Source organism: Leucopleurus acutus (genome assembly GCF_964270905.1).
Source record: "Leucopleurus acutus genome assembly, chromosome: X".
In the NCBI taxonomy this organism is placed as follows: domain Eukaryota; kingdom Metazoa; phylum Chordata; class Mammalia; order Artiodactyla; family Delphinidae; genus Leucopleurus; species Leucopleurus acutus.
Genome location: NC_139148.1, coordinates 96,037,855 through 96,182,033, shown reverse-complemented (window position 1 = coordinate 96,182,033; position 144,179 = coordinate 96,037,855). Strand labels below are relative to the sequence as shown.

At 42.2% G+C, this 144,179-nt stretch overlaps 1 protein-coding gene across 8 annotated transcripts; it reads left to right on the top strand.

Moving 5' to 3' along the window:
• Positions 1–27,827: 27,827 nt before the first annotated feature.
• CHRDL1 (chordin like 1) lies at positions 27,828–140,457 on the top strand (the record flags this gene model as incomplete). Of its 8 annotated transcripts, XM_082864137.1 has the most annotated exons (12): positions 27,828–27,979; positions 31,131–31,279; positions 54,028–54,140; positions 56,756–56,849; positions 92,605–92,750; positions 94,171–94,264; positions 117,943–118,010; positions 124,266–124,434; positions 127,830–128,039; positions 134,708–134,875; positions 137,122–137,211; positions 140,327–140,457. In XM_082864137.1, the coding sequence occupies 12 exons, from the start codon at positions 27,828–27,830 to the stop codon at positions 140,455–140,457; spliced, it is 1,584 nt and encodes a 527-aa protein (XP_082720263.1). The 8 variants fall into 8 exon arrangements, with proteins under 8 accessions (XP_082720263.1, XP_082720266.1, XP_082720265.1 ...); XM_082864140.1 differs by lacking the exon at positions 27,828–27,979 and having other exon boundaries at positions 31,183–31,279; positions 92,608–92,750; positions 127,830–128,024; XM_082864139.1 differs by lacking the exon at positions 27,828–27,979 and having other exon boundaries at positions 31,183–31,279; positions 92,608–92,750; positions 134,711–134,875.
• Between the last annotated feature and the right edge of the window lie 3,722 nt (positions 140,458–144,179).

The window sequence follows — 144,179 nt, the reverse complement described above, 5'->3', positions numbered from 1 at the left end:
GTTGTGTCCTCTCCCGTTGCGGCCTCTCCTGTTGCAGAGCACAGGCTCCGGACGCGCAGGCTCAGCGGCCATGGTTCATGGGCCCAGCCGCTCCGCAGCATGTGGGATCTTCCCGGACTGGGGCACGAACCCGTGTCCCCTGCATCAGCAGGTGGACTCTCAACAACTGCACCACCAGGAAAGCCCCAGCATAAAGTTTTTACGTTTCATCCATGCTGTTGTGTGTATCAGTAATTCATTCCTTTATATTGCTGAGTCGTATTCCATTGTATGACTATACCACAGGTTTTTATCCATTCACTTATTACTGGACCCATGATTTATTTCCAATTTGGAGGTATTATGAATACTAATGCTATGACCATTAATATACAAGTTTTTGTGTGGACTAATTATTTCATTTTTCTTGGGAAAATACTGAGGAATAGAATTTTTAGGTATTAGGGTTGCAGCATATTTAGTTTTATAAATAACTGCAAGGTGTTTTTGCAAAGTGGTTATACCACTTTACACTCCCACCAAAAATGTATGTAAGTTCCAGTTGCTCCAAATTCTTGACAGCATTTGGTGTTGTCAGTCTATTTAATTTTAGCTATTCTTATCGATGTGTAGTGGTATCTCATTGTGATTTTAATTAACAATTTCCTAATGACTAATGATATTGACTACATATTCATGTGTTTATTGACCATTCACATATTTTGTGAATATTCTGTTAAAATATTTTTCCCATTTTTATTCGATTATTTGTCTTTATATATCCTGGATATCAGTCCTTTATCAGATACATACTTTGTGAATATTTTCTCCTAGTATGTGGCTTATATGTTTATTTTCTTAGTCGTGTCTTTTGATAAACAATGTTTTTAATTTTGATGAAGTTTAATTTATCAATTTTTAAATTGTATGATTATTGCTCTCTGTGTCCTATCTAAGAAACTTTTGGCTACCCCCGGGTCATAGAGATATACTCCTGTGTTTTCTTCTAAAAGATTTATGGATTACGTTTTTACATTAGATGTATGTTCCTACTCAAATTAGTTTTTATGTATGGCTTGAGACAAGATGGAAGTCCATTTTTTTCTATTTGGATATCCAGTTTTCCAGCACCGTTTGTGGAGGAGACTTTACTTTTTCTTTTTGATTGTGTTGGCATCTTTGCCAAAAATCAAATGACTATGTAAGTGTGGGTCTATTTCTGGGCTCTGTATTTTGTTCCATTGCTCTATTTGTCAATCCTTATGTCGATACCATATGGTCTTGATTACAGTATTTACAGTAAACGTTTAAGTCAAGTGTATTAAGTTTTCTGACTTTGTTCTTTTAAAGATTGCTTTGGAAATCTAGGTCCTTTGAATTTTGAAATAAATTTTTAGAATTAGCTTGTACATTTCTACAAAATGCCAGATGGGATTATGTTTGCTGTGTCACTGAATACTTTTTTAGAATTCCATTCTAAATTAAAATCCACTTATTTGCATTTTAGTTATACTTCATTGTATTACTCTTTTAGTGATTGCTCTGGGGATTATAATATACATCCTTAACTTTTCATTGTGTACTTAATCTTTTATCTTTTCATATAAAATATAGAACTGTGTCAGTTGTTTAAGTCAATTGACCTCAATTCCCATCTGTGTGCTATAGTTGTCAGATACATTATTACCCCATACATTTTAAATCCAGCACAATAATGTTATAGTCTTTGCTTTAAACGATTATATGTATTTTAAAGAAATTAAGAGGGAAATAGTTTTTACATTTACTAGATATTTAGCATTTCTGAAACTCTTCATTCTTTCCCGAAGATTCCAGTTTTCATCTGGTATCATTTCCCTTCAGGCGACTCCTTTTATAATTTCTTGTAGTACAGATTTGCTGGACACAAAGTCTCTTAGTTTTCTTCTGTGTAAAACTATTTTCATTTCACTTTCATTCTTGATGGATAATTTCTCTGGATATAGAATTCTAGGTTAAGAGTTCCTTTTTCCTTTTAGCACTTTAAAGATATTATTCAACTGTCTGCTGCACTCCATTTTTTTCCTGCTAATTCCAACATCTGGATCATTTCTAGATTATTTGAATCACTAGTCCCCTATATCAGGAGTCCCCCACCCCTGGGCCGCAGACCACTATCGGTTCACAGCCTGTTAGGAGCCGAGCCAGCACAGCAAGAGGTGAGCAGCTTCATCTGCTACTCCCCATCGCTCCCCATCGCTTGCATTACTGCCTGAACCATCCCACTGTTCCCCCTTCCGAGGAAAAATTGTCTTCCACGAAACTGGTTCCTGGTGCCAAAAACAGTTGGGGACCGCTGCCCTATATAATGTAACATTTTCTTTGCCTGTTTTCAAGCTTTTCTCTTTATCTTTGATCCCAATCAGTTTCACTATGATTTTCCTAGGCATGGCTTTCTTTGTATATATCCTTCCTGGGTTCACTGAGATTCCTGAATCTGTAAATGTATATCCTTCACCAAACTTTAGATATTTTCAGCCCTTCTTTCTTTTTTTAAAAATATTTATTTATTTATTTATTTTTGGCTGCGTTGGGTCTTCATTGCTGCATGCTAGCTTTCTCTAGTTGCAGCAAGGGGGAGCTATTCTTCGCTGTGGTGCATGGGCTTCTCATTGCAGTGGCTTCTCTTATTGTGGAGCATGGGCTCTAGGCATGTGGGCTTCAGTAGTTGTGGCACACGGGCTCAGTAGTTGTGACTTGCAGGCTCTAAAGCACAGGCTCAGTAGCCGTGGTGCACGGGCTTAGTTGCTCCGTGGCATGTGGGATCTTCCTGGACCAGGGCTCGAACCCCTGTCCCCTTCATTGGCAGGTGGATTCTTAACCACTGCACCACCAGGGAAGCCCCTTAAGCCCTTATTTCTTCAAAAGAGTTTTTTCCCTGTTTCATTCTCCCTCTCCTTGCCTTCTGGAACTCCAGTTACACACAAGTTAGACCTTTTGATATCATCCTACTGATCCCTGGCGTTACATATTAGTTTGGGTTTTTTTTTTCTTCATTTGTTTCTTTTTTCTTCAGACTGGATAGTTTCTATGGCTCAATCTTCAAGTTCACTGAGTCTTTCCTTCGTCATCTACACTCTGCTCTTAAGCCCATTTACTATTTTAAAAAATGGTTTGGTATTGTATTTTTCAGTCTAAAATTTTTCATTTATAGTTTCTATTTCTCTGCTGAGATTCCCAATCTTGGCATTCATTTTAGGTATATTTTCCTTCATTGAGCATAGTTACAATAGCTGCTTAAAAGCCCTTGCTTGCTAATTTCAGTATGAGTCATTTCAGAGTTGGTCTTCACTGAAGGTTTTTTCTCTAGAGAATGGGTCATATTTTCCTGATACTGCATCTATCACATAGTTTTGGATTGTAACCTGGGCTTCATGAATGTTATATTGTGGGAACTCTGGTTAATGCTATATTTCCTTGAGGAATGTTGATATTTTTGTTTTAACAGGCAATTAAATTGGTTGGACTTCAACTACAAACTCTGACTCCTGGGTGCCAGCTTGATCTCAGATCAATTCTTTTATCCTTAGCTGAACTTCTTGGAGTCCACTCTGCACCTCTAAAGTTCAGAGGTCAGGAGAGATTTGGGAAGAATTTATACACAGAATTTGTACCTTCTCCTCTTTGCTGCTTTCCTCTCTGAGAGTCTTCCCACACGTTCCAGCAGCTGTGGATGCCCCAAACTCTACCTTGTGGTTACTCAATCCAGAAAACCTGCCAGTTTTCTCTCTGAGCATTAGTTGACTCAATACAGCAAGGACGATGGCCTGCCCTCAGCAAGAAGCTGAAAAAAGGAACATCCTTTGCCACTCTCTTGGACCAAGTGTTGACCCCCCCTCCAGAATCTGCCTGCATTCTAGTCTCCTGATGGAGTTGTTTTTCAAATTTTGTCCAGAGTGTATATTTTTATCTTCAGGAGGGTTGGTCCAATAGATGTTTAGTTGGTCATTACCGGAAGTAGAACCTCTTAGTTTCTCCAAAAATATTTTAAGTTACAGAAATAATGCATGGCTATATTCTTTACTCTCCTTATTAAAATTTCAAATCATATAGACAGAGCAAAGGTCCCTCTTGGCCTTCCTCGTCTCACTACCCTACCCCAAGGTAACCACCTCTACCAGTTTGATACACATCCCTCCAAATCTTTCTCTATGAAGTAAAATATATATGTATATATACTAATATAAAAATTGGGGGCTTACTTGTGTAAATGATATAGGTGGTATAATATGGAAGTTAAGAGCATAGGTTCTAGTGTCAAACTGCCTGAATTCAAATCCCCATTTTAGCACTTACCACTTATGTAACCATAGAGAATTTCCTCAAATATTCTGTGCCTCAGTTTTATTATCTGTGAAGTGGGGATAATGATATTGCCTACCTCATAGGCAGGGTTGTAATGATGGTAATAATTAATACATATAAAGTACTTGGGACAACGTCTAACATATATTAAGCCCTCAGTAAATGCTAGCCATTATTGTTATTCTACAACTCACTTTTCCCCCTTAATAATACCCTGAATATTTTTATCCTGCTGCATATTATTACATATTATGGCTGCACCAAGATTTTTTTGCCTATTACCCTACTGACGGACATTCAGGTTGTTTTCACTTTTTTCCCTCTTTTATGAAATAGACCACAATGGATATCCTGATACATGCCTATTTTATGCACATAGAAGAGCTTTATTCTAAGAATAAATACCTAGAATTAGAATTGCTGGGCCAAAATATGTGTACATTTCAGCTTTGAATGTAATGTGGAATAAAGCAAATGAATATTTGAGTGATATTCCAATTCTATCAACACTGCTGTCCTTGACAACGAGGATACTCGGTGTGGGAAAAGGGAGGTATAGATGTAAAGTAGAAGAGGTTAATAAAACCCCATGTCATCCAGAGTATGAATTAGAATGACCAGTATAAACTCACAGGGTATTTTACTTAAACAAAATACACAATGACCAATCCAGTAGTAATAAGCATTTTTAGTGCTCAGAAAGTGGTCTCGAAATAACACTTTATTTGGAAAATAGGACTTCTTGAAGAAAGAGCTAATCAAAGCCTTTTCAATGGCCTGCAAGGCCCAGCAAGATCTGGTCTCACTGTGGTCCTTATGCTCCATTACTCTCCCCACCCCTCATTCTTCTTTTGTCACACTCACCCTATTTAATAATGCAAATCACCCCTCGACCCCAGCACTGATTTCCCTTCCACTTCCACTTTTAATTCTTTTCCATGGCACTCAGCATCTTCTAACATACCTATACATACATATGTGTGTGTGTGTGTGTATATATGTGTGTGTATTCATATGTATGTATGAAGTTTTATATATATAAGACATATCAGTCAAGCATTGCCGAATAATTGTATGTTAACAAACCATCCCAAATCTCAGTGGCTTAAAACAACAATCATTTACCCTCGATCATGTATTTGTTGGTTGACTGTGGGTTGGCTGCAAACTGCAATTTGGGTCTAATTCTCCTTCACTTGCCTCTCATCTTTGGACCAGCAGGCTACCCGGGGCTTATCTTTCTCAAGCTTATGGCAAAAGCACAAGAAAGCAAGCCCAGCTGCACAAGCCTTTGTTCACATCACCTCCACCAGTATCCCATTGGCAAAAGCAAGTCTCATGGCCAAAATCAACATAAATGGGATACTATAGACCAACAATATACTTTACATCTAGTAGGAGGAACTACAGAGTTACATGGCAAAAAGTATAGATAGAAGGAGGGTGAAAATTTGAAGACAGTAATTAAATTTACCTCACGAATTGTGTTTATTGTTTATTTTCTGTCTTCCTCAATTGGAATATAAGTTTCACAAAGGCATGTCTTGTTCTCTGATTATTCTTAATGCCTAGAATAGTACCTGACACCTAATAGGTGCTTAGTAAAGGTTTCTTGAATTAATATGTGAATGAAGTGTTCCTGTTAGAATTAATGGCTCCTTTCCCCTTGCTTCCATAGCAACTGTACTGGGCCTTGAATGTGGCTTCCTTAAAGGCCGCTATAGGACTGTGTATCTATTAGTATGTCCATATTCCTAGCAGCAAGGGGGAAAGGGCAGAGACCTCAAGCCTCAGCTTCCTATCCTGAACCCTGAGAAGGCACTGTAGTTTGGGTGGGCAGTGCCTGCTGCTCTACCACCTATGCAATGTTCTGCTTGCAAAAGCAAAGGGCATTTCTGACTCAGAAAGAACAACTAAAATCATAATGTACAATCAAAAGAATGAGAAATGAGGAATTATTCTTTCCAGCCCCAAGCAAAAATTATCTGTGCTGTCTCATCTCTGCCAGATCGTGTATTACACTAGCTGTCACACTGGCAAGGGTCCGGAACAGTTTCCTCTAAGCTGTTAAGATTGATAACGCCACATTACTTTATCTCCTTTGCAACTGTACAGGACATTGACTTAACCCTGAAGATCTAGTGGATGGGAAAGAAGCTAGATGGGGGCAAATGGCTTTTCTACAGTCCCTTGAATCACCTAACAGAGGACCTAGCTCCCCAAACACACACACGCTAATTGCTAAGCCCCAACTCCAGAGGTTCTGATTTAATCGGTCTGGGCATTGGAATTTTTTTCTAACACACAGCAAAGCTTGAGAACCACTGCACATGGCTTGATACAAATGTCACAAACTAGTAACACCTGATAGATGAGGACGCTAAGAAATTTCTCTCTACTGGATCTTTCCTAACAGCATAAGACATGCTATTTCTCCCATCTTTAAACCAAAACACCTCTTCATGACTCCACTTCTCCCTCCAGCTATGGCTCTATTTTTCCCCCTTATAGAAAAATTCCTTGGAAAGGATCGTATGTACTCTCAGTCCCCCATTCCCTTCCTCCTGTTCTAATAAGGCATTGGCTTCCACTACTTCTCCAAAACTGCTCTGATCAAGACCACTCACTGGTGATGTCACTCATCTATATTATTAAATCCAAGGATTAATTCTCAGTTCTCATCTTACTCGACCCCTCAGCACACTTTTTCACAGATGGTCACTCACTCTTCCTTAAAATACTTTTCTCACTTGGGTTCGAGGATGCTACACTCACTTCTTTATCCTTTTACCGCTATGGCCACTTCTTCTCAGTCTCCTATGCTGATTTCTCCTCATCTTCCTGTCCTCTAAATGTTGGAGTGCCCAGGGCTCAGTCCTAGTACCTCTTCTCTTCTCTATCTACACCTGTTCCTTAGAGGATCTCATCCAGGGTGTTAATTTTATATACCATCAAAACAGCAGTGACTCCAACTACCTATTTGACTTCCACACTTAGCAGTTAGGTATTTTAAACTTAACACGTCCAAACTCAGTTCCTGATATTCCTCCCTGCTCTAACTGTAGTCTTTCACATCTCAGTAAATGGCAACTCTTTATTCCTTCTGCTAAGATCCGAAACCTTGGGGTTTCCCCTAACATCCGATCTATCAGAAAGTTATGTCAACTCTACCTTCGAAGCTGATTGAGAACCTGACTACTTCTTACCACTCTGCCACATTGGCCCAAGTCATCATCATATCTTTCATGAATTATTACAGTAGGATTCTAACTGATGTACTTGCTTCTGTCCTGGCCCACCATAAGTATATTCTTAACATAGGAACCATAGTGACCCTATGAAAACACGAATCAGATAACACTACTCTGCTCAAAATCCTCCAACAGTTCACCATCTCCCTCATAGTTAAAACCAACATCCTGGTTATGACATTCAAAGCCCTTCAGGATTTGGCCCTGTTCCCTCTTTGACCTCACCTCCCTACTGCTCTCCCCCTCACTCTATCCTCTCCAGCCACACCAGTGTCCTTGCTGTTCCTTGACCACACAAGGTACTGCCCCATGTTAGGGCCTTCGAACTTGCTACTCCTTCTACTTGGAACACTCTTCTCCTAGATATCCGCATGGCTCACTTTCTTGGCCTCTTCAACTGTCACCTTCTCAATAAGGTTATCCTAGAATTGCAAACCTCACCCCACCCTCCTCATATGCATTCCCTATCTCCCTCTCTGCTTGATCTAATACAGTATATATTACCATCCAACATGGTATATATTTGCTTATTTATCTTGTCTATTATTTATCTCCCCTCCTGCCACTAAAATGTGTGCCTCACGAAGGCAGAGATTTTTGTCCATTCTTTCCTGTTTTGCTAACGGATGCTCTCCACAGCCTATAACAATGCTTGGCACATAGCTGGTGCCCAATAAGTACTTGTTGAAAGGATGAATGAATGAAAGAAAGTAGAGGGTAAGTTTTTTATTGGTGACATTTGATCTTTACTGAATGAACTAGCTCAAACCTAGAATCTCCTTCTATTTTTGGATCAAGGCAGTTATCAAAGTGGTTAAAGGCATGGGCGCTAGAGTACAATAGGCTCCATTTACAAGCTGCATGACTTTGGGCAAGCTACTCAACTTTCCTGAGCCTCAGTTTCCTAATGGGACTCATGAGCCTCAAGTGAGATAATTCGTTAAAGTGATAAGACTATCTGCAAAATGGGTCAAAGTATGCTTTGTATGATTTAACTTATATGAAGTATCTAGAATAGTCAAACTCATAGAAGCAGACAGCAGAACAGTGATTGATAGGAGTGGTGGGGAGGAATAAATGGGGAGTTCCTAGGACTTCCTAATCTATGGGTGTAAAGTTTTAGTAACGCGAGATGAGCACATTCTAGAGATTTGCTGTACAACTTTGTGTCTATAGTTAACAATATTGTATTGTGCACTTAAAAATGTGTTAAGAAGGTAGATCTCATCTAAGTGTTCTTCTCACAATAAAATAAAAACTAAAAGAAAGACCCAACAAAAAACCCCAAATACTGAATAGACCCATAACTGTAAAATAAATTGATTCCTTAATTTAAACTTTCCAACAAAGAAGAAAAGGTGTGCTTTGCAAATGTGAAGAAACAAAATAGTCAAGGTAGCTCAAAACCATTAGGATAAGAGTTCCTAATTTAGATGTCCAGGTTGAATGAACATCTGACCTAACTGGAACGAGGCATCAGAAGCCAACTTCTTTGACTTGTGAGAGTAAACGAAATAAAGCATACTTAGCTCAATGTTGGCACATATTACTATTATAATTATCATTATTCAATAACCATCATTCAAGTACATATGCATTTATTTGAGGTTTAAGGAACTCTACTACCTAATAAATATTAGATGCTGCGTAAATATGTTTTAATGTACGAAGGAATTCCAATTTGAGCCAGGTTGAGCTGCTTATTAACACATATCTAGAGCCCATCAGCAGAATTTTTTTTTCTTTGGCACATATGAGCTGTAACACAGACACCACACGTACTTTTCAGGAGAATTGGAGGGCAGGAAAATGGTGAGAATAATATAGTCAGCATTTTTATTTATGTTTCTGAAGCAGCTGAAAAATGGATCAAATTGTTAACATTTCTGGAAAAGAGATAAGACCAAGGAAGTACAGAGTAAAGACCAAATGTTTTACTGTAATTAGAGTATTTTCAATTCAGTTGAAATCTATCTGACGTCAAATATATTTTGGCAACGGGGAGTCCACTTTCAGTGGGAATTCTTGGGGGCGCAGTGTCCTTGATGTGTCAAAACCCAACTGGTACACAAATAGGAAAATTGATATAAAATTGCTTCTGAGACTGCCCTTATGACGCCCAAACAACCAGAAGATCTAGTCAATACAATGACAAAGTCACTTGGAGCTCTTTGCTTGGTTACACATAGTCAAAACATGTCTTCGATTTAATTTTTCACTTCTCAGCCAGCTCCTTGGGTGACGGGGAAGACGAAGCCCGATTTTGCTTTCCTTTTCTTTTCATTTTTTAAAAACTCTGATGCCTTACTTTTGGAAATGGAAACATCTGAGTCTCAATAGGTCACAATCAATTTGTCATCCAAGCACAAAGAACCCAGAAAGCTGGAGACATTTTGAATGAAACCAAGAATGCCAACCTTCAGCTTTCAGAATCGTTCTTGATGGAGAATTAGCTCGCTCTGATTTGCACATAATCACATTCTTATTCTTATTAATAAGTGCGCCTTGCATATGAATAGTGCTTTTTGTCCCCTTTGCCCCAAAGGAATTTTCACACGCATTATCTCATTTGCTTCTCAAAACACCTCCTTGAGATGAGTTAAGTAAAACTCTCCTCCCATTTTATAGATAAGGAAACGGAGGCAGAGAGCCAGTTAGTGAATTCCAGAAGGTCACAGAAGTGTCTAGTGATAGTGTTTAGACTAGAACCCAAATTTCCTAACTGTTAAAATTAGGAAAATTTCTCTAAACCACAGTGCCTCCTTACGCCATGACTACTTTACACATTTTCCTGAACCTGGCCATCATGGCGAGCCTCAGGGAAAGAAAAAGTCTTTCTGACAAAACTGTACAAAATTATTTGACTCTTATAAAAGCCTCCTTTAGGGGACTTCCCTGGTGGTCCAGTGGCTAAGATTCCACGCTCCCAATGCGCCGCAGTTGAGACCCGGCACATTTATTTAATAAATAAATCTTTTTTTAAAAAGCCTCCTTTAAAGACCCAAAGACAGAAGGGAAGAACAAGAAAATGAGAGACAGAGGAAAGGAAAAAAGAGAAAAAGGACAGAAGAAAGGGAAAGAAGGGAAGGTGGGTAAGAGAGAGAGGGAGGGAGGGAGGGAGGGAGAAAAAAAGAAACTTTGTATTCGGGCCTAATCGGGGGTGTTACAGACTGAAAGATACATATATTTTGGTTTCTTATTCTTGAGGTGATGGTGATTTTTTTTCTCTCTCACATGGCTACTGAGATGGAAATTTCCTGATATTTATTTACCTGCTAAGATAAGATGGAGATATCCCAATAAAAGAAATCTTTTTGCTGTTAAGAAAATATTGTTAACCGGTTTGGGAGTAGAGTCAGGGTAGGCAGAAATGAGAGACGGGTGCTCTGAGAGTCAGGTGCAGTTTGGGTTCATTTTGGGGGTCTTTGTGTTCTTTTGTATTCTTGATAGCACTTGTGGCTCCTTCTCCATTTGCATGAGGCTTAGAGCTCTTTAATAATAACAAATAAAATATGAAAAAAAGCCTCCTTTAATTAATTAATTATTCTTCCCAGCCTCCCACCACCTGCCCTTCCCTACTGTCATTCCCTCAGAAACTCATGCAACTGCAAAATCTAATAACTAATTGCTTTAGGCATGATGGGCTTTCTCTCAACTGTCTCTCTAATTGGTTGGTTCTTCCCATTTAAAGTACAGTTTCTGAATTGTGATGTTGTATCCTGATGGAAGCCTGGAACCCAAAAAGGCTATTAGTGGAAAGACTGGTGAAATCCGAATAAAGGCTGGAGTTTAGTTAAGAGTAATATACCAATAACATTAATCTCTTAATTTTGGAAAATGTGCTATAGTTGTGTAAGATGTTGACATTAGGGGAAACTGAGTGAAAGGTATATGGGAACTCTCTGCGTTGTCTTTGCAACTCTTCTGTAAATATAAAATTATTCCAAAATAAAAAGTATATTAAAATATACTTAAAATATCAATGGGAAGAAATATACAAAAATACAGCTAATAAAGAGAGTTGTACTAAAGTTAAAAAAAAAAAGATAAGTGATGTCCATGGAGGGCATGAAATATATATTATCTGTTTTCTTGTGACACCTAATGGGAGAAGTGAGTCCTGGAGAAATGGGGTAGTAAAAAAATATATATATATATACTTAAAATAATAAAAAGTGTTTAAAAGACTGTTCTTTTAAAAGGTACAGTAACTTTGAAATTAATCTGCAGTATATCTCACCCAGAACCATATGTATTTTTTAATCTTTTTTTTTGTATTTTTTAATCATCATCAGTAGCATATTTCTACTTTTTCCTTTATTTTTTTGGTAACTCCCATGTTGGTGGGGGCGTGAATAAAAAACAGTATCCCCAAATAATTTTCAACCTTTCTTTCTCCTTTGAAACATCGATCATAGTTGCCAGCAAATGCTTCTTGGAGCTGTAAGCACATGGTGTCAGTCTGAAGAATAAGCTTTGTATTGACATTAGAAGTTAAATTAAAGGAGTAGAAATCAGCAGCTGGCTACCCACTGGCTAAAGAAGATAAACAGTGAGTATCACGCACCCCTCCCTCCCAACAAGCTGCCTGATCTTTTCCCTAAATCAGTTCATAAGCCATAGACTGAGAGGAAAGAAGATCCTCAAAGCAAATCCCACCTTTAAATAATTTTGTAAACTTATAAACCACCTTCCTTCTTCTTATAAACACACTTCATACCCTGAATCTCCAGTAAAATTCTTCGTTTTCAGCATTTTGCCTCTAAGTGGCACTTGTCAGTATCATGAGGTACCTAATTGTGACAGAGAAAGGGAACTACGTTAAGAAGTCTAGATTGGGTTGCTTTGGTACTAATGGTGGTGTTAACTTCAGCAGAGTCAATGTTCTTTAGTAAATGGGGAGATAATCTAAAACATGACTAAAGGATACTCATGGTAATGCTGAGCCAGGAACCACATTCTCTCTTAAATTTTCTCCACCCCACCTATCCTTTCTGAGCAAAACTAATCAGGAGAAAGAGGAGGAGGAAATAGGCTAAGTGATATACTGTAGTTTTACTATAAAGACTGTTCCTACCAAACAAGTTCTTTGAGATGCTCTTTCAGTACCTGGGCTCAGCTGCAAGGAACCATCCCCACTCTGCTCTCCCCCTCGGACTGCTCCTTTTGACCAACGAATGCCATGCTTAGGGACTAATTAGGTAAAAAGCCTTCGAGTTTGCATCTACATAATTTTTGATATATTAACCAAAGTTACGTTTTCCTTCTAGGCGTTTCCTGTTATTCCATTACCTGTGTCCTATTCAGGCTGATTCACTCAGCATCAGCATCCGTTGCTTCAGAGTAGGGCCATCACAGCATAAATAACGGGAGAAAGGAAAGAGTCAATTGTCGGCTTTTAAAGTTCACATAGAAACAAACCAAATGCCTGTCCATGTGAGTCTGGATGAGTAAGCTGTGATATGTTCATGTGGTGGAACACTGTACAGCCATCAAAATAAATGATCTAGAGTCATGCACGACAATGTTGATGAAGTAAGCAATATGACATTAGGTGAAAAAAACAAAGTCCAAGACGATTTTCCTAAGACATGATACCCTTTTCATAGAATTAAAGACAACCATGGTTTTAAAAATTAAGAAGTACTTTCCGTAAGACATGTAAATGTATTAACGTTAAATCAACACGAAAGCAAAAGCACGATGAGCATGGGATTCAGGATCATGGTTACATCAGGTAGGGTTGGCAGGGGGGTGCAGGGGTGTGGTGGGGGAAGGAACACACGGTTAGATGTAGGTTATTATTAAGGTTCTAAATTTCTAGCTTTTGTTTTGAGTGGGGTTGTTTGGGGTGTCTATTACAATTATTAAAACTAAATAACTAGTTAAGTCAAAGAGGGTCATGTGTGGAACACACCCTCTTAAAGCAAGGATGATGATGAATCCATTTCTGTGAACCTGAGGACTCATTAAAAAATATTAAACGGCAACAAACTTATAGCAGAGATAATCATTTGAGAGTGACAGGCTTTGAGTTTCCTTATCCCTTAGCCTGAGTCTCTGGGCATTAAACAGAGGATGTGGGGAAAAGAGTCTTCTGCACTCCTACATCAATGTAAAGATCTTCCAAATGGGGTAGTCAGAGAGGCAGCAAGGAAAGTGGGAATGAGTCAGCATAACGAGCCCCAAGTGAGGGTTCCCTGTCTGACACTTCACTGGGAGGGATCCTGGGGGCAGGAGGAGCCATGAACTTCCGAGCTAGTTTAGGGAACCCGAGAAGAGTCTGGTCCTGTAGCTCACCATAGTCCAGATTATGTGGAATTGGAAAAAATGTCTACAGATAGGTCTGAGGCAGCCCCATTGAATTTCTTGCAACTCCAAAGAGACGGGGGGATGTCCTGTGTCCCATGGGCCCGAGGGGCATGGAAGTGGTTGAGGGAGAGCTGGAACTGGGGAAGCCCTGTGGTGGAGAAGAAAGGCCAGTGCAACAGTGGCCTGCTTGAATCTACAGCCAAGGACCAGAGAAGATGCTACAGGTGCAAGTAGATGCCAGCAGCTCCACCGCCAGCCCCCAGCCCCCGTATCTTTCCAACGCCATTCTGGGCAAATTCGAAACTCTTCAGAACTTACATACAACTTAGAAGAAAGAGGAGGGGCCAGAAATGATCTAGAGGACCAGAAGTGACTAAGATTGAGAGTCTACTACCTGCCTGAAGGAAGACTTGATGTAGAAATGAGGTTTCGTTATGGAAGATTTAAGAAAATTACATTTCCTACACAACTGAGCTCGTGGCCTGAGATAAGAACCCCCTGCATGTATAAGCTATCTAGTCAATCCCTTTGGATATCTGGGAATATGAGATACGGAGGCAAAACATATTGATTAGCCCAGCCTTTTCACCATAACTGGCCTTGCGGCCTTTGACAAATCTCTGGGCCTCAGTCTCATTCATATAAAATAAGGGTGATGGCTAGACCCTGACAGTAACTCACTGTGTGACTTTGGACATGTCTCTTTCCTTCTCTGGGTCTGCAGTTCCTCATCTGCAATACAAGGGAAAGAGGTGCCATCTATACATTCCTTTTAGCTCCAACCATCTATAACTTAACTTTCATATGGGCTTCTTTGGACTTTGAATGCACTAGATACAGCTAATGTCCCCTGGTTTCACTAACTCTTAATATGAAGATAACTCTTATTTTTTTCTAAGAAACTGACAGCCAGATTGCGTTTGTAGAAGGTCATTTATCCACATCTATGGCCTGTCACTCAGATGGCCAGAAACAGCTGAGATGTTAATATTTAACCATGAATAAGCAGCAGGATTCCTCTGCAGAGCTAAATACAGTCAATTTTTGTTATTTTTCTAAATATTATTGGCTTGGCTGTCTCTGCTTGAGAATGGTTTCTAGGGTCATGAATATAATCAGACAGCCCTCTTCTTCGAATCCAATCTCTAAAGAGAGAAGGTGGGTCTATTTATTTTTTTTTAGGACTCAGTGTATAATTTTTGGCTCCCTGCCTATTCTATTTATTTGCCTGTGAAACACCATGAAGATGGGGAGGTGGTGAGTGAGGAATCTAGGGATAGGCGAGCCAGAGGATTCACTATCAGAGAGTGTGGGGAAAAGGAAAATAGAGGCAGTAATTCAAACCAAGACCTGTGTAGGCATGTGGCCTGCAGTCTTGAACACATGGAGTCACAGACTGGTGGGATAGTGAGCGGGTAAGGGCATGGGTCTTAGACTCGGCAGCCGTGAATCTGAGTCCTGGCTGTACTCCTTACTATGTATGTGACCTTCCGATTTGTAAAAGATGGGATGACAATAATAACACCTACCTCATAGTGTTGTTCTGAGGCCATTTATAATACATGTAAACGAATCCATGTAAATCATTCGAAATACATTTTGAATACATTCAAAAGAATACATGGAAAAGGGCTTAGCATCATGTCCAACACACAGTGAGTACCTAATAAATTGTAGGTAGTGTTCTGATTATCAATAATAATGATTATTCCCATGGGGAGATTTCAATCTCCCAGAGCTGGCCTATCCTTAAGGAAGATCACGGCCAAGGAGAGTGGCGAGAGCAACTTCCTCAGCAGCCGGAATTACCTGCTTCCCTGCACACTTCCTGCACACCCACTTCCTGCCAGCCCTTGTACTAGACGCCATGCTCTCTACCCAGGGAACCTGCGGCAATGCCAGTGCTCATGGCTTCAGGGCTGCCGTGAGGAATGAGACAGATTCTTGGTGTCTTTCTCATGAAGATCCTGGGGTGCTTTTATCAGTAAGTTTCTCCTCATCACCACCAGCAATGAAGGTATCGTTTTGTGATGTACTTAGGGTGATTTCCAAAAGAGTTACTTTCTGGTCCAGTTTGGGTAATAAACAACTAGAAAAGATGCCAGAGGCCCATGGGCACAGGGTACTGAAGGCCTTCTGCTGTGCCAGCCATTAACTCTTTAGCTATGGATCGTGGGGAATGCTCGAGGGTCCCAGGGGAGGGGCAGGAGCAGTGGAGGCTGCAGGGGACACCTGGGGAAGCTTGAGACAGCAGCACTTTACCCAACGGCAAGGAACTCTTTCAGTGCTTTAACAATGGTACAACTGCATCAGAGCGTACTGTTCAGTCAGCCTGGATGTACTCAGGGCAGGCTTTAGGCCTGGGGCTGACAAAGAGAACCAGCCAGAGGTGGGTCTGGCACTCTAGAAGCTTACATGTTAGACAACTGTGCCCACACCAGGGCTCTGAGACAGCTGGGCAGAAGGGGAAAGCCCCTACGTGCTGACAAGTGAGCACTTTACAGCAATGCCTTGTTCCCAAGGTTGAGAAGTCTCCCTGCTGCCACTGCCTCCGCCTTCAAGAGCTTCCACTCGCAAACACCTCAGGAGTCTTGACATTGTACTTACGACTTTCAGATAAGGAGTCTTTTATCATTTTTATTTTTAATTGAAATATATTTAATTGAACTTTATATATATATATATATATTTTTTTTTTTTTTTTTTTTTTTTTGCGGTACGTGGACCTCTCACTGTTGTGGCCTCTCCCGTTGCGGAGCACAGGCTCTGGACGCGCAGGCTCAGCGGCCGTGGCTCACGGGCCCAGCCGCTCCGCGGCATGTGGGATCTTCCCGGACCGGGGCACGAACACGTGTCCCCTGCATCGGCAGGCGGACTCTCAACCACTGCGCCACCAGGGAAGCCCTGAACTTTATATTTAAATCAAGTTTAATTGAAGTTGATTTATAATATTGTGTTAGTTTCTACTGTACAGTAAAGCGATTCAGTTATATATATATAATATATATATTCAGTTATGTATGTGTATATATATATTTTTTCAGATTCTTTTCCATTATAGTTTATTACAAGATACTTGTTGTTTATGTATTTGATATATAGTAGTTTGTATCTGCTCACCCCAAACTCCTAATTTATCCCTCCTCACCAATAGAGGAGGACTCTTTTTGCAATGCAGTGGTCGGCTATTGCTCTGCACTGGAACTGAGAAGAAAAGCACTGGCCTGTAGGGCACACCAATATCTTTTTTGACCTTGATGATTTGCCCTAGATTCACTCTCCTTCTCCTTGTCTTATGTGGTAAGGTGTTCCAAGAAATGGCAGTAGCACTAGCTCTCAACGATGACTCTCCGAAGGCGTATTTAGTCCCTGTTGTTTTGAAAAAAGTCGAGCTTGTCAAATGGGCGGCCAGAAGATGATAATTAAATTAAATGAAATTAATCCCAAGTACTACCATTATGGGATTGGCTGATTCCATAGGTAGCTAAGACCCACTAACTACCATTTTCCCTGCTGGACTCAATGATATTTTGGTTATGGATGAATAAGTAGTAAGAGCAGCACAGCCCCGTCCACAGAAGGAACTCTTCTTTATGCGTCGTGTCAATCAAGGGGCAGGACAGAGTCCCCGTGTGTGCTGTGGCCTGCTGGCCTCCCCCCTGAATGCTGCTTGCTGTGCTGTGCCACAATTAATCAGGCTTTCTAGGTTTTAGTTAATTTCAGGACCCCAATAAATTGGTTTGTACTGGCATTAGTCCAGCCCTGATCATTTCACAGCTGTGTGCTTGGGAACTGTGGCAAGTTTGCACAGGACTTAGCAAGCACGGGGGTGGGGTGGGGGGGGGTGGGGTGGGGGGGTGGGGGGGGTGGGGGGAAGCATAAAAGGAACTCTTGTTTGGCTTAAGTTCCATTAATATTGGGGAAAGCTGAACTCTAAGTGACAGAAAAGCATGGCTGAGCACGTGGACTTTGCAGCTGGGAGGGGGTTTCTCTTTGCTTCTTCCACACTCCCCTCAACCCAGGGTGGATTTGAAAACACTAAAATTAAATAAACCCAAACCTTCGTTTGACATTTCTCTCTGTCTGATTGTTCTCAAGTTTTTGTCTCTGATTTCACAAGAGTCCCCTGAGGAATAAGCACTGGAGCCCATAATCTAGTAAAAGGTTCATTTGGGTTTAGGCTTTTTATTTTTAAAGATATGATTCTTGGAGATTTTTTTTTCCGATTACAGGCAGCTTTTATGACTGAGAGGTTACCAGGAAAATTCAAAGGCAGCGAGATGAGGGGTCCCTAATGAGTATAGACATTGGGGCTGCGTATGTAAATTAGCTGCTGTGGAGAATAAGCCCAACAAGCAAGTCTTGCAGGATTTCAGAGGCTCGGCAATGTCTCTGGCACTTGGGTTCTAGAATGCTCTGTGGCCACAGAAACACAGGTTGGAAGGGGCCAACAAGCTTAGTGACTGGGCACCTGGAATATGATTTTACAATCAAAGACTGCTAGAGCGTGAAGGAACAGATGGGGAAACTGAGGCCCACAGGGAGGTCAGGATGTGACCCATCCAAAGCAAAGTCAGGACCAGAGCCAAGTATCCTAATTCTCAGTTCAAGGATCCATCCAGGTTCTGATGCTGCTTCTCTTGTGGCAAGAACATATTTTCTCTAATATGAAAAAGGAAAAAAAAAAAGATTCGGACACTTGGTTACAGGGCCAATGTGAGAGTGGCTGTTTAGATTTTCAGATTTTCTTGGCAAAACTCCCTGGGCGTGCAGATTCTCTGTTAGGTTTTAAAACCATCCAAACACAGGGAAAACTGGAGATGAGTGTTTGACTGTGTCTACATGATGCCTAAACAGACAGTTGATTCAGTCAAAAAATATTATTCATGTTGCTGGTTTGGCAACACAACCCATTTGTGGACTGAAGCGTCCACTTTTTAACTCCTTGAGACGCAGTATGAGGTAGAAAAAAATGTCTGAGACTGGCTGTCAGAAAGCCAGGCTTCCAGACCCGGTTGAGCCACTTACTCACCCCCTGCCCCCTCCCCAGGCCTCAGTTTCTCCCTGTGTAAGTTAATCAGATTTGGACTAAGTTGTCCCAAAGGTGCTGTAGAGTGTTCACCTTCTAGAATACTGTTCTACGTACACTCAGTCATTTTCCAGTATGGGATGTGAGAAGAGGATGTCCCGACTTGTGGTCTTTGCCATCTGCATTTGAGGTCAGCAGCCCTGCAGTTCTAGTGTGAGAAGAGATTTCTGGATGTAATTCACAGGCTATTTCCATTTCACTCCCAACTTGGCTTCTAAATAGGCAGCTCACTGCTCTCCCTTGTCCCCTCCCTTCTCATAGGGAGAAAAGGAGCGTAGTATTCGGCTGACAGGCAGGACTCAGCAGCACGGTCAGGGGGCCTGTAGTTTGTCATCTGACCTCGTCAAGCTAGTGCCAACCCTTCATCAGTCCACACCTCCCTCGCACATTACCCATGCCCCCAAACTGGATAATTGGCCTGTGGGATTTTTAAAAAGAGGTAGGGAACAAGGAAGTAGTGTTGACTTAATGATGGGTTCCATGTCAGGTGTTGAATCTGACTTTTTCTCGTTGATTTCTGACTCTTAGCCTGTGAATAAGATCTCCTGGCTCACACCCCTGACCATCCCACTTACTTTGCTGAACCTTTTTAAAGTGGATTCGAGTGGTGTTCTGGTACCAGGTCTCACCAGCTCGGGAGAGGCAATTGCGCGCATCTCTTACCAGCTCTGCGTTAAGTGACGACATACTGGTAGTTTGAAATCAGCCATGTTGGGGATATTTCTATATCAGAAATTGGAAATTGCTATGAATCAGGATTATTTTTCTCCCTAGAGAGCCACTTGTTAGACAGTTATGACTGTACACCATGGTTCAAATTCAAATGGCCCTAGAAGCTAGAAAGGTAATCTGAATGAGTAAAGCAGGCCTGAGGGTAACAAAAGGGACACAGTAAGGCGTGGTGGGGACTGTAGCAATTGATGGGCACATATGCTATATAAAAGCAGCAGCCACTCCTCTGTTCCAGCCTATGTTACTAGGCAGAGATGTCAGCCCAGTGTTGCCAGCAATTCTAATTTTTCAAGAGGAACTGGAAATCAAGGTTTTTGTGTGAAATCTCCTAATAATAAACATTAAAGATTGTTTGGAACCAATTCAAATTTTGAAAAAAAATCCCTGTTCAGTCCAAGCAAAACATGTGTGCAGGCTCTTGTCAGCCTTTGGGTCAGCAGTTTGCCATCTTTGCTCTCTAGATCCTCTGTTTCCTGCTCTTATTCCCTGGGTTATAACGCTGATGCTGAGTTGTCATCATCATTTCCTAATGAGAAACAAACTTTCTTTCCTTGAGAACTGAAAGATCAGGGAATTTGAATGTGAGAATATCCAGGTGGCTTCTCACGATTCTCCTCTGGCCTGTGTCTTGTTTTCTAGTCCATGTGCCATGAAGATGGAGAAGAGGATGTTAGGCCCAAATCTGCATCTAATATTTTATGATGTTCTCCCGGCACCAGGACCTTACCCGGTGCTGATGCACATGTGTGTGAAAACAGAGTGACTTCCATTTTGGCATCAGTCTCTTGACTGTTCTACTTAAAGGCAGGTTGGCACTCTACTCCCCAACTCCCCAACTTACTCCCTGCCTAGAATAAAAGGGTGGAAAATTGGGCTAATTATTGGTTTTCTCTTCCTGCTTTTCTCTCCACTCTCTTCTAAAGACAGGGAAACTGAAGTTTGAGTAGCTAATAAAGGACTTTACCGAGTGTGGAAAAGCTCTCACATTTGGCCTAAGGAATGGGGGCAGGAAGGAAAAGTGAGGATGGAAAGAACTAACAGGCATCTACTATATGTCAGGCACTGGGCCAGACCCTCCCCATATATTAGGCCACTGAACCTCCACAGCAGCATTACCATCATCCTCCTTTTACACAGAAGGAAACAGACTCGGAAAAGTTATATGACTTGTTGGGACTCAAACTCAGGAATGCTTGATTCTAAAACCATGGTTAAGACAATGAGATAGGCACTTCTGTTGGTTCTGCTGAAGAATAATAGCGGATGCTCTACTATCTAGCTTTGGAATAAAGGCAAATACTGTGGGAAGTTCATGGCAGTTCTAAAGAGCTGTGGGTACCTTGAGGTCCTATAGTAAGCTATCTAAGCAGATGCACTTTAAAGTGATTAAATGCTCTATAGCAATAGAGCTTCTAGGGAAGCAGTTTCTATTCCGCCATATTGCATTTTCTATGTACAGTATAACACTTGAACATACTGGATCTCCAGTTTGTTTTTACAATGTCCCTAGTTAACAAAGTTTACATACCTTTGTGAGATTGCTTGAAAATGTAGTTAAACTATGTGAAAGGGCTTCCCTGGTGGAGCAGTGGTTGAGAGTTCACCTGCCGACGCAGGGGATGCGGGTTCGTGCCCCGGTCCAGGAAGATCCCACATGCCGCGGAGTGGCTGGGCCCGTGCGTACCGCAAAAAACAAACAAACAAAAAACTACGTGAAAAATCCTCAGTCAGAAGTGAATGTGTTTTATGCTCTGCCCATTTGACTCATTCACGGTTATTGTGAGCACGCTACAATTTTGAATCAAGGAATACACTTCCTTTCATCTTTTAGATATTTACTATAATCCTGCACAGTATGATGAGTTTACCTCAATTTTTAAAATAAGTATGTTCCCGAAATTTTCCATAAACCAAATTTTGCTTTTTCATTGGCCTTTATGATAAATCTGGAGATGTGCTCCTTTGGGAAGAGAATCACATAAAATGCTCCCACAAATATCTTAACATCAGTTCAAAGGAAAATCATTTCCTTAAAATACTATTCAGATATAACACAAAGCACAAATAAAAAATATCTTGGGTTATTTTTGTTTGGTACAGTAACTGAAAGGCATAAATGGAAAGTGACAGACAGCTTAACTAAGAAGGAACATATTGAACCAAAAAATAATGGCTTCTATTAATTCTATTTCCAAGATTCTATAAGCTGCTCTGTTTACTTTTCTGGTTTTCATAAAGTGTGAGGAAACAGAATTGTTTTTACTGGTGGTATCAGCAGTCAGGATTGGTCAGATTATGCTGCAAAAAGAAGCACCTCCAAATCTCACAAGCTTAATACACAAAGTTCCATTTATCACTCACTTTAGACTGCCAAAATAATTCTGATGGGGGCTTTGCTCATCTTAGTCACTCAGAAACTCAGGCTTCATTTCAATATATGCATTCATGATCCCTGTGGTAGTGGGCAGGGAACGGGGCAGGTTGTTATGCACTAGCTCCTGGTTTCCATCCTGAAGTAACGCATCGCTTTTCCTAAGATTTCAATGGCCAAAGCAAATCAGTTGGTCATGCTCAATCCCATAGCAGGAAGGGGGGTAAAGTTCTACCATGAACCTGAAAGGAAGAAAGACGGAAATATTAGATGAACCGCACTAATGACAACCAATTCTGTGTTATAGCACTTTTTAGAAATGATCAACAGGAAGAAAATACAACAAAGACAAAAACTCAGTTAACAAACATGAATACATACACGTGATAAAGGGGCTCATATTAAATACAGCTTAAGGGTCCTAAAAGGTCAACTTCTAAATATTGAATCAAATATTTGATTAATACAAACTTTAGGTTGGTCTGATTTTCTGTATAAAGAAATAAACATACACCATAATATACTCCTCATTAATCTTTATGTGTCCTGCTATTTTATTTGAAAGTTAATCAAATAACCAGAGTTTTCCAGGTTCAAACGGGATAAGAAGCATTTAAAAAGGCTAAAATATGTATTCTCAAAACATTGTTCAGCATTAATCATTCTGTAATGCCTCCATTTTCACATTCATTTCTGCCACTTTTGACAACATGGATGGACCTTGAGGGCATTATGCTAAGTGAAATAAGTCAGATAGAGAAAGACAAATACTGTATGATCTCACTTATATGTGGTATCTTTAAAAAAAAAAAAAGCCAAACTTTGAAACAGAGAGTACAATGGTGGTTGCCAGGAACTGGGGGATGAGGGAAATGAGGAGATGCTGGTCAAAGGGTACAAACGTCCAGTTATAAGATAAATAGGTCCTGGGGATCTAACGCACAGCATGGTGACTATAGTTAGCATATAGTTAAATATATAATATAATTGTATTATATATTTAAAAGTTTCTGAGAGAGTAGATCTTAAATATTCTCTCCACAGACAAAAAAAATGTAATTATGTGAGGTGACAGACGTGTTAACTAACATTATTGTGGTAATCATTTCACAATATATACATATATCAAATCATCATGTTGTACATCTTAAACTCACACAATATTCTATGTCAATTAAATCACAATAAAGCTGGAAAAAAATAAAATGACTGTGTTCTGAAACACTCTGCATACAAGATCAACACACAACAATCAATTGCATTAATATATACTAGCAGTGAACCCTGGAAACCAAAATTAAAAACACAATAACATTTGCAATTGCTCCAAAGAAAATGAAATACGTAGGTATGAATCTGACAAAACACATACAGAATCTATACGCTGAAAACTAGAAAGCATTGCTATATGAAATCAGAAAAGACCTACAGAAATGGAGAAACATATTGTGTTCATGGATTGGAAGACTCAACAGATTAGAGCTGTCAATTCTTCCTAAATCGATCTATAGGTTTAAGGCAATTCCTATCCATATCTGAGAAGGGTATATTGTAGACATAGAAGAGCTGATTCTAATATTTATACAGAAAGGTACGGGACCCAGAATAGCTAAAACGATCTTGAAAAGGAAGAATAAAGTGGGGGGAACCCCTCTACTTGATATTAATCCTACTAATGTCTATAATGATAAAAACTGGGTGCTGTTGTTGGAGGGATAGACACAGAGATCGATGAAACAAAAGAGAGAAACCAGAAACAGACCCATACAATACCCAACTGATGTTTGACCTGTAAAAACAGTTCAACGAGGGAAGGATAGTTTTTTAAAAAATGATGCTGGAGCAATTGGACATCCATAGGCAAAAAAGTGAACCTCAATCTAAATCTCACACCTTATATAAAAATTAACTCCAAATGGATCATAGGTTTAAATGTAAAACTTAAAACTATAGCACTATAAAATATAGGAAAAAAATTTGGATCTAGGGCTAAGCCAGGCATCCTTAGACTTAATGTCAAAACAGAATCCATAGGAGGAAAAACTGACAGATTGGACCTCATCAAAATTGAAAACTTTGTTCTATAAAAGCCTATGGGAAGAGGATGAAAAGACAAATTGCAATCTGGGGGAAAGTATTTGCAAACCATGTACGCAACAAAGGATTAGTACCTAAAATATATTAAAAAAAACTCCTAAAATTCAACTGTAAGAAAACTATCCAATTAGAAGATGTCAAAATACATGAAGAGACATTTCACTGAAAAGGATATACAGATGTTTAATAAACACACGAAAAGATGGTAGCTATCATTAAGCATTAGGGAAATACAGTTTAAAACCACAATGATATATCGCTATACCCCTATCAGAATGGCTAAAATAAAAAATAATGACAACAAGAAATGCAGACAAGTATGTAGAGAAACTGGATGTCTCACTCATTCCTGGTGGGAATATAAATAGTACAGCCACTCTGAAAAGCATATGGCGGTTCTTACAAAACTAAACATGCACTTACCATACAATCCAGGAACTATACTCTAGGGCATTTATTCCAGAGAAATGAAAACTTAGGTTCATGCAAAATCAGTAGACAAATGTTCATAGCCCCTTTATTTGTAACTGCCGAAATCTGGAATCAATCCAGATGTCCTGCAATAGATGAATGGTTAAATAAGCTGTGATACAGCCATGCCATGGAATACTACTCAGCAGTAAAAGGAACAAACTCTTGATACTGGAACATCTTGAATGGATCTCCAGAGACTCATGTTGAGTGAAAAAAGCCAATTTCAAAAGGTTACCTATGTATGATTCCATGTAATATTATTATTATTTTTTTTTCTGTACGCGGGCCTCTCACTGTTGTGGCCTCTCCTGCTGCGGAGCACAGGCTCCGGATGCGCAGACTCAGCGGCCATGGCTCACGGGCCCAGCTGCTCCGCGGCATGTGGGATCTTCCCAGACTGGGGCACGAACACGCGTCCCCTGCATCGGCAGGTGGACTCTCAACCACTGCGCCACCAGGGAAGCCCCCATGTAACATTCTTAAATGACAAAATTATAGAGACGGAGAACAGTTTGGTGGTTGCCAGGGAGTAGGAAGAAGAGGAGAGAAGATGAGTAACAGAGCCCCTTGTGGTGTTGGCACTGTTTAGCATCTTGACTATGGTGATGATCACATCAACCTACACATGTGAAAAAATTTCACAGAGCTATATACACACAGGCAGATGGGTGCATATAAAACTGGTGAAATTGGAGTAAGGTGGATGGATTGTATTGATGTTAATTTCCTGTTTATAATATTGTACTATAGTTATGCATGATGTTACTACTGGGAGTGAAGGGTATTTGAGATCCCTCTGAATTATTTCTTACAGTTGCACATAAATCTATGATTATCTCAAAATAAAACATTTTTAAAGAATGAATATGAGATGATCTATGCTCTAATCTCCATTTAATAAGTAGAGAAAAATAAGGCATAAAGATAATCATCAGTTTAGCTTGAATAAGATCTGGTAGGAAGTTTAGGTTAGGACCCGTGTTGGAGTTCCCAATTCAGAAATCAAGACTGGAACTAATACAAGGACCACCAGCATTTACACGAATGAAGAACCTTTTAGAGAATTCCAGCACCCCCCTTATACAGTTGCCAAGTGTACAAGAGATCCTGAGCAAAAACTGCCCAGTTGAAAAGAACCATTCGATCATAATAAATCATTTTAAGCTTTTAAGGTTTTGGGATGGTTTGTTATGCAGTAATCAGAGTACTACATCAAGCAAGGGGAGCCAGTGGTTGTAGCCAAATAGACGAGCTCTTAAATCTCAGTGAGTCTACTGATTTTAAATGCTAAGATCCATGTTTGTCCCGGGCTGTTCCCTGAAACCCATTTTCCTGAATACTCTCTCAGCATGTTGGGAGTGATGATGGGGGTTGGGGGATGTAGATACAAAGGAAATTGAACAACCAGTCCTTGGCCTTGAAGAACGCAGTGCAGTGAGACAAAACATCAATGCCTTAAATGGCTTGAGAACAGTTATAAGGCAACAAATCAGCAAGTTCAAACTAATATAGGACAGCACAGATTGAATGCATGTGGCAATGTAAATGTATGGCTACCCAAGCAGCAGGATGGAGCTAGACATTTTGGGCCCTGAAGGCAACGTTTCAGAAAGGGCCCCCCTTTCTTTGTTAACAGTGAAATAATCATCTCCAGCAATTCAGGGGCTAGTTGGGTGATATTAACACTTGTGAAGGAAGAAAAAGGAAGTAACTTCCAGGGACAATTATTCTTGTTTTAAATTTCCTTTGTTCTCTCTTCCTGATATATGAGTTCTTTTGGCAAGCTACAGTTTCCCTGAGCATCAGTTTCCTCATCTATAGACTGGAGATAACAGCCAGAGAGTAGTGGATTGAAAGTCAGGAAATCTGAACTGGAATCTCAAATCTATCATTTACTAGCTGTGTGACCTTGGATACATCACCTCTCCGGCCACCTCCTCCATCCATTTCTTCTTCTGTGACAGGAAAAGGTTGAGCTGAATGGTCCAGAGGGTCCCCACCAACTCTAACACTTGAGGCCACACAGAGATCATTCAGTTTGTTGTGAGAGTTTAAAAAGTAATGAAGATGTATATGAAAGTGCTCTGTAAGCCATAACGTGGCATGTAGATGTTAGGAGTGTCCATATTATGCAGTTCCACGTCGAAAAAAGCCCTGCAGCTCTCTCTAAATTTAGGGGCTTAAATATAAATGGGTACTGTCTCTCAAGGCAACGCTTTCAGGCCCTTAGAGGATTCTGGTAATTCTCTGTAACTATACTTCATCGAATAAACACAAATTTGGACTAGTCTGTCCCAGGCTCACCAAGGCATCAGCAGCGCTATTGTGATTTCAAGGATGGGTTCTTGACCCAACTCAAAATCCTAAGGACTCTTAGAACAGTGATGGCTGTGGTGAGCCACTCTTAAGTTTTCTTCAAGACACCTAACAGTTAGCGGAGGCCCTTTCCGTGGGGCTTAGGAGCCCTCTGTGGGCGAAAGCAGGTTTCTAAGTCGTCTCCTGTCCCTCCACACACACACCCACCTCCATCCTGCCTTTAAGGGCACCAACGCTTGGTCACTTCATTAGCCGCGACGTGGGTCTGGGAGATGCCCGGAAATGATACGCAGCCTGCTAGGGCATAATTTTCGAGGCCAACTCATCCTGCGACCCGCGCACCGGCTCAGGACCAGGCCAGGTGCACGCAGAGAGGTCGTCGTGCGGGAGGAGAGGGGGTCGCGGGCTTCCAGCGGGGAAGTCAGAGGGTAGCCGGGGTCTTCAGGCCGCGCGCGAGCGGCGGGGAGCTCCTAGGTGCATCCAGCGCAGAGCGGGTGGAAGGGCGGGAGGAGATGTGCGGTCCCTTTAAGACCCCAACGCTCGCTTAGCCAGAGGAGGGGGGTGCCGTGTGGGCGCTGCGTGATGGGAAAGTCGCCGGCTGAGCCTCACACTTTCTCCCGATTTCTTAACTTTCGGGTCGGGGGAGCGGGGAGAGAGCGGCGGTGCCGGGGCTGAGAAAGGGTGCGGGCTTGCAGCGGCTGCTTGCTCGCGGAATTCCCGCCCGCGCCGAGCGGCCGGCCTCTCGGGCCAAGTGGGGAGCGGGCGGCGGGCGGGCAGGTGGCCCCGGGCCGCCGCGCCCGCGCCTTGTCTCTGCCCCCGGGAGCCGAGCGAGCCGCTGTTCCCTCGTGGTGTGAGGGCGGTGATGTTTTTCCTCCCACCCACTTTTGAGTCCCCCCTCCCCCCTCGCGCGCACTCCAGCTCTCGCCACAACCTGCGAGTCCTCGTCCTCGGAGGAGCGCCCCGGGGAGCTCGGAGCGCTTGCACGCGTGGAAGACGGAGGAGGCCGGTGGCCAGGTAAGTGAGCGGTGTCCGGCGCCCGTTTCCCCTCCCTTCCTTTCCAGCCTTTGCACAGGTGGGCCGTCTTCCCCCAGGGCGCCCAGAACTTCCGCGACCTGCCACCCTAACCCGCTCTCCGCCACAGCTGCCCGCGGCCCGGCTGGAGGTGGAGCCCAGGGCGCCAGACCAAGGCAGGTCGGAGGCCCCCCGGATTCGAACTCACCACTCGCCACTCTCGCTCGGCCTGCGTAGTTCCAGGCTCTGGAGCTGCGGGGAGGCCACTTGGGTAGCTACCTAACGGGTTTCTACGGTCCCCTTAGTGATCGCATGTGTCCCGAGCCTTTTGCTGGCTTGCTGAGGTGCCCTGGACCCGTAGGTAGTTCATACGTGCTCAAGTTAACCAAACAGGGCGGACTGGTCGAGAGGCTCCTCTATGCTCCCTCAGGACATCTGCCTCATTTTCCGGCCCGGACCACTGGCGTCTGGGTTGGAGACGCTAGGCTCGGGGAGCAACGCAGTGTTGCCAGAACGTAGGGCCTGGAAAGCCTGGCTTCTGGTGCCTGCCGGCCCTGCCACTAACTTTATGAGAATGGGCAATTGAGTTCTCTGGGCTCCAGGATGCCCATTTTGAAGGTGGAGTTGTTGTGGGGAATAAAATGAAATGATAGATAGCAAAGGTGTTTTGCAAGCCAAATGGCAGGGCATTGTTCTTCAGTCATAGCAGCGATGAAGGCATCTCGACTCAGACCAGAGACACCCTGGCCTGAAGCTGCCATTTTTCAGTGACAACCTACCACCAGTGAACCGAGCTTTTCTTGTTGGGTGGTAGACTGGGGAGAGGATTTTAGCTGATGGACACGGGCCTGAGAATCCAGTGTCTTCTTATTGTTTGTTGGAAAGAGGATTGCTACCCTGGAGGCTGCCCCACAGATGACAGTGAATGTGAGATTGCAAGGGCATTGAAGCCTCTCGGCAGGATTAAAGAAACACTGTGGGTCCTGAAGAGCTGGCCCATGTGCTCATCCCTTAGCCTTCCTTTGGGAACGTCTCTGATTCTGTTCTACCCAGGAGACCTCTTCTGTGAACCGACAGACCCCTGATACTTGATGGTCCAGATTGCCTTGCAGTCCCAGCCTTGGTCCCTTTGCTTGACGCAAATGAACTTTGTGAGGCACCTTAATGGATACATTCCTTTAGGTTCTGACCTGTTTCTTGTTCTCTTGTAAAGCGCACTCACCCTCTCCCACTCTGCAGTGTTAGTTCCAGAATTTTGTTTTCTTTGTTGTTTTCTTGTTGGGGCCTGGATGCCCCCAAAATATGTCAATGGCTACATTTCTAAGTAACCTGTAAAAGGGCCAGTGCAAGTTCAACGGCACAACGGCCTGTGTGAAGCAGACAGAGAGTTAATACCGAAATAACTCCAGTTAACTGGGTCAAAGTGTAATTTGAAAAATTAAGGACATTTTGGCTCTTTGCAAGTGTAAGAGTCGGCATGCTTGCTCAGCAATGCTTGCTGGTGTTTATTGCTGCAGCCCTAACAAATGTCTTGAACGGCCCCCCTCCCCCAAAAGAAAAAGTTAAAGCGATAAAGAGAAATTGAACGGAGACCTGGGGAGGGAACTCTTCCAGGTTTATAGCTCTGCACAGAATACAAAGGCAGGACTTCAGGATCTTGTAAATCAAAAGTGATTATTTATAAAGAGATTCGTTTTCTGATGTTCTACATCCCAGCCGGGGAGGCCACACAGATGACAGGAACGCCAAAAGAGATTAACTGCTCTCTAGTCACCAACTTTTCTCTTTGCTCATACCATTAGTTGAGACCCAAGAAAAGCAAAAAAATTCTAAGAGCCGTTTTCTTGCCAGCTTGAATTATGAGGCAATGCTACTGTTCACCGAATCACCCAACCATTGTACAAGAAAAACAACCCGGTTGGTTCTTGCATGGGGAGACCCGAAAACCGTGGTTTCAGAAATCCCCCCCGAGACCCATACGTGATTGTGATAAATTGGATTTCAGCGGTTAAAAAAAAATCTTTCTCATTTGGAGGCTTGGGGGATAAGCTTATTAAAGTAGGCTCAGGAAGAAACCTCACTGGGATGAGTAGCTGTGTTAAAGCGTTTGTGGAAATGAGTTGCTTCAATGGAACCTGGTAACTCTCAGAGGACAGAGGTAGACATTCCAGTGATTGAAGCTGGACCAAAAGCTCACAGAGGGGACCAAGACATGAGAACCCAGGTCTTTGGAAGGCTAGGAACATGTCCCAGGAGAATTTATCCTTGTTTAAGGAGCAGGGAGGACGTAGAGAGGCAGACCAGTTCTGCAAAGCCTGGCTGATAGCATAATTTATTCTCTGTGGACAGTTTTTCTTTGGTTACTTACATACTCGTAATTTGAAACAATGGATTTTAAATTACCTGGCCAACTTCATAGCGTTTAAAGTAAGAGCTGTGGCATCCACATCACGGCCCAAAGACAATTCAGCTCTCCAGAATGATCATCTTGCATTCCATCCAGCTCTCTATACTCAATATTTAGGTTGGACCCTCTGAAAAGATCGTTGAGCTCAGTTCCCATCCAATGTTAACCCCAGATTGAAATGTGGTGTTTCTCGAATTATTTAAATATTTTCAAATCACCCATTGGAAGAGTTTTTCCTTATAGATCTCATAGGAGACACAGGAGAAACATTGATCAGTCGTGCCTCATCCCTGAAGGATTAATAATAACGGTAGTCTTGAAGCTAAGATCAGTTAACTTTCATTTCAGAAATTGTTTGGGTCACTGCCTATTATTTTTGTTTGCCAAAATGGCCATTTTGCAAACCCCAGTTTCCCTTTTCTCCCAAAGAAAATCTCTTGAGAAATCAACTTTAATTCCCTTAGAAATGAGGATTTCAAAATTTATTTTTACTTTCCTATGACTTGCCTGCAAGGATTTAGCCTCAGCGTTGGATAGGAATGTATGTTCATCCGCTTGAATTTCTCCCCACAGTCTTTGCAAGACAGGAGAGGCAAGTTCTCTTTTCTTAGCAGAAAAACAATGCTCGCACTTATGTAAATTCTCCAGCACTTTTTCCCCAGCAAGTTAGGAGCCTAAGCATCAGAGATCTCCCATCAGTTCCAGAGGATCTGTTCTAAGTCTTCTTTTCTCCTTTCTTCCCAACAGCTTGAGTACCCAGGGCCCCGAAAGTTTCAAGTTGCCTTTTGCAGTGGCCAGAATGAGAAAAAAGTGGAAGATGGGAGGCATGAGATACATCTTCTCCTTGTTGCTGTTCTTTCTTTTCCTAGAAGGAAGCAAAGCAGAGCAAGTAAAACGTAAGTGTCTTGAGTTTAAAAAACAAGATACTTTCTTGTAATTTCTTTGAAAGTGTGATTATAATCTGAAGAGATTGTGATTTAGCCCAAATGTGGCCATGCCATTATTCTAAGAGAAGAAAGTGAATGTTACTGGTTTATGCGTGAGTTGGGGCTGTTTTTCTGATTATCATATAGTTTTCATCTCATAGGACACATGACACATTAGCCTATTTTCCTTTTCCTGTTCTAAACTGTACAAATCTCATTCCATTTTACGTAATTCTTGAAATATCTGACAGATGAGCTGGATTTTTTCCCAAATTTCAGACTCTTCAGCAAAGGTTTTCAGTTTATGAAAAAGAATAACACCGAAAAGAAAAAGAAAAAAAAAAAGAAAAATGTAAAGCAGGCTCTGCCTCTTCCCTTCTGCTGAAAAACGAAGAAGGGAAAAACCTTCACATGAACTGGGTTGAGATGAAAAATCCTTTGAGGAAATTGAGATTCCAGGGACCGAGAGCAAATTGGATGCCATTTATTGAAAGGAACGTCCCCGCAAAGCCAGGGAATATTTCTAGAAAGTCAGCGATCCGTGTGATGGGCTGACACATAGGAGAAAGCAGAGTGGCAGGAAAGGGGGGTAATTAACCCTCTTCACAGCCACATTTGGGAGATTTATGAGTAACCGTTGACACCGCTGCTCTTGTTAGGAACTTTCTGCTTGCCTTTGCCCACTGTGAGCCTCACCTTCTTTGGGCCACTTGCAGCCACCTCTGAGGTGGACCCTGGCCCTAAATTTGAAGGAAAAGCCATCGCTCTAGTTCCCCTTTTTGGCTGCATCAAAAGAAGCACAAAGTGGAATTGGTCCAAGAGGGGCATTCTCTGCTCCACTGAGCTTATTCATGAGAAGGAACTGTGCAAATATGCTTGGTAGGAGCTGAAACAGCATCTGAAGCCCATCACTTAAACATTTATCTCCTTTATCAGCATAAGTTAAATATATCAGGCATGAGGCTTGCTGACAGGGAGAACAATGCCAAACCTGTTCCATTGTTACCTGTGTTTCTGCCCCACTACGATTTTCATAGTAAAGTGAGTCTCCTTCCTGGGAGCAGTAGTGCTTTTGATTAGGCTTTTAAACATGAGTAATCCGTGGTGATATCAAGTATGATCGAGGCACAGCAGGAAGTTTAGCAGGACACGGTATCATTAAGGAAGCTTGGATCAGCCTCTTCTCCTGCAGTCCTCAACGGACCTCCTTCTCCTTCTACTTGAATGTGTAATCGACCTCAGAACCCTCCTCTTCCAGAAGTCCTCCTTGATTTAAGTGGATATGATAGAAGAGTTGTCCATCCATTCTCAGCTAAACTCGCAAGCAGCTGGGCTTAAAAATCCTTCCTCTCTTAGGAAGAAACTTCCCTTATGGACTTACTGGCAGTATGGGGAAGCTTGCAACTGTTTGTTAGAAGACCATCTCTTCTGGGAAACCTTCCACATTCGTGAAGAATTGAGGAATATTGTCCATGCAACTTAGAGCTTAACTGACAAACCAAAAAAAATATGATTGAAAAACGATTGACAGACCCCCAAAACTATCACTCTCTGACATTTCCTACTGCTTATGAATCTGTCACAAGCCCCTTTGATATTCAGTTGGTGTCAAAATGATTATGTAACAGATGGCCTAGGGGACCAGTTCTGATCTAGTGTTTCAGGCTTATAGTCAGATAATGAGGCTAAGGTCATGGTCATTCCCTGAATGAGCCACTCAGCATCATTCTTTGTGGCCACACCCAAGCTAACTGTCTCGAAGACATGTGCAAATTTACCTCCACTAAAAGGAAACTCTCAAAGCATATGCCCTAGGTATGTTGCCTTGATACACACACACACACACACACACACACACACACACACACACACACACACACAGACGCACACACACACACCACATGCGCAGAGATTTATATTACAGCTCTAAGAGAAGTTAGAAGCAGTGGGGAATGGTTACATAAATGATCCATGTAATGTACTATTATGCTACCATTCAAACACTGCTTATTGAAAATTTGATAGCCCGGGAAAATGCTTATATTAACTTATTTTAAAATTTCTTAAATTATAAAATTAATAATATTCATTGTACAAAATGATATGAAAGTATCTGAGCTTCATAAAGAACCTGTATCTCTCAACACCCATCCCACTCCCCAGGGATGACCGTTACTAATAGTTTGCTGTGTGTTCTTCCAAACTCTTTTCTCTGTGTGTTATAAAAACATATATACATGTCTGTAGGGTTTTTTCTTTTACAAAAATTGGATATTATATATATATTTTTCTGTAACCTGCTTTTATTCAGCAGTGTGTCCAGGACATCTTTCCATGTTAGAACATTGCAGTGTAACAGTACCATATTCTTTCTAATGTCTACGTAGTTCCCAATTATATGAGTGTGCCATGGGTTGTTTAACCAGTCCCTATTTGTAGATATTTAGGTTGTATCCAGTTTTTGCTGTTACTATAAGTAAGGCATTAATGGATGTCTTAAGGCACTTAGGCAAGTATTTGTGAGTAACTGTTAGGTCAAAGTGTATGTTCAGTTTTAATCTTGGTAAGAACTGTCAAATTTCCTTCAAAAAATGTATCAATTTGTGCTTCCACCATCTTTGTATGCATGTCCATTTCTAATTCCTTCACTGAAAGTATTATTAATCTTTGTATTTTAGGGCCAGTTTAATAGGGGAAATAATATCTCAGTTTTGTTGTGATACTTTCCTATTACTGGAGTATCTTTTCAATTATTTTTAATTCAATTGTATTTCTTCACTGAATTGGCTTTCATTTGGGTGCGTGTCTTACTGATTTGCCAAAGCTTATTTATTAACATAACATCAAATGTTTTTATTAACTTTTGTATTTCACATATTATTTTCCCAGTCTGCCATTTGATTTAAACTTTGTATAAGTTGTATTTTCCCATACAGAAATTTTAAATTTTCTTGTAGTCAGATCTGTCATTCATTTCCTTTATGGCTGCCCTGTGTGGCATGCGGGATCTTAGTTCCCTGACCAGGGATTGAACCTGTGCCCCCTGCGGTGGAAGCGAGGAGTCCTAACCACTGGACCATGAGGGAATTCCCTCCTACTCCATATTCTTGTATTTTCTTCTACTGCTTCCATAATTTGGGGTTTTACCCATAATTCTCTGTTCTATCTGAAATTTATATTCATGCATGGTGTGCAATAGGGAACTAACTATTTTTTTAAAAATGTTGAGCCTTCTTTTAATTAATTTATTTTTTTATTTTTGGCTGTGTTGGGTCTTCGTTTCTGTGCGAGGGCTTTCTCTAGTTGTGGCAAGCGGGGGCCACTCTTCATCGCAGTGCGCGGGCCTCTCACTGTTGCGGCCTCCGTCGTTGCGGAGCACAGGCTCCAGACGCGCAGGCTCAGTAGTTGTGGCTCATGGGCCTAGTTGCTCCACGGCATGTGGGATCTTCCCAGACCAGGGCTCGAACCCGTGTCCCCTGCATTAGCAGGCAGATTCTCAACCACTGCGCCACCAGGGAAGCCCCAGGAACTAACTTTTTATCTCTGGGTGGTAGGTGCACGACTGTTACTTTTGTTCATTTTTGTACTTCTCTTTATTACAAAGTTTCCACAATTGGCAAATACTACTTTTACAACAGGTAAAAGTCCTTTAAAGTAAAAGGACATCTTGTTTCCCATATTTCTACCGTCGAGTTCTAGAGAAGGGTATAGGTATGGGGGTGGAAGGGGTAAAAAGAGGGTTTTTTTAAATTAAAAAAAAAACTAGAAAAACTTCAGGAAACATGTAAGTGTAAAGTTAATAAAACTTTCCGTCTCTCTTTGTTCCCTGATACCATTTTACCCAAGGAAGCCAAGGTTTTTGATTTTTCACAGGCTGGTTCGAGTGTAAGTTTCTAGGTCAAGGCAGATGCTCTGTAGCCTGTTTGCTCTCCTGTTTTAGGCATCAGGGTGGAATGAGAGGGGATGCTGTTGTGGTCAAAGATGCTCACTCAATTGGTGTAGAGTCTGAGGAGGTCTGCAGAAAATGCTTCAATTGCAGAAAGCTGTTTGCACAAGGAAAAGTAGAAGTGGGTGCTACCACTTACTAGTGGCTAATTAGCCAGAATTCCCTTGCTCTCACAGGAGGGAAGATAGGTTCAGGAACCCAGGAAGTACTGAAAGTGCATCACAGTGGATGAATGAGCCATTTATGGCTTATATAAAAGTTTGTTACTGTCCAGAAGCAGCAAGGTTTGAGGTCTTTAGCCGGGATAAGGTCTTTGTGTAACTCCATTATGCTCTGTTGTTAAAGTTGTAGTCAAAAGAGGCCAGGAAGCTCTTTTGATGTTCAAAGAAGCATAACATTCAGTGCTTAATATTCATGCAAATATAGGACAAACAGGCTGAAGGGTTTGCCTCTTTTGGCAATTCTGACTTAGGTAATGAACTATTGATCAAAGTGAGGTGGAAGAATTGAGTTGTTAAGAATATTCAATTATGTATTTCAAATGGACCAGCCTGTGCCAAGGCTGGCAGTCATCCTGGGGAGAGAAATTGTTCGTGTATTTCATGGCGTCCATTCCTGCTTTATAAGGTGAGTTAGCTGGGTCTTCCAAGGGACTAGATTCTCATTCATTTTTCTCCTCAGGAGAAAAGCTTCCAACATTTGTATTTGCTTGAAAATGGGCCTCTGAACTTCCCAGGAAGGGCGAGTCCCCAGAAGAGTGAAGGGAAGGAAGAGGATACTTAGAAAATTTGAGACATGGGGATCATGGCCTTATGGAGCCTACCCAGCCTCTAGATTCTCACTTGGACGTTCGAGGTGATTTTTTGACAAGAGAAAGAAGCTAGCAGAAGAGTAGACCCGTTGACATCTTAGGGGTTTAAATAGATGGGAGTAGAATAAATGAAGAATACCTTAAAATTAGATAGCTTAATGCTTTTCAAAGTATGTTCATAATTATTTTTTATACTGGGGGGGAACCAGTGGGGTTGGGTATGGAAGCTCTGGAGTCCACGTAGATACAAACCCCAGCTCCATGACTTTCTTACTTACCTTGGGAACGTTGCTTAATCTTTCCAGCTTTAGCGGTCTTATCAGTACAGTTGGGGAAATAATAGCGTACTGACCATCAACATGGTCATTTGAAGAACTGATGAGACTGTTCACATGGAGTGCTTTGTGACAGTGGCTGGCACACAGTCTTTAATAAGTGGTAGCGATTCAAGTAACTCTCTTGCAAGCCAAATGATATTCTCCCCTTAATCTTCAGATGAGAAACTTGAAACCCAGTGAGGTCAGGTGACTTTGTACAAGGCCAGACAGTAAGGCCAAGGCAATGCCAGAATGAAAACCCGGGTCTCCAAATTCAGTGTTCTGTTCACTACACCAGTGTGTGTCTGGCAGTTCTCTGAGGAAGCCAGTGCATTCTCTTGAAGAGAAGCCCAGTCCTTTGCACATGGCAGCCACTTAACACATGAGATGATCCGAGTAAGTGAGTAAAGAACTTTGTAACCAGAATTCCTAAGAGAGGCAGTATACTATTTGGGAGTTAAAAGACAGAGACTAGGACTAAAGTTATTCTGGAACCTAAATAAGCTAAGCCAAAGGAAATTTGTGAGGAAGGTTAAAAATATGTCCACGCTTCTTAGATGTCCCTGACTTCTCAGTAGGATTGGAATGTCCTCATAGTCTAATGGCGAGTGGACTGTGCTTTAAGTCAGGGGAACCTGGTTTCTGGTCAGTTCTGTTGCTTGCTGTGTGGTATTGGTTGAGTCATTCATGCTCTCTCTGAACTAAAGATTCTCTACTCTATAACTGAGAGGAATTCTTGCTTTCTGGACAGCAAACTAAAGGATGCCAGAATAGGGGTTGGGGAGGTGGGACATGGGAAACCAAGGCTCTGGTTTTAGATACTTGGAGCATACCCGGACTTTTATCATTGACACAAGATTGTTGCAAAGAGTATTTTATTCATTTAAGATTTATAGCCTGCCTACTTCTAAAAAAATTAGATACAGGTTATACATGAAACAATAGTTGCAAGATGACTTTCTAAAAGATGAAAAAAAATGGAGGCAATCTGAGGAAAGTAGAAAGGGTAGATGTTCTTAACACCTGCTTTGGTACATTATTCACATTCTAAATTGGCTTATGATTCCTGAAAAGATAAAAAAAGAAAGTTTCCATTGGTGGGCAAGAGAAAATTATAATTTCATCTATAGAGATTTATTTCCCACCTCCCACTTACTCAGACAGTATTAATGATGGGATGTTTGCATGAAGCACATTCTGGGTGGTACAAAGACACCAACTGTAACCTTAATTTCATAGAAGAGAGAAGAATTGTGTTCGGCATTTCTTTATTAACCCTCTGTAAAGGAAGAGGGCAAGTATTAAATTTTAACTCAGTAAAAGTCTTTCTGTAAGTGCTAAGAAAAAGTGGCCCAGATATTTGAACTTTGGATGATATAAGTTAATTGAAGGCTAGAACATATAAATGTTATACAAATGGTTGTTTAATATGTCTGCTAGATTGGATTGTCAATTATCAGATGCCCTAAGCAAAGTTTATATTAACGTTATTTTTTCTATTTAAAAACAGATGCTCAGGGCTTCCCTGGCGGCGCAGTGGTTGAGAGTCCGCCTGCCGATGCAGGGGACACGGGTTCGTGCCCCGGTCCGGGAGGATCCCACATGCCGCGGAGCGGCTGGGCCCGTGAGCTATGGCCGCTGGGCCCGCGTGTCCGGAGCCTGTGCTCCGCGACGGGAGAGGCCACAACAGTGAGAGGCCCGCGTACCGCAAAAAAACCAAACCAAAATAAAACAAAACAAAAAGCAGATGCTCATTTTTAAAACAAAATACACCTGAGGCAACTCTTTATTTATTTTTGGCTGTTGGGTCTTTGTTGCTGCACGTGGGCTTTCTCTGGTTGTGGCGAGCAGGGGCTACTCTTCCTTGCGGGGCGCGGGCTTCTCATTGCAGTGTCTTCTCTTGTTGCAGAGCGTGGGCTCTAGGCGCGCGGGCTTCAGTAGCTGTGGTGCCTGGCCTTCAGTAGCTTTGGCTCGTGGGCTCTAGAGCGCAGGCTCAGTAGTTGTGGTGCACGGGCTTAGCTGCTTCGTGGCATGTGCGATCTTCCCGGACCAGGGCTCAAACCCGTGTTCCCTGCATTGGCAGGCGGATTCTTAACCATTGCGCCACCAGGGAAGGCCCATATGCTCATTTTTTAACATTCAGAAGTACATAAAAGTATTAGGAAAACAAAAGTCATTGGTAATCTCAACATTTACGTTAATCATGGTTAATTGGCATATAGGCTTCTAGTGTTTTTTTCTACGCTCAGCTGTACATACATATTGTTTTATAAAAATGAAGCACTATCTTGTAGTGAATTTGGTTTATTATGCCAATTAACGACTGATTCTCTAAAATCCACCTGTAGTGGAGATACAACTCATGTTGTCTAAAGCGAACGCTGAATATTTTAGATGCCAGTTGCAGAACATGCAAAGTTGATCCTGTTGTGAAAAGTCCAAGAGCACAACTTGAATTCTTGACCAAGCGGAAAGTAAACCCCTTTTAGCAGAGACTTGTGCAGCTGAGGTGCTGATAGAAAAAACAATTTGTTTTCTTCGAAGAAGAGCTTTGATTTTTGCCCAAAGTCCTGCGCCAGATGACAAGTAAGAGATGATTTTGGCCAGAAAAATTATTCAGATCAGGTTTCACCAGCTGAACAGCCTTTCTGTAAAAGGATCTCCTATGGCCTCATAGTAAAGACTAATGAGAATACCATCAAGTCCCAGTTATCCATGTTAATGGGAGATAGAAGGGCACAATGAATTGAAATTTCATGGAAAATCTCCATTTCTCAACTTAGCCAATAACGTCGCCTTGTTCAACTGTCAAACCTCTTTGAAATATGGACCCTTTTCTTCTCGTTGAGTCTGCCCACCTGCTAATAGAAAAGCTAGTAGAAAAGGCAGGTAGTGGGAAGGCCGTGGTGTGCATAGGCCACTCAATATATATATTAAGTTGAATTGATTTTGGACGAATGATCCAACAAATAGGAATAAGGTAATTAACCCCCAGATAAAGAGGAATAAGCTGTATACGCAGAGTGAAGAACTTGGCTTTTTCCTGGCTTTCCTTTTTCATTGGCTTCCACAGCCTGGAAATGAAGTCTTAAAGCCCTGAGGAAATCTGACTGAGACTTCAATTCTAGAAACCCAATTTCTAGAGAAATAGGACGCTTTTTTTTCTGTAGTAACTACTACATCCTGCCCTTCCCCCATTCTGCTTCAAGTTTGATGAATGGCAGAAGGAAAGTACTTGGGCTTTTAATTTTTCCTTCACTATTATAGTAGTCTTTTTTTTAAAAAATAAATTCTTAAGGAATTTGTTTACTTGATTTGTCCTCTCATATAATGAACAGCATAGATCCATCTCTCCCTTTCTACTGACTGTATGTGTTATAATAAAATAAATATTATTGTTATACTTACATGATGATGTGTCTATGGTAATAGCTCTTATCGAAAACAGCTCGTGGGAATATTTTCTTGCCTTTAGACTGGTGATGAAGTTATTGACCTTTTGACCTAGTCCTGGGTGCTAGACAGTAATGGTTGGGCAAAACATTGATGGCATAGTGGCACATCTCTGTTGTTTACTTTTTGTCGTCATTGTTTCTGTTAACAGGGCCCCCTAAAGCAGCAGGGATTGCCACTTTTAATTAGGGCCAGCTGAACCATTTGAAAAATAGCTATGATGATGCAGGTTGAAGGTCCATCTCAAATGTTAGTTGGAATTCCTTTGGGATCAAGTTCTACTCAACAGATACCATGAGTTAGTGGTAAGTCATGAATTCTCCAGCTGGTATCTCTCAGGTACTGGCAAGTGATAAGCTTACTTTTCTTGCCTGTATCTCCTAAAAGTTGGCGAGGCATCATTGTTTCAGTCAAATCAGCTGACTTGTGCTTCTTGTCCAAGATGATACACTGGAACTTTAGGTGTGGTCAACGATGCTGTGTAACTCATGAAATTCACTCCTGGGTGATGGCAAAAAGTTTTTAAAAGTTCAGACTTAGAAGCATGTGCTGAAATGGACTTTAGCGTAGTTTCTGAAAATTGATCATTGTTCGGTGTACTCACGGAGAGATCAGCTATAATTGTGCTAAGCGCTCAATCTTGGACAGCCACGGTAAAAAAATGTCTTAAAGATTATAGTGTTTACTTTTGCTATGTAATAGAAAAAAAAACAGTGTCAGTAATTACAGAAGCATTGTTTAATAGCACCAGTGACGTTACTGTTTAGCTCCTTGTCTCTGCCTTCAGTTCCTGAATTTGCTCCTTCCAGGAATAAGTGGATTTTTGTCCGGGGCATAATTGGCAAAATCCCATGTTTCTGAGGTAATAGGACCAAGGTACTTGATGAAGACCATTATATTTGCATTTATGGTCGGGTTTCTCTCTGAAGTTAGTGTTTGAGTAAGATATTTTCATCCTCAAGATGCATAGTTTGTAAGACACTAGTATCGTAATATGAGATAAATGCCATGTGAGTATTATGAGGAAAGTGCTGATAGGTATAAAGAGAATGAAAAAGAACCTTTAGCTGGGGTACTCTTGGCTTCCCAACTAGATTTCATAGCCTTTGAGAGCATGGGCACTATTTCATACTTTATGATTTATCATTGAGATGGATACCAAAAAAAATGCAAAATGCAGTCTGCCAGCTGTACCATCTCATATAATCTATTTGAGCATGACTTGACTTCACTACAGACAGCACCTTATTCTTTAAAAGGTGAGCAAAGCTGCGTCTCAGAGGTAGGGTGGAAGGGTATCTTGAGAAAAAGTTAGGCAAGAATGTGTGGAAGCCCATTATTTTTCAAGTTCTGAAAGTGGGTGACATGCACCTTACAACAATGTAGCAGGACAGGCAAAATGCTATAGTGGTTCCAGTCCTTGGCTCTGAGGCCAGACTACTTAGGTTTGAATTCCAGCTCCATACATTGACTAGTCATGTCAACTTAGGCATGTTACCAAACCTCCCTGTGCCTCAGATTCCGCATCTGTAAAATGGAGCTAATAATGTGATCTACCTTGTAGGGTTGTGGTGAGAATTTAGTGAATTTATGGATGTAAAACCCTTAGAACAGAGCCTGGCTCATAGGAAGTGTTCAACAAATTTTGTTGTTGTTTTCATTACTATCATCATTCTCATCGGGCTCTGTGTTTTTCAGGACCTGGTTCCTTGGCTCCTTTTTACATTTATCTACTTTGAGCCAAATTTGGAGCAGGAAAATTTAGATCACTCAGCTTCACACATTGTCTACCAATACTATTTAGAGGCTGAATTTGGGACAAACAGAATCTATTGACTGAAGCAAGTTATTTGAATTATCTGTGGGTTTTTTTTTTTTGGTTTTTTTTTTTTGCGGTACGCAGGCCTCTCACTGTTGTGGCCTCTCCCGTTGCGGAGCACAGGCTCCGGACGCGCAGGCTCAGCGGCCATGGCTCACGGGCCCAGCCGCTCCACGGCATGTGGGATCTTCCCGGACCGGGGCACGAACCCGTGTCCCCTGCATCGGCAGGCGGACTCTCAACCACTGTGCCACCAGGGAAGCCCTATCTGTGGTTTTCATGAATAGTGGTGAGCTCAGGTATACTGAAAGGATCCATTTAATAGTGTCCATGAAATAACCTGTCTTAAAGATATTTCAGAGAAATGATAGAAACTTGCTTAAAAGGTATATATAAAGAATACCCTCCTTGTGGCATTGCTGTATACTGTTCCTTTGGAAACAGACTTTCCTGCAAGTTAGAATCTTTAACAATTTGGATGTGAGTATTAAAAATATGTAAATGCACTTGAAACCCATATTTTGACAGCATGTCTTATTTTAGTGCTTGCTTAATCTTTCAGGGGTCCTTATCTTTTATTATCCCATTTCTTTTTCATCAAGAAAGGAATAAATCACACAGCCATGTAGATCACATTGCTGATAATGGAAGCTCATCCAACTTCATATTTTTAGTAGGTAGATCTGATGTCAACTTCTGAGTGAGCTAATTCCTGACAGAATAATCCAGAATCAAATACATGATACACAAGCTTCCATCTTACTTTGCGATGCGGATTTAAATCGACAAAGTAATTCCTAGCTTACCTCCATCCAAGATAAGTGGCTGAAGAACCATACAAGTAAGGCAATTTATACTAGCGTAATAATGCCACTTAAGTAGGCTCCTTCATGGATTTGCTTCTAAGCATATATTCCGATTCTTTCTGAAATGTCTAGATAAGTGGTATATATGAAATACAAATAACTTAGGTGTTTGTCATTTACATTATAAATTTATTGTAGAGAGACAGTCATTCTCCTCTCACCAACATGTGGAAGTTTGCAAAAGGTGCCTCATTTCGATGTTTGTTTTGGGAAATTCTTGATTGTCTCTCCTCAGTTAAAGATGCAGGGATTGTTAAAAATCTTTCCTGCTCCATTCTAAAACACCATGGAGCAGAAGTCTAATTTGTGTGTGTACCAAGAAAATTGTATTCCTAAGATTTGGCTGAAAAATATACAAGTTATGTCTGCAAAGTAATTTTGATTTTTCTGAGCTCTTTTAATTAATAAATGGTTTTGAGCACTTGCATTTAGTCCAGGAATATAGCTTAATATGACAATATTAATAATAATAATGGTAATATCATAAAAGGGGAAATAAAAATACTTATTAGAAATGAGTATGTATTCAACCTTCCTGATAAAGAAAAAAGGAAATATTGTTTCCACTTCCCTCACCAAATTTGAAAAGTTTTAAGCAATTAAAATATCCTGTGTTGGACATTTTCACACACTGCAATTGGAAAGTAAATTAGTGTAGCTTCTCTGGAGGGCAGCTTGACAATGTAGATCAGGAGTTTAAAAGCATTGAAAACCTTTGACCCAATAAATCTACTTCTAAGGATTTATATTAAGAAAATAACCAGTATTGCATACACTGGTTTATATCCAAGAACATATATATTTTTAATTTATTTATATTTTGGCCACACCACATGGCATGTGGGATCTTAGTTCCCTGGCCAGGGATCGAACCCGGGCCCCATGCAGTGGAAGTGCAGAGCCTGAACCACTGGACTGCCAGGGAAGTCCTTATATACGAGGATATTTTTTATGGAATTTTTTTAAAAAGAAAGAGAAGGAAACAATTTGATACCCCCAAATAGGCGATGGGTTAAGAAATTATGGTTCAACTGTGTTAGTGGAGAATCACGTTACTAGGCATGTGGTATGGGGGAAATATTTAATGGCACAAAAACGTCCACAATGTGTTAATTTTAGAATGTAGTTTACAAAATGTACTGGGTTGGCCAAATAGTTCGTTCGGGTTTTCCCATAACGGGAAAACTTTAATGGGAAAATGGAACGAACTTTTTGGCCAACCCAGTATATTGTATACGCTGTTAATTTTATAATAAAAGACTTTATACACCTTTATGCACAGAAAAGAGACTAGAGACTAGAAAGAACTTCCAGTTTTTGGTCTGACACGTAAAGAGCTTCGAAGTTGTCACTCCCATAAGCAAAAAGCTTAAGGAAGTGAAAATCAACAACTCCTCTTAAATGAATCAGAAAATTGAGGTCACAGGGCAAACTGCCTTGTGTTTTTTACTCTGAAAACTGGAAAGACAGGCTAATACAGTTACCACTGCTGGATCCTGGTAGGAGCACTTAGCAGGTAATTGACTAATTGCTGGCAAAGGAGCATGTTCTAGCTTGGTAGAGAAAAACTCTTTCTTCATGAGTTTTACCTCCAGGATCCCCACCAGGTTCTCAGGTTTGGTGAAAAATTCCTAACTGTTTCAGGGAGAGGAGGGAAAAGGTAACCATTTTGAAATAAGCCCAGAGCTCTTTGTTCTCCATAACTAAGGCCTGGCCTCAAGGGAAGTGATTTTACCAGAGCCTAACTGATTTTTTTTTTCTTTAATAAATTTATTTACTTATTTTTATTTTTTTTTGACTGCATTGGGTCTTTGTTGCTGCACGGGGGCTTTCTCTAGTTGCGGCAAGTGGGGGCTACTCTTCGTTCCGGTGCATGGGCTTCTCCTTGCAGTGGCTTCTCTTGTTGCAGAGCACTGGCTCTAGGCACACGGGCTTCAGTAGTTGTGGCACGTGGGCTCCGTAGTTGTGCCATGTGGACTCAGTAGTTGTGTCTTGTGGGCTCTAGAGCACAGGCTCAGTAGCTGTGGTGCACAGGCTTAGTTGCTCCCTGGCATGTGGGATCTTCCCAGCCCAGGGCTCGAACCCGTGTCCCCTGCATTGGCAGGCGGATTCTTAATCACTGCGCCACCAGCGAAGTCCCTGCTTTGGGTTTTATCAGAGCCTAACCAACCTGGAAGAAGGAATATATACCCAACTCCACTAACCGTCCTGTCTCACCTACATTGATGGGGAGGAGCAAAGTTAATTAGCACTTTTGAAGGTCACAGCTCAGGGACATGGATCGCTAAAAGACTGAGAGCTAATTATACGATTATAGAACACTTCTCCTTCCCCCACAATTTACTACCACATCAATTGGAGTCCTGTATAATAACAGGAGATTGAAAGGACTGCAAGCCTTAGACACTATTTAAGAAGGAGAACTAGGGAGACCCAAAAACAGTGGGGGAGGGGATAAACAAAGGCATTAGGCAAATTTTAGCCTCTGACACCATGGCTACATAAAAACAGTAAAATTAGCTTAACTCCTAGCTAGATTAACATAGAATCTCACACTAATGCTCTACTTACCTCAGTTACTTTTCCCCAGTACATTGTGTCTGACTTTCAACAAAAAGTTACGAGGCGTGCTAAAAGACAAAAAAAATCAATCTGAAGAGAAAAATCAAGCGTCAGAACCAGGCTCAGATATGGCAGACATTTTGAAATTATCAGACTTGGAATTTAAAATAAATAAGATTAAGGTACTAAGAACTCTAATGAAAGAAGTAGGCAAAATGTAAGAGTACATGGGCAATGTAAAGAGAGAGATGAAAACTCTAAGAAACAAAAAGAAATGTGAGAAATCAAAAACGCTGTAACAGAAATGAAGAATTCTTTTGATGAGCTCATCAGTACACTGGGCATGATTGAAGAAAGAATCAGTGAGCTAAAGATATGCCAAGAGAAACTTCCCAAGCTGAAAAAAATAATTTTAAAAATTCAACAGAATATTCAAGAACTGTGGGAAAATTACAAAAGGTGTAACGTGTATGTAACAGGAATACCAGAAGGAGAGGAGAAAGGAACAAAAGAAATATTTGAAGTAATAACGGCTGAGAATTTTCCAAAAGCAATGACAAACAGCAAAGCACAGATCCAGGGAGCTCAGAGAATGCAAAGCAAGATAAATATGAGAAAACCTACACCTAAGCATATCATATTTAAACTACAGAAAATCAAAGACAAAGAGAACATCTTGAAAGATGCCAGAGAATTTATGTCATAGAGTGTTCTGCCTTTGTTTCCCTCTAAGAGTTTTATAGTGTCTGGCCTTACATTTACATCTTTAATCCATTTTGAGTTTATTTTTGTGTATGGTGTTAGGGAGTGTTCTAATTTCATTCTTTTACATGTAGTTGTCCAGTTTTCCCAGCACCACTTATTGAAGAGGCTGTCCTTTCTCCATTGTATATTCTCGCCTCCTTTATCAAAAATAAGGGGACCATATGTGCGTGGGTTTATCTCTGGGCTTTCTATCCTGTTCCATTGATCTATATTTCTGTTTTTGTGCCAGTACCATACTGTCTTGATGACTGTAGCTTTGTAGTATAGACTGAAGTCAGGGAGGCTGATTCCTCCAGCTCCATTTTTCTTTCTCAAGATTGCTTTGGCTATTCGGGGTCTTTTGTGTTTCCATACAAATTGTGAAATTTTTTTGTTCTAGTTCTGTGAAAAATGCCATTGGTAGTTGGATAGGGATTGCGTTGAATCTGTAGGTTGCTTTGGGTAGTATAGTCATTTTCACAATGTTGATTCTTCCAATCCAAGAACATGGTATATCTCTCCATTTGTTTGTATCATCTTTAATTTCTTTCATCAGTGTCTTAAAGTTTTCTGCATACAGGTCTTTTGTCTCCTTAGGTCGGTTTATTCCTAGGTATTTTATTCTTTTTGTTGCAGTGGTAAATGGGAGTGTTTCCTTAATTTCTCTTTCAGATTTTTCATCATTAGTGTATAGGAATGCAAGAGATTTCTGTACATTGATTTTGTATCCTGCTGCTATACCAAATTCATTGATTAGCTCTAGTAGTTTTCTGGTAGCATCTTTAGGATTCTCTACGTATAGTATCATGTCATTTGCAAACAGTGACAGCTTTACTTCTTCTTTTCCGATTTGGATTCCTTTTATTTCTTTTTCTTCCCTGATTGTTGTGGCTAAAACTTCTAAAACTGTAGAAAACTATAGACCCAACGCAGCCAAAAATAAATAAATAAATTTATTAAAAAAAATAAATTGTTGAAAGAAAAAATCCACCAACCTAGAATTCTGTATCCAGCAACACTGTCCTTCAAAAGTCAATGAGAAATACGGATTTTCTCAGACAAACAGAAATTGAAGGAAATTTTCACCAATCAACTTGCCTTGCAAGAAATATTGAAAGAAATTCTTCAGGAAAAAGGAAAATAATATACGTTAGAAACTCAGATCTATATAAAGAAGGGAAGAGTTAGAGAAGGAATAAATGAAGGTAAGAAAAAATCTTTTATTTTTCTCATTCTTTATTGATCTAACAGAATAAAGTTTGTTCAAAATAATAATAGCAACAGTGTACTGAGTGATTATAGTTGATGGAAAAGTGAAATGAATGACAACGATTTTATAAAGGATGGGAGAAAGGAATTGGGAATACTCTGCTATTAAGTACCTGCAATAACTGTGAAGCAGTATAGTGTTATTTGAAAGTGGATTTAGATTAGTGTAAGTGTGTACTGTAAACTCTAGGACTACTACTAAATTTAAAAAATAAGTATTATTGATATGCTAAGAGAGGAGAGAAAATAGAATAATAGAAAATGCTCAAATAAAGCCAGAGAAAGCAGAAAAAGAGTGGAATACGCACATACACAAAGAAAAAAAATCAAGGGAAATGAATAGAAAATAATCACAAATATGGTCAGTTTTAATCCAACTGTATCAATAATCACTTTAAATGTGAATGGTCTATATACACCAATTAAAAAACAGACTATCAAAAAGTGGATTATGAAAATACAAGACCCAACAATATGTTGTCTACAAGAAACACACTTTAAATATAAAGATATATATAGATTAAAAGTAAAGGCATGGAAAAAGATATAGCATGCTAACACATACTAATCAAAAGAAAGTGGGAGTAACTATATTACTGTCAGACAAAGTAGACTTCAGAGCAAGGAAAATTATGTGTATACCTAACAGAGCATTAAAATATGTGACACAAAAACTGACAGAACTGCAAGAAGATACAGACAAATCCACTATTATAATTAGAGACTTTTACACCCCTCTATTAGTAATTAACAGGATCCAGCAGGCAGAAAATCAGTAATGGTATAGTTAAACTGAACCACGCCATCAATCAACTGGATCTAATTGTCATCTACAGAGTTTTTCATCCAACAACAGTAGAATACACATTCTTCTCAAGCTCACATGAAATATTCACCGAAATAGACCACATTCATGGGTCATAAAACACACCTTAACAAATTTATAAGAATATAAGTTATACGAAGTATGCTCTCAGAACACACTGGAATTAAACTAAAAAATCAATAACAGGAAGATACCTGTAAAATCTCAGAATATTTAGAGATTAAACAATATACTTCCAAATAGCACATAGGTCAAAGAAGTCTCAAGTGAAGTTTCAAAATATTTTGTATTATATGAAAATAAAAATATAATTCATAAAAATTCATGGGATATAGTGAAAGCAGTGCCTAGAGGGAAATTTATAGCATAGAATTAATATATTAGGGAAAAAAACAGGACCTAATATCAATAATCTAAGCTTCCACCTTAGAAAACTAGAAAAAGAAGAGCAAATCAAACCCAAAGTAAGCAGAAGAAAATAAATTTTTAAAAATTAAAGCAGAAATCAATGAAAGTGAACCAGGAAAACAATAGAGAAAAATCAGTGAAACCAAAAACTGGTTCTTTGAAAAGATCAATAAAATAGATAAACCTCTAGTCAGGTTAACTAAGAAAAAGAGAGAGAAGGCACAGATTACTAATATCAGAAATGAAAGAAAGGCCATCACTACTACCAAAAGCATAATAAAAAATATTATGAACAACTCCATGCCATCATAGTGATAACTTAGGAAGAAACTTACCAGTACCTGGGAAGATACAACCAACCAAAACTCACACAAGAAGAAATAGACAATCTGAATAGGCTTATATCTGTTAAAGAAATAAACAATCTTCCAACACAGAAAGCACCACGCCATGATGTACTGGTGAATTTTACCAAACATTTAAGGAAGAAATAATACCAGTACTACTCTACTATCGGTTTCAGAAGATAGAAGCAGAGAGAACATTCTCTGACTCATTCTATGAGACCAGTATTACCCTAATACCAAAAGCAGACAAAGACATGATAAGAAAGGAAAACTGCAGAGTAATATCTCCCATGCCCAAATCCTCAACAAAATTTTAGCAAATTGAATCAAACAATGTAGGACAAATCCAGTCAAGTGGGATTTATTCCAGGTATGCAAGGCTGTTTCATCATTGAAAAATCAATTAATATAATCCATCACATCAATAGGCTAAAAAAGAAAAACTACAGGATGATATCAATAGATGCAGAAAAGCCATTCGACAAAAGCCAACACTATCCAGCAAACGAGAAATAGAGGGGGACTTCGTCAACTTCATAAAGACCATCTATAAAAAAATCTACAGCTAATACCACACTTAATGGAGAGAAGCTGTATGTTTTGCCCCTAAGATCAAGAACAAGGCAGTGGTGTCCTCTCTCACCATTCCTATTCATTGTTGTCCTGGAAGTCCTAACTAATGCAATAAGGTGGGAAATGGAAATAAAGTGTATACATATTTGGGAGGAGGAAATAAAACTACCTTTGCTAGCAGATGACATGATTATTTTAAAAATCCCAAAGAATCAACCAAAACACCCTCCTAAAATTAACAAGCAATTATAGGAAGGTTTAAGGATATGAGGTTAATATATGAAAGTCAATCGTTTTCCTATATACTATCAATGAACAATTGGAATTTGTAATTAAAAACAATACCATTTACATTAGCACCCCAAAATGAAATACTTAGATATAAATTTAGCAGAATGTGTATAAGATCTATATGAGGAAAACTACAAAACTCTCAGGAAAGAAATCAAATAACTAGAAAGAGATTCCATGTTCATGGATAGAAATACTCAGTATTGTTAAGATACCAGTAATTCATGACTCGATCTATAGATTCAATACAATACCATTCAAAATCCTAGCAATTTACTTTGTGGAAATCAACAAAGTAACTCTGAAGTTTATATGGAAAGGCAAAAGACCCAAAATTGCCAACACAATATTGAAGAACATCAACAAAGTTAGAGAACTGAAACTACCCAACTTCAAGCCTTGCTATGAAGCTATAGTAATTTAGACAATGTGATGTCATTGAAAGAATAGACAAATGGATCAGTGGAGCATAGCCCAGAAATAGACCCACACAAATATAGTCAACTGATCTTCAACAAAAGGATCAAGGACAATTCATTGGAAAAAGGATACTCTTTTCAACAAATGGTACTGGAACAACTAGACATCTGCATGCAAAAAATGACCATAAAAAATAACTTACAAAGTGGATCAAAGACCTAAAATGCAAAGCTATAAAATTTCCAGAAAGTAACGTAGGAGAAAATCTAGGTGACCTTGGGTTTGTTAATGAGTTTTCAGATACAACAAAAGTATGCTCCATGAAAGAAAAAGTTGATAAACTGGACTTTATTACAAGTGAAAAATTCTGCTGTGCCAAAGACACTGTTAAGAGAGTGAAAAGACAAGCCACAGACTGAGGGAAAATATTTGCAAAATGCATCTCTGATAGAGGACTTGTACTGAAAATATACAAGTAACTATTAAAACTCAACAATAAGAAAATGAACAATGCAATTAATAAATGGGCAAAAGAGCTAAACAAATACCTCACCAAAGAAGATACATACCTGGCAAACAAGTATATGAAAAGATGCTCAATTGCAAATGTCATCAGGGAATTGCAAATTCAAACAACAAATGAGATACCACTGCACACCTATTAGAATGTGGAGACAGCAGGAACTCTCATTCATTGCTCGAGGGAGTGCAAGATGGTACAGTCACTTTGGAAGACAGTTTGGTAGTTTCTTAAAAAGCTAGATGTAGCCTTACTCTAAAATCCAGCAACCACACTCCCAGGTATTATGCGAATGAGTTGAAAACTTATGCCACACAGAAACCTGCACACAAGTGTTTTTAGCAGCTTTATTCACAATTTCCAAAAATTGGAAGCAACCAAGACGTCCTTCAACAGGTGAATTGAGAAACAAGCTGTACATCCATACAACGGAATATTATTCAATGATAATGAGCTGTCAAGCCATGAAAAGACTTAGAGGAATCTTAAATGCATACTGCTAAGTGAAAGAAGCCAGTCTAAAAAGACTGCATACCCTGTGATTCCAACTATATGACATCTTGGAAAAGACAAAACTATAGAGACAGTAAAAAGTCAGTGGTTTTCGGGCGTTGTGGGAGTGGAGTGGGGGAAAGATGAATAGGCAGAGTAGGGGATATTTAGGGCAGTGAAACTATTCTGTATGATACCATAATGGTGGATATATGTCATTATACATTTGTCATAACACATAGAACTATGCAAAGAGTGAGTTCTCATGTAAACTATGTACTTTATTTAATATTAATATATCAGTATCGGTTCATTAATTGTAACAAATGTACCACACTAATGCGAGACATTAATGCCAGGAAAAAGTGGGGGTGACGTGAAGAGGGGATATATGGGAACTTTGTGTACTTTCTACTCAGTTTTTTGGTAAGCCTCTGTTGAAAATCAGTAGACCCATAAGTGTGGGTCCTTGTCTGTTTTTTGACTGTCCATCCTATTCCATTGGCATATTTGTCTAACCTTTTTCCAACACCACACTATCTTGAACACTTTAGTTTTATATTGCCTTGAAATAACATAGTGTGTGTCTTCCAACATCTTTCTTTTTCAAAATTGTTTTGGATATGCTGCTTCTTTGTCTTTCTTTAGAAGATGTAGGACTATTCAGATTATCTATTTTTCCTTGAGTAAGCTTTGGTAATTGTGTCTTTCAAATAATTCATCCATTTCATCTAGGATGTTAACTGGTGTAAAATTATTCATAATATCTCCCTTTTATCCTTTTAATATCTGTAGCATCTATAATAAAGACCTCTCTTTTGTCCCTGTATTAGTAATTTGCATCTTCTCTCTTTTTATCTTTGTTAGTCTTGCTAGAAGTTTATCAATTTTATTGATTGTCTTAGAGAACCAGGTTCTGGTTTCATTCATTTTTTTCTATTGATTTTGTTTTCAATTTCATTGACTTCTGTTTTTTATTATTCATTCCTTCTATTTACTTTTGGTTTATTCTGTTCTGCATTTTTCTAGTTTCTTAAGGCATTGATTTGAGATTGTTCCCCTTTTCTAATATAGGTACTTAGTGATATAAATTTCCCTCTAAGTACTTCTTTAGTTGAATCCCACTAATTTTGATATGCTGTGTTTTTATTTTCTTTTAAATTACTAGATACTTTAAATTATTATAATTATTATGAAATTATTAAATACTTCCTAATTTCTCTTTTGATTTTTTCCTTCAATCCACAGGCAATGTATGAATTACCAACATATTAAAAGTGGTTTCTTCTTGTGCTGGAATTGTGTGAATGGAATGTTTCTTTCTTTTCTATATACTTTTACACTTTTATTTTTTCTTTTTCTGTGTTTTCCAATTTTCTACACTGAGCAGCCATTACCCTTCTAATTAGAAAATAATCAATCATTATAAAATAACACTCTACGTTTTGTAGCACTTTATAATTTACAAAGAGCTTTATCTAATTCTTCAACATTTGCTTGAGAAACATGTAATCCGTGTCTCATAGATGCTGAAAATTGAGATTGACAGAGTTAAATGACTTGCTCGATGCCACACAACTAGAGCTAGTTAGGATTCAGACCCAGATTTTCTGACTCCCAGTTCATCGTCCTGAAGAACTTGGAAATAAAGATTTGAAAAGTAGAAATGAATTTATCTTGTGGGAAGCTGGAAAGGACCACAGAGGGTCTTTGAAGCAATAAGTGATATTTATCTCAGTGTAGTTTTCATTTGAATCTCTGATTACTGATGAGGTTGAACATATTTTCCTGTTTATTGCCTGCTCTCATTTCTTCCCTAAATTGCTCTTCATGTGCTTAGATCATTTTTCTATTGGATTGGTTGGTCCTTTACTTATCGATTTGAATGAATGGAAAATATTCCAGATGCTAACATTGTATTTATATTAATCATTTATTTGTGGGAGATATCTTCTTCCTGTTTCTTGCTTATCTGTCTTTTCTTTTTCTTTCCATTTTGATCATCAAGGCAGTATCTACTGGGGAGTGTGTGGGGAAATTAATGTGTTTGCAACAAGAGGTGTCTCAGTTTATTTTGACCTTGTATGATGGGAAGGAGGATGGGAAGCAGGAGACAGAAGAGGATGGGATTGGAAGACAAACCACATGATTTGGAAATTCATTTACTAGTCATTTGTCAGTTGCTTACAGTTATTGGCCACAGTGTGCTGGGCCATGTGATAGATGGAGAGTGAAGAATAAATGTTTTCTACATTCGAGGACCTTTTACCTTAATGGAGAAATGAGAGATGTAAAATAAGACGAGTAACACAGTATGTGCTCAAGTAACTATGGTACAAGATAAGCTGTGGCTATCAAAAATTATATTCCAGCAAAGGGGAAGGAGACATTACTTTCAGTTAATTGAGAATTGTTTAAGCAAGAAGTCTATACGTTGAATGAGAACAAGGACTGTGTGTGTTTCTGCTCAGCATTTTATCCCCAGCGCTTAGCATAGTGCCTAACAAAGATCAAGTGCCCAAATATTTGTTTAATGATGGAATGATGTTAGCATGTGTGAGCAAAGCCTTTTATAGGGACCTAACACAATGTGTTTAATTCATCACTCTACACCACCACCAGGCAGCTCTGAGAATGTTCTGATAGATCAGCATTTCAGACATTAGCTTCCATTTCTAAAGCAAGGTAGCACAGCCTTTTCCAAGAAGACACACGGCATGCTCCCTTATCTTACCATTATAATAGCAGTAGTCACGATTTTGGCTTCACTGTCAGGCAAACCTGAGTTTGAGTCTCATGTCAGTTACTAACTAGTTATATGACTCTTGATTTCCTTCACATATAAAATGAGACTAATAGTGCCTACCTTACTGGGTCATTGTAGAATCAAATAAGGAAAGCATGTAAAATACTGAGCCATCATAGGGGTTCTAGAAATATTCCCTATGCCTCTTCTCTTGATGTAGACTAAAATGGATGGAACCTGTGATTGCCTTTGGATTTTGCGATTGGTCCATGTTTTCTAACCGGCATATTCTATCTCCTCCCTCACAGATTCAGAGACATATTGTGTGTTTCAAGACAAGAAGTACAGAGTGGGTGAGAGATGGCATCCTTACCTGGAACCTTATGGGTTGGTTTACTGCGTGAACTGCATCTGCTCTGAGGTACAATCTCCGATGGCATTTGACTTCCTACTTTGCTCCTCGACATGCAGAGATGCCTTCAAGTGCCTAGATGGCCAGGGAGCATGAGTGATAAAAACGTGAAAGAAGTTAGGAAGCAGATTGTAAGGAAAAATACACATCTCCTGTCTTTTTCTTCTGTTGCCTTTTGGCTTGATTTTCACGGGCTCTCGATGAGTATTTGCTATAGATGGATACTTAATGGTCTCTTAGCCGAATGACATAGGACCTGGAAAAAGTGGAGTGGAGGAGAAAGCTCAGTATAATGCCTGGATTGTGAGACAGTATCATTTTTGAATACCACTTTCAAGCCTGGCCTTTAGAGAAGAGATTAGGACAGATTATAAACTGGTTCATACGGAGAGTGTATTTTACGTTATTTCAGCCGAAGACTGTAATTAGGATTGAGGTTGTGAAACCCTGGCCTGTACCTTGTGAGGATTAGAGTTCTCTTGGCTTGGCCTTGGCTCCAGTCCAGTCACTCAAAGAGGCATTTGGACAGCTTAAATGCCATCTTTGCAATAGCCAAAGCAGGTAGTCCCGTCTTTCCATGGCCCTGACCCAGGACCACAGCTATGGTGCACCTTTCCAAACAAGCCTCTACCATCATATACTAGGCCAGGGTTTCTCAGCCTCAGCCCTGATGACTCTTGGGGACAGATGATTTCTTGTTGTAGGAAGCTGTCCTGTGCATTGTAGGATATTTAGCGGCACCCCTGGCCTCTATCCACTAGAAGCCAGTAGCACCAACCCCAGCTGTGACAACCAGAAATGTCTCCAGACATAGCCAAAGTTACTTGGGGAGCAAAGTGGCCCCTGGTAGAGAACCAATACATTAAGCCAGTTGGGAAAGGAGGCCTTGTACTAGGCCTTGAGGATTGAGAATTCTGAACATATAGAAAGAATTTTCAAGACTAGCCTCTCCCTTGAGACCTCATGGATGAACTGCAACTCCTCGCCAGCGCCCAGGTAGAACAGGAACACTCACTTGCAAGCCTGATTCTTTTGCCATTTGAATAGAAACTTGGGCTTTCAGAATTTTGAGCATGTGGAAACCTAACCTTCAGGCAACATTAGGTGGTCTTAAACAGGCCACAGGGCTCTACAATCAAGACAGACCAAGTTTCCAAGCCTGGCTCTGCCACTTCTGAGCTGTGTTATGTTCAGCAAGTTATCTAACCTCTCTGAGATTCCTTCAACTTCTTCTCCTTTAAAAGGGTGTAGTGGTATTACCTATTTCATAGGGTTATGATAAGGATTAAATTCACTAATCCATCTCAGTCACCTAAAACAGTGCTTGGTCACAGTCAATATTCGAGAAATGCTAACTGCATAACATCACTATCATTGTGGTTATTATTTTTATTAACCTATTAACTCTAGAACAGAAATCAGTATAAGGCATTAAGGAGGAATCAGTTGAGACCTCAGCCAGGTGCAGTGATTTCTGATATGCTTTGGTGATCTCGCTTCAAGATGACACCACCTGGCTCTGAGGAGTGTGACATGTAAGGAGGCTCCGTGGTGTTTCCAAACGCAATGCTCCAAAAATTTATTCTAGAAAATACATGAGAAAAGAAAAAGATTTGTGGTAAGGTGATTCAAATTGGGGTAAAAGAAGCCTGCATCTTTAACTAGCTCGGGCAGTTATTAAATAGAGCATCTGGAGACTGATTAACTGCCTGGTATGGCATGATGGTGTCAGATTCTTGACCCAACGCATTAGAAATGGACAGCTAACCCTTGGGGGATGAGGCTTTGCTATCTGCAGGGCAGTGAAAATGTTACTGTGATCCCAATGCCAATGGCTCAAGTGCTAGACATCTTCTCTCTACATCCTCTTCATTACCCCCTTCCCCCACAAAACCCTGATGGATACAAGTAGCCCATACTTCAGATGAATTATAGATGGAAAATGTTAATGCAAAATTGATTTCCAACGTCTTCCTTTGTTCTAGCAATGGCTGAAAGCTGTCAGAGTTAGGGATCTTGTCACTGTAAATCAGGCAGGGACCCAGTCGCCCCCTCCCCCAGTCATACTAGCTAATCAGTTCAATTCCAAACTCTAGCTTGTTCTCAGTAAAATTCTGACTTGAAAAGGAAGTGAGAAGAGGGAGCACTCAGTCTTCAGGACCAAGGAAGAGTTATGTGGAATCCAGGGTCCATGTGCTAGGGCTGTCTCCTTGCCCAGGGGTGGGTAGCAGCTCAGGGGACCCATTGCTCATTAATCCCTTCCTTCCATGACATTGGACAGGTGATTATGAAATCACACTAGGCTCTTGGAAAAGACGTGAAGAACTGGGGAGTGGTAGAAACGTCACAGGGCCAAGTCAGAAGAGGCCTCCCAGTAATTGTGGGAGGCTTTGAAAACTGGGGCAGTAGTGATCCTTAGAAAAATATGCCAGTAACCTATCAACCAACCCAGCGGAGGCGCTAGTGATGAGAAAAGGAAAGAAAATGCTGATTTCATTCAGTTTCTCAGGACTGTGTTATTCACCATCTGGGTGAGTCCCTGCATGACTGTTTCCCAAACTGGCATGATCCCAGTGACCTTGAAAAACATTTATCTTGTTGTTGTTGTTGCCTCTCTCTTTCAGAACGGCAATGTGCTTTGCAGCCGAGTCAGATGTCCAAGCCTTCATTGCCTCTCTCCCGTGCATATTCCTCATCTTTGCTGCCCGCGCTGCCCAGGTAAACCAGTTCGCCTCTTTCTTTCCTGGCCTCCCTCTTCCACCAACCCACCCCTTTCCGCTAATTCTTCAGAAGGGGAAACTTCCAGACAGGAATAACAATAGGACACTTTCAGGCAGCGCGTGCACCCGCCTCCAAATACTGTTTATAGCCCAAGTGGGCTCTTCAAGGCTCTAATAAGTTATTGGGTACCCAGTAACAGATTTTCATTAGGCTTTTAATCATTTGAAGGTGGATGTCAACTGGGGGAAGGGAATTGTGGCCCAGAGATTTTTCTTCCATAACCAGCCTCTTCTTCCTGCCATGGGCAGCAGACACCAGGGGAGTTGTAGCATGGAGGCACGTGTCCTACACAACTAGTGCTGGAATTGCATTTGAGCATAGCTTCTAAATGATGAGGGGCTATTCAAAAAATCAAAGGAGCTGAACCAGTGGGGTTTATGACAGTATAAAGCTGCCTGCCTGCTCCAGACTGTACAGTTAGTATGTATACATTGTTCAGAGCAAGGCTAAGGGGAAGGCAGGCAGAGACTTTTCCCCAAGGCTATTAGGACGTCTACCTTCATGGTTTGTGGCTAGGGTGTTTGAGGCAGGGGCTGTCTCAGTGATACTTTGTTCACGTCTGGGGCTTGACTCCCACACCAGAGGCATGCAAGCACAGAATGATTCAGAGAATGCCCATGGGCCTGACAGCAGTCCTAGGTTAAGTGATCATCTTGCCATCTAGGTAGTAGAAGCTTTGTAGTCCTGTGAGTTGATTCTGTTTCCCTTGAGGACAGAGTTGGGGTCCATGGGTGGACTTTGGGGGGGGTTAGCAAACCTTTTCAAATTGTTTGCAGTTTTTGGTGTGACAATGTATGTGTGTAAATTCCTTTAGAGGAGATCCACAGCTTTATTGGTATTCCTAAAGGGGTATTCATGACCCTAAAAACATGAAGAACCACTAGAGAAACCAAAAGTGTCAGGGCAAAAATGGTAGGAATGAGGCTAGGAATGAGGTTCAGTGACAACTCGGTTAACTGAACTGTTACAGGAATGGAGATTTTGTTGAATAGAGAAGAAACCCCCAAGCCCTTTTGGTCACCACCTTTATAACTTATACTTTCTTACATTGGTAAATACACTCTGATTCTTTGGGATTCTTTCCCAGATGGCAAAAGATCATGCCATGTCACAGGTTTATCATTCTGAGTATTGGTGACCATAGTATATGCTTCAAGATATGAGAGACTGACTTGGCATATCATCAACCTAAACGTTGTTCTTTGAAATAAAATAAATCCCTAAATGAAGTGTACCATTCTTGTCTGTGTTTATTTGCTTCTTCTATTTAAACTGGATTACAAGGGTGTAGTATGGGAGGATTCTTTCTTTTTTTTTCATCTGGCAGGTTGCCTGTCAAATAGCCTTATAAAAGCTGCTTATCCCAGAAGTCTCTAAAAGTGGTCTAATGTCATAGGAATTGATCTAAATGGCTGTGCAGAAATTGTTCTTTCCTAGGAAGGAGGTTGGGGCAGGGCCCAGACACAGAGCATAGGGTGGAAGCGCACAGAGTGGAAGATGGCTGTCATCTACCCCAGCTGCATAACAGGAAGCAATTACTGAGAAAAACGGAAAGTATAAGCTAGCAGTTCTTTTGAGAGAAAAAGAGAGTATTAAAAGAATTGAGGTCATAAGTCCCAGAAAAGATAAAATGGAAAGAAACACCATTATCTTTAAGACTTTAAAAGCCCATTTTATGGAGTATAGAAACCAGCTGTTCATTTCCTTTGCCTTCTTGTTCTTGCAGGTCACTTCCTTGTGAGTTCATTTTTCGTGTTAACTGTAACCTTTAACAGTTCTTTCTGTGGGTAGTGATACTGAAGTTCCCTAATCCTTATATGCAAAAATGTTTTTATTTTGCCCTCATGTTTTAAAAATATTTATTTATTTATTTAGGCTGTGCTGGGTCTTAGTTGCGGCACACGGGATCTTTAGTTGCAGCAGGCAGGATCTTTTTTTTTAGTTGTGGCATGCAGACTTCTTAGTTGTGGCATGTGAACTCTTAGTTGTGCCATGCATGTGGGATCTAGTTCCCCGATCAGGGATTGAACCTGGGCCCCCTGTTGGGAGTGCAGAGTCTTAACCACTGGACTGCCAGGGAAGTCCCTTGCCCTCATTTTTGAATGATAATTTGGCTGGGTATAAAATTATAGGTGCACGTTTATTTTCCCTCAGCACTTTGAAGATATTAATAAATGGTTTCTTGACTTCCTTTGTTTGTGGATAAGAAGTCTGCTCTTTGATTATAGTTCTTTCATAGGTAATCCGTCTTCTTCTTCTTCTAGCTTTTAAGATATTCTGTTTTCTTTGATGCACACAATGAGGTGTTTTGATGTATGATTTGTTTTTATTTAGCCTGCTCAGCACATGATTTTTTTTCAGCCAAAGGACTCAAATGTCTCTTCAATTTTAAGTCATTATTTTTGTGAAAATTACCTCTCTTTCTCTCTTTTTGTTCATTCTTAATCTTGTCTTTGGTATATGTCATTGCAGCTCATTTAATTTACACTGAGTCTCTTAATGTCTCCTTTATTTTTCCCCATAATGATATATTGGAATACTCCCTATAATGATATATTACTTCAACTCTGTCCTCCAATTCATGAATTCTTTCTCCAGCTTTTTCATGCTTACTATATAGACTCTCTGTTGGGTTTTATTTGTTGTTTTATTTTTAATAACTGTATTTTCCCCAATAACTGTATTTTGAATTATTGATATATAAAAATCTACAAATTGCCATTTTATAAACCCCTGTTATTGTTTCTTGGGGTCTTATTCTCTTATTTGTTTCTTTAAGGTATTTAAATATTTATTTAAAGTCCATTTCTGATTGTTCAAATATCCATTTTTTTTCAGCTGTGAATTCTCACTTTCATTGGGTTTCTTCATAGCTTTTCTTAGTTCCAGATTTCCGCTTGTTTTCTAAAATTTTTGTTTAAAAACTCATCATCCGTGGGGTTTTTGTCTTGCATAAGTCCTTCCTTTCTTGTGGTAGCATTGTTTCAGGCCTTGTAGGTCATAAGTTCGTGTCCCACCTTGGGCTTCCTCATATCTAGATGGTCTATTTCTACCTCTGTCTTCTTATGCAGGGCTAGTCCCTGATAATGACCTTGGATTGGGACCTCAGCTGCAGCTGCCCATCTTGGGCAATCTGTCCATGTGAGGGAACCACCTTGGGTGGGCAGAGCTATGTCAGCCCCTGTTTACATGTGAGGAGTGTGACTCTAGTCCCCCGCTTTACATAGGAAGCCATTTATAGGCCATAGTTCTTACTCAGCTGTCTGGATATAACTGTCTATATCTGGTCCCAGCTGCCAGTGGACCATATCACTTTGGCCGCCATTTATTGCTGTACTTTTGCCTGTGTTTTATTTCATAGAGAGTTTACTTTTGTTTCTGAGGATGATTTTGCAGTTTTATTTATTTTTTTATGTTTACTTTTATATTTCGTCTCTCACTCTTCTTTGTTCAGAAAATAGCAGGGCGTTTTCTCATGTGCCCTCTATGCCATATGGAACTGGAATGCAAACCAGCTATTTTTTTTTCTGTTGAAGATAAAACAAGAATAAACAGGTTTAAACCATAGCAGAGAAGAATGGAGTTTGATAAAAGAAAGAACTTTGGGACACAGTGGTTGTTAAATCCTAGAATAAATGACTAAGGAGGATTTTAGTCTCTTTACTACATATTTCTGGAAATAAAAAGCTACCCACCCATTTGAGAGAGTTGGCACAGTTTTGCTTTGAGACAGGGCAATGGATGTGATGAGTCCTCTGTATTCCTTCCACCCCAATGATTATTAGACATGAGGAAACTCATGCCTTCAGGGCCACAGGAATGTTTGGTCAAAGGAAGGGGCTCTACTGTTCTGTCTTAAGCCAATGGAAGGCACTGTGATGAAACCGTCTTCACTGAAAAATAGAATGTTTAAAGCCAAGCTGATGAACAAGTTCTATATCAAAAAGGGAAAACAAACAAGGAAGGCATATATGCAAGGTTTTACATACTATCCTACAGCAGTAGCAACTTCAGGGAGTGTTTACTGGGTAGTGATGGACTTTGTGGGAAGGGTCTACCTACCATGCTTAGAGCCCATCTTCCATTGGAGAGAACAGAGGAGACTTCACCCCCTATCTGTTTCTGTGTGTCCCAGGGCTCTAGCTTTCTAAACTTCTTACCCCCTGAAATTTCCAAGGTTCTCACCTGCATTTGAGGTTGTCTCCTGTAGCTCCTGCTGACACGTGGAAATCAGAGTATGCACACTGCTTTTCCAGAATTACCAGAGAGAAATCGATACCGATTCCCATGAAGAGCAAGTGAAAACTTTTTCTCCAGCACTTCCCCAGGCCTCCATGGCAGAGATCAAGTCTTGGTCACATACCACAGGGCTCTACTGGGTCCAGAGGCTGGTGCTACGCAGACGGTAGAACATTCAGAATGAAAAAGTCAAGACTGCACAGGAGTGAGAAAGGTCATTAAATTCATCCCAGTCTCTAAGCAGGACTCTCTGTTGTCCCTGATGAAAGATTTATAGGAATGGAATTCCATATCTTCTCTTTTGGGGGAGTTGAATGGTAAAGGGGCAAGGGGGAGAGAAAGAATATGACTTGCTTCCTTCTGTTCTTTATGTATAATTTTTATCACCAAAAGACGACTTTTATAGTGACCAGGAGCCTAAATCACGATATTATCTAACAGTTTTCTTTCTTTTTTTTAAATTTATTTTTATTCTTATTTTATTTATTTTTGCCTGCGTTGGGTCTTCGTTGCTGCATGCGGGCTTTCTCTAGCTGCGGTGAGCGGGGGGGCTACTCTTCATTGCAGTACGCGGGCTTTTCATCGTGGTGGCTTCTCTTGTTGCAGAGCATGGGCTGTAGGCCGTGGGCTTCAGTAGTTGTGGCTCACGGGCTCAGTAGTTGTGGCACGTGGGCTTTAGAGCACAGGCTCAGTAGTTGTGGCGCACGGGCTTAGTTGCTCCGTGGCACGTGGGATCTTCCCGGACCAGGGATTGAACCTGTGTCCCCTGCATCAGCAGGCAGATTCTTACCCACTGTGCCACCAGGGAAGCCCCACTAACAGTTTTCTGAAATGGCCATTCCATTAAGAATTTGCTATTCAGAATGAATAAACTTGGGTTCCCTTAGAGGTATTCCAACATTCCCAGGTCATTAAAGAGCTGTTATAAATTTGCCAAAATATCTGATTTGATCTCTTACCAGAGACCTAATCCAGTGTTTCCTTTTCAGCTAGGTATGAAGAGGTTTAGTTCTATGATATGGTTTTAATAGAGAGAGTGACAGTGTGGTTTTGCCAAGAGAGGCACTCCTCACCCCAGTCTTTCACATTTCAGGCAGGGTAAGAAAATAACCTTTCCACAGATGCACTATAGTCTGTGTGCTCCCATAAGGAGATGCTGGAAGCCCTATGCCATTTCTCTCTCAACAGGAGTTGGGTAGTGAGCTAGCTAGTGAATACAGGCATTTCTGCTATAATGCGATATGTGCTTTTCTGAAAATCCTCCCATTCTGCAAAACTGTACACTGAAAAATAACAAGCTTAAGGAAAAAACAGGTTTGGAGCAAACAACTCTAAACTTATGCAACTTTGTAACTAGAGTACTAATAAAACAACTGTACTAGTAAAATACTGGTGTGGTTTAAAAAGTCACCTTAGATTTCTAATAAAGAATGTTACAGTCAGTAGAAACTTCATCCTTTAAAATGGTGACTTTAGCTTGAAGGAAGGGGGTATAAGGAAAGGTTGAGGCCGCTGAGTGATAGAGACAAGAGAAAAATGCACAGGATCAGAAAGAATCATGTGATAAGCATTTAGAAGACGGAGCATACGGCCAAACTGAGCCGAGAGGGAGAATGTGAGGTGAACAGGAATAGGATAGAGTACTGTGTTCCTTCATGGTTCGCTGATTTCAGTTGTGCTAGTGTACTTGGCATTCAGTTGCTGTCACTTGATGGTACAAAATATGAATTTGCTAAGGAAAATTATGTATGAACCAATGCAATTTCTGTTTTATACCAACATCTTTCTCTTATCTACCACTCACATATGAACAAGTTTGGATTACACAAATCTATACTATATCAGAAACAGACTACATAAGATAGGAGGTAGCTATATGGCATTTGGCCTTGGACAGTTTAGAGTGAGGGCTGCAAGTCACTCAGCCACTCTGAATCTGTTTTTTGGTCTGTAATCGCTGGCCTGTCTGCACATTGTGTTCCGGTACATTTATATAAAAAGGGAGTCTAGTTTTAGGACTATGTCTGTCTCCATGTCTGTGACTTCCAGTGTTTTAGGAATCAGGTAGACAGGCCTTTTTTGCTCCCTCCAGTTGTTTGTTTTTTTAAGGGCAAAAGTTCAAGGGGGAGATTTATCTATTTTTAGTTGTGGTAAAGTACACATAACATAAAACTTACGATTTTAAAGTGTACAATTCAGTGGCATTAAGAACATTCACAATATGGCTGCAATCATCACCACTAGCCTAGTTCCTGAAATTTTTTTTACCACCCCAAAACGAAACGCTGTGCCCATTACACAGTCATTCCCCATTACCTGTCCTGCTCCAGCCCCCCGGCAACCACTACTTTGCTTTCTGTTTCTATGGATTTTACTATTCTGGACATTTCACATAAATGAAACCATAAAATATGTGGTCTTTTGCATCTGGCTTCTTTCACTTAACATAATGTTTTTAAGATTTATCCACGTTGTAGCACGTATTAGTAATTTATTCCTTTTTATGATTGAATACTATTTCATTGTATGGATATACCACATTTTGTTTATCCATCAGTTGATGGGCATTTGAGTTGTTTCCACCTTCTGGCTATTGTGAATAGTGCTATGAACATTCATGTACAAGTTTTCGTGGGGCATATGTTTTCGATTATTTTGGGTATATACCTAGGAGTGGAACTTCTGAGTCATATGGAAATTCTACTGCTGTTGCCATCATCCATGTCTAATCGCCACTGTGCTCTGCTTGTTCCTTTTGCTCTTTTCTGAATTCTGTATTCACTTGCCTCCTGGGTTTGATTGAAAAAGATCAATTCCTTTTACATAGTAACAGCTAATTAGCATATTCTCTTCCCTTTTTTGTAAGGGAACTACAAAAGCCATAGTATACAAGGTGATTGATCAAGGGTCATTTCTTTGCCTGCAGAAGATTAGTATTTATTTATTTATTTTCGTTGGCTGTGCCACATGGTTTGAGTGATCTTAGTTCCCCGACCAGGGATTGAACCCAGACCCTTGGCAGTGAGAGGGCAGAGTCCTAACCACGGGACTGCCAGGGAATTCCCAAAAGATTGGTATATTAATAAAACCTCTTTCTGGGTCTAGAGCTATCCAGAAGCCTGAGGATTCTGGAATGTCGGTCTCTGGATAGCAGAGGTTTTACTTTATTATTATTATTATCACTGTTAGCATTCTTATACTGATTATTGAGAGGTGGCCACAGAGATGTTCACCGTTGATGAGTAGATCCTCCATGTCTATACTGACTGCCGTCTTACCTCTTAGACCTCTTTCACTGTCTTCCATGGTTTATTTCCATTGTTTTCCTCATACACTTGGTCTTTGAACGCTGCAGAGTATAAAGGGTTAAAACTTCTCCAGGAAAGTGGCATCCCACTTGCCTTCTGCCAGGTGAGGTGATTTTTGTCTCTGGTAAACCCTGGGGATTTAGTTCCTTTTTTAAAAAGAATGTGATTTCCTGTTAGCATTCTAGAAGCCCGTATGCCATACAAGAACAAGACATTTAGGAAAACTATGGCTTTCTGTCATGGTAGAGCAGAACTCTTTCAATGGACGTTAATCAAAGCTGGCCCCATGTAAGGATGAAGAAGGTGGCACATCATTGAGGGATACTGAAAAGCCCCATTTGTCCCAAATAAATCTCCCCCGTGCTTGCTATATTTAAGAAACCTCCACCATTACAATCATTCTTCTTGGTTAAGACATTGTTTCCCAAAGTCTGCTGCAAGGAACACAATTTTATGGGACAATTAATAGGGTTAACTAGAGAAAACATTTATATGGTCAAATAAACTTGAGGGTTTCTGGATTAGAGAAAGTTAGACAGGTTTCTTTTAATGCAGGACTTCGCAAAGCCTTTAGTATGTTAATATGCACTATGACTCTATAAGTGCGTGTATGGGATGAAGTATTTTCCAAACTTATTCAGCCATGGGACCTGGTTTTTGTAGAGTACTTATTAGCAGGATTAGTGTTCTTTAGTATATGTTTTAGGAAGTCTTGGGTTATGCCATTCAATTTCTAAAAGTTGTTTATATTACAGCAATAAGCTATTGGTAAATACAGTATCTTAGTCTGGAGAAGTTCATTAGAGCAGCAACCGTTTTAGAACAAGACCCTAAATGAATGTTGCTTAAACTTTAGTGTGCTTAAAGGGATTTAATAAAATGCAGACTGCCGGGCCCTACACTAAAAATTCTGATTCCGTTGGGCTGTAGTGGGTATTCTGCATTTTAAACAAGCACCTCAAGTAATTCTGTTGCACTTGGATGGGGGACGGCACTATGGTAACAGGGCCCAGGGGAGATCTTGAGGTGAGAGCATTGCCTGCGTAGAGCAGTCCTGGGCAAGATCCCGGGCAAGGCCCTGTGCATCTGCAGAGAGCCGGGGGCAACTTGACAACATTGTTTCTCTGATAATGGGGAGCACAGGCACCCCCAGAAACATACTTTGCCTGTGTGACGTTCCTCCAGGACCAACCCTGCAGTAACATGTACTCACTGTTCCCTCTGGCTGGTCTCCCTGCTTTCCCAGAGCTCCCACCCAGAGCCTTTCTCTTCTGCCATCGTCCACATTCAGAGCCCCTGGCTGTCAGGTCCAGAAAGAAGGACCCTCCGTGGGGAGCTCACCCCTCTACCCCACCCATTGTCTGTGACTTGTTGTTGGCGAGAAATGAATGGCATTTCTCGGAATTAGCCCAGGAATTTCTGTTGATAAACAAATGAAACTCTCAAAGGGAAAAGCAATCAACATAGTTTGAAATAAAATCAGTGTTTTCAGCTTAGTCTGTTTTCAACTTAGTTTGAAATAAGAGTCACATCTAGGGTATTTTAAGGGAAGGATTAGCAAAATGTCCTTTAGTGAGCTTTCTTCCTGGTTGCAGGGCTGATCCAGAAACCAGGGCCTGCTTTCTGAGTAAGCAGAGCAGGAGATGATTACCTTAGTTTCCCGTGACCTGTCCAGCCAGCATTGTGTCAGGCTCCCCTTCTCCCACCCCACCCTACTTCCCGGCCAAGTTGCCTGATACCTGAAATGCTATTAAAATCTTACAGCTTCATCTTTTGAATTCAGACTTTGATTCTTGATGAATTCATCTATCTTTGGAGGTGATAACTCTTATTAATCATTTTTAATTTAACTAGCACACAGGATCTAGAAAGCAGAATCTGATGGTAGTGAATGGGGGGTGAGTGGGGGAAGATCCTGAGGCCACTAACCTGGGTACCTGGAAGAGTTATGCAGGGGCAGGGGCGGGGGGGTGGGTAGGGGTGAAGGAGGAGCCTCGCTGTAACATCAAGGATAAGTTCTGTATTCGTGGCAGAAGACACAGTGGTTTCTAGGATGAGTTGCTAACTCTCTCAAGTTTTTCACTTTGGGGTTCTTAACTTAAAACCGATATGTTTCAGAAGTAACCAAATCTCCTTGCTATCTGTTGTCTAGAGCCAAAGGGTTTCACTTCAGGGTTTTGGATGCAAAATAACTATAGCCCAAAAGATTTACCAGATTATTTGCAGCCTCTAAGATAAATAGCAGTCTTTATTAGGCTGATTTTCCTCTGATTTTTGTATCTAGATTTTTTACACCGTCAGCTATTCCCTAAAAGTGATTTTAGAAACTGGTAGATTGGGGGTGACAGTTATTAAAATCTGTTCCAAAACCTACCTCCTCACAGAACTCCATTTTTTTGGCCATAAAGTAGTCTATTTTAGAGATATCGTGGTGTGTTGTCTTTTGTCTTCGCCACATACACGTTAAGACCCAGAGAGTGGGAAGTGGTCCAGCAATAGATATGTGACTGCTGAAACAGGGTTTTTTTTTCTGTTTTTTTTAGGGCTATACTCCCTCAATTGGAGAGAGTCTATGATGTATATGTACTGTATCTTTAAAGAAAGGGATAAATCAAAGTTGTCTGCAGGAGGGGGAGGAAGAAGGTTGGTTGGATTTTTTTTTAATTGGGGAGAAAAAGAAAGACCTCAAACTTGGGAGTAGAGGTTACTTTTAAAACAGAGAGATAAGGTGAGTGTCCCTGGAAGCTCGATTTTCTTTCCTTTAGCAAATTCTTCACATTCACAAGATCCTGCCTTCAGGGATCTAAGGCCAAACCAGAGCCCACGCTCACCACCCTACCTTTTATAGGCGGTATTCCTTTACTATTTTAATAGGAGAGAAATGGGGGTTAGGGTTAGGGAACAAGACGGGCAGGGAAATGTGGCTTGCTTTTTCCCTCGCTTTCTTTCTCTATTTCCCTTCCTCCCTCTTCCCTCCCTCTCTTCCTTCCGTCTTTTTAAAAAATCTCTTCTTTATTTTTAAAAAATTTTATGGTAACAAAGTGTATATAACAAAATTTCCCATTTTAATCACTTTCAACCGTACAGTTCTGTGGCATTAAATACACATACATTGTTGGACAGCCATCACCACCATCCATCTCGGGAATTTTTTCATCTTCCCAAACTGAAACTCCGTTCTTATAAACCACTCCCCATTTCCCCCTCCCCCAGCTCCTGGCCACCACCATTCTACTTTGTGTCTCTGTGAATTTGACTCCTCTAGGAACCTCATATAAATGGAATCATACAGTGTATTTCCTTTTGTGCCTGGCTCATTTCACTCGGCAGAATGTCTTCCAGGTTCATCCATGTTGTAGCATGTCTCTTTTTTACATGGGGACAAGAATGGAAAAGAAATTTGAGAAGAGGCTGGTGGTAGAGATGAGAAAGCAAAGTCAGGAGATAACCAAGGGGTCTTAGAAGAATCTAGCAAATGTTGGTTTTCTGAGCATAGTTTTCAGAGGATGAGGAAGACTGCAGAGACCGCATTGTCTTTGACAGTGACAGGTCTGACAAGCAGTAACTGCCAGTAATGACTGTGTGAAATGCTGGGTTTTGAAAGACAGACGTATTCATTATTAATGTTTCCCAGGGAACTTCAGAGAGCATCATGTATTAGGAGCTGATTACTGGCAGCTTTTGTTATCTTTTGGAGAAACCCATAGGGGTAGAACTGTATCCCTGTTTCCCTTTACCTGGAGAAGTACATCTCCGAAAGGGCCTCCTCTGAGATTGCTTTCTGAGGGCAATCATGTCTGGAGCTATTCAGTATGGTTTTATTAGAAAGGTTATTAAAGGATTAGAGTATCAAACCTATGAGGCAATGTTGAAGGAAAAGTGTGATTACTGAGCCTGGTGAAAGAAAGACTAAAGGGACTTCAACAAACGTCGGAAAGATAAATGGGTCTTAGAGGATGCTAATCAGCTTTCTCCTTCCATCTCCAAATGGGGAGAGTGGGCAAAAATGAGCTTCAGCATAAAAAGTTAGGCACAAGGAAGAAATCGATTTCCAGGCTTAAATAAGGGGAGCAGAAGTCTCTTGAAAGTCAGTAGATTATACCGCAGGCTTAACGCTGAGTAAGAGCCAGATGCACTGACATGCACAAATGCATGTAATGAGATTCAATTAACGTGAGGTTCCAAACAGGCAGAACTAAACTATATTGTTGAGGGAGGTGCATAAATGTAATAAAACTCTAATGAAAAGCAAGGCAGTGATTGTCCCAAAAGTCAGGATGGTGGTTACCTCCAGTGGGGAGGGATGGAGCCTTCTTGACCTGTGTGGTAGTTACGAGGGTGTTGGCTTTATAATCCTCGATTCAACTGTACATTTGTTTTAGGTGTGTCCGTTGTATTTCCCAGCATAACATATTTTTAAATGGCACTACATTTTCATTTGTTTTGGGGGTTATGATTGGAGGCAAAAGGTGACCAGAAGACCTTTAAATGTTACAATCGAGCAGAAGATTGTGTATGTGCATATGGCCGTTTGGGGACTACTATTTTTGTTCACTTGTCTATATTATTTTGGTCTTCTTGTTGTGTGGTTTGGTTTGGTCTGGGTTTTGTCTGCTTGTTTTTGCACAGAGCAGAGCGATACCAAAGTCTGGAGAAGGGTGTGCTCTCTGTCCTTCAGGTATGCCCTTGGAACTAGGGAGAAGGCATTTGGGGCTTTGACTTCCAAGCTGCACAGTGCACCAGTGTGTTGGCATCTGGATGAGGCCATCTGGCTTCAGGTCTATATCACTGACTAGAGGGCCCATTTGGCTTCCAGAATCAGGACCACATTTGGGATGGAGAGAGAGCTCCGGTTGTATGGGTACGGCTTTCCCTCCCCCCAGGTGAGGCTGTACCGTGCTATCAAGGTGGGGGAGGCAGGAAGGCACACAGCCAGTGAAGAGATGGGGTCTAACCCTGCTCTCCCCCTAATTCAGTGTGGGACTTTCACAGAGCCGGCTAGCGTCTTTGTGCCTGTTTTCTCAACTTGCAAAATGCGAGTGATAATTCCTACCTTCTCTGAAGGTTTGCATTGACAGTGAAAACCAAGTGGATGTGTGAAATTGCTTTGAAAAGTATAAAGAGGTATATATATGCAAGGCAGTGTACAGCAGGGGAGAGAAAGAACTTAAATCCTGAGTCCCCAGATTGCAACTCTAAGAGAGAATGCGGGCAAAGCCTGAAACTCGGTACTTGTTCCCGTAGAGCCCAATGACAGCAGCCGCGTGCCCAGGCACTGACCATATGTCTCCAGCCTCAGGGAAAAGAACCTGAAAAAGAATATATATATATAAACTGAATCGCTTTGCTGTACACCTGAAACTAGCACAACATTGTAAATTAACTATACTTCATTTTTTAAATGGCTATAAAATAAAACTAAAAAAAGAATAAGCAAAAAAAAGAAAGCTGTGGGGTGTCTAAAGGAAACAGGTGACAGGTTTAATGAGTGTCAGGCAGAAGGATAAAATAAATGGCATCACCTCTGCCTTTCTTTTCTGTTTCTTTGTAATTAGATTTTCAGAGGTGCCCTGAGTGAGGGTGATACCCAGTAATGCTGATGTTTTCAAAGTAGAGTGAGCCTTGCCAGAAACATGGGGGCAATGCTGAGAGTGCACTCAGAGACAAGGTAACAATCTCTGGGCTGCCTTGAAAGTTTTACGGGTTTTTCAGTTTTTTGGCTAGGTCTGACCCCTCCCGCTGCCCCCAGTCGTAAAAACATTGAGCAGGATTCTTTGTACTGTTGTGTGCTGATTAGGCTGCCATAATTCCTGTTAGCAGACCAGGGCTGCTTCACTCCCCACTTTCTTACTAATTCACATTCTGGCTGGAGCCTGTCATCCAGCACCTTGTGCAGGAGCACAGCATGACTGTACCGCAGGGGGCCTCTCAGACCACGGGGATCAGGGCTAGAAACCATTGCTGTAGTGCTGCTTCCCAACCAGGGAGGATCACCCTACCACCCTCGTGGCTTTGGAAATGTTGAGGAACTGTTTTGGTCATCACAGTGATTGGGGAATGTCCTTGGCATTTTGTGGGCAAGAACCAGGGATGCTAAATGTTTCACAGTGAGTAGGAACACAGTGCAGTGAAGAAGTGACTAGGAATGACGAAATTCCAGTGGTGACCCTATTGAGAAACACTGGATAGTAGCCTCACCCAGAGAAGCGCAGGAAAGGGAGTCTCCTCCCAACCAGAGTTGATGGTGCATGTCTCCTCATTCATTCATTCACTCATTCATTCATTCATTTCACTGAGTACAAGCTTGGGGCCAGGTCCCACGTATGGTGCTGAGGTTTCAGAGTCCCTGCCTCAAGGAGCTCACAATCTAGTGGAGGAGACAGGCATGACGAAATCATTACAACATAATGTGATGAGTACCCCAGTAGAGGTATGGATGAAGGCCCATCAGGCAGAGACAGGAGAGAGAGACCCTGTACAAGAGCCGGGAGCCAGGCTCCTAAGAGAGGAGTCCACATTTGACATCCAAGCTGGGTTCTGAGAGATGAATGGGGCTTTGCCAGCTGGAGAAGGGGGAAGGGGAGGGCATGCACAAAGGCATGTGGAGGGGGCATGACTGGAGTGAATATGGACTGTGCAGGAAGGAAGAGGCTGGAAAGGTCAGGTTGATGGAGGCCTAGTCTTAAAGGACCTCATATGTCCTAGAGTTTGACATACACCCAGCCCACTGCAGACATTGGGAGGAGGAGACATTTGTGTTTAGTACTCCCAGACATCTTTTTGCACCCCCTTTCCTCTCTCTCAGTCCTTCACATGCTCCCCTCTCTCCCAACCACTCAGCTCTCCCATTGTCACTGTCACCTGGTGGGAAGGAGGCTGGGTTACCCCTTCCGGGGGGCGGGGCTTCACTCTTTATCAACAGATACGGTGAATGCTTAACTAAAAGAAATCACAACCGATAGAATTCTAGATGTCAGTGGAGAGACTTTGGGGAGGGGACTTTGAAGACCCGAGCCCTGAGGAGACGGCAGAGAGGCTTCCTTGAGTGGACACGCACTCAGTGCCAGTGTGCGCGTGTGTGAGGTGCGTGTCTGAGTGGGTGAGATTGTGTGTGTGTGCGCCAGCGGGTAGGTAAGTAGTTCCCGCCTCAAGGGACTGTTGTGAGGATTAGATGAATTAGTACATGTAAGGCGCTTAGCATGGGGCCCAGCCCATAGTAAGGCCTCCATAAATGCAAGCTCTCATCATCATCTTAGAATACAGGGCCAGGGTTCAGTCTGGGGAAGTAGGAACACACTGGCCAAGATGGAGATGAGGCTTTTCCGCTAAGACTTAGTGGCCGTGTTTGGCTAGTTTCAAACAGGTGCCTAGACCACATCCTAAGCCTAGAGCAATAGAACTTTTCAGCACGTGCCTTATCAAAATGTAAATTTTGGCAAATGGAGCCATAATTTGGTGTCCATTTGGATTCGTTTTCTCGGTCTCCACTCGGGGCACATGGCAGGTGGGAGGCTGTTGCTGTGCAGACGGGGCAGCCCTGCCTGGAGGCCCAGGCCGGCAGGTCTGTCCTCATGTGTAGGAACACAAACTAGAAGCAGCATAGCACTGAGGGCCAGAGCCAGGGAGACGCATTAGAAAGAAATTAACTTGGGAGGGGCTGGATGAGGGAAGGAAAGTCTCAGCTGAAGAAGGAATGAGCAAAAGGGGGGGAAAAAAAACTGGGAAGGACAGGATACATAAGATCGTCCAGCTGCCCCCAAACTGAACTTGCAATGTTTTCTGTGTTCTTTTTGGAAGAGGGGGTGGCTTGTCCAGCATGCAGTGGAAACTTGTTGATTGACACCGAGTTGGGCACAAGTTCAGTGTGAGTGCGCCTTCAGCTATTTATTTGATTTTTTCAAATTGCACCCTTTGCAGTTAAGACTGTTTAGTTTCTCCTGGCGCCCTGGGGCAGTGAGTTTAGATTGTTAAAATAGCAGCCATTAACACTCTCTGTGTTAGACACTGTCCTCCCCGCCCCCCTTCAGAGGAATTGGGCATGAGGTTGTTTGACACAAGTGAAATTCTCCTCACCCCGCTGAGAGCAGCAAGCGAGGGAGGGTCCTCCTCTGAGTCAGAGCACGTTCGCCTAGCCCTCACCCCCGAAGCCTCCAAGCCTGCCTACCCTCCCCACCATCCCCCCTCACACCGCCGTGACCCTCATGTGCACACTCCACCACACTCACTCACTCACACCCACACCCATCGCACAAGCTAGAGGAACCCTGGGGAGCCCTTGTGCCTCTCTCGCTGTTCCTTTTGTTTTGCTTTGCTTTATTTGCTTTGTTTTGATTTGAAATCAGTCTTTGGGATTAAATTGGATAATTTTTTTCATGTTATTAGTAGTGCTGTGGAGGGAGCATGTAAGGACTTTCTCCTCAGTGCTGGCCTTGCTCGCTTCTCCCAACTACTAAGTACAATACTGACTTTCACTGATCGACCGCACTGGCTCTGTCAGACTCTGCATACCATACCTCTTGGGCACATAGCCCAGGGAGCTCTAAAAGATGCGTGAATTGCTGGATTATCTAGATTATTCATAGTTCTGTTTAATAGGGAAGTTTTCATGAGAGGGCTGGGAGGCTCTGGCTTTCCCAGAGGCCCTGGGGAAAGATCAAAGGAGCAGTCAGTGGAGCACCCTGAGTGGGGCAATCATGGTGGCCAGAGCAGAGTCCCACTGTCTGCGATGGTCAGCGTTTCTCATAGCTAAACAGACGCAATGAGCCGAGGCCTAGGAGTCATGGAGGGGAAGTTCTGTGTTCTCTGGACGTCCTTGGGGCATGTTGTCTATACCAGTGCTGTTCAGTAAGACTTTCTGCAATGATGGAAATATTCTACATCTGCACTGTCCAATATGGCAGCCACTGGCACATATGGTTGTTGGACACTTGAAATGTGACTGGTATGACTGAGGAACTGCATTTTAAATTTTATTTAATGTCAGTGAGTTTAAATGTAAGTAGACACATGTGACCAGTGGCTTCTGTAGTAGATGGCATGACTCTAGACCATTTATTGCATACTTTTCTGCTGCATTAAATTTAAGTATGTACCTTCCATTTGTCTGTTCAGTGTCTTGCAACTAAACCTCTTGAGGGCAGGAATCGTACTCTATGACCACAGAAAATTCTATCTTGAAGGGTTTTTTCGTCCAGCCCCCTCCCCTCACATTGGACAAACAGGGAGACTGAGAAAGACTCTATAACTTACCTGAAGCCACAGTGCTCATTATAAGCAGGGGAGACTGGAACCCAGGTCTCCTTGCTTCCTGGACTGTGCTTCTGCGCCATCTCCCTTGCAGAGAAGTTTCAAAAGAACAAATAACCACTTCCTTTCCACTCTCTTCACTGCTTGTAACTGAGATGAATCCCCTGATAACTGAAAATAATCTGGAACCCAAGTATCTTTATCTCCTCATGTGCCAAGACACAGTGTAGGCTCTGGACAGATGTTTGGGGAATGAATTAATTCTCTAAGCCTTTCCTGTTATGTATTATCTTTTATGTTATATTTTCCAAGAAGACCCGTTGTCTCAGTCAGTGTGTTTGAGTTAGCCAGAGCTCACGTTATCTCAGCCGAGGGAGACGGGGGCCTCCGCTCTGCGGATGTGGCCATGGCTTATGCAGGTGTTCGGGTATAGACCAGAGAACCTTGCAAAGCTGCCTAGCAGACTCATGAAAATGATGTAGCTCTTGCACTCCAGGCCCCATCTGCATTCTGAATTCTGTAGACTTCATGGTAACCAGGAACATCGGGCATGACTCCGTCCCTTCTCCACTTTTCCTCTGGCCAAACACAATCACCTAAGAACTAAAGGTACCACAAGTAGGACTTGGGCCCCATATCTTACTGGTCACCTTAGAAATGGCGAGAAAACACCCCTCCAAACTAACTTCAGAATCAACTGCTGAAAAGGAAGACAATTGAACTCATAGGTCCAAGCAAAGTATCTGCTCATCTCCCTTCTTCTCTCCCTGTTTCCCAGCCCAGGCCTTTACCCCCAACCCAGAGCCACCAACAGTAACTCAGCAATAGCTGAACTGAAGCAAAACCTGTTCACAGCCACCTAAAGCTGAGTTTTAGCTAAGCAGCTGGCTTCTCCAGGCAGCCCTGCCCAGAGCCAGGCCAAGGAGGCCTGCGTCCCATCTGCAGTGGAATGGCCAGCCCGTTTGCTGGTACCACCTAAAGAAGGAGCGATCCAGTGCTGAGACAGAAGGCTTCCAGGGACCCGCCCAGCCCTAAAAATCTTAAGCCCAAGTATAGTCATTGGATGCCAAGGACACTGGAGAAAGTCTTTGGAGCATGTAGAACACCAAGCCAGTTGGAGTGCCTGCTAAGCCAGCCCAGAATTCCTAGCATTCCAGCCACACCATATACACCCCCACCCCCAGAGGGCAGCCAGTGGCCACAGCAGACGCTGCGTCCAGTGGGCTGAGACCCTCATCAACCCCTCCAAGAGCCTGCTCCCTCACTTAGGGCCGGCCCGCTTGCCCTGTGCTGAGTTCAGGGAGGTGGACAAACCGTACCGCCCAGTTTAGCCTAAGCATCTCACTTGCCATGGAATCTCTAGGCAGTGAATCATTTCGAGCCAGCACTTAAGCAACTTTCCACTGAGTCATCCTGAGGACTGTCAGGTTCACTAATCCTGACATATACTGTGTATATCCTTTGTTCTGATCCTGTCCCCACTCCAATGCTAGGGGAGAGGGCGTACTAAACAACAGAACTATAAAGATGTGCTTATTGGAAGTCATTTGTATCGGGGCTTCCTTTACTTCTCTATCTCCAAAAAGGCCTGAAGCACTCATTAAAATCCTGCCAGTACCAACTCTTGATCTGTGTACGCTCATGGCTACGTAGCTACCAAGAGTATGTACTCTTCACTCCGAGTGGCAATGCATGTTGGATTTCTTTTCCAGACACTCCATGGATCCGTTTTCATTTGACTTCTTCTAGACCAGGGGTCGGGAATTTTTTTTTCTGCAAAGGGCCAGATAATAAATATTTCAGGCTTTGCAGACCATAGTCTCTGTTACAGCTGCTCTTCCACTGTAGCGCGAAAGCAGCCACAAACGATATATAAATGAATGGGTATGGTCCACTAAAACTTTATTTACAAGACAAATTGCAGGTCAGATTTGGCCCGTGATCCCTGTTCTAGACACAATGGGCTAAGTCCAGGTAGTAGGGGAGAGACCTACTCTAAGTCCAGTTAGTAGGGGAGAGCTGGTTTCAGCTGCTTGAGGGCCTACGAGTATCACTTTGGGGAAGTGACTACTGTTTTGTCCTCAATTCTTTGGGGGAAGAGATATAAAAATCAGAGTATTTTTCATCTTTCCCAGTTTGAATACGAAAGTCCATTCTTGATCAAATGTTGGATACCCTATAACAATCAGAACAGGCTGAATTATGATGCAGTCACAACCTATAGATCTCAGTGGCTTGAACCAACAAAGGTTTATTCCTACTCACACTGCATGCCTGTCTCAGCTTAGCACGTGTCATTCTCATCCGAAGACCCTGGCTGACAGAGCCTTGCCATCTGGAGATGAATTCCAGTGGCGTGGGAAGGGAACAGAGCAAGTTGTGCCCTGGATCTTAAGGACTTCTGCTCAAAAGTGACACAGATTACTTCTGCTCATGGATCATTGGCTGGAGCAAGCCACGTGGCCACGCTTTGACTTCTAGGGCACAGGGAAGTACAGTGCTGCCGTGTGCCTGGCAGGAGGAGAGCTGGAATATTGATAACTAGCCCTAATGTCTACTACACACTCCAGGAACTCCTTCCCAGGTTTCTTCTTCATGTCCTTCCTTGCCTAGCCGTTAGGTGATCTGGCCTAAGGTCTCTTTTGCCCAACCCTGCCTGGCTTCCCTCCATCCTGCTGGTCATTGGCACTGACACATGGGGAGATAGCTTAGGAACTAAAGCACTGGGACAGTAATCATTCCTTTAAAGGCTGTGGAGACCAGCCATGAGCATAAAGTCAGGACAGGTTCTTCAGGCCTTTGGATCCAAGGATCGATTGCCCTTGGGCAGTGGGTCTGAGAACAGTTGGGCCTCTCAGGCCTCTGGGTTTGATTTTACTTCGGTTTGCTTTTAATGGGGATTTGAATCTGAGAGGATGTTCTCGGCATATTGATTCTGGGCAGTTCCTGCCCTTCGTGCTATAGAGAGCAGTTGTCAAGATGGAAGAGGGAGGTGGAAAGTGAATTGTACGTAGTGATAGTAGGTGATATTAATGCAAAATTATGGGCTAATATGAAACTTATGGCTCCTGATTTTAGAGGAGGGAGTAAAGACAAAAGAATTAGGATAAGCTAATTGCCCTAACAATCCCCACATCTTAGTGGCTAAACACAATGCGGCGGTTGCTGTGGGGAGGGGGGCTCTGCTCCATGCAGTAGCACCTCCCAAACTCATGACAGTGAAAAATGTGTCCCGACATTACCAAACGTCCCCTGGGGGAAAATTCCCCTCAGTCGAGGACCACTGCTGTAGTCCCAAAGTATTTGTGATTTTGCATAGATCCCTTCACTGCCTTAGGATCCTGGTCTTTAATTATATGTATTTTGCCATTTCTTGTAGACATGGGATTTGGAGACAAAGGTTATGGTTGGCAGGGAACACAGTTCTAAGATCGCTTGCATTTGTACCCCCATGGGCCATAGATTGAGGCAGCGAGGAACAAGCACCGTCCGCAAACATTCAGAAGTGGGAGTGAAAAGCCTTCTTGATACTCATTAACCTTTGAGAAGGCGCCTCATTTCTAGGGCGTTTATTGAAGGTTCTGAAGAAAATGAGCTCTAGGACCGGAAGCCCTAAAGCGGTGCCTCTCAAACTTTAATGTACACATGATCCCTGGGAATTTGCAGATGCTGATTAAGGAGGTCTGGGCGGGGGCGGGGGGGGGGGGGGCGGGTCCTGAGATTCTGCATTTCTAACTAGCTCTCAGGTGACACTAACACTGCTGGTCTCCATATCACATCTCAGTAGAGGGTTGGTGGTCTGTGAGAAGAACTGGCCATCCGATGCCATTTTCAGGTTCTGTAGAGGGAATTTTTCTGTTCCAAGATGATTTCATTGGCCCAGTAACTAATAAGGCCACCTGCAGTTTTTAAACATCCCCTTTCTCTACCATTCTCAAGAAGACGCAACCCAAGGTTACAGTGCCACCCACCCACCCACCAAAGCCAAATCCCTGCTGGGCAAAGAGGAACTTAGGTAAGCGTACACAATACAGACAACAGAAAGGACATGTTAGGGAATCTAGATTCAAAAGGACTCCACTTGCTGACTGCCATAAGGTGGTGACTGTCCCTCAGGAAACGGAGGCATGAATAGTAAAGAAATGTCAAGGATTCATGCAAATTTCCAGTTTGAAATTGGGATTCTTCTTTTGGCAGCCAGGTGCTCATACGATAGCCCCTCTCCTCATGTAAAGTTATTAGTGGGGAAGGTGATCGTAGGGGGGTCAGGGATTAAAAAGTAAATAAGGTTTGTTACCATCTTTGGATTTACCAAGGCTAGAGAAGCAGTGTGAGGCTGAATCATTGCTTTGGATCAATAATTCTCAAAAAGGGACCACCCGTTTGAGGCTAACATGAGGTGAGGTGGCCGCGTACTCCCTTTTGATCAGCCGCCTTCTATTTGATTTAGACCTTCTGTGTGCCTGAATGTGCGATCGAGAGAGAGCGGTTTCCTTTTCAGAGGCAACAGTAAGAAGAACTTAGGAAAAGCAATTAGAGTGACAAAAAAGATTTTGTGTGGGGGGCCATTTTATCCCAGCTGTAGTTTCAGACAATGCACCCTAGATTTTGAGAGCAATGCCATGCAGCTCCATGTCTTGGGCCCAAGACCTTGGCTCCACTTCTGGGTTGACCATTTCCTAACAGTTTCCTCATCTGTAAAGGGAGATAATAACAACCCCTACCTCATAGGGTGGCCGTAGGGAGAAGAGAGCTAACGAACGTGAACATGCAGTGTTAAGCACGAGTCATTAATGATCAGTTGCTAATGTTATTGCTGCTATTACTGCAGCTATTGGAACTGTGGCTGTCAATTCTTTTCTGCCTCTAAATTGTCCACATATGCCTCACTCCCATCAGTGACATTTCTCACTCTGTTCAGTGATTCCCAATCTAGGGTGGGCCGATGGGTGGAGCTTGAAATTACTCCCACCAGAGACTGTGGCCTGCTTGAGAATTGAGGTCCCTTTTTTGAGAATTATTGATCCAAAGCAGTGATTCAGCCTCACACTGCTTCTCTAGCCTTGGTAAATCCAAAGATGGTAACAAACCTTACTTACTTTTTAATCCCTGACCCCTATGATCACCTTTCCCACTAATAACTTTACAGTGAGGAGAAGGGCCGTCGTATGAGCACCTGGCTGCCAAAAGAAGAATCCCAATTTCAAACTGGAAATTTGCATGAATCCTTGACATTTCTTTACTATTCATGCCTCCGTTTCCTGAGGGACAGTCACCACCTTATGGCAGTCAGCAAGTGGAGTCCTTTTGAATCTAGATTCCCTAACATGTCCTTTCTGTTGTCTGTATTGTGTACGCTTACCTAAGTTCCTCTTTGCCCAGCAGGGACTTTGGCTTTGGCTCTTAAAAGATTTCCTAGGAGGAGAAACATGCTCTTTTCTGTTTTCCTCTAGTAGTTCGGTGACATGGCAGATGTTCCAGCAGCCCCGAGGCTTCATCTGCCACCGCCTTCCCTGCAGCCTCTGCCAGTGGCCTCCAGGGACCACTTTCTGAAGCCTGCTGCTAACACTTTTCCAAACACAACAAAAAGCGTGTTTGGGGATAAGTTTTCTCAATTAATCCTCAAGTACTGAATGCCTCTTTTCTTCCTTTAGTCTGTAATATGATGGCAATAGGCTCTTTCACTAGCCTCCTGACAGGACCTGCCTCCAAGCTCACGGCCTCTCCTCCAGTCATCCCGGAACAGTCTTACAGAAATGTAAATCTCATCGAATAACTGCACTGCTCAGATCACTTCACTGGCTTCTGGCTTCTCCTCGTATACAGGAACAATCCTAACTCCTGGGGCCAGACTGTATGTTTCAAGTTAATAGTACTCTACAGTATTTCACACGGGGCGTTTTCTCTTGGTTTGCAGTGCTCGCACGGTTGAAAGCAGCCGGGTAGGAGAAACATTCAGCTGGGTCTCAGCTGAAGGTTGAGTGACCGGAAGTGGGAGAGGCGTCCTGAATTCAGTACTTTCTAGCAAATATACAGATTCTCAAAATATCTAGTTATTGGATGTGGTATAGGACAGTGCTTCCCAGTGTCCTGGGATGTTCATAGCTGTTAAACAGATGAGAAAAAAGAGGTCTGGTGGCTCAGGAAAGTCAGTTGGAGAAAATGCTGGGCTGTAGTTAAACAGCTTTCTTGACTGTGGGATTTCTGAGATCCTTTTTAATCATGCCGAAAGGAATATTGTGAACAGAGACTGTGGATCTTTTCCCAGCTTTATCTGAAGCACAGAATTTTGTTTTCACAGAGCGTCTTGTGGACAAGTAGTGCTCTGCAGAGCGGACTTGGGAAATGCTGGTGTAGGCAATACAAAGGAATGCTTGACCGCACTCCCCACTGTCTCAGCCAGATGCCTCACATTGTTTCTGTAAATGCTGCTTGAGGGTAGTGACTAATTTGTCCATTTCAAAGGGTCATTGACCTTCAAAAAAAAAAATGCCTGTTTCCCAAAGGATTAGAACTAACCAAGTAATAGTAGAACTCATTCTTTATTTAGGGAGAAGAGGAAGGCAGTGAGTGACACACATGCTACCACAAAACCTGTCATTAACAATTAGGCGTCATGCAGAAGAATTGATTTAACATTTTCATCTCAACTGCAAGTCCATTTATTACAGCGTTGGATGATTAAAAATTAAAAAAAAAATCATGTAGTAGCAAAAGAATAAGAGAAACCTATCAGATCCACTGCAGAAGGGGTTCTTTTTGTTCGGCTACACACCCAAGTTCAGATGAACATACGAGATTTGGGAATTAGCCCCTGAAAACAAGGGGATTTGTGTTTTATCTTCTTCCTCAATTGTTGGACTTGATTTTAGCAGGCTTCTCTTGCCCTCAGGTTTTGTGGCTCTGTGTAAAATTAGGAAACCTAAGTTTGAATCCTGGCTTTGGCACTAAATAACGGTGTCCCCTTGGAAACTCTAGGCCTCATTTCCATCTCTCAAAAGAGAAGGCCATTTCCAGTTTCCTCCTGGAGATATACATGGGAAACCCTAGAAGGCTTATGTAATGAGATTGGAATGGTCCATGAGCTGAATAGTGGAGCTGATGATAAAGCTGTTCAGTAAAGTGGAAGAAGACATTTTGACAGGAAAGAACGTAGAGGTTCCCTATGAAGATTGGATTATGGGAAGCTTTCACCAGTAACAGCTCTGAGCCCACAGAAAGCTGAAAATAAGCGTGCCTAGCCCTAGAGCCCTAGAAACTGGACTGAGTTGCCTGCGGATATCCGGTGATGCTGAGGTGGAACCCACAGGCTCCTCGCTTGTATTAAATAGTGGGGGCGCCTATTCTGGATCATGGAATGCTTTGAGAATCTAATGGGACCCACGGACCCTCCTCCCAGTAGAATGCACGTACCCTCATACACTCAAAATGCACTTCGGAATCACTTTCGAGAATCCTATTTATTTCTCTCCAGCTCTCTAGGACTTAAATGAAGAAGGACCTCATCTCGGAGGTGCACACTTATCGCTTAACAAAATTAATAATAGACCCTCAGTATTCGAGTACATGTCACTATTTGGGTGTTTGTCCCTTTGTTCCGGTGCTAGAGCCAGGAGGAGATAGACAGGTCAAGACGGAAGCCCCACCTGCTCTGTACTTGGTGATCACTCGGCAAGCAGTCTACCTGTTAGCAGGTGCTAGGCTGTAGGGTACAGACAGGCAGACCATTAGAGTTGCTGCAAGGAATCAGAGTGTGTTTGACGGATAGTGAGGGCTGGGTAGGATGTGAGTAAGCAGAGGGTAGTCTGTGGGCCTGGTTGGGTCTAGCATGAGTCAGGGCAGAGCTGGCAAGGGACACAGTGGGGATGGGGACCGGCTGGTCTAAAGTAGAGTGTTCTTTAGCCGAGGGGATGCGTCTCTGAGATGTGCTTCATCACCCTGGCTGGGCCGTGCTGTGATGCTGCTTCGTACCCAGAGCTTCAGCTCCGGGTGCTTGCCCACAGGCAGGTGACTGACACAGCCAGGCTAGAACTCCTACCTGAAAGGCTGAGGGGTCTTTTCTGAGTTGGCAGAACCCTCATGGGATTTTTAGGCTCTGGACGCCGGACCGCTGGAGCAGACTCAGTTATACATCTCTTTTTGCCTTCAGACGGACTGCACTTGGTAAGCTGGAGATAATCAGAATCAGTTGTCCACGTGGCATGTAGCTTCTTTTCTTCCCAGGCCTTTTCAAGAAATAGAATCTGGTTTGTTCCTTCCACGTCCCTGTAAAGTAGAAGCAAGTGAAACGATTACCCCCAACATACACACACGTACTCACGAATGCAGAAAGTTCTTTAGGAACCGAGGCCCAGAGATGCAAAGGGACAGCGGTCCCATCACACAGCAAGTCAATGGCCCAACCCAGCCAAGAATACATGTGCTCCCTTTCTCCCCCAGGTCGAGTGCCAGGCCTGCTGTCACCCCTTGCCTCATGGAGGGATGCTCACCTCTTGCACAAAGCCTTTCCTCAAGCCATCCTTCTCATCTGCCTGACAAGGTGGCATTTTCAGGCAGGGTCAGCTACTGACTGACAGCAGTTGAAACGTGAAAGGAAGTGGGATGAAAAACAGCCTGCAGAGCTTCCCTGGTGGTGCAGTGGTTGAGAGTCCGCCTGCCGATGCAGGGGACACGGGTTTGTGCCCCGGTCCGGGAAGATCCCACATGCCGCGGAGCGGCTGGGCCCGTGAGCCATGGCCGCTGAGCCTGCGCGTCCGGAGCCTGTGCTCTGCAACGGGAGAGTCCACAACAGTGAGAGGCCCGTGTACCGCAAAAAAAAAAACAGCCTGCAGAGGGGTTCTAGATGAGGAGGGGACGAGCTGGGATCACACCGGGGGTGTGAGCTTTCAGTGCCCTCTTCCCCTCTCTTCTGTCCAGCTGGACTGGCAGATGACTGTTTCCTCTCACTCGGCACCTTCTTCGTTGGGACAGAGTGTTGTGTCTGTCTGTTGAGCTGCAGAGTGATCTTTTGAATCTGCTGCAGGAATTTCCTGGCCCGGGACCCCACCAGGGGTTGGGCCGGGGGTCGGAGTAGGGAGGCCACTAGTCGCGCTGAAGAGTCTCCTTGAAGATTCAAAACGGGAAGGTCCTCCCCCCATCGCCCGTCCTTTAGCTCAGCTGTCTGGCAGACCTACCCCATCTCCCAGGGTGGATACCCCATGGACAAGATTATGAATTGGGATCGACCCCCGCCACCCCTCTGTGGTTCTCCCGTTGTCATTTACCTTTCTATTCGTCACCTGCCTCCCTGTCACCAGGGTACGCAGCACCTTCGTTTTGTCCAGGCCTGCCCCAGAATATTTTCATCATCCCAAAAAGAAGTCTCGTACCTGCTAGGAGTCAACTCCATTTTCCCCTCCTCTCAGCTCCCGGCATGCGCTGAGCTGCTTTCTGTCTCTATGGGATTTGCCTGTTGTGGATATTTCATGAATATGCAATCATACAGTATGTGACCTTTTGTGTCTGGCTTCTCTCGCTAAGCATAATGTTTTCAAGGTTCATCCATTCTAACTGAATTATATTGCATTGTATGATACACCACATTTTGTTTATCAGTTCTTCCACTCATGGACACTGGGTGCTTTCTGCCTTTTGACTATTGTGAATAATGCTGCTCTGAAGATTCCTGTACAAGGATCTGTTTGAGTCTCTGCTTTCAGTTCTCTTGAGTATATACTAGAAGTGGGATTACTGGTTCATATGGTAACTCTAGGTTTAACTTCGGAGGAACTGCCAAGCTTTCTTGCACAGCAGCTGTACCATTTGACATTTTTACATTCCTACCAGCAGTGTATAAAGGTTCCATTTTCTCCACATCCTTGCCAACACTTATTATTATCTTCTTTTTTACTATAACTGTCCTAGTGGGTGCAAAGTGGTGTCTCACTGTGGTTTTTGTTCTCCTCACCGCTACCAAGATGTTGCTGTTTATTGGGGAACTGCTCCAACCTTCAGTATTCATTACTATGAACTTATTAAACCTCTGGGAAAGGCAGGGCCCTACTCTAACTAATGCTTGAAGTTGGGGCCATGTCAGGCACTCTGGCAGAGCAAAGAAGAAGAGAGTTTAGGGACAGAGTGAACTTGCCACCTTTGGAAGCTCTAGCATGGCACGAGCAGTCTGCTCTACCAATCATCTTCCCTTCCCCCAAAGCGACCTTTGAGTGCAGAAGTAGTTATACAAGTCTTCCCTGAAGAGGTGACACTGCAGCTGGGCCGTGAAGGGTGGACAGAAGGAAAATAGATGAAGGGGAGAAAGGGAGAAGCATTCGAAACTGAAAAATATGAACTACTTTCCAAAGAACAGCTCAGATACTGAACCAAAACAAAGATGAAACTCAAACCAATCAACAGTGACTTTTGTTTAGCAGCTCTAGAAAGCGTGCAGCAGGAGAGGAGGCTGGAAATGATGGCCAAAATGCAGTGGGAAAGGTGGTTTCTTTGCCCTTCAAGACCACTCAATCACAAATACACTCGTGACCCTTCTGACTCCTAAATTCACCTCTCTGGGACCCTCAGGAAGTCCAAAGCAGAGACTCTAGGTTTGATAGATGGCTCTGGCCAGAACTCAGCTGCTTGGCTAGAGAAATCACTCCTGGTGGGCTCCCCACTGAGATAGGGGGATAGGGCAAATGGAGTCAGCTGGAGGTTGAGCTATATAAGGATTCTTAGCGAACGTGATGGGCTCAGAAGTGACTCTAGTCACCACTCAGAATCCGGCAATACTTGAGAAGTTCTACAGGATAGTGAAAGACGGTTGTCTTAGTCAGTTTGGGCTGCTGTAACAAAAATAGCATAGACTAATGGCTTAAACAACAAACGTTTATTTCTCACAGTCCTAGGAGCTAGAAAGTCCAAGATCAAGGTGCCAGCAGATCTGGTGTCTGGTGAGAGACCACTTCCTGGCTTGTGGATAGTCGTCTTCATCCTGTGTCCTCATATGGCTGAGAGCAGAGGTCATCTCCCCGTTGTCTCTTCTTAGAAGGGCATTAATCCCATTCATGAGGGCCCCAACTCCCAAAGACCCCCACGTCAAAGTACCATCACATTGGGGATTAGGTTTTCAACATATGAATTTGGTGAAGGGGACACAAACATTCAGCCTCTAACAGGCACTGTAAGGAATAGGCAGCCCCAACCTGCTTTCTGCCTTCCATAAACTCTGTCATTTACAGCTAATAGTAATGTAACAGTAACAGCATTCATTGAGCACTAATATGCGTGTGGTACTATGCTGAGCGCGTTATGGGTCTCACCTCATTTGATCCTCACAACAACCTGTGAGGTGGGTACTATTATCAGCCCCATTTTATCGATGTGTGAACCGAGGCTCAAGAATGTTAAATGACCTGCTCAGCTAATAAGTGGGATCTAATTAATAGTGGAGGTGGAATTTGAACACAATTCGGACACCCTGAAATAAGGCCTTTCCTCCCACTAGGACAGCTCTCAGAGGCTGTATTTTTAGTAAACGCCCCTACATTGAGCCTTAAGTTCTGGAATGTTTCACACTCCTTGCCCTGTGCTCTACAACCTCATTATAGATAAAGCATCAAAGGCCTAAGTTACAATTTAATTATCTAGAAAAAAAACCTATTTTCAAACCTTGTCTTCCATTCTCACCGTGATATGAATTAGTCAATAAGATGAGTGCTAAGCTCCCCTATCAAGGCCTCAATGTGATGGGACACAGAGGAGCTAAGTTTTTATGGAGGAGGAGAGTTTGGGGAAGATATGAAAATCATAGGTCTCTGCCTAAGGACAGCAGGTCTAGATAAGTCATCATTTTGAGCAACCCAGGGCGAAAAGAAGTGATAGTGTTTGGAGCGCTGACAGGAAGAAATCTAAATGGTAGGCATCATTGCTTTAGCTCATGGACCCATTTGAAGCAATACCTTTGATTTCAGTGAGCATCCCAGTCACCTGAACCCACATGACCTCAGAGGGTGAGCAAGGTTCTTGGAGGGAAACTATACATACCCACTGTTTGGGATGCATTGATTCTGCAAGATGTGTCACATCCTTGCTGTATGCTGTGACCTAGCTTGACCAGGATGCAGTGCCCAGCTGTTCTTCCCTCCTTGGAGGAGCACAGGAGGTTTCCCATTAGCACCCTTCTTTGCCTGCTTTCTTCCTAGCTGGGCCAAGGCCCAGATGTCAGCTCAAATTTACAGACTTTATTGAAAACAGTTTGTTTCAGAGAGCAGTGTAATAGCCCCCCACTCTCCCCAAAGGGGCTAAATAGTGTCTGTAAGAGAAAACCGTCTCATTGTAGTCACACTGGGAACACAAGAGTCCTAGCTAGGGTCTGTCCCACTAGTAGGAATAGAGCTGGCTTCTATGACCAGCTCTGTAGGATTGATTTTCCACGGTTGGAAGGGACCCAAAATGGCCATCAAGTTTAGCCCCTCACCTTGAGTTAGAGTTTTTTTTTAAACATACACTCTTCAAATTTAATTTTTCAGTGGGAAATACATTTGTATCCTTCAAGAATATGAATGCATATGTGTGTATGTGTATATATGATTATATATGTTTACGCTCATAAAGGTATATGTAAAAGTATGCAGTAAGATGTCTAATTCACCCCTGTCCCACATCCATTCAATTCTTACCTTTCTCCTCAAAACATAGTCTCCCCTTATAACTTTTAGTATTTTCCTATGTATCCTTCCAGATTTTCTTTATGAAAATATAAGCAAATATGAATACGTACTCTTAAAAAATTATATTCTCTTTACATAAAAGGCAGGATATTATCCAAATCATTTTGCACTTGTGATTTTTTTCATTTAATAATCTGTTTTTCTGTATTAGTGCATAGAGCGCTTACGCATTCTTTTATACGACTGCACACTATTTCATTGTATTAATGAGCCACCACATATTTAACCAGATGTCTATTGATGGACACAGAAGTTGTTTCCAATCTTTTGCCATCACGAACAATGGTGCAGTGAATAACTTTTAGATTTTTCACACACACGCAAGTATATCTGTAGCGTGAATTCTTAAAAGTAGGATTGCTGGGTCAAAAATACACATATATATTTTTTTTATTTGCCACATCAACAACTTTATTTTCTCGCATAGAATTCAGGTATAAGCATGAAAAGTAGATTAGTTTTTAAAACCTTAGTTCTTCTTAAGGCTTATGTTAAATATCTTCTTTCCACCTAGCTTTGTGCTGGGTACTATGGTGTGGACAAAAGAACAGAGCCCGTAAACGACAACCTCAAATAGTTTATAACTGGTTTGGAGAAATAAAATATATCTACATATAACGAGCAGAGAGAATATTAAAGCCATATTTATGACAGAATCCATGTCAAAAGAGTAACTGTTTTACTTTCACTTTAGATGAAATGATAAGCTTTGGAAACATTTATTTAAAAGACAAGCGTATCCCTCACACTCTTCCTTGGACCTCCTTTTAATTTTTGTTATATACATGTACATTCAGAAAATACATATATTTTAAGATTGAATGATATTGCTAAATTGCCTCCATAGTGTTTGTATCAATTCTCCACAGCCTTGCTGAGAGAATTTATTAATCAAACTTTAGGATTTTTGCAAATCTGATAAGAAAAATGGTTATCTTGGTGTCGTTTTTTTTAATTGAGGTATAATTGACATATTATATTCGTTTCAGGTGTACAACATAATGGTTCAATATCTGTTTATATTGCAAAATGATCAACTCAATAAGTCTAGTTAACATCTGTCCCCATATATAGTTACAAATTTTTTTCTTGTGATGAGGACTTTTAAGATTTATTCTCTTAGCAACTTTAAAATATGCAGTACAATATTATTAAGTATACTCACCATGATGTATATTCCATTCCCAACACCCCCCCACGCCCCTGCGTCTGGCAACCACCAATCTGTTCTCTATATCTACAAGCTTTTTTTTTTTTTAAGATTCCGTGTATAAGTGAGATCATATAGTATTTGTCTTTCTCAGTCTGACTTATTTCACTTAGCATAATGCCCTCAAGGTCCATCCATGTTGTCGCAAATGGCAAGATTTCATTCTCTTTTTTTATGGCTGAATAGTATTCGTGTGTGTGTGTGTGTGTGTGTGTGTGTGTCTGTCTGTCTGTCTGTCTGTCTGTCTGTCTGTCTCAAGGAAATTAAAGGGAACATAACCTCTTCTTTCAAGCCCTCTACCTTCATCTCCATATTACCCTCTCCACCACCACCTCCAGAATGGACTGTGGCTGTGCTGGGACTACACCACTAGAATGAGAGAGAACCAGACTGGAAACACTGGCATCAGGCTCGGCCGTCAAGAATAAAATAGGAACGTGAGTAACAATAGCAATGGCAAAAGAAGGGAGGGCTCGGAGTCAAGGAGATTAGCAACCATACTTGGGAGCTCTGGACAGGTTTGCATTTATCTCATAAACACTGGGAGCTGACTTACAAGTGGCCTTCCTGACTAGCCCAGAACTGGCCCACTAAGGAAGTAGAAATTTGAGGGTAGGGAGAGTGGAGAAGAGAGCCACCAGCATGAGGATGTTGGGTTCCAGAGGCTGGGAGGAGGGGTAGTACTAGGAGGGAGAGATTGGTGTATCAAAGGAAGTGGGAAAGGACCACAGACTTTTTGGTAAAACTTGCCAGTTGCTCTGAAGGGGGGAAAAAAGCCTGTCACAAGGTTATTCACACTGAGATGTTACTGACAATGTGTATCCTCTCAGAGAAGTTTGGGGATTATAAAATCTGATTGCCGAAAGGCAATCACTAATCCAAAAGAATGTACTTCTAATGATGGCATTTTAGGCATCCATGAGAGAAAGGTGGTAAGAGACATTTAGGATAAGGGAGTGTTTTCTGAGCACCCCAGAAATTATAGTTCTGCTTACATATAAGATCATCGCTCATGGGGGAGAAGGAACAGTTCCTTTTGGCAACACCATTGTAGTCAGATGGCTGAGTGCTGGTCTGCTTACCCGACAGCGTCCTTCCCCCACTCCTCCTCGGAGTGCTGTGTGGGATTTGATGGGAAATGGGAAATGGCAGAGGCTAGAAGCCATGCAACCTGGTCACTTCTGTTGTAGCATTCCCCTGAGGGCTCCTGAAGCCAGCCTTGCTTCAGACTGATTTTCTGCCAGATTTCGGCCAGGAACACAGAATGTGTTCCAAGGATTGTTGGTTAGAAGCCCAGCCACCTTGGAAAATCTGGGAAGGGAGCGTGTAGAGTCTGAGGTGGCTTTTCTTGCCTCTGGAGTTCCTTGCATGCTGTTAGCCCTCCAAAGATGCAAGGGGAGATTTGAGTTCCATATCCTATTCTTAGATAGAAAAGTCAAGGCCCAAAGAGGTAAAGTGACTTGTTCAAGGTTATGGGAGGTGGGTACCCGAGCTGGGATTATGACTCAGTGATGCTGCCCCCCTCAGTTTTTAAAAACTTTCTTTTCTTTAGTAAAAATTGTATATATTTAAGGTATACAACATGCTGATTTGATATACATACACAGATTGAAACGATTACTGCAGTTAAGCTAATTAACATCATCTCCTCCTCGCCTGGTTACCATCTATTTTTGTGATGAGAGCACCTGAAATCTACTGTCTTAGCAAATTTCCAGTATACAATGCAGTATTATTAACTATAGCCATCATGCTATACTTTAGATCTCTAGACTTACGCATCCTACATAACTGCAACCTTGTACCCTTTGACCAATATCTCCCCATTTCTCGCACCTCCCTGCCCCTGGTAACCACCATTCTAATCTCTGCTTCTATATATTCAAATTTTTTAGATTTCACATTTAAGTGAGATTATGCAGGTTTTTTTTCTTTCTGTAACTGGCTTACTTCACTTAGCATAATGTCCTTCAGGTTCAACCATGTCGTTGCAAATGGAAGGATGTCCTTTTAAGGGGATGGGATGGACACTTAAGTTGTCTCCATATCTTGGCTACTGTGAACAATGCTGCAATAAACATAGGATACAATAAACATGAGAATGCAGATATCTCTTCCAGGGACTGAGTTCATTTCCTTTCTGCCCTCCAGTTTTGACACCCACTGTGTGAAAAGAACAGGAAACTTCAAGGCAGGAAAACTATATTTCTTAGTTGGCTCTTCTATTAATAGCTGTGTGACATGCACCAAACCTTTTGAGGTATCAATAGCCTCATTTTCATCATTCTCCCCTCACCCCATTAGGGATCTTAGAAGAATGCAATAATAATAGGAAGAAGTTAAGATAAATTTCTTGTGTAAAATTAGCATTAAGCATAACCATAATTGGTTTCCTTTTCTTTGATTCTGTTTTGTCTTCTTTTTTGCTTTCTCTCCATCTCTTGTTGAGTACATTAATGCACTCCAATGAGATCCTGAGAACAATTTCATTGTTTTTATTCAAACAGTTGTATTGAGGTATAATTTACCCACCATAAAATGGACTCATTTTCATCATAGTTTTGAGTGATGGGAAAGAAAGAATGGTCTCTTTTTTAAAAAAAATTTTATTGAAGTATAGTTGATTTACAATATTGTGTCATTTTCAGGTATACAGCAAATTGATTCAGTTATATATGTGTGTGTGTGTGTGTGTGTGTATATATATATATATATATATATTTATATTTCAGGTTATTTTCCATTATAGGTTATTACAAGATATTGAACATAGTTCCTTGTGTTATACCATAATTCCTGTTGTTTATCTACTTTATGTATAGTAGTTTGTATGTTAATCCCATATTCCTAATTTATCCCTCCCCCCCCACCTTTCCCCTTTGGTAACCATAAATTTGTTTTCTATGTCTGTTAGTCTGTTCCTGTTTTGTATATAGATTCATTTGTACAGTAATTTTTTTTAGATTCCACATATAAGTAATACCATATAATATTTGTCTTTCTCTGCCTGACTTACTTCACTTAGTATGATAATCTCTAGGTCCATCCATCTTGCTGCAAATGGCAATATTTCATTCTTTTTATGGCTGAGTAATATTCCATTGTAAATATATACCACATCTTTTTTAAATTAATTAACTATTAATTAATTAATTTTTGGCTGCGTTGGGTCTTTGTTGTTGCACACCGGTTTTCTCTAAGTTGCGGCGAGCGGGAGCTACTCTTCGTTGTGGTGAGCAGGCTTCTCATTGCAGTGGCTTCTCTTGTTGCGGAGCACGGGCACTAGGTGCATGGGCTTCAGTAGTTGTGGCACGCGGGCTCCGTAGTTGTGGCTCGTGGGCTTAGTAGCTCTGTGGCATGTGGGATCTTCCCGGGCTAGGGCTCGAACCCATCAGGCAGATTCTTAACCACTGCGCCACCAGGGAAGTCCCTATACTACATCTTCTTGAACCAGTTGTCTGTTGATGGGCACTTGGGTTGTTTCCATGTCTTGGCTATTGTAACTAGTGCTGCTATGAACATTGGGGTGCATGTATCTTTTCAAATTAGAGTTTTCTCTGGATATCTGCCCAGGAGTGGGATTGCAGGATCATATGGTAACTGTATTTTTAATTTTTTAAGGAACCTCCATACTGTTTTCCCTAGTGGCTGCACCAATTTACATTCCCACCAACAATGTAGAAGAGTTACCAGGATGATCTAACTTTTTAAGCCTCCCTCTAATGAAACCCACAACTCCGCTAACTTCTGTTCTTCCACTATCCCACAGCATGTACTTTCGAAGCTCTGCTTGTAGATAATAACAATTATCTATTGTTAATTTGTACACTGATGGTTAGTTTAACCTGGGCACTTGTTCATTGATATTTGGTGTGTGTATATGTGTGTGTATGTGTGTGCACAGCATGTACTTTAAGGAAGCCCAATGAAAAGACTTCTCGAAACCATTCACTTAGAGTCAGCTCACCAAGTGCATTGACCTTTTTGCTACATGGCAACCCTGTGCCAGACTCCATGGAGAAAGACACGTGTAAGGCGGAGTCCCACGTCTTCAAAAAGCAATATATACAAATGTGTATATGGGTTGGTAGGAAAAAATGGAATTTAGAGACAGAGGACCAGATATCAATTCCCTTTTTCATCACTCACTACCTTTGTGACTTCAGATAAGTCATTCAACATCAGAGACTTGTCACCCTCAAATGAAAAACGAAGATAAGAATCTGCCTTACTTGCTTCACAGTGTTCTTATGAGGCTCCATTGTAATAACGTATGTGAAAGCTCTTTGTAAATTGTTGGCTAGGTGACTATAATTCGCAAATATGAGTTACCGTAATATTCAAGTGCCAAATGGTGTGCCTCAGACATCAGATGCTTTGAGAGGTGCAGATCGTGGGCTGGAGCTGTTAGGGACTACTTCATGGAGGAAAGCGGACTTTTGCTGAGCCTTCAGAATCAGACAGGACTTCAATAGGTGGAAAAGAGTGGCAAGGAGGGGGCAATCTTGGTGGAGAGACTAAAAAGAAGCAAAGACTCCAGAGGCTAGAACAAGCATACAAGCATATACCAAGTGTTATAAAACATGGGAAGGGTTAAAGTTACCAGGGTAGTTATAATAGGTGGTTCCTTATCAGAAAAGACTCCCTCCTTCCAGGCAAGTTAATACCTTATTCATCTAACACTGTTAACTCCATCAAGGCAGGGGACTTGTCGTTCTTCACTGATATCTCTTTAGTGCCTGTCACAGTGCCTGGTACGTAGTAGGTGCTCAATAAATGCCCCAAATTTGAAGGAATGGATGGATAGTCACATGTCACTTGTTATTCCTGTCTGGCTGCTTTAATATTATCGAAGTCATCAGCCACTGAATTAGGGACTATTTTTAACTCTCTCCGTGTGGTACAGCCCCATCTGCTGTTGGGATTTGTGAAATTCTTTGCAATGATGCCAATACTCGGTGTGGTTTTTCTCCACCCTGTCCCAGAAGACTCCTTACCCCCAGCGAACAATAGGGTGACCAGCAAGTCGTGTGAGTACAACGGGACCACTTACCAACACGGTGAGCTGTTCATGGCTGAAGGGCTCTTTCAGAACCGGCAACCCAACCAATGCACGCAGTGCAGCTGTTCGGTAAGACCCTGTATCTTGATGTCTCTGCTATCCCCTACCCAAATAAGAGCGCTTCCATACTTGTACTTTTAGTTTAAGCCTACACTGTAGGGTGCTTGATTGGAAGATGAATCGCATCTAAATCATGAGCCTTCCTGACCTTAATCAACCCTGATCAACTCTGTTGAAGAGGTCAGACCCAGTCATATCCCGGCCTTAAAACTTTAGCACTGCTTAAAAGGACAAAAATGAGTTGATAATCTTGATCTGTACTTCTTTTCACAATAATTACACCACCAGAGCCTTCATCTGAAGAACTCAGTTATTTGATAAGCCTTGGAAATGCCATGGGTGGAAAAGCCACTGGCACCATCTGGGGCCACTCAGTCCAATTCACAAGAAAATGGGGTGTCTCTTGGTTCCCATCTCTGAAATATTCCACTAACCAGTCAGTTCCTGGTGCCCTGCAATGAGAAAAGTCTCTCGACAAATGCTTGATCATGATGATTCCTGTGACATTATTTGTCAAAAGAATTGTATACTTCATGAATGAGGTGTACTGATTACATCATCATCTAATTGTGCGGCCCAGAGAATGTAATAGATAGAACCAGAAAAATGGAGTAAAATGGGTGTTTAAGCTGAAGTATGAGGGGATGAAGTTAGATGTAGAAACAACTTTTCCGCCTATAAAGGGTATGAAACACTGGATTGACAAGGGAAGCTAAAGAATCTCTTTGCTTAGGGATTTTTAGTAAAAATATAGCATCTCAGTAGTTTGGGAGAATTTGGTCGTAGCCATGCTTCCCTAATGACCTTTCAGGAACCTTCCTAGCTCCAGAACAGTATGCTTCTAAGAACTAAGATCAAGGCTCAAGGAATGATGTTTGGAACATAGAATTTTAGGGAGGACAAACATAACCAGCAAGTGCATTTGATCCTCTCCCTCGCCTTGTGCTGGACTGAGCTGTCCATTCAGATGATCTTTTATAGTTTTGTATCACCCCAAAGAGCTTGTCTACTTGTTTTGGAAGGGAGAACTCTAGTGCGTGTTACGGAAGGCAGGTATTGTGCAAATCTGCATTTCCCCAAAGCCCCAACATCCAGCTGAAGCACGATAGGGACCAGAATGGACAGAAGAGAGGGGCAAGACTGTATTGGTGGTTTGGAGTCTCATGGCAGCCCTCACGCTGACTACTTTGTTTCATCTTAGACCAGCATGCCTGATGAGAATTGCCATCTCCTGTGACTTAGTCTCTGGCATGGAGAAATAGTAAATAGAAAAAATATAACGCATCATAAAAGTTAGGAAGTGCATATAACTGACTATGGAAGAGCATGGGGGAAGGGCGTTTGAGCCCCTACTCATCCCAGGTACTGAGCTAAAGCCTTTACATGTACTGCAGCTCCTTCTGACCTTAATTCTGTTCCTCTTTGGCAGGAGGGCAATGTGTACTGTGGTCTCAAGACTTGCCCCAAGTTAACCTGTGCATTCCCAGTCTCTGTTCCTGATTCCTGCTGCCGGGTGTGCAGAGGTAGGTATCCTGTTTCCCAAGACCCCAGGTCCCGCCATCCTGAGTAGCAAGATTTAGAAGAGCAAAATACCTGTCCAGTGTCCTAGGGAAAGGGAACTTTCTATGGTAGCCTTAGATTCTAAGGATGCTTTCAATCACAAAAGGAAAAAATAAAAGCACTGCTTTTAAGGGTCACTCCCTGAAAGAAACTGCACTGGGCTGGAGTGCAGCCGGGGGAGAGGGGTGAGAGTCATCTAATGTGAAAGTATCTTTGTCTCTCCTTCCTTAATCCCTTCTAGCTTGGCCCCTACATTATTGTATTGTAAAACACAGGGCATTTCCATACACAGCCTTAGAAGGAAGAATGGGCCTCCCAAAGCACTGATGTGACCATTTTGAAGATTAGGCAGGGCAGATGTAGGTGTATTTTTTAAATCCCACAGTAAAGTGGTGACAAACTTAATAAAAGCAAAATGGAAAGCATCGTCTTCTCAAATTATATCCAAAATGGAATCATCATCTTCTCAAGCCAGTTTTTTCTTCTTTGGGTTTCATTTCTTTGATGACAGTACCAATTTTTTTTTCTTTAGGTTTCCAAGATCAAACATAATCACCTTTAGTTTCTCTTTTATTGCCTCTTCTCAAATTACCAAATCTATCAGCAGTCCTCTATATCCCCCCCTTTTCCCCCTTTCCCTCCTAATTTTGTCTTCTTTCCTTCCATCCGATGTGCTTATTGAATGTCTACTATATGCTTGGCACTGTGCTAGAAACTGGATGCGTAATGGTAAATATAGTAGACATACAGGGCACTGCTAGACTATATGGCATCTTTATGTGAATTACAGAAAGGATCCCCTTACTTAAGATACTTGACTGCCATTTCACCAGAAAATCCTTGTGAATGTACCTCCTTAGCTGACGCACCCTTGTGCAGGACACAACCTGTACAACCGTATGTGGCATACACAGCAGCCAGGATATGTTCTTTGCTCTTATGGAACTCACATTTTACCTGAGAAGACAAATAATAAACAAGCAAGCAAACAAATACCTAAATATAAACAGTGTGAGTACTGTGAAGGAAATAAACAAAGGACCAAGATAGAAAATAAGAGGTGAAGGCGTTTAGGTTGAATTGTCGGAAAGGCCTCTCTGAGATGACATTTAAGCTCAGACTTGAAAGATGAAAAGGAGTCATCCATGCAAAGGTCCTGGGAGGAGAGCATTCCAGGCAGAAAGAAAAGAAAGTTCAAAGGACCAGGCAGGGAAGAGCTTATAGCATTCAAGGAGCCTAGGGACCAGTGTGGTAGGAATATAGTGATTGTGGTCATAACTGGCATGCGATGAGACTGGAGAGGTGAACAGGAAGGAGTCAGACCATGCAGGACCTTCAAGGCCATGGGAAGGAATTTGGATTTCCATTTTTAAGTGCATTGGGAACCCACGGGAAGGTTGTGCACAGGGCATGACATGATCTAGTTGATGTGTTAAAAGATCTCACTTGTTTTTGTGTCCAGACTAGATTGGAGGGAGGAAATAAGACAAGTGGAGAGACCAGGAGGATGGGTTTAGCAGTCTCTCTGGTATGAGAGAGTGGGATTCTGGTCTGGGGACACAGTGTAGGGTAGTGGTTCAGACTGGGGGCCTCTGGAACCAGGCTGCCTTGATTCTAATCCCAGCCCTGCTACTTTCTAGCTGGGTGATCATGAGACAGGATGTACTCACCTTTCTAACAATCTTTACAGTGACAGTAATGTTACCACCTACCTCCAAATGGTTGTGAGGTTTAAATGAGATAATGCAGGAAAAGGACCTAGGACACTGTATCGCATATAGTGAGAACTAGTAACGAAAATTGGACAAATTTGAAATCCAGTAGGCCCCGCATATCTGCAAGTGTCACGTCCGCAGATTCAACCAACCATGGTTCCAACATATCGGAGAAAAAAATAAATCCAGAGAGTTCCAAAAAGCAGAACTTGAATTTGCCATGTGATGGTAACTATTTACATGGTGTTTACATTGTATTCCCAACTATGCATATAGCGTTAACATTCTATTAGGTATTATAAGTAATCTAGAGATGATTTAAGTATGTGGGAGGATGCATGTAAGCTGTATGAAAATACTATGCAACTTTATATGAGAGACTGAACATCCTCAAATTTTGGTGTCCATGAAGGTCCTGGAACCAACTCCTTGCAGATACTGAGAGAAGACTGTATATTTAGAGCATTGGTTCTCGGCTATGGGTGAATATTGGAATTATTTTGGTAAATTTATGTCCAGACTGGGGATGGGGGTGGTGGTGAGGGAGGTGATTCCAACATGCAGCCAAGGTTGAGAGCCACTGAGTTAGAGGGAAAAGATTATAGGATTTGCTGGTAGCAAATAGGTAATTGACTCCTATACATTGCTGCCGGCTTAATCTTTCAAAGAGATAGCCTTAAGCGTGCTACACCCCTACTCAGAAGGCTTTATGCTGACACATATCGTGCTTACTCTATGCCAGTCACAATTCTGTGCACTTGACAGATATGAACTCATTTAATCCCATGACAACCCTGTGTGGGGAGTATGATTGTTATGCACATTTTTTATAGATGATGAAACGGAAGCAGAAAGAGGTTAGGATCCTTGTTCAAGGTCATATAGCCGGTGAGGAAAAGAGCTAAGATTTGAACCCTGGAAGTCTGGCTCCAGACTCCAGGCTCTTAACTACTCCACTCTGCCACTAAAATGAATGGTTCCCTGTTGCCAGCAGCATACTTGTCAACCCCCGACCCTGACAGTAAAGGCCTTTCATGCTCTAGCCTCCAGTTACCTTTATAGGCCCACATTCTTCCATTCTTGCACCTCAGGTTCTACCCACATTGTTCTTGTGTTCTCTTACCTTTGTGCCTTTACTCTCTCCTCTGCCCCTCAATCTCTCTCAAACTTTAGTGTGCGTCAGAATCACCTGGAGAACTTGTTGAAATTCAGATCCCTGGAGCACAGCTGCAGAGATTGTTTTGGTGGCCTTGGGAAGGGCCCCTGGCGTGTGCATTTAAACAGGGCCCATTGTCCCTTCTGATGCAGGTGGTCAATAGACTTTCACTTTGAGAAACCATTCCTAAGACCACATAGATGACTGGGAGTGGCCTGAAATGATGGCTTTACATCTGAATTTAGTACACTTAAACTGAGCCTATTAAAAGTCTGAAACCTGAGTAAGCCAATAGAAGAGTAACCAATGTCAATCTCTGATTGGTCAGAACATCTAATTCCAACCATATGGCAAGCCAGTTTGGGGTGAACGAACAGCAGACATTTCATGATAAGGCTGGGAGGAAAAGGAGACAAAACGGCTTCCTAGGTTATATCTAACCTGTACAGTAACCCTGAGAGGAGGGAATGTTGCCTTTCTCTGGAAAATCCTTTTCCTCCATCTCTGCCTGTAGAAATCCTGCCAGTTCTTGAAGACCTAGCTCAAATGCAGCCTCCTCGGATCCTAACACAGGTAGTCCTCAGGTTACATTTGAATAAATACTAGCGGGAAGGCCTTTGTCTCTTCTCTGCATTCCCACCTTCATTCCAGTTTCTCCACCCCTAAATCCTGCTTCTCCTTCAGAGGCCAGTTCGAATGCCACCTCCTCCAGGAAGCTTTTTTTTTTTTAATCCTATCATTCAGGAGTAAACTCCCTCATCTCTCTGACTCTTCAGGGCCTCACCTGTGCTTCTTCAGTAGAGTTAATCACCCGAGCACATTTTGTCTTTTATTATGTGTGCCCATGTCTTATCATCGCTACTAATGTGTGAGCTCCGTAAGGCAGAAACTATTTGGGGCTCATCTTTTTTCCCCCCACTGCACCGGGCACAGAGTAGGTGTTATTTGAATGAATGCACACTCGCTTGGAAATATTGCCAGAAAGTTAGTCATGGTTTGAATTAGATGCTACTCAAATAGGATATTATTTGCGTTTTTTCTTCCTCTGAATTACTGATTGACTGTGGTAGATGGTACTGGCTATACATTGGTTCATGGTCAGTAGGAAATTACCTGTTGTCATTCCCGATCCTCCACATTGTTTTTTCTTCCCTACCTCACTTTAGCACACTCTAATTAATAGTTCTTTTAGAAAGAAATTACCTTATTCGTAGTACCCGTACATGCTCATCCTTTTTACTATGCTGTTTGTACCAGCCCTCACAAGTCACCGTGGATTTAGTTGCAGCCTAATTTGATTTATGCTTCACTAAGGCCCTGGATCTTTCCATTCCTGTTTCTCACAGTGGGTGTACTGTCCCTCAGTACAGCTGTGACATTTCTGCCAGTAAAGCTGGGTATTTTGTTCCTCGCCTCCTTTCTCAATCTTTGCCCCAACTTAATTTGAGTCTGTTCCAAAAGGAAAAAAGTCCGTTTTTTAAAATTGAAGTATAGTTGATTTACAATATTGTGTTAGTTTCGGGTGTACAGCAAAGTGATTCAGTTATATATTTTATATATATATATATATAATTTTCAGATTATTTTCCCTTATAGGCTATTATTAAAGATATTGAATATAGTTTCCTGTACTATATAGTAAATCCTTGTTGCTTATCTATTTTATGTTAGTAGTTTGTATCTGTTAATCTCATACTCCTAATTTATCCCTCCCCACCCCCTTTCCCCTCTGGTAACCGTAAGTTTGTTTTCTATGTCTGTGAGTCTGTTTCTGTTTTGTATATAGATTCATCTGTATTATTTTTTTAGATTCTGCAGGTAAGTGATATCATATAATATTTGTCTTTCTCTGTCTGACTTACTTCACTTATTATGATAATCTCTAGGTCCATCCATGTTGCTGCAAATGGCAATATTTCATTCTTTTTTATGGCTGGGTAATATTCCATTACATATACGTAATGGAATTGTATATATGTGTGTGTGTGTGTGTGTGTGTGTGTGTGTGTGTATATATATATATATATATATATGCCACATATTTTTAAACCAATCCTCTGTTGATGGGCACTTGGGTTGTTTCCATGTCTTGGCTACTGGAGTGCACATGTCTTTTCGAATTAGAGTTTTTGTCTTTTCCAGATATATACCGAGGAGTGGGACTGCTAAATCATATGGTAGCTCTAATTTTAGATTTTTAAGGAACCTCCATACTGCTCTCCATAGTGGCTGCACCAATTTACGTTCCCATCCACAGTACACGAGGGTTCCCTTTTCTCCACACCCAGGAGAGTTCATTCTTAGCAGAGGTGTACACGTAGTTACTACTATAACCAGATAATTGCTACAGTCCATTTGTTGGGCTAAGGTGATTTTGCTTGGGGAAAAATAAGGTGAAATCTAAACTGAAGAGCAATTAATAAAAGAAAGGAAACTGCAAAAAGACATTATTGCATCCAGTCGGCAATATAATGCGAAGGAGATAGGCTCTGAAGCCAGAAGGACATAGATTTGACCTGGCAGAGCTTCTGTCCACTAGTGATGGGACCTTGGGCAAGACACTGAACCGTTCAGGACCTCGGTTCTCTCAGGTGTGAAGATGATAATTATAATATCTACAACCTATGGAAAGGTGATAAAATTAACTGAGATGACATAGAAGCTAGGAGAAAGTCCAATACAGAGTTACTGCTTAACAAGTGATCATTATTATATTTTATATAATAATGACTCTATTTATTACCCTGGGGTTAAGTAGAATTGTACCTTCTCTATCTCTGATAGTCTTGCCTTTTTAGTTACTTAATCTCCATATAAAGAACTATATTTCTAGTCCTTCTCATGGCAACACATCCTGGGACTAACCATCTGCTCAACGGTTCTCTTGTCACAATTTAAATTTCTTTTATTTTTGTTATGTCTTCAGAAGCAACGGGTAAAAGGTACTTGTTATTGATCATGTGTTGCCCCTTCAACATACTTGACAATTCATTAAGTTCTCTCTTTGCCTTCTCTTCTCCAGCCTAAATAAACCATTCTCTTTCATCTTTCCCTCTAAAGACTAAATCCTACACTTTCATAAAATTGATGCTTTTTTCTGTCTTTAATTTCTTTATATGTTTCAGTTGTATATAATGTGATTGAATCTCCTTTGAAGTCCTTATTTCTGAAGCACCTAGTTATTTTTTTTCTGTTGAAATGACATTTTTAACAAAGGTATACCTTGTATAAGCGTATTACTCATACAGCAGACAACCCAGACACACTTCTCCCCTATGCTGGCTGCCCTAATTGCAGGCAAAATACCACAGAAGAAATAACCTTTTTGAGTGCTGAACTTGCAAACCTTCATATAAAGGGCCCCATTGAAGCGGGCTCTCTGCACTGTCACCAAACACTAACATGTGCCTTTCTTCCTGGGTCAGGCAGCAATCTTAGCCATGGGTTGAATCTAAACCCTAGCCTCAGTTGTTTAGACATGTCTTTGAGGCTAGGACAGTCAGGAGAGTGTTGGCAGGGTGTGTGTCATTGCTGGCATTTCAGCAAACCTCATCTGGACTGGAAGCATAGTGCAAACAGCCGCTGGAACCTTAAGGGAAACTTTATCAGAAGAAAATCTCTTCAGAGACTGTACCACGGCCACATTCTGGGCAGGCAGTCCTCACACCCAAACCCACACCCAGCTTCCCTCCACCGTTGATCATTTCTGCTTGTCTTCTTCCTATCTTGCCAAAACAAAGGGAAGGCTGTGTTCTTGGACTCTCGGCAAGGGAGACATATTTCGGTAAGCTATCGGCTGTATTGAGAGCCAAGCCTGCATTTGGTAGACAGTGTACATATGTGGCAGTCACTCTGTGCCAAGCAGTGGTCTAAGCGTTTATGTGTGTAACAGCTCATTTGCTCCTCACAACAAAGTAGGGACTATTCTTTTCCTCATTTTACAGGTGAGGAAACTGAGGCAGAGAAGTTAAGTGATTTGCCCAAGGATACATGGTAATAAGTGGCAGAGCTAGAATTTTAACATTGTTGGCCTGGCTCTGGAGTCCCAGGTTCTTATGCTGTTTGGTGGGAGCCATCCAGAGGAGTGTGACAAGAGCCCCTCCTCCTGCAGGGGGTTAAAGGGAAAGAGAGGGCATGCGTGGCACACTGGTATAGGCAGATAATCCCAAGAGAGTAACCACACTGCCCACTTTTCCCCATCAAGGCCTCAAGCTACCCATTCCCAACCATAGGGGAACACTCTCTCTTTCTAGGCTCAGAGAGGCCCAAGTATAAATGTCTACCTTCTTTCATTCAGCAAACATTTGTCGAGCAACCATTGAGTACCTGGCACTGTGCTGGTACCGGAGATACAGTGGTAAACAAAACAGACCGGGACTGGAACCAGTCCTTGCGGAGTTTAGTGGGAAAGACAGACATTTATCAAATGTCGAGACAAGTAAATATAAAATCGCAACTGTGCCACATGCTGCAAAGGAAAAGTGTTACAAAAGCCAGTAATGGACAGGGGTCGATCTACTCAGAGAGGTGCAGGAGGACTCTGAAGACGACCATCTCTCCGGCCTCAGCTCACACCGTATTCCTCTTTGCTCTCTGCATCGCAGGGTGTAGGAGGATTGACTCAAAAGTTGGGGGGATAACTGGTGGCAGTCCTATCCTCCCAGGATCCTTGACTTCTGAGCCCACCATGAAACCAGCCACTCTATGTTGCAGGAGTATCTATACTGTCCTTCCTACACTGCTCCCGCTGCATATACTCAAGTTCAGACTTCACTTCTTAAGGAACTGCTTGATCGTGTTGGCCAGTGTCTACCATTTCTTACCATATTATCCAATCTCAGTTCTGCAGCTTGTTTTTAAAGGCCCTCTGTCAAACGGTCGGACCCTTCCTTAACCCACTACCCATCCTCATTTCTCTGACACCAACACACACACCTTCTCCACTAGGCTGACACTTCTCTTTTTATAATATGCCATGTTCCTCCCCACCTTTAGCCCTGTTATGTGCCTCTCTTTTTTATTCACATGAAATATTATATGTTTCAAGTGTACAACATAGCAATTCAACATTTATGTACCTTATGAATTGATCACCACAATAAGTTTAGTAACCATCTATCACCATACAAAGTTATTACAATATTATTGATTATATTCCCTATGTTGTATATTATATCTCCGTGACTTATTTATTTTATAACTGGAAGTTTGTACCCCTTCATCCCTTTCGTCCATTTCACCCATACCCCACCCCGCCTCCACTCTGGTGACCACTAGTTTGTTCTCTGTATCTGTGGGTCAGCTTCTGTTTTGTTTTGTTTTGTTTGTTTGTTTTGTGTTTTAGATTCCACATAGAATAGATCATATGGCATTTGTCTTTCTCTGTCTGGCTTGTTTCACTTGGAAAAATGCCCTCAAGGTCCATCCGTGTTGTCACAAATGGCAAGGTTTCATTCTTTTTTATGGCTGAATAATATTCCTGTGTGTGTGTATCATGTTTTCATTATCTCTTCACCTGTCGATGGACATTTGAGTTGTTTCCATATCTTGGCTATTGTAAATAATGCTGCAATGAACATAAGGGGGCATGTATCTTTTCTAATTAGTGTTTTCATTTTCTTCTGATAAATACCCACAAGTGGAATTGCAGGATTGTATGGTAGTTCTATTTTTAATTTTTTGAGGAACCTCCATATGTTTTCCATAGTGAAAACTGGCTGCACCAGTTTACGTTCCCACCAACAGTGCACAAGGGTTTCCTTTTCTCCACATCCTCACCGACACATACTGTTTCTTGTCTTCTTCATAATAGTTATCCTGACAGGTGTCAGGTAATATCTTGTTGTGGTTTGATTTGCATTTCCCTGATGATTAGTGATGTTGAGCATCTTTTCCTGTATCTGTTGGCCTCCTGTATGTCTTCCTTGGAAAAATGCCTGTTCAGGTCCCTTGCTCATTTCTTAATCAGATTATTTTTTTTGATATTGAGATATGTGAGTTCTTTATATATTTTGGATATTAAACCCATATCAGATATATCATTTGCAAATATCTTCTCCCATTCAGTAGGCTGCCTTTTCTTTCTTTTTTTTTTTTTTTTTTTGCCTTTTCTTTTTGTTGATGGTTCCCTCCTCTATGCAAAAGCTTTTTAGTTTGGTGTAGTCCCATTTGTTTATTTTTGCTTTTGTTGCCCTTGCCTGATCCAAAAAATATTGCTAAGACTGATGTCAAAGAGCATACTGCCTATGTTTTCTTCTAAGAGTTTTATGGTAGCAGGTCTTAATTTAAGTCTTTAATATATTTTGAGTTTACTTTTGTATATGGTGTAAGGAAGTGATCCAGTTTCATTCTCATGCATGTAGCTGTCCAGTTTTCCCAACATCATTTATTGAAGAGACTGTCTTTCCCTACTGTATATTCTTGGCTCCTTTGTCATAAACTAATTGCCCATATAAGTGTGGGTTTATTTCTGCACTCTTTATTTTTTCCATTGATCTATGTGTCTGTTTTTGTGCCAGTACCATACTATTTTGATTACTTATAGCTTTGTAGTATAGTCTCAAGTCTGGGAGTGTGGTGCCTCCAGCTTTGTTCTTCTTTCTCAAGATTGCTTTGGTTATACTGGGTCTTTTGTGGTTCCATACAAGTTTTCGGATTATTTTTTCTAGTTCTGTGAAAAATGCCATAGTTCTAAGAGTTTCTGGGTGGAGTCTTTAAGGTTTTCTATTTATAGTATCATGTCATCTGGAAATAGTGACAGTTTTACTTCTTCCCTTCCAATTTGGATGTTTTTAGTCTCCCTTTCTTGTCTTATTGCTGTGGTTAGGACTTCCATTACTATGTTGAATAAAAGTGGCAAGAGTGGGCATTTTGTATTTTGTTGAGGATTTCTGTATCTATGCTCTTCAGGGATATTGACCTGTAATTTTCTTTTTTTGTGGTGTCTTTGTCTGGTTTTGGTGTCAGGTTAATGCTAGCCTCATAGAATGAATTTGGGAGTGTTCCTTCCTCTTCAGTTTTTTGGAATAGTTTGAGGAAGATAGGTATTAAGTCTTCTTTACATGTTTGGTAGAATTCATCTGTGAAACTGTCTGGTCCTGGACTTTTGTTTGTTGGGAGTTTTTTGATTACTGATTCAGTTTCACTGCTAGTGATGGGTCTGTTCAGATTTTCCGTTTCTTCCGGATTCAGTCTTGGGAGATTTGTGTCTCTAGGACTTTATCCATTTTTTCTAGGTTGTCCAATTTGCTGGCATATAATTGTTCGTAGTAATCTCTTACAATCTTTTGTATTTCTGTGGTGTCAATTGTAACATTGCCTCTTTCTTTCTTATTTTATTTATTTGGGCCCTCTCTTTTTTTTCCTTGATGAGTCTGGCTGAAGATTTATTAATTTTGTTTATCTTTTCAAGGAACCAGCTCTTAGTTTCATTGGTCTTTTCTATTATTTTTTTAAGTCTCTATTTCATTTATTCCCACTCTGATCTTTATTTGTTCCTTCTACTAATTTTGGGCTTTGTTCCTCGTTTTCTAGTTCCTTTAGGTGTAAGGTTAGATTGTTTATTTGACATTTTTCTTGTTTCTTGAGGTAGGCCTGTATCACTATAAAGTTCCCTCTTAGAACTTCTTTTGAAGTGTCCCATAGACTTTGGAAAGTTGTGTTGTCAGTTTCATTTGTCTCAAGGTATTTTTAAATTTCCTCTTTGATTTTCTTTGTTTAGTAGCATGTTGTCTAGCCTCGACATGTTCGTGTTTTTTTCCACTTTTCTTTGTCTAATTGATTTCTAGTTTCATACCTCTTAGTCAGAAAAGATACTTGGTATGATTTCAGTCCTCTTAAATTTATTGAGACTTGTTTTGTGTCCTAGCATGTGATCACTCTTGGAGACTGTTCCATGTGCATTTGAAAATAGCGTGTATTCTGCTGGTGTGGGATAAAATGTTCTATATATATCTATTAGGTGCATCCGAACTAAAGTCTTATTTAACACTAGTGTTTCATTATTGATTTTCTGTCTGGTTGATCTATCCATTGACGTAAGTTGGGTGTTAAAGTCCTCTACTATTATTGTATTACTGTCAATTTCTCCCTTTTTTGTCTGTTAATATTTGTTTTACATGTTCAGGTGCTCCTATGTTGGGAGCATAAATATTGGTGGGTGTTATATCCTCTTGTTGGATTGACCCCTTTATCAATACGTAATGCCTTTTCTGTCTTTTCTTACAGTCTTGGTTTTAAAGGCTATTTTATCTTATATGAGTATTGCTACCCCAGCTTTCTTTTTGTTTCCATTTGGATGGAATATCTTTTTTCCATTCTTTCACTTTCAGCCTATGTGTTTTTAGGTTTGAAGTGAGTCTCTTATTGGAAGCATATAGATGAGTTCTATTTTCTCATCCATTCACACACCTTATGTATTTTGATTGGAGCATTTAAACCATTTACATTTAAAGGAATTATCGATAGGTACGTACTTAATTGCCATTTTGTTCATTGTTTTTTGGTTGTTTTTGTAGTTCTCTCTGTTCCTTCTTTTAATCTCTTCCCTTGTGCTTTGATGATTTTCTTTAGTGTGGTGTTTGGGTTCCTTTTTCTTTATTTTTTGTGTATCTATTGTAGGTTTTTGGTTTGTCATTACTATGAGGTTTATATATTGATCTAGATATACAGCAGATTGTTTTAAGCTGATAGTCACTTGAGTTTCAATGCATTCTAAAAGCAATACATTTTTACTGTCCCCCCACCATGTTTTATGTTCTTGATGTCATATTTTACATCTTTTTACTTTGTGTATCCATTAACTACTTATTTTAGTTATAGTTGATTTTATAACTTTTGTCTTTTAACCTTCATACTAGCTTTCTAAGTGGCTGATCCACTGTCTTTACTATATATTTGCTTTTACCAGTGAGATTTTTTTTCTTTTATGTATTTTCTTATTTCTAGTTGTGGCCTTTTCTTTTCCACTTAAAGAAGACTCTTTAACATTTCTTGTAAATCCAGTTTAGTGATGATGAACTCTTAGTTTTTGCTTGTCTGGGAAATGCTTTATCTCTCAATTCTGAATGATAACCTTGCCAGGAAGAGTATTCTTGGTGGTAAAGTTTTTCCTGTCAGCACTTTAAATATATCTTGCCACCCACTTCTGGGTTGCAAATTTTTTGCTAAAAATTCAGCTGATAACTTTCCCTTGTATATGACTAGTTGTTTTTCTTTTGCTACCTTTAAAATTTTCTCTTTAACTTTTTCCATTTTAATTATGATATGTCTTGGTGTAGCTCTCATTGGATTCATCATTTTTGAGATTCTCTGTGATTCCTGGACCGGGATATCTGTTTCCTTCCCCAGGTTAGGGAAGTTTTCAGCCATTATGTCTTCAAATAAGTTTTCTGCCCCTTTCTCACTCTCTTCTCCTTCTGGGACCCCTCTAATGTGAATTTTAGTACACTTAAAGCTGTAACAAAGGTCTTTTAAACTATCCTCATTTATAAAAATTGTTTTTTCTTTTCTGTTCTGCTAGGTTGATTACTACTGCTCTTTCTTCCAGGTCACTGATCCTTCTGTATCATCTAATTTACCCTTGATTTCCTCTAGTGTATTTTTCATTTCAGTTATTGTATTTTTTTAACATCTTTATTGGGGTATAATTGCTTTACAATGGTGTGTTAGTTTCTGCTTTATAACAAAGTGAATCAGTTACATATATAAATATGTTCCGATATCTCTTCCCTCTTGTGTCTCCCTCCCTCCCACCCTCCCTATCCCACCCCTCCAGGTGGTCACAAAGCACCGAGCTGATCTCCCTGTGCTATGTGGCTGCTTCCCACTAGCTATCTACCTTACGTTTGGTAGTGTATATATGTCCATGCCTCTCTCTTGCTTTGTCACAGTAGTTTTGAGCTCTGATAGGTTTTTTTAAATATCTTAAAACTCTTTGTTGAAGTTCTCACTGCGTTCTTCCATTCTTTTCCCAAGTTCAGTGCACATCTTTATGATTATTACCTTGAACTCTTTATCAGGTAGATTGTTTACCTCTATTATATTTAACTCTTTTTCTGAGTTTTTGTCTTGTTCTTTTGTTTGAAACATATTCCTTTGTCTCCTCATTTTGCCTAATTATCTGTGTTTATTTCTATGTATTAGGTAGGGACTTTATGTCTCCTGATCTTGGAGAAATGACCTTATGTAAAAGATGTCTTATGGGACCCAACAGCATGGTTCTCTCTGGTCTCCAGAGCCAGATGATCCAGGGGTGTCCCCTGTATGGGCTACATGCAGTTGTGGCAAAGCTAACTGCTACTGGTGCGCTGGTAGGCATGGTTGGACCCTGGCCAGGCTGGCTGTGCAATCTGGTGGTGTTTAATGCTGCAGGTACACTGGTGGGTAGGGCAGGCCTCAGGCATGGCTGGTTGTGCAACCTGGTAGCTCACAACTGCTATGGGTGCACTGGTGGGTTGGGCGGTCCCCAGCGCTAAGAGGCTAAAGGGAGGATTCCAAAATGGTATCTGCCAGTGCCAGTATCAGCACAGTAGAATGAGCTTACAGTAAGGGCTACCACCAGCATCTATGTCTCCAGGGGAGTCCCAGTTGCCTTCTGCTTCTCTGGGAGGCTCTCCAAGATCAGCAAGTTGGTCTGACCCAGGTGCCTTTCAAATTGCTGCCTCTGTGCTGGTACTCGGAGTGAATGAATTTTTGTACACACCCTTTAAGAGCAGAGTCTCAGTTTCCTTCAGCCCTCCAGCTCTCCTAAATGTAAGCCCCACTGGTTTTCAAAACCAGATGTTTTGAGTGCTTGTCTTCCTGGTGTGGGAACCCTGGGCTGGGGAGTCCAATGTGGAGCCCTCACTCCTTGGGTAGGACATTTGTGTTTATATCCCTCCCACCTATGGGTCACCTTGCCAGGAGCGTGGGTCCCAACTAGACAGAATCTCCACCCCCTTACCTGTCTCGTTGTGGTTCCTTCTTTATATCTTTAGTTATGGAAAATCTTTTCTGCTAGTCTTCAGGTCACTCTCAGAGATGGTTGCTCTGTAAGTAGCTGTAATTTTGGTATGCCCATGGGAGGTGAGTTCAGGATTTTCTTATGCTGCCATCTTGATCCTACCTCCTGTTATGTGCCTCTCTTGACTCTTACTCCCCACAAGCTTGGCATAGTTTCCCACCTCTCTTCTACCAATTAGGATCCTACCCATCTTTCAAGACCCCAGCTGACATTGCATCTCCTCTAAATAGCCTTACCTGATCACTCTCGTCCTCATTGGTCTCCTTGTTTGACCACTTTCAGGGCTTGGTCTGATTGTAGAATACAGCATTTAAAAATATTTCTTGTACTGTTCACTGTTTTCCGGATCTTGGCTCCTCAACTGGGAAGCTCTATAAGGAAAGGACCATCTTCTTCCTCTGTTTCCCCTAGCATAGTATTAAGTATACAGCTTGTGATGGATTTGTTAAAAGGAAAGAGAGCCACAGTTATGAAAAGCTTTTGACAAGCACTCCAAGTGCAGTCCTGGCTAGGGAGGGAGGCAGGAGAAATAACTGACCTCACAATTTACTCATCCCAAGCCCATTTCTCCAAAACATCTCCAGTGAGCCCAGCATGAAAATTGCATCTCTTTTTATGAAATTGAGATATTTTTGCTAACTCCTTCAAGGTGACTGAAACTGGAAGCAACTGTTTAAAGGCAATTTGTCAGTGTTCAAGACAACTGCCATTTTATGTAAGACTCTTGATTTCTCTTTCCAAAAAGTAGCAAAATTACACCTCAGACGCCATCTTGGCTGGAACCCAGAGATCTCGAGGGAAGTGGTATGTGAGGTATTTGATTTTTTTAACATCACAGAAATCTACCAAAGTTTTCAAAATCACAGGAAACTAGAGAAAATAACACTCCAAATATAGATCCTCACATATCAGTCTAGAGCTCTTTTTGGTTTTGCCCACATTTTCTACAGAAACACTACCATCTCCTGGTCATAATGATAGGAAGGAAACATTGCTAATGAGAAACACTACTTTGTATGTGTCACCTAAACTTCAAAATGTATTGAAACACTCCAATCTTTTCATAGCTATAGAAGAGTCTGACTACGACTAGTAATTCCTTTTCAAAAGTGAGTCATTCATGTTCATCTTAGGGACCATCTTAGGGATTTTCTATCCTTGTCTACCTCTCCTCTTCTTCTAAACCGCAACTGGAAGCTTTCTCCTTCTATGGAAACCTTCAGGTGGTTTTTGTTCTCTTTCCATCCCTTGCACTCAGAATTCACCTCCACATGCTTGCTGACTATCACAGGACTCCCACCCCTCTGAGGTCATCATGTTCCTTCCTGGCATGTCTTTTATGTCTAGAATGTTTCTTCTTGGACAGAAAACCCCTTAGACGGTGGATGGGACAGCATTGACTTTCATACTGGTTTAACAAATTAAGAGTGATGATTCTTAACTGGCCATCTGGGATATCCTGTCAAGGTCAATAATGCCCCATCCTGTTGCTGGGTTGGAGGGTTTTTCATGTGTGTATGAGTCTGGCTCTACAATAAAAATAAGAAATTCCCAGTGAAGCATTTCAGAGCAATTATTTCTTCACGGGTGGTGAAAGCCACTCTTCTTTCAGCCTTGTCCTTCTAACTACTTCAAGGGATGCCATGACTGCCCAGAAACACACCGCTGGGTATGCCCATTACTCTTATTAGAATAGTTTTCATGAAATTAGACTTCAACATTTATGGAAATTAATCTGATTTCTTGACTGACAGTATAAACAGAGGAAAAAGAGAAAGAAGAGTGATAGGCAGAGGAATCATATTTGAATATTATCTACATTATAACTGTAAGAACTTACAAAGTCCAGGTCTCCATGGCGCAGGCAAAGTGGAAAATTGATATAACTATCCAGTTGGTTTAAGCAAATTGCTGGAATAGCTACATCCACTTTTCCCTTAGCTTTGGCTATTAAAACCAGACCCACGTCTCCTTCTCCCACCAAGTAGTCCAGTCCTCTTTGGATGGGGCCAGGAAGCCAAAGTGGAAAGAAGAAGGACCTTAAACTGACAGCTTTTCATTTCCAGGTTGACAAGACAGTAAGCATTGGTGGATCACTGAGTTTCCCCTTTCCATCCCGCTTGCTATTTTCCATTTATGAATGTGGTAGCACAGGACTGTACTTTATTTGGGTACTTGGAGTTTTACCTCTCCACTTTATGAGTATGTAAATTGCACTGCCTCCCAAAGAAGCAGATATCTGTCCTCTCAAGCATCACTTTAAGCCAAGAGAGAAAAGGGGGCTTAATTAAAACGCAAACTCCTTTTCTAAATAAAGATGAAAAGGAGGAGAGGACTAGCATAATGATGAGAAGTCTCATCATTAGTTTAGAAGGAATGAGCTGAAGGAATCTCTGCAACCGTTTTAATTATTTGGGTATCTCCAGGACCCTGACTTTAGAAATGATATGATTCCTTTTCTAGGTGTGGGCATAAATTTTCTCTTTCCGCTAGGCTTCACTTGTTTGTTTAATACAGACGCTTTCCTTTGTTAAATGCATAGTACCCTTGTGAGGGTCCCTTAAGTTGGGTTTTCCCCTTTGTAAGCTACTCTTGAGAAGAAGGAAGAAGTGGAGGGAAAGGATGGGAAGAAGAGGGAGGGGGAATAATAGCTAACACTGACATAACAGTGTACCAGGCGCTCTTCTAAGCTCTTTGCATATACTAATTCATTTTCTCTTCACAACCCTATGGGATATGTATTATTGTCTCCATTTTATCAGCTGAGGCACAGACAGGTTCATTCACTTGTCCAGAGCCACACAGGTGAGAAGGGGCAGAGCCAGAATTTGGACCCACGCAGTCTGGCTCCAGGCTGTTTTCTTCGCCGTTATTACTATGATGCCTCTCAGCTTGGGGATGTGAAGCAACCTCCGGCACTCTTAACTCTGAGGCTACCGGGAGGAGCAGACTTTGTGGTGACTGTGCTCCCAGGGGCCAGATATGCTAACACTTCCAGCAGATTCATTGGGACCACTCTGGGACGCAAAGACCCCATTTCTAACCATGAACTTGGATCTGTTTAACCACATCTCCATTGAAAGAGCAGAATGTGGGTCGTGGGCACTGGCTAAGTTGCTTTATTTCCTCTCCCATGATGCCTTCCTGCAAACATATGCACTCTCACAATGCACTTTTCAAAAAACACACATTTCTGATTTTTCTAGATACTTTAGTACTCTTCTTTGGATTTGGCTTGCCACTGTGGACAGGAGTCCCCCCACCTCCCTTGTCCGTGTCTTAGTATTTCTCAAGCAGATATTTTGTTTAAAACGCTAAGAGCTTGTATTGGCAGCCCAGGCAATAAAGTGCTTTATTTGACAACAAGGTATTTTCTAAAAAAACTGACTGTCCACTTTATGAGACACTGGAGGGCATCTTCAATACTATATATCATTATTGGGAGCTCACATGTCTACCAATGCCGAATCCTTATACCAGTGTTCTTTAAAGCTTCCCTCAAATTTCAGCATGCTTCATCCCTCTCCACAGAACTTGTAGAAGTAGATATTTGATGGAAGCCTCCCCAGAGCCATCTGCTTCCATCCCCTCTTTCGTCTTCAGCTTGGGTATTGAGTACTGGCTGTAAAGTGGCCCACCAGGGAACCTGGCAAGTAGTAGGTGGAGACTTCACCATCAGTTTCTTCCTCTCTGCCCTCTCCCACTTTTCCTCAAAAACCCTTAACCATTTGCCTTGATTCTGCTGATTTCAACTTGTTCCTCTGAAAATACAGAGATCAGTTTCCCTTGTCACGGAGATCACTTCCCCCCGTCTCGGGGACTCATTTAAAATTTCTACCTGCCTTATGATTAGAGTAACCATATAATTTATTGTCCAAACCGAGACACTTTTGAAAGTGAGAGAGGCAATCTTAATAATTATGCCTGTCAGAGAAACAGGCATAAAACTGGGCTGTCCCAGGTAAATCAGGACCTATGGGCACCCTATTTATGATGTTGTATGTGGTTCAGAAGTGGCCACACGCTGGCGTAGTTTTGCTGTCTGAGGTTGATCTTCATGGTATCTCATAATCTCATTGTACACTTAGTCTTCTTGAGAGAACAGGGTTTACTTCTGTGACCTGCTCCGGCCAACCAGAGATTAATGGGAGCAACGGGAGTTATAAACAGTCTGAATTTTAGCCTAGCTCTTGACCATTTTTCAAATACTTGTTCTCCATTTCTCCCATTACCAGAAAGCCAAGCCATTCTATCTCCATAGGGTACCACTCAGAGTATAATTGAGGTTTGAATAAACAACACATGTGGCTTTTAAGGTTAAATGAATATTGTTTGACATACAGTACACTAGAGTTGTTTTTCATTTTGGTTTTAAAAATCGGTTAAAATTACATCTTGTTGCTTCTCGGAATTAGCTAGAATCCATCTGTCTCCATTAGAATCATTGTTTTTCTTTTTTTTTTTAATGACTTGGCTGAAAAAAGAGGCTTCCTCTCACTCAAGATAATTTGTCCAGTGAATCAGGAAAAAAAGCACAGAAACAGGTTTTTTTTAGGGCTTTGGTGCCTACTTTTTTCTTTTATGTATTTTATGTATGTATATCTACGTTATAATATCTAAGGTATAAGGTATAAGATTGTAAATGGACCAACCTATTTTCAGCTCTCCAGATAGACCCTGCCCCAGCCTAAAGAACCACTAATGTGAACATCTGAGAAGATAATTCAAGTTTAACTGTGGTTCATGTATAAAACAACTAAAATGTTGAAACCTTTAGTGGCTACTTACAGAACATGCAAGCTTAGAGAATGCCATTTTGAAGACTTTGAAAGCTCAAAGGCAATGAAAATACTGAGAGAATACACACACACACACACACACACACACACACACACACACACGGAAGTAATGGCTCCAGTAGTTTTTGATGAAGTGAAATAGTTCAAATTTAGGTACACATAACTGTCTGCAAATGCTTAGGTGGTTATGACACATTCATCTGAACTTGTATTACAGGGTATTTAATAGTCTGTGTGGTAACTGACTTGCCTCGTTGCTTTGCTATCTTGCCTCTCTGCTTATTTAACAGGGACTGTATGCTTCTATATTGCTTTAAGATTCTGTCTGGACTATTAAGTATTTAAAGATACTCTTTAAAAGCCCTTTTAAGACTCTAGGGTCTAAATGCAATAAATTGAGCTTCTTAGAAGGTCATGCTGAATAAACATTTCATGTCAATACCAATCATTAAATCTGCATTTAAAAAGGGCATTTCATGAGGAGAGCTATTGTCTCATTTTTCTTTTGTTATTTGTTCTCTTTCGGCTACTTTGATTAGGCTTGAAACCACACACTATAGCGTTTACATTTTGTTTTGCCATTTTGCTGGCAAATCTTTTCTGGTTTCAAATCTTCTCTCTGGTCCCATATTTTCATTTGGCTCAGGACATAGCTTAGACCCATCACTGCCAGCTAAAACGGAACAAGTAAATCCAAGTCCATACCCACTCAGTCACTGTCGAGGGCAGAGCCATTCCCCAGCTCTCCAGATTGCAACCCTAGAGTCATTTTATACTTTCTCCTTTGCCTTCCTCCTCCTTTATCAAATATTCCATCAGGGTCTTATCATTTTCTTGTTATCCGCAGTAGTGTGATTCACCCCTTCTTCTCCATCTAGATTCTCATGACCTATCACATGTTACTACAATAGCTTCCTGGTTGGCCTCCCAGATTCCAATTACTCCCCAACCAGTCAGCACTCCCTTGCCGGGATAAGCTTCCACAAATATCATTTATACCATATGCACCTCTACCTAAAAATCAGTAACGGGATCAAATATGAATTCTTCAGCCTCTTTTCGAAGTCCACACAGGAATTATTTACCACCCTGTTATCTCAACAACCCGTCCCCCTCCCTTGCTCCCTCCCACCCTCCTTCCTTTCCTTTCTATCTCTCCACCAGCCCCCTTTCTCTTGTTTCACTTCTGAAGTTTCCACTCAAGCCACACCTTGCTTGCTGTGTCCACTGTGTGACTTGCTATTTCCAAAGCTCCGGTCCTTTGCAAATGCCTTTCCCTCCAGTTGGCAATACCTTCTGCCCATACGACTGTTTATACCCTGCAGTATCTACTTCTAAAAACATGACTTAACAGTTCTTTGGGGATGCTTTCCACGATTACATCTGACTGCTCACTCCACACATTCAATATCTCCTAAGCACGTATATTCCATTTGTGTTTCCAGTTGCTACTCTGTGCATGTGTTTTTTAGGCTCTTTTCTATATTGATTTCCTGTCCCTCCAAACAGGTTGTAAATGTCTTGAGGGCAAGGGTCCAGCCCTGATTTCTCTTCTCTTTCTGCCTTAGTATCGAGTTTTCCACCCAAGAAGTGTTCAATGTATGTTAACTGACTTTGGGGCATTATTATTTTCTTTTAAAAAAATTTTATTGAAGTATAGTTGATTTACAATGTTGTGTTAATTTCTGCTGTGCAGCAAAGCAGTTCAGTTATATATATATATATATATATATATATATATATATATTTTTTTTTTTTTTTTTCATACTCCTTTCCATTATGGTTTATCACAGAATATTGAATATGGTTCCCTGTGCTATACAGTAGGATCTTGTTGTTTATCCATCCTGTGTATACTGTTTTGCATCTGCTAATCCCAAACTCCCAATCTTTCCCTCCCCCACCTCAGCTCCCTCTTGGCAACCACAAGTCTGTTCTCTGTGTCTGTGAGTCTGTTTCTGTTTCGTGTTGTATTTTAGGTTCCACATATAAGTGATATCATATGGTAGTTGTCTAGACTTCTCTTTCTGACTTACTTCACTTAGTATGATAATCTCTAGGTCCATCCATGTTGCTGCAAATTTCCTTCTTTTTTATGGCTGAGTAATATTCCATTGTATATATGTACCACATCTTCTTTATCCATTCATCTGTTGATGGACATTTAGGTTGTTTCCGTGTCTTGGCTATTGTAAATCGTCCTGCTGTGAACATTGGGGTGCATGTGTCTTTTCGAATCATAGTTTTGTCTGGGTATATACCCAGAAGTGGGATTGCTGGGTCATATGGCAACTCTATTTTTAGCTTTTTGAGGAACCTCCATACTGTTCTTCATAGTGGCTACACCAATTTACATTCCCCATCAACAGCGTAAGAGGGTTCCCTTTTCTCCACACCCTCTCCAACATTTAGTATTTGTGGACTTTTTAATGATGGCCATTATGACTTGGGCATTATTTTTTGACATAAACAAAGGTGAAAGCATCTTCACTCTTACAAAGTTAGTCAGGGTTTCCAGATAGTCTGAGTGTAATCTTTGTCTACCATCTTTACTCAGACATGGAATAACCAGGAAGAGGCAGGTATGCTATTGGCTAAGTACTTAATTCTGTATTTTTTACTGAAGTTCAACTCAGTACATATACTGAGTACCTGATGTGTACCCAGATCACTGACCCCCACACCCCAGAGTTTCTGACTTACTAGGTATGGGGTGGGGTCCAAAATTTTGCATTTCTAACAAGTTCCCAATTTATGCTGATGTTGCTGGTCCGGAGACCACACTTTGAGAACCAGTGATGTAGGTGACACAGAGGGAGGTCTAAGACATGGTCCTTGGTTTCAAGGGATTTACAGTCTCTTTAGGGAGACAAGGCAGGCTCAAGAAACATTTAACAGAAGAAAATATTGTAAACTGTTTAAGTATTCATTCATTCAAGAAATTTTGAATAAGTACTATGTGCCCAGCACTGTTCTCGGTGCTGCGGGTTACATCAGTGAACATGATAGACAAAAATCCTCGTTCTCATAGGAGCATTCTAGTGGGAGAAAGAAGACAACAAATAAAATGTATAAACTGTAAGATACTGTTGAGTCCTAAGATCAAAAAGCAAAGAGGGGGGATAAGAAGTATCAGAGGGGATTTGAAATTTTAGATAGGTGATGAGAGAAGGCCTCCCAAATCTATCATTTGATGAGTATTTATTGAGTGACTATTATGTGTCAGGCACCGTTATAGATCATGGTGATACAGCCATTAATAACACAAATAATAAACCCTGCTCTTATAGAATAGACATACTTATTTGGGAACCAGGAAATCTGAGATTTGGGTTGTAAGCTCTCATCAACTCGCTATGTGAGTAAATGGCTCCTTGCTCTCTCTGAGCCTTGGTTTCTCCACCTGTTACATGGAACAGTTGGACAAAATTATGCCTGAAGTCCTGTACATCTCTAAGGCTACAGAATGCTAAGTCCTTTAGGCAATCAGAAATATGTGGGAGAACTTGAGGAAGACTTTGTAGAGGAGGAAAACCTTCATGGTTTTTCTGGTCATACAGGAGCTACAGAGTGTGGGAGCTGGGAAAGTAATTTCAGAAGAAAAATAACATGAGCAAAAACATGGAACCAAGAATGGGGGCCACAGTTTCAATGAAGAGTAAAGAGGTCAAAGGGTTCCCATTGTAGAGTAGCTAAGATAGTTGGGTCGGAGGTAGGTGCTCAGTAAAGATGAGGTGGGGGCTGATAATAGATAGTCTTAGATGGGGACCCACTGAGGGTTTTTTTTGATCAGGAAATGATACGATTATATAATCAAAGTGGTGTTTTAGGAAGATGAATGTAGCAATCATAGTTAAATCTTCAAAATTCATAATTTTTTTCCATAAGATGATCTTTGAATCATGGAGGTTAAAGCCATGCTATGTTTTATGTTGCTACCTGATGATAATATTAGTATCAAATTAATCTTGAGGTCTTTTTCCAGCCCTAAACCAGTAACAGTACTTGAACCAGTAACACATTACTAGTTAGAGTTAGGTTTTGAAAGCTTGGGAGATGAATTAGAATAGAAAATTCTTAATGTTTATACATTTTTGTATTCCGTGTTATCCCATGAAATATATGGTTGAACAGATATTGGGTTATCCTCAACCAGGTACACACACACACACACACACACAAATAGTACTGATTTAGAGTGGTGCAAATATCTCTAAGACCGAGCTCTTCCCATCTGCTTGTTTGGTCATAGATGATACAAGGCAGTATTTTTGGAGATTATCCTCTTATTTTTTATCTTTAGTCAGCTGAGGAATATCCATATCTGTTGTGAGTTTGCTTTTCTGAAGGCTGAAAGTAAAATCTTCCCCCAAAAGCAGTTAGTCTGGAAGACAGCAACGATAGGGATTCGCTGTTCACAAAGTGGGCTGTGGAGACCCAGAGAAAGGTGTCTCAGACAAAAATAGAAGATATGGGTTATGTAAACACTTTAGCCACAGCAAGTTTTACCTTAACTTTCAGATCAAGTCATAACTTCTCAGAGGCATAATGGTGAATTTAACAAACCATGACAGACTAAATCCTCAAAACTCTCACTTTTGAAGGGTAGTTTAAACACAAGTTGAATATGACCTGTAAAAGACTTAACTGTCTTCAGAATAAAATAAGCAAATGTGACAATGATGGCTATATTACAGTGGAAAGTGATTATTTTCCCTTTTATTTTCCAAATTCTGTGTAATATTGCTGGATGGTCTGTTTTAGAAAGTGGCAACTTTCTTCGGAGTTGTCTTGAAAAATGAGGCACACCCAGGGAGAAATCTTTCAACATTGCTGTTTGAAGGACAGCCACAACAGCTAAAATATGTAAAGAACCTTGGGATCATAGAACCCAAAATGTTAACTGGGTCACAGGTTAATATTTTCCCCTTCTATGTATTATAATTCTTTATTTCTTTTTAATAAACAGGGGATGGAGAATTGTCGTGGGAACATTCTGATGGTGATATCTTCAGGCAACCTGCCAACAGAGAAGCAGTAAGTGTGAATAGCTCAAATAATTCAATACTTCACAGCATCAGGCCAGACTTCCCTCCCTCCATGGGTACTGTCCCAGCAATGCCATAAAAGGGCCCACCTCTAACACCATTTTTCTTCCCTTTCCTCAGAAGTGTGAATGCCATCATCACCAACCTGGAACCATTTAAGTGCATTGTATAATTGGTAACTGGGGCCAGGACATGAACATGAAGAAATCATAGCCCAGCCCTTAGGCACCCTTCATCTAGATTAGAAGTTGGTACCCTTTCGGGATGACTTGCCAAACCTTTGTCTTCTGTAAGGAAGGCAAGTCACCACCCCCAGCCTCAACAGTGAGGACCTTCTGTGGGATCGTAAGGTAGGTCAGCCCATCCTTTGGGCACAGGTACCTTGGACATGTCCATAGAAACCTCCTCTAAGCCTTAGGCTCTCAGTCATACAGCTGGAAGAAAGGAAAGGTAGCAGCCAGATTCCCTTTCTCAACCTGCAACATCTTCTCATTTCTCTTCTTGGTGCTAATCTCAGAATAAGCCGTATGAGTGGGCATCTCTTTATGTATAGTAGTAGCGTCTCTTATTCCTTTTTATTTTGAAGTAATTAACAAAAGAGAATCCCTCCAAGAAATATATGTCTAAGTAGAGCAACACTTCAAACCTCTAAAAATCAGAAAAAGAAGATGTTCCGGTTCAAAGGATCTATCACATTAAGGGACTTTATATGAGTCCATATGGGATTGTATGAAATCATGAGTGTGAAACTTTTGAAAATGGTAAAACACTATAGAATTTAAAGAATCTTTCATCCAATAAAAAGAGTGTACAAAAAGTACAAAATGTACCAAGGCATTCGTTGCAAATAAATGGGTATTCATCATACCCTCATACAAAAGAAGCATACAGAGCATTCAACGTAGAATTATTTTCATAAAAGCAAGACAAATGGAGACAACCTAAATGCTATCTATAGGGGTTTGGTTAAACACACCCAATCTATAGGACACCATACATTTGTTAAAAAGAATGTGGTACGTCAAAATGTAGTAAAGTGGAGGGATCGCCAAGATATAGTATGTAAACAAAACAAGGTGCAGGATACAATTTATACTATCATTTCCTTATGTAAAAATTGTGTGTGCATGTGAGTAAATGCATATGAAAAGATCTAGAAGGTCACATACCAATATATTAATTGTGATACTCTCAGAGGGGTACAAGTGGGCAGGAGGAAAGGTAACATTTGATTTTTAATTTTGTATCTTATGTATTATTTGATATTTTTCAATGAGCATGAATTAGTTTTGTAATAAATCAAATTTAAATGATTTTTAAAACCTTGGAAATTAGTTCTCAACAAACATTGGATATTAGGGCAAGAGTCTATGGAATTATAGGTCAGGCCCAAGAATCATGAGGGTATGGAAGGAGGTGTTGATCCAGGACCTAATAAAATGATCAATACCAACGTCACAGTGTGGCTAAGGCCATCACATATGCCACTTCTGACCTGCATGCCCCCAGCTTGCCAACACCCTCAGCAAGGAGATGAAAGGATTTGTATTTGTTTTATTGTCTAGTCATATTCTTTTCTAGACATTCTTGTTTCCAAATGAATGGAGAAGGATTTGTGAATGGAGTGGAGAATAATACTCTGGATATCTCAAAAAAGCGGCACTCCTGCAAGAGAGCGTGGGCTTCCCAGTTTGTGGGTTAACATAGACCCCGAGGAAAGACTTTCTCCATCCAGCAGTGTATCTGCTTTATACTAAGTGAGATTCCTTCCAGATCCTGATGGGAGATGATGTCAGTCTCCCTGTTCTGTGTTGTGAATTTCCTCAGCCCCAATTTTTTTTTTTTAATCATGGTAGGAAGTCGAGAGTGGCTAAATTAGTAGCTGTCAACCAGATGCCATTCTAAGCCAAAGTTAGGTCTCAGTCACCTTAAGCTGGGTGCCTTAGCCCCCAACACTAAGCACTATGGCCCCTCAGTGGTCTTTCTTCTTGACTTTGTCTCATGCTGTCCCCACCTCCATCATTGTCTTTCAGCCTCGTTGTTCTTCCTGAACTGCTGGTCATAGGGCTGGACTTAATCTGATACTTCCCGTAGCAAAAGAGGTCAGATATAGAAGGCAGGGCCTTGAAAGAGTTATAGATTTTCAAAGCAGTTCAAGACTTATCTTTAGAAATGAACATTTGCGCCTGGTAGGCCAAAATGTCCAGATGGTTCCACTTTATTATAAATAAATATTTTCCTTTGTTCTACAAGGGATAGATATTGCGGGATATGATTTAAATAATAAATAGCATCTGTAGTAACAGAAAAGTATGTACCTGGCACATAGTTGGCACCCAATAAATATGTGTTGAATGAACGGGCGTGGAAGGTAGAGTGAAATGTATGTGTGTGTGTTGCAAAGGCAGGGGGTGGGGGTGGGGCTTTTCCTTAATGTTAATGCATAGGACTTTGTCCCAAATCAGAGAGAAATTCTTCCAACTTATTAGAAGGTAGGAGAATCCCTTCTGAAAAGCATTTGCAGGCCCAACTTTCCACATGGGAGAAAAAAACACATTTCTGATTCAGTAGTGTCCCTTTTAGTAGACTGTTCCTATTCCTAGGGAACCATCACAACCTTGGGTCAACAGAAACACAGCTGATTGGTTTATTTTGCCAAGTGGGCGCAAAACCATCATTTTAACCAAGTTTTACGAAGTGCACAAAAAGGAGAACCAGTGGTTTAACGATGACTACTTTGTAAAAACCTGAAATGGTTTCTGTTTGATTTCCAGATCATAACTTCATATGAACTGGTCCCTGTACCATCGGGGGAAGTGTGTGGGGGTGGGGTGGGGTGGGGGGGAGGAATGTGAGGAGAGAGAAGTAGGCACAGGGTGGAAAGCCAAAACATGAAAGCAGGCATAATTTTGTCCTGGACAACAGCCAAACTCCGATTTTGCCCCCAATAGATTACTCAGAGATTTACCGTTAGAAAAGTGAAAGAATTTGGCATAGAAACAATATGAAACACATAAAAATCCATGTCTCATTCACATTTTCAGAACAACGCTCTGGATAGGAAACTGGCCTAAGTATCTCCCAGACAGGGATAGTCCTAGGTTACTCATGACTGAGGTGTAACGTGCTCATGGCTGTGTGGATTCGAATGAATTCTGAAGACATTTTTTAAATTAAACTTTTAATTTTGTGAGTAAATGTAGATTCACTTGCAATTGTAAGAGAGAACACAGAGAGATGGCATGCGCCCTTTCCCCAGTTTCCCCCAATGGTAACATCTTGCAAAACTGTAGCGTAGGATCAGAACGAGGAAGGCACTTCTGAGGCCATTTCTAAACTTTCATGTTTTCCTGTTTCTGCCGATAAAACCCTTATATCTTAGACCTTAGAACAAGTAAAGAAGAAACTCCTGGGTAACTTCTTCAATGGCGGAGATTTTCCAACACCAGGAAAGAACTGTGTAACAGCCATCTCAGAAGCCCGAGATATTTGTCAGTCCTTCAAGTCAGTAAATCAAGTAATACCAGAATATTGAGCAGAGGAAAACAAAGCCTAGACATGTGATCGCTTCTACCTAACTGGTTTTGACCTGCTCTCTCAAACAGCCTATTCACAGCTGGTTTTAAAGATAAGCTCCAATTTCACTTACAACTCCAAGGCGTTAATGCCTTTTTCTCCTTCGCTATAAGTTCCAAGGTCAGAACGGCCCCTGGCCATTCAGGGGAGCGACTCTGAAAGAGCCATTACTCCTAAATCAAAATCACACACCACCAGCCCAACCCTGGGGCTGAAACAGAAGATCCTTTATGTCAGTTATTCTCAACCTTGGCTTCAAATTAGGGTCCCCTGAGGAGTATATAAAAATCCTGATGCCCAGGCCTTACCCCAGACCAATTCCATCGGAATCCCTGGGGTGGGGTTAGCGTTTTTGTGGCTCCCCAGGTGATTCTGTGTGCAGCCGAGATGGCGCCCAGTGGCGTGTGTGCTTGTGAACACTGTAGCAGACTTCTATATGGGAGAGAATTTTTCTTTGGAGCAGCTTTTAAGCAAATGTTTGGGGATCCCTGAGCTTAAGCAGATGTGATCTCTCCCACGTCCTCCTCTTCCTCTCTCCTTTCCCGCTCTCCCACTCTCCTGCTGTCTCCAAAAGCTCAACTATCACTCTCACCCCAAATAAAACCCCTTTTCTTCTTGGCCTCAGTTTCTCTGTCTGTAAAATAAAAGACTTAGATGAGGTTTGGGGAGGGCTGGGTTGGCCTCTGATCAAAAGCCCTGTGTTCCTTTTTTGTGTGTCTTGAATCATTTTTCTCCCCTTATCATATGTCCAGGATCAGAGTCCCCGGTACCGAAGAACAGCTTTTCAATTCGTGTTCACCCTCATGAATCAGAGAACTCCTTGTACTCGCAGCTTATCCTGGGTCAGCTACCTTCCCTTTCAAATTCTAGCCCCGTCGAACCCCCTCCTTCCAGCATCAGTAGGACACCCACCAGCCGAACTGTCCCCTCTTGTGTTCCTTTGGCAAAACTTTGCCAAACTCCAGAAAGGACAGAACAATCTGTAATGGCCTTTGTGGAATGCGAGTGACTGTGGCAGAAAGAGACATATGAGCCATTGTGGGAATGAAAAATATTTGCACTGAGAATCCTGTCTGTGCGCACGATAATAAATTGGTGCAAACTCTTATTTGTGTGAGTTTTTATAGCAATGCACCAGCATGGGCTCTCCTTAGATATAGGATAATGTTCTCTTCCTCTTACTTCAGCTCCTGTTCGCTCTCGCCTTCTCTCACCCATGCCTCCCCGCCCCCTAACCAGGAGAGTAATAATAATTCCCAAAGCTAAGTTTGCGACATGTGTGTCTATGGAACATAACTAAAGTAAATGTTTTAGGGGATGGTGGGGTTAGGGGATCCCATAACTACCTTCTCAATGTTCCTTGCTATTTCTATCACTGAATATAAGGATATTCCTTTGTAATTGCCTGCAAAAGCTTCTTTCGTGGGACCCACCCCCTTCCCTTACCCCTAACACACAGCGTTATTGGGCTTTAAGCCTTGAGGTTCTATTCTTCATCCGTTCCATCCTCCTCTAACCCCATTCTACTTCATCTCCTGGGCGAGGGGTGGGTAGCAGAATAGTGGGCTCATCGTGTGCCTTGAACCCTTGCTGAAAGAGCAATGATGGGGTTGTCTGTACTACAAGACTCTAAACTTTCATGAGGCACCGCAGCTTTCCTTCGTCCATTCAACAAGGCTTTGATGAGCACCTTCTAGATGCTGGGCACTGTTCTAGGCACTGGAGGTACAGCAGTGAACACAACAAAAGTCCTCACCTCTGTGGAGCTGACATTCTAGTGCCATCCTGCACAGTCCATTCTTCTGTCTATAAAACGTCTGGGGTATCTGTGCCCTGCTCTGTGCCCTCATGCCGTTGCCTGCGTTTGGAGTCTCAGTATCTGTTATCCAGACCAGACTCGCCTCCCACCTCTTCCTCCTATCCGGTTCACCGTACACATTGTCAGGGCTCAATGCTTTTGAAACACAGTTCTGATTTTTTTACATACTTAAAAAAAATAAATCCCTGAAAGGCTTCTACACCCTCACCTCTGTTGCCTACCAAATAAAGTCCTCGCCTCTTAGCCTGTCATTGCAAGTCCTCCATGATCTGGCTCTAACCCACTTTTGGAATGTTATCCTTCGGCTGTTCCCTTTTATGGACTCTATGTTCTCTGCTACACCTTCTCAACTTGGAAATCTCTGCCTGGAATATTCCTCACCAAGTCTGCCTGTAAAAAGTCTACTCATGCTTCATGGCCCAGGTCACAAACCCTCCCCAACTAGAAGCTCTCTGTCTCGTCCTCATTTGCACAGCATTTTATCCTTCTTCTGTGGCCTCTATCACACTCTGCCTTGCCTTGCAGGTGACTGTGTAAATTCTTAAACCTGAAGGTGAGATTCTTGGGAGCAGGAAAGATACTTTACCCTTTTGGGCTATTTTTCTCCCTCAGGAGCTTGTCTGTGAATCTAGTCCAGTCTCCTGCCAGAAGAGAGAGAAATCTCAGCATGCTGCCAGCGCTATTCTTCCGCCACATCCCAGTTTCTCTGTTGGTTTTGGTGGACATGCAGTTAAGATCAGAGCTCGTCACTAAAAACGATCAAACAGCTTCTAAGGTAGCTAAGTCCATCTCAGTCTTCTCATTGGTAGATTCGGGGGGGGGCTGAATTTGTCCTTTGTCATTTCACAGAGACATTCTTACCACCGCTCGCACTATGACCCCCCACCGAGCCGACAGGCTGGAGGTCTGCCCCGCTTTCCCGGAGCCAGAAGTCACCGGGGAGCGCTCATGGATTCGCAGCAAGCGTCAGGAACCATCGTGCAGATCGTCATCAATAACAAACACAAGCATGGCCAGGGTAAGGGACGTGCTTCTTTGGTACTGCACCCTGTCGGGGCTTCAGCAGCCCTGGTCTTTGGAGAGCTGAGAAAGGGCCCTTTCTCCCATACATATCAGACATTCCCATGTGGATCGCTCAGCATCCGGTCTACCAAGCGAGTGTGGACTGTTAGGACTTTCCTAAATACAGTCCAAAGACCATAGTTTATATTTCAGGAGTATCTGTCCTTATTAAGGACCGAAGGTGAGAAAGCAGTGAACCTGATGCACCCTCCAGCATTTTCTCCGTTGCCTCTGGGGGTTGAAGGTCATTTGGGAAAGTTTGCTGGGGCTTTAACAGAAGGAAAGGCGGTTTGTTTTCCAGCAGGACACCCAATATTCAGAGGTAGTCGGCTTTAAACGCCTCTAAAGCGCTCATCTGAACCGTAGAGATAGCAATTCTCACCCCTCATTGCCCCAGCTTCTCCTGGCGCTCTTGTTAAAGGCGCTTATTCCAGGCTTCCCACTCCGAGATTCTAATTCCTAGGAGGAGATTATGCTTAGAAGTGAGTAATCCAGTGAGAAATCCAGAAACCTCCTGGCTGAGCACCCACTCGGCCAAGCACGTCCACGGCCCGTTCCTTCCTGCACAGAGTTCTCCAGCCACCGCGTGCACCCCACCCCCGCCGCCTCCCGGCCAGTAGCGGGGGGTCGGGGGTGGGGGGGGGAGGAGAAATTCGATCAAACAATTGACTGCTTCTTACTCCTTTAGGCATCCTGTCAACCAGCTCTTCAGAGCAAAAGCTCAGCTGGTTCCTTTTTATGAAACCACAAACATGTTTTGTTTCCTTTAAAGGAAAAACAAATCAAAGGCAGTTCTCTGAATGGGTTAAAAGTAATAAATTATTAAACCAAATGATTGAATAACATGGGTGAAAAACAATCCGTTACAAAGAACTCCTACTATAAATCTCAACAAAGCTGGTCAGGCCAAAGCCAGTTGATCACATCTGTTACTAGTTAGATGTAAATTTCAGATTACAGATAAAAAAATTAAATTGCTTTTGAAACTAACAGGCTTAAAAAAAGAACATTCAAAATAAAACTCTTAATAAAAAATGGTGAGGTATTAGAAGAATTGGAAATATTTACTATTGATCTGGGTTTGATTTGAAATTTATTATTTTGAAATTCCAAGGCATTCTGATATGAATTTATGAAATGAGGAGGAGGAGTTAGGTAAAGATGTAGTTTGGTTTTCAATCCTAAATTGCCTTCAATAGATTCCATTTGCTCTGAAAGTATTTTAAAGCCTTAAAAAACGTGTGGGGAAATGGTCTTTGAAAATCCTAAATCCCATAATTTCCACAGGCCTCTTCATTTTCAGGGCAGAGGCTCATCCCTTGATTTCTCCATGTCCTACAAAAGCCGCAGCTGGTTTTCATTTATTCATTGACCCCATTGATTCGAATGCAGCTGTTCTCTCCTGACCTTTCTCTATTATAGTTCACTGGAGAGTCACTTGTCCCGATCTCCGACTCCCAGCGCCCCAGCTGGATGATCGAAATCATCTTGAGAATTTGTTGGTGGGGAGAAGGCTGTGTTTCCCCCTAGAGAGCTGATCTCACCCTATTGCACTTCAGAGTGTAGGCTCTTACCCAGTCTGGATTATTCCCTTAGTCCCAATGTCTAGGGGACAGGGGACCTGGCTATATAACCCTGGGGGTCCTGCCTGCCCCGCTCTGTAGCCCTCCTGCTAACAATGTGTTCTTCTGTGATACATCTACTTTGTCCCTTGCTAGAGTTCAAGAGGAGAAGCAGCAGGACCCCACCATTCTTGAGTCCAGCCTAAACTTTCTTGAAGCAGAGTCTGCCCCCACACGATCTCGTTGTCTAGAAGGGTGTGTCACTGTCTGGGGAGGAGAGAGAAGAGGGCTTGGCGGGAGAGAGAACAACACATCTGGTCCATCTTGTCCTGTGATTCCATCAACAGTTTAGATTTCAAGCCCCTATTCTATCTCACTGTACGATTAGGAGCTTCTCTGACTTAGGTTCTTGGAAATCTTTACGTGGATTGACCTGTTAGAGGGCCTAGTACTCTAGCAGCTCTTGCAGAGGACAGGAAAAGGCAGCCGACATCGTCCATATTTCCTAATGTGACCCAGTGGATTTGATGAGAGAAATAGCCCAATGATTCATCCTTCTGAGGCCATTGTCTTGCAGCCAAATCAGTCAGTTCCTAAGAAACGCCCCAAGTGGAGCTACTCCTCCCACCCTCGCCCCGCCTTAAGTGATACAACCCACCCTAGAGATGTTGTTGATTGGGATACCGACAGGTCTCCCTGGGCATGATGAGGTGATGGGAATAATGAGAAACATACCCAGTCCCCGTCATGGCTGGAAATCTCCAGAATGTCTCAGCACTTTCAAAAAAAGAGAGAACTCATTCTCAGACCTCCCTATTTGCGGCTCTGTGCAGGTCTTATACTGGAGCTTAGCTCCGTGCCTTACAGTCAAAGCCGGATAGGTTTTGGTTGGTTTGCACTGAAGGATGTTCCTGGGACTCCTTCCCTTCATAGGCCCCTCAGCCTGCAGCCCAGATGCTTGCTCTTGCAAACCGCACCCCTCCCCCTGAAAACATGGAGCCGGTGACTTCTCTTCCACTCAGCAAATGTGAGACCGCCAAAGGGTATCTCTAGAGCAGTCAGTGATTCGCTGTAGCCGAATCTCTGCAACTACTATGAGGATACAGGACGTTGCCAGAAGATTAGAGGCGTAAAAGGCTACCTTTCACCACTTACCCGGGAGGGGTGGGTCCTTTCCTTCTCAGTCTTGTCTCAGCACCTTACTTCCCACTCCAGAGAGTAAGCCAGCACCATTGAGCTCCGTACCCATCTGTGTTAGCAGATCACATTCTCATAGCATTTGACATTCTGAATGGATTTGCTTCGGAATCTGGAAAAACTTGGCCCTTTGAGAAGACCGGTAGTTTTTGCAACTAGTCTCCCTGGACAGCAAACCTTCCTGGGAGATTTTCATGCCTAGAAGCACATGCACTTGGGCCATCCCAATCCTCTGTGGAACTACAGGTCTGAACACTACATTCTAGCAGAGGTTCCTTCTCAGACACCCTGGACAGCTAGAACTCTGCTTTCATGCATCCATTCATTCCTCCATTTAAAACATACTATTTGATGGCCTACTATGTGTCAGGCCCTTGTGGGGCCTCTGCTGAAGATCCTGAATAGTTGCTGACAGGAGAGCAAGGCACAAGCTGTTTTTCGGTTACAGAGGCTGCTCTGTAAACACACCTCCACGGGCACAACAAGAACAAAGGAGGCTTGATGTCTTAAGGGGTTCAGGGCTTGGGCTCTGAGCGCCGGGGCCCATTTCAGCTCCCTAGCCTTTAATTTCCAGTCCTGTGTTCTCTTCCAGTGTGTGTTTCCAATGGAAAGACCTATTCCCACGGCGAGTCCTGGCACCCAAACCTCCGGGCATTTGGCATTGTGGAGTGTGTGCTGTGCACCTGTAATGTCACCAAGCAAGAGTGCAAGAAAATCCACTGCCCCAGTCGATACCCCTGCAAGTATCCTCAAAAAATAGATGGAAAGTGCTGCAAGGTGTGTCCAGGTAAAAAGGCAAAAGGTGCGTTGGTTGGAAGCCCTGCCGTTGGTTGACTGAGATCCCTACATAGTCATTCTCAATGTTCTTTGAGTATCAGAAACATAACCACAACCTGCCATATAATTGTAATGGTAATAGTTCTAATAACTGACGACAAGCTACCTTCGCTCCTCTCTTGAAGGGCTGATAAGATGGTTGCTTGGAAGAAAGTGACTTCTCAGAAACAGGCTGGGGATTTGCTTGTGTCTACCACACCTTTGGTCCCACGTAGCCCTAAGGGCCGAACTTAAGCCGTGCTTTTCTAAATAGTAGAGAAATTAGGTTATCGTGATTATTAGGAAGGACAATAGCACCCTTGGTTTATATCACCGTTTAACTCATCAAAGCACAATCACCTTCATTTTCTCTTTCAGACAGGACTAGAGACAGGTGAGGCATAGTGGAAGGAGATTGGGTTCTGGTCCTAATAACTAACTTACTGGGTGACCTTGGAAATGTGCCAGATCTTCTCTAGGCTGCATCATCCTCATCTATACAATGAAAAGTTTGGAATAGTTGATATGTAAGCTTCCTTCCAATTCTAAAATGCTATAATGATGTTATCATTTCTCTATTAAAGACAAGAAAACGGAGGTGTATAAAGTGAAGTGACTTGCCCAGAGTCACAGAAATAGATAATAAAACCAAGGTTTGGAACCCAGGTCACTTCCAGCCCATTATTTTTTCCAGGCCAGCAGAAAATGTTGACTGATAAAAAAAAAAAAGACAAATCAGTTACTTAAATGTTGGTTTTGACACACGAGCTAGAGAAAAATACAGTCCGTAGTATTGGGGTGACAGAGTACTGGCTTGATAATTAAGCATTCTAGCCCTGGCTCTGCCACTGGTTTCCTGTGTGACCTAGAACAAGTCACTTCACCTCTCTGAGCCTCAGTTTCCTTCTCTGCAAAACGAGAGGGTTAGAGTAGATTTCTTAGGGTCTTTCCAGCTCTAACATTCAAGGACTGAATGAATTAATCACTTTCAGGCACATGAGTTTATCATTTCTTATATCTACCTGCAAAGCACTGTTGTAAACACAGATGAAAAACCAAATGTTTTTAGGGACTGCCCTGGTGGTCCAGTGGTTACGACTCCACGCTCCCAAGGCAGGGGCCCTGGGTTCGATCCCTAGTCAGGGAACTAGATCCCGTGTGCCACATCTAAGACCCGGGACAACCAAATAAATAAATACTTTTTAAAAAAACAAATCTTTTTAAGTGTAGGCAGAGAGCTAAATCATTTATTCAATTTAGGCAATTCCTCATGAGTAGCAGACAGACATGAACTTCATCAGTGTATTCAGTATATATGTATTTTGAGCATCTTCATGTAGGCCAATGGTTCCCAAACTTCTCTGCACATTGGAATCCCCCAGAGAGCTTCTAAAAATACCTGTGTCTCTTGGACCAACAACTGAGGACTAGACAGGCCCGGGGATGAGTAGGCCGTCAGTGTGGCTGGACCACCAAGGACCAGAGGGCAGTGTGGAAGGATGCCAGGATGGACAGAGGATGGAAACGAGGACCAGGTGGTCTCTTCTGCTAAAAACAAGACAACAGGCCCAACATGGAGTCAATTTTGCTAAGCCCCATGTCACCAAATCGAGACAATTTTCACTCTCCCAGAAATGAAATCCTCCACCAATCAATCAGGAGTCACCTGATCAGCACTAGTGAGGTCGCCTGCCTGATAGACCCATGCCATCCCTTAAAGGAAAGCGCCCTGGCAATAACCGATCCGCTTTTTTCCAAATATAACTTCCTTGTTCCTGTTCCCTTCTGCCTGTAAAAGTCTTTCATTTTGTACAGCTCCTTGGAGCTCCCTTCTATCTGTTAGACTAGATGCTGCCCAATTTGAACCAATTTTTGCTCAAATAAACTCTTAAAACTAAAAAAAAAAAAATACCTGTATCTCATCCCCAGGGATTATGATTTAATTGATTTGAGTTGTGGCCTATTTTAGAAGATCCCCACATAATATTAATTTGCAGACAAGTTTGGGAACCACTGCTGTAGGCCCAGGGTAGTTCATGGTTTTGCTAATCAAAGTGTGGTTTATGGACCGGCAGCACCTGGGAGCTGGTGAGAAAACCAGACTCTCGGGTCCCACCCCAGACCTGCCGCATCAGAATCTGCATTTTAACAAGGTCCCCCAGGTGAGTGCAATGCACATTAAAGTTTGAGAAGCACTGATTTATGGCACAAACAAAATCTTTCTTAATGTAACAAGCTTCGTCTTCCAGAGTAGGGGCAGAGTGTGGGTAGGACGGACAGGAGCTATCTGATATGGAGTGGAGAATTGGGGCATTAAAATTGTTGAGGAAATGTACTCACTAGGGGCACGGAGAGAGCACATTCTGAGGGTATGAACATGGCAGCCACCCAGCCATGATGACCTATTGTAACTTCCAAGTCTGCCACCTCACTGGATCCCCAGGCCTTTTAGTGTCACTTGGAAGTAGTTCTACCAGCCCAATTTTCTCTCCTGTCAAGGGTCTAATGCCTATCATCATAAAAGTAATACAACAAGATAATTTCATACACAAACTAATAGTTACCTAAACTACCCAGGTAAGATAAACCCTCCCACTATATAATATTCCAATTTGAATCTCACACCTTCAGACCACATCCCATTTCTTTGTGTGGTTAGGATTGTATGGCTGTACGTGATTCAAGTAAGAGTGAAGGAATCAAAAAGGTGTGGGCACAGTACACAGGACAGGCGTCGCCTTTCAGGTGGTGGTGTTTATTAAAACCTTTATGTTCATACTCTTTGGCTAAGCAGTTCTACTCCTGGAAATCCAAAGAAAGTGATCAGAGACGTACAGAGACATACAAACAAGGATTTTTGCTGCAATGCTGTTTACAATAGTGAATTATTGGAAACAAACTGAAAGTCTACCAGTATGGAAATGGTTAAATAAATTATGGTATATCTGTACTGTGGCATATTATATAGCCATTAAAAATCACTATAGAACAAGATTTAATGGCACAGAAACATACTTGCAATATATCTGTTAAGTACAAAATCTTCAAGCTAGAAAACAATATGTATATTATGATCTAGGTCACACAGAAAACCAGTGGCAGAGCCAGGGCTAGAATGTTTGATCATCAATCCAGTACTCTGTCACCCCAATACTACAGACTGTATTTTTCTCAAGCTCGTGTGTCAAAACCAACACTTAAGTAACTGATTTGCCTTTTTTTTTTTAAATCAGTCAACATTTTCTGCTGGCCTGGAAAAAACAATGGGCTGGAAGTGACCTGGGTTCCAAACCTTGGTTTTATTATCTATTTCTGTGACTCTGGGCAAGTCACTTCACTTTATACACCTCAGTTTTCTTCTCTTTAATAGAGAAAACGTTGATAATATGCTTAGCCAAAAAAAAAAAAGACTGGAAGGGCATATGGCAAAATGTAACAGTGGCCATCTTTGGGTGACTGAATGATGGGTATCTTTTTTGTTTATCCGTATTTTCTAAATTTTCAACAATCATTGACAATGTGTTTCTCTGGAAGAGTGGCTCCTCCGGCTTTCCCGTGCTGCTCAGACGTGTAGATATAGAGGACTTACTGGGCAACATGGAAGGAGAGAGTGTCTGTCCCATTCTGTCACCTGCCCTCAGCAAGCCACACGTGGATGTCTGCAAATTGAAAGTCTCCCAATAGTCACGTTGCCTTACAAGAGTCGCTATCCACGGAGGCCCGGGTACTCAGCACCTTCAGATCCTCAAGGGGCATGCACTTGTTCGCGCAGCATGCGACCTGGAAACACATATTATGTGCCTTCTGTGTGCAAGACACTGTTGGAGGTGTTGAGAATAGGGAGATAAAGCAGACAGACTCAGGCTACTTGCCGGTAATGCTCTTTACGTTCTAGTGGGAGAGGAAAGGCAATGAACACAAACCGATAAGGTAATTTTCAGTGGTGATCAGTACTGAGAAGAAAAAACAGACAGGATCAGGTGATAGTGAATGGCACAGGCAGGGTGAAGTGCTTTCAAAAGGCTGGTCAGGGTTGGCTTCTCTGAAGAACGATGTTTGAGTAGAGTTCTGAGTGATGTGAAGGGGTGAGAAAGGGAAGATCATGACATTCTCAGCCTCTTAGGAAATGACACAGGACACAGAGGAAAAGGAATAAAGGAGTGAGAGGAGAAGAAGATCGACAGAAAAAAGAACAGTAAATTCAGTTATTCACGTTGAGAAGGGAAAAGAGACAAATAAAATTCACTGATGATCCAGCCAAGTTTCATTAGAACAAATGATTGCAGGCCCCCCAGTAACAAACTAAGGCCAAAATAAAGGATGTGAGTTTCACCTCTCTCTCTCTCTCTCTCTCTCTCTCTCCCTCCCTCCCTCTCTCCCTCTCCCTCCCTCTCTCTCTCTCTCTCTCTCTCTCCCTCTCCCTCCCTCTCTCTCTCTCTCTCTCTCTCTCTCTCTCTCTCTCTCTCTCTCTCTCTCTCTCTCTCTCTCTCTCTCTCTCTCTCTCTCTCTCTCTCTCTCTCTCTCTCTCTCTCTCTCTCTCTCTCGTCTTTGCTCTGGTGGAGGCTGGCCTTGCTTCATGTGTCCGTGGCCATCTGCAGGGTTGTGTAGGACTTCTACTCCCTGAAGGTTCCCCAACTCACCTCTCCACCCCACCATACCACCCCAATATACCTGGAATTCCCGTAATGACACACTCCTTTTGGGTTACAGCATAAAAAGTCCCTGGTAAGACTTCAAGTTTGTTTCCTGGGCTGGGATATTACATCTCCTGCATCAGTCATCCCCAATTCCATATGGAGTGGTTTCTCAATTTCTTAGTTCTGGAGGGCTCAGGACAGGAGCATTCTCGTGGGAAGTGGGAATGCCCAGAAATTACTTCAGGTATGGCATACTTCCCCAGAAGGAAATGAAAGTAGGTTCACGTGCAGTGATCAGGAAGCACCTTGAAGTGGACGATGTGGAATGAAGAGGTTGCCGAGTAGGTAGTTCGAAAGACACGCTCTGTTTATTTACTCTTAATATTTTCATGCGCCAGCCAGGGGTGAGTCACTAATGGATCTTGTTGTTTATAGATCCCTTCTGGTGAGTAAATTAAGTTCTTGGAGGGGAGGGGTGGTGGGGCAGGATAACTCTTCAGGACACTGGGAGAACTTGTAGTGTATGATAGGTACTTCCAGTGCCATCATGGATTTCATATGCCTATGATAGCTATAGCTAGTATTAAGCTGGTGGGCAAGATTTAACACAGGAAGCCGGCTCTCATTCTAAAGGTGGTAATTAAATACATAGAGGTTCCTTTATGCTCCATGACCTCCTCCCCCCTCCACCTACTGAAAAGTGCTCGTGCAAGTCCCTTCATCACCTAATGCATCGCCAACAAAGACCAGCCCACCGAGTACTTAAATAACTAAAAAGAAAGACACAAGGAGAAAGAAAGCTTGACTCTAGGATAATCTACGAATTGAGTAATCCAACTTGGAATCCTCCAGAGAGGACCAGGATTTTGTCCTTCCAGTGCCAAAATGGTGGTGGGGATGGGAGAGCTAATCAGGTCAGCAAGAGACACGCAATAGCCATTTGATTACAACCTCCAGTCCAAGTGCCTCTGATTGGCTAACAATGAGTCCCCCTAATTAGAGTCACGGGCCCAAAGCACTCAACACCCACCGCTTTCATGAGATGTGCTTACAGATGGCTTCTGCGCATATTCAGAATTTTTCAGGGTGTCCTCAGCTTGTCTTTGTTGTTCCCGATTTGAGTGTTACACTTTAAGTGCACAGCTGAAGAGGATGCTGATGACAAGGCCAGCAAAGCAAGTTAAGTCACGGATAACCAAGCAAGGGAAACTTCTTTCAGTAGCGGGCTGAGGAAAGGGGAGGGCGGAGCAGAATGGGGAGTAAGAGGGGGCTGGTACCTTTATGCCTGGAAGCTGAAATCCAACAAGTTAGTTTATACTTTAAATGATCCATAGTTGAGGGATTGACCAATTTTTTTGTGTCTTCCACCCGTTCATTTGGCATAGCATACACATGACTAATCTGACGTCTAGGTTTTGGCACTGGTGTTGATCCGGTATTAGCATTCCGCTTACAAACAAATCAAAGAGCGTTCAGAAATGTCGAGCCAATTTGGATAGATCCTTTGGGCAAGTATATGCACATAAATGAGCGTCATAAATGTTTTCTAAGTATGCCTAATTGACGTCAGGGAAGCTAACTGAGGCGTTCTGTCAGCCCATTCCTTGGGTCTCTGTTGGCAACACTGAGCTAGCCCAACCATGATCCTGACCCAGCATTGAAAATCCTGTGTTCCCTTAAGCGCCCAGCAGATTTGTACCTCGTCACGTTCTTCCTCTTTGTGAAGATCCACTTCTCATGCGGTGGTGGTGGATCCAGTGTAGCTTTGGGGCCAGTGTTCTGTCATCACGCGGACTTCAAAGTCACGTGCTTCTTTGTGATTTCGTGGCTGTTACAGGGGCAGCCTCAGCTGAGCCAGTGAAATAGGGGTGGGATTTCTATCTCTGTAGGAATGTTCTTGTAGATTGTCCACTTTTGATGCTTGTGTGGTGCTATGAACAAAGAGATGCATAAATACAGAGGTCTGCTCCTAGTTTTGGAAAACCATGACAAATCTCTACTTGCTTCCTGATTCCAGAAGAACTTCCTGGCCAAAGCTTTGACAGCAAAGGCTACTTTTGTGGAGAAGAAACCTTGCCCGTGTATGAGTCTGTGTTCATGGAGGATGGGGAGACCACCAGAAAAATAGCACTGGAGACAGAGAGACCGCCTCAGGTAGAGGTCCACGTTTGGACCATTCGAAAGGGTGAGCCAGACGACATTAATTTCTTGTCAATATTTTTGTAAGGGGGACACAGGGAAGGAATGGAAGACTCACCTTCATTTTGCTTCAACCTGTTCCTCTGGGTCAGAAGACTTCCCGATTGCTTAGAAACTAACATATGACTCCCACCGTTGCTGTTGTGGCCTTTAGCTTTAACCAGGACCTGGGCTAAAAAGTAAGTATTGACTGTTGGGTGTTGTTGTCTTTCTCACACAACCAAGGCTGGAGGAGTGCTTCTTAACCCTGGCTGCACACCAGAATCGTCTGGGAAGGTTTTTAAATACCAAATCCCTGAGCCTACCTGCAGAGGGTCTGACTAATTGGCCAGGTGGGGCTTGGGCTTAAGGGTTTGTTCGAAAAGCTCCGCAGGTGATTCTGATGTACACCCAGGGTTTTAAACTCCCAAACTGTAGTCTACCATTGTTTCCCAGAGGAAGCTCAACAAACATGAAAATGCAATCATTCAGTGCACAGCTGAGTCTCTCGAACCATGCTGGGGACTCTGCAGTAAGACAAATTTAAACCATCATCCCTGCAGCTGTTCACACCATCCCATAGCTACGAGACTAGGGCTGATCTAGTCTGGTCAAGTTTTCTAGGAATTGGGAAATAACGCACATCCTTTTTCAATTGGCTCCCGCATAAGGCTCGAGAGTGCTCGAACTTGAGTAAGTTTCAGCATCACACAAGGAGCTGGTTTAAAACACAGTTACCGGGACTTCCCTGGTGGCACAGTGGTTAAGAATCTGTCTGCCAATGCAGGGGACATGGGTTCGATCCCTGGTCCGGGAGGATCCCACATGCCATGGAGCAACTAAGCCCGTGCGCCACAACTACTGAACCTGTGCTCTAGAGCCCACTGTGCCACAACTACTGAAGCCCGCGTGCCTGGAGCCCGTGCTCCGCTACAAGAGAAGCCACCACAATGAGAAGCCCGCGCACTGCAACAAAGAGTAGCCCCCGCTCACCGCAACTAGAGAAAGCCCGCACACAGCAATGAAGACCCAACGCAACCAAGATAAATAAATAAATAAATTTATTTAAAAAAAAAAACAGTTACCTGGCCCCATCCAAGAAGTGTGAATTCAGTCAGCCTCCGGTAGGGTCTAAACATTTGTGTTTCTAACAAATAGCAAGGTGATGCTGATACAGGTGGCACTTGGACCCATCCTTTGAGAAACAACTGCTCTAGTATTTTGTGGGCCTTTCTTCTCTCCCTTCTTTCTTTCTCAAAAGAACAAGTTCCTCTCTACCCCTTTAAAAATACGCTAGAACACACATACGAGGCTCATCCCTGTTTGTTTTTGCTCTAGACCCAGGAATGTTAATTTGCCATCCCTAACTCCCTAGCTCCTCTGTAACTGGTCACCAAGACTAAGCACTGTTCTGTTGGCTTCCCTAGCGGTGACCTCACTATGCCTCCATCGCCCCACATCTCTCGCCTCACAGAAATGCATGGACGCTTTTCAACTTGCTAGTGTCGCCTCTAAGTAAGCTCTTGTTCACAGCACTGGGTAATCAAGATCTGTGCATAGTGGATAGAGGAAAACCCAGGCTCCATGTCCGTTGCTCCTTGTAGACCTCTTGAGGATTATTTAAGTGGCAGTTTTCAGTTGTTCACGTGTTATTCTGATAAAAGCTATTCAGGCAAGGTTGAGACTGTGGGAGCCCCGTTATCTTCACTCTGCCCCTTTTTATAAGGGAAAGTGAAAGGAGCTGTGACTGTTTCCCAAAGGAAAATATGCTTTCTGGTGAGTTCAGGAATAAGGATGGCGTCTCCATTTACACAACCTGTCTGCAAGACCCACTGCTGGTTCTCGCTGCCGAGCCAGGAGGGTAGCCCGGTGGCTTGGCAGGGACATAGTCTACCCAGACCAGGGGCAAGGGCAGAATGTCTAATACTGCCTTTGGCTGCAGAAACTCCATCCAGCATCCATGCTTGATTCTCTGTGGCTTTCCCCAGGAGCGGGTCCCACGGTCAGCAGCTCTGTCTCCCTTATCTCTGTCCTCTAGAGAACCAGGGGGGAGGTCAGTGAGCCAAGGGAACAAATGGAGTCAATTAAAACCCTCGAGCTGTCCAAGTTCCTGGTTAAGCACATTACACAGCCCCGCTCGAGACTCCTAAGCCCCAGTAGTGAGATGATATGCTCAGCCCAAGCAGAAAAAGGGGTTGGTGGTTCCAGATAGAGAGCGCCTGACCACCTGCCCCACTTTGTGCTTGGCCCCAGGCATCCTCCAGCACTTCCATATTGAGAAGATCTCCAAGAGGATGTTTGAGGAGCTCCATCACTTCAAGCTGGTGACCAGGACAACCCTGAGTAAGTCGTGACTCTCTTTACTCCTCCCTGGAAAACACATCCAGTTTTCAATGTCACATAGCCCCAAATAAAGTACCCACCGTGCTCTCACTGAACAGGAGCAGTGGTCCATGTCAGCATTAGAGGATATTCTCTCTCTCTCCTGTGGGTGACTAAACCCAGAGTCTCAAGAGGGTGGGAGGTCTGGTCTATCTGTGGAGACTTCACATCTGGAAGGCTATGTCCTCAGTGGTGGGGATGAGAGAGAAAGAGAGAAGATGACTGCATTATCGATTCTTGTGTTGTATCAAAGCTCTGTTTGACTGTTTGGAACTGCCCCGGTTGGTCGTGTTTCTTTAAAAGCACTCAGACACTCAAGCATACTTGCGGCTCTCCCACTTTCTACGCTAGATGGAGCCTGGGACTAGATCCTGCTAGGCACTGCGTGGCGGGGGTGGGGGGTAAGCACTTCTGAAGGAATAAAAGGCACAGAATTTCTATCCACAGGGAATTCTAATGGGCGAGACAGAACATGAAAATGCCTTCATTATGAATTAGTATACTTCTGAAGAGTTAAATACCTAAGTGCTCAGGGGAATCTGCAAAGAACAATGAGATGAGAGCCTGAGAGCCAGGTGGGCTTAGTCGGGGAAGGCTTCAGGGAGGAGGTGGGTTTTGAAAGAGAAGGGTGTGACTGGGCAACAGGTCAGGAAATCAGTCTAGGGAGAAGGTACAGCCTAAGAGAAGACCTGACAGGAGCAAACAAGAAATGTGGAGGTGGGTGGGTGGGTGTGGGTGAGGAAGAATTACAAAGGCCACGTAGGGTGCACAGAAATCTGAGAAGAGTTGGAGGTAGGAAGTAGTTAGAGGGCCCGGAAGGAGCATGGGTGCTTGCTGCAAACTTACACACAGTGTAGTGGCGTCAAAATGGGGCTTTGGAAAGATGTCTCTCGGCTGTCAGATGCATTTATTAAGCACCTACTTTGAGAAGCCATATTCTAAAGAGCCCAGTATGCCATGCTGAGAAGTTGAACTTGGTCTCCAGACCGGAGAACCCCAGTGGGGGGTTTTAGCAAGCGAACGATGCATTCAGATCTGTTTTTTAGAAAGTGGTACTTGCTGGATGCAGTGGCAGTGGGCTTTTAGTGAGAGCGCTGGTGATAGTCTTAACAGGAAGCTGTTAGACTGTATTAAGTCGGTTAGACAGGGGAGGAGGGGTCCCTGTGAGGGGCTGAGGTTAAACCGTCACGATCAGGATCAAAGAGAGAAATGAGTTTAGAATGACTCCAATATTAACAACTTTATGGACTGGGTGAATAGTAACGCCATTCACCAGTGGGAAACTCTGGAGAATGAGCAGGCATTGGTGACAAAAATGAGCTTTACTTGGAACACGTTTAGATTAAGATGCTTGAAGTCCATATGAGCAGCATTATCCAATAGGCAGCTGGACATAGCGTCGATGAGGTCAATTGTTCATTCTGCAGGAGGCAGGTAGACAACTGGACAGTAGGAGAATTCAAATGGAGGAGCTGGAAGTTCTTGTAAGGAATAAAAAGGCAGAGTCTATAGGATCAATAATGTGACTTGAAATTACCAATTAATTTCAAAGAACATATATTTGTTCATACTGTGGGCCAGGTACTGTGCTAGGCACTGGGGCACTTGAAAGATGATTTAAACGAGGTCTTCCTGTCACAGTTAGGATTTAGGGTGCATAATGGAGGTAGATGATGTGTGCCTCTGAAGGACGTAGGTAATGAGATGATCCCACGGGGTCACCTGGGGACAGAGCAGAGCAAGCCTGACTCCTGTATATAGTGTGCCTGTCAGATCCTGGCACACCGTAGGGCTTTGGTAGAAGCCGCTTCCTTGCCCGACCCATCTCTCCTTTCCCATCGAATCCAAGAGAATAGGGAAAAGTGAAGAATCCAAGGGAGAAAGGAGCAGAGAAATGGAGGCCGTAAGGAAGTGGGGCGTGGTCTTCTGTGGCGAGAGAAAGAAAAGAGGTTCAACAACGGTTCTGGATTAAGAGGCGCTCGCCGACCTTGGACTCGCAGAATTCTCCAGGTTGCAGCACCATGAGCACAGGATTGAAAAGGCTGAAGAGGGCATCCAGGGTAGACATTTTGTTAGGAACGCTATTCGACAGAGCAAGATGATAGCTGGGGAAGGATGATCTTACCACTGAGGGACCAGGAAAGTTAGAAAGGGATGGTCCAGAGACATCAGGTGGTTTCCAGAGCTCAGCACGGGTGTGCAGTCAAAACCGCTTGCTCAGTTAGCATGGCAGGAGGGGGAATAGAGAAGTTGGTGAGGACACGCTGGAGGTATGGACAGTTCCGGGGGCGGGGGAAGAGACAACAGGGAGTGGAGGGGGACAGGAGCAGGGATGACAAGGAACGGAAGGGATGCGGCCGTGTTCAACCAGAGCAGAGAGGGGTCACGTGGCGGATGTGAGGCTGGAACTCTCTGCGGAGCCATAGGAGGCTGGAAGGGCTGCTGAAGGTGGTGTGAGGCCAGCGTGTGGGCATAAGACAAAGCAGAGGGGAGCGGTTCTTAACAAAGGGCGGCAGGAATAGGGAAAAGAGCAGTAAATAATCAAGCAACCCAAACTGATATTCAGGCCTCAAAGAGTAAGCAAAGCCCCAGTAATGCACGAAGTGCTGGTCTCCAAAGTGCCTTATTTGACCTGCTGCCGAGTGAGCCACCTAATAGCTAACGACCTGATAGCGGAGCAATTCGCAAATGCTAAGTCAACTGTAAAAATCCCAAGAACAATACTGGGTTGGCGGAAAAAGTTTGTTCGGGTTATTCTGTGACATCTTACGAAAACCCGAACAAACTTTTTGGCCAACCCAATACTTAGGTTTTACTCCTGAGGAGGCAGTTCTGTATTCTTCTTGGGATTCTTACAAATGCTGTGTGTTGAAATGAAGACTCCGTGGCCCATTTTCCGTACCTGTCCCCAGAAAAGTGTTTCAGGGGCTATTTTGCTGAAATCACATGATGCTCATCTTCCAGCTCCCCTGGCAGGTCCGTGAGTGCGTGGGGAAGGGTGGGGTATATCGGTTCTACACCTCATTGGCTCTGCCCTCCTCTCACGTCTCTGGGCCACTCTGTGTTTGCCTTTTAGGCCAGTGGAAGATCTTCACTGAAGGAGAAGCCCAGATCAGCCAGATGTGTTCAAGTCGTGTGTGCCGAACGGAGCTTGAAGATTTGGTCAAAGTTTTGTACCTGGAAAGGTCTGAAAAGGGCCACTGTTAGATGAGACAGACAGTATTGGATAGAGTAAAGCAAGAAAACTCAAGCTGCGGCTGGACTGCAGGCTTACTTTGCTTAAATCAACAGTGCCCTAAAACCCCAAACTCAAATGCAGTCAGTTATTCACGCCATGCACAGCATAACTTGCTCCTTTATTGGAGTGGTGTGTCAGCCCTTAAACATCTCCTCCAAAGAGACTAGAAGAGTCTTGAATTCTCTGTGGTAGGAAGAGGGCTAGAACGCCGCCGCAACCCTGCTCTAGTTTCTGGGAGAATCGCATTTCACATTTCTTTACGGGTTAAAGAGTAAACAAGACCCCCAGGTTTCTATCTAGAAAGTTATTCCGGTGAAAGAAAGAGAAGGGAATTGCTTAGTAGGAGTTTTTTAGTACAGAGAAAATATTTGTATGAAATTCTGCTCTTCAAATTTTAGAATGTCTTGTGTTTTAAAAAAATTAACTCCCCATCTTCACACACACATGTACACACACACGCACACACACACACGCACGCACAGTGAACTACAGCCTTCATTCGGAGGCAAGGCCAGTGTAGACTCTCCCCTTCTTTCCCTTGCCTGGCTCTCAAGTAGCTTGGAGGCGGTTGGTACCCTGGAGGATGAATAAGGAATTGTGAACGGAAGCCTGTGCCCTTGGGTCTGTGGTATGGTTGTTGATGGCATCAACCCTGGGAAAGAGCAGGAACACCATTTCCTGGCTGCCTTCACTTTGAGGTGGGAAAGAACTTTTCCATAATGACACACTTCTCTTTTCTCCCTGAACCTATGGGGCCTCCATAAAGAAGTTAGAATTGGGTAAACTTTTCAGAAACTGAATCCATATAAGACAAGATAGTTATTGAAGAGAGGGGTTGATAGTAGTCAGCAAGGCCAGCCGTATGTTTTCAAGTCAACAAAACTCACCAATTAACAGCTCAATCCTCGCTTATTCTCTTGAAGTCATAGTTCTCTAGTCCACAAATTTCGGTTAGATGATAAAATTCTAGAAGCTTCTTAAGAGGGTGGTTTCCCTTCTTCTCCATTTATGGGAGTTGGTTTTTACTTGGCAAAGGGGTTCTGTCCTCAGGAGCTTCAGTTAGGAGAATTATTGCTTATTTGGGGAAATGGGGATTCTGATAATGATCTAAACCTTCCTACCATTCTCCCCTCATGCACCAACCATGGATCTGAGTCGTGGATCCCAGAGAAGGCTGCTCCGAAAATGTCTCTTTGCAGCCTAATACCAGAGCCCAGATGATCCATTCTGAGGCCTGGCTTTAGAAATCATCTTTGTGGGAAAACTATACCTTTTCCACAGCAGGGATCTCAAGCCTGCCTTCTAGATTTATCTCCTCTGAAGGGGCATGGATAAACTCTAGTGAGTACTTAAATATTAAGGACCGAGAAGTCCCATGTTTCCTACTTTGTGACCATAGGTAAGAGGAAAATTTTTTTCCTTATTTGACACCAATAGGGAAAAATGTAAAAGGTCCAGTCTTTATGGCAAGCTGGCATAAAGGAGTCTATTCTCATAAAAGAGACGCAGGGGCCTGGTGGTCAGGCCTTCGGGGGACGAGCCTCTTAGACACATTCTCCTGGGGGGGGGGGTTGGGGGGGAGGGAAGGAAGGAGGACATCCAGGGCTGAAAGGCCACAGAGCCTTATTGGTGGAGGAGGGGGTTGGGGGCGTGATTAAGTAGCTGAGGCCTCCCTCCCAGGGGTGGCAATATCCCCGTAGTGTGGAAACGAGTCACCGGATCCTAAAGCAAAGCAGTGATTTCCCCTTGCGGATGACTCACCGCAAAGCCTTCCCACCCAGGTGTTCTCTGAAAGCTCAACCTTACGGGAACACCCAGGGAGCTTCCCTAGATAGACTCCTTCCCCCGGGGCCCGGGACACACCTTTGCCAAGCTGTGTGAAGCAGGAGCTGGGGCGCTGTGTGAGGCCAACGTAGAATCCCTCCAGTGTTCAGTGTTGCGTACAGAGTAGGACCAAGAGAGAAGAGGCCCAGCCGCCTGCAGTTAGTAGAGAGGAATGGATGTGGTTCTTCTTGTGTATTTATTTATACCATAAACACTCGGAACAACAAAGCCCATAAGCACCATTTAGCAGTTATAGCCATTTTCTAGTTAACTCGTGTAAACAAGAGTAACATACCAGTATTACCCTTTCACTCTTCTCACAGGACATGTACCTAAATATGGTACTTATTTATGTAGTCACTGTATTTCTGGATTTTTAAATTAATAAAAAACTTAATTTGGAAAAATCCTGTCCAGGAGTGTTGTGTGAGTGATTGAGTCTGGGCGGTACTGACCTTGGACTGGGTAACAGGTGAGGGGAAGGCCCGGCTTTTGCACACTCAGCTTGACGCCCCTCTCACACTACCACCTTGTGGTTAGGAGTGAGAACTTTGCGGTCAGCCGACCTTGGTTTTTAATCCCAGCTCTGCACTTAGCAGCTGTGTCAGTCTTCCCAACTATAAAATGGGGATGATAGTAGCACTGTCGCCCTTTGCCTTCAATCTTGCAGTGAGATTGAATTTGGTCAGTTCGTGTGAGGTGATTAGACCACTGTCTTGTGCGTAGTGAGCCTTCATGCATGACCGTGGATGTTCAAAACTGGCATGGCACTGAAAACAGCCATTGATTTATGGCTTCTAATTAGGTTAAGACTTTAAGAGCTTGGGGACAGAAGGCCATTGACTTGGGCTTCAAGAGGGCCTCACTTTGGGTCGCTGCTCAGTGGCACATTTGCATAGGGAGCAGGGTAAAAGTGTTGTCGCATATGTTGATCCAAACTAAAGTCCCTCAGACCCCTAACACCAGCTAAATCTCTGCTATCACAGAAGCCAAGATATGAGAGCTGCAGTGTCAAACAATGTAAGGACGGAAAAGGACGCCTTGGTGTTAGCAACACAGAAGTCATTGGTGGTGACATATTGGAGAAGTGAGAGGAGCAGAGGCCAGAAGTGAGTGGGGAGATGAGGAATTGGAGACAGCAGCTCAAGGTCACAATTTAGAGATGCTCAATTACGGAGAGTGGAGAGAAAAGGTGATGGAAGTAGCTGGAGAAGGATATGAGGTCAAAGGCAAGTTTTTGTCTTAAATATGGGAGATATTTGGCCATGTGTGAATACTGCAGGGAGGGGTCCTATAGAGAGGAACAGGTGGAAGGTGATGGGAAAGGAGGGTGAGCCTGCTGTGTGGGTTACATGAGAAACCACGCCCCCATGATTTGGTTGCCATCCCCTTGCTGTGAATTAGCTACACCTCATTCCCATCATCTCTGTTGGCTTGGTCTCTCTTTATGCCTGACATACTTTCTTCTGGAATGATGGGCTGTAAATCCCAATGTTGCTCCGTCTCCGTTGGGGGAACCCCATGTAAACCAGACGCCTTGGCTCCATCTGGCAGGCTTCCCTTTTCCTGATCGCCCACATCCAGATTTCAGCAAGTCCTATCAATTTGGTCTCCTCAATGTAGCCCATGTTTCTTGCTTTTTGCTTTTATCTTCCTGTCGCAGGGTCTTTTCCTGCCTGTATAGTCTTTACCCACCCCTGCAAGGAGTTCCCAGAAAGCCCTCAAGATCATCTCATAAGGGCACAAGGACAAGTCCTGCCTGCGACCACATTACCCACCCTTTTAGTTCATTCTTGCTTTGGTCATCCTCTGTGAGAGGTACTGCTGGAAAAAATGGCCATCCGCTGCCTCCATCAGAACATGTCTC